At 42.6% G+C, this 115,169-nt stretch overlaps 5 protein-coding genes and 2 non-coding genes across 12 annotated transcripts; 4 read left to right on the top strand and 3 right to left on the bottom strand.

Moving 5' to 3' along the window:
* Positions 1-3,047: 3,047 nt before the first annotated feature.
* crabp1a (cellular retinoic acid binding protein 1a) lies at positions 3,048-20,301 on the top strand. The gene is made up of 4 exons (XM_047595267.1): positions 3,048-3,349; positions 6,293-6,471; positions 17,289-17,402; positions 19,921-20,301. Exons 1-4 carry the CDS (start codon positions 3,280-3,282, stop codon positions 19,969-19,971), a joined length of 414 nt encoding a protein of 137 aa, XP_047451223.1. The 5' UTR covers positions 3,048-3,279; the 3' UTR covers positions 19,972-20,301.
* Positions 20,302-26,122: 5,821 nt separating this feature from the next.
* On the top strand, positions 26,123-26,196 carry trnat-agu. The gene has a single exon. It is a non-coding gene; the product is annotated as a tRNA-Thr (tRNA).
* A 2,598-nt stretch (positions 26,197-28,794) lies between these two features.
* trnat-agu lies at positions 28,795-28,868 on the top strand. The gene has a single exon. It is a non-coding gene; the product is annotated as a tRNA-Thr (tRNA).
* Positions 28,869-31,255: 2,387 nt separating this feature from the next.
* On the bottom strand, positions 31,256-47,738 carry sin3aa (SIN3 transcription regulator family member Aa). Of its 3 annotated transcripts, none has more exons than XM_047596468.1 (21): positions 47,593-47,738; positions 42,575-42,791; positions 42,158-42,340; positions 41,793-41,899; positions 41,154-41,448; positions 40,780-41,028; positions 40,515-40,667; positions 39,783-39,938; positions 39,536-39,625; positions 39,030-39,148; positions 38,721-38,931; positions 38,346-38,462; positions 37,982-38,220; positions 37,411-37,594; positions 36,648-37,224; positions 36,194-36,363; positions 35,924-36,097; positions 35,176-35,268; positions 34,547-34,641; positions 34,205-34,397; positions 31,256-33,128 (listed from the first exon to the last, which is right to left on the bottom strand). In XM_047596468.1, the coding sequence occupies exons 2-21, from the start codon at positions 42,758-42,760 to the stop codon at positions 32,898-32,900; spliced, it is 3,822 nt and encodes a 1,273-aa protein (XP_047452424.1). In that variant the 5' UTR covers positions 42,761-42,791; positions 47,593-47,738; the 3' UTR covers positions 31,256-32,897. The 3 variants fall into 3 exon arrangements, with proteins under 3 accessions (XP_047452424.1, XP_047452423.1, XP_047452425.1); XM_047596467.1 differs by lacking the exon at positions 47,593-47,738 and adding an exon at positions 44,897-45,103; XM_047596469.1 differs by lacking the exon at positions 47,593-47,738 and adding an exon at positions 44,897-45,103 and having other exon boundaries at positions 39,536-39,622.
* Positions 47,739-51,448: 3,710 nt separating this feature from the next.
* Positions 51,449-71,606, bottom strand: ptpn9a (protein tyrosine phosphatase non-receptor type 9a). Its single transcript, XM_047596362.1, has 14 exons — positions 71,459-71,606; positions 71,079-71,298; positions 65,114-65,257; positions 60,675-60,764; positions 59,086-59,210; positions 58,670-58,775; positions 57,881-57,991; positions 57,062-57,378; positions 56,554-56,641; positions 56,144-56,213; positions 55,168-55,246; positions 54,930-55,080; positions 54,019-54,226; positions 51,449-53,783 (listed from the first exon to the last, which is right to left on the bottom strand). Exons 2-14 carry the CDS (start codon positions 71,109-71,111, stop codon positions 53,593-53,595), a joined length of 1,713 nt encoding a protein of 570 aa, XP_047452318.1. The 5' UTR covers positions 71,112-71,298; positions 71,459-71,606; the 3' UTR covers positions 51,449-53,592.
* A 5,103-nt stretch (positions 71,607-76,709) lies between these two features.
* On the bottom strand, positions 76,710-88,514 carry snupn (snurportin 1). 4 transcript variants are annotated; one of them, XM_047595709.1, is made up of 9 exons: positions 88,408-88,514; positions 84,211-84,375; positions 83,217-83,400; positions 82,966-83,070; positions 79,788-79,986; positions 79,048-79,145; positions 78,808-78,885; positions 77,751-77,831; positions 76,710-77,673 (listed from the first exon to the last, which is right to left on the bottom strand). In XM_047595709.1, the coding sequence occupies exons 1-9, from the start codon at positions 88,497-88,499 to the stop codon at positions 77,353-77,355; spliced, it is 1,323 nt and encodes a 440-aa protein (XP_047451665.1). In that variant the 5' UTR covers positions 88,500-88,514; the 3' UTR covers positions 76,710-77,352. The 4 variants fall into 4 exon arrangements, with proteins under 4 accessions (XP_047451665.1, XP_047451668.1, XP_047451666.1 ...); XM_047595712.1 differs by having other exon boundaries at positions 79,788-79,884; XM_047595710.1 differs by lacking the exon at positions 88,408-88,514 and adding an exon at positions 85,194-85,347.
* snx33 (sorting nexin 33) lies at positions 85,898-105,389 on the top strand. Its single transcript, XM_047595708.1, has 2 exons — positions 85,898-88,207; positions 102,529-105,389. The coding sequence occupies exons 1-2, from the start codon at positions 86,776-86,778 to the stop codon at positions 102,780-102,782; spliced, it is 1,686 nt and encodes a 561-aa protein (XP_047451664.1). The 5' UTR covers positions 85,898-86,775; the 3' UTR covers positions 102,783-105,389.
* The last annotated feature ends 9,780 nt before the right edge of the window (positions 105,390-115,169 follow it).

Raw genomic sequence — 115,169 nt, 5'->3', positions numbered from 1 at the left:
ACAATGTGAAGCCACTACAGTGCAGGGAGAAAGAGAAACCTGAGTCTGAAGGCTAAGAGCAAAAATCTCCTACAACTTTGACAGGTGCTGCAGCAGCAGTCTGAGCTCTACCTACTCAAAACACTCCTCAAGAAAGTTTCATGACAGTCGACAGCATCTGCAGGAGAGAATTGATGCTGATATACAGTCACTGTTGTTTTAAACCTCTGCATCTCACCCAGAACCTTTTCCCTGTTGGGGGTTAAACTATACATCTATGGAAAAAAAATAATAGTTTGATCTATAGTCATTACAAGGAGTACACCAATTTAACAAACGCTTCATGACATCCACTATAATGAGGCTGATCATTGACAGTTTCCCTGTGGTTGCTTGTATATAAAGGAATGACAATATATTAAAATGCATTTACAAAAACATAATGTTAATATATGTCTCGTCTATACTTATGCTGTAGAGGGTCAGACTGGAACCTATCACAGCTGACAACAGGTGACGGACAAGGTTCAGCTTGGACAGGTGATGTGTTAACACAGACCAACAAACAACAACTCACATCGAAGTGCAACACCTATGGCCAATTTAGAATAACCTGTTAATCTTACATGCCACCATCAGAAAAAGGCAGGTTTACAGAGTGAGACACAATCTGCAGAATCTATTCAGTAGATTCTACTTTATGCCCACAGAATTACACTTTCAATGCCGTGTGTATATACGGTATATACTGTATGTGAAGTCTGGATCTGTTCCCCCAGTCTCAACTGGAAAGCGTACAGAAATGTTTCTCCTTCAGGCACTTGTGAATTTCCTCCAGTTGGTTGTGCAGGCTGCAGAGATAATGATGCAGCAGCTATTTTCAGCCAAGTGATTCATTCACATTTGCTGAGAACCGATATTGGAGGGTAATGAAGCTGTTGTTGTGGCATCAGCTGCAGCGTGCGAAAACGCAGATGAGACGTCTACTGTCATTATCTTTAACATGACCAAATGAAGGGCTGTGAGAGCCCAACATCAAGCGTGCAGTCGTCTTTCTGTTTTGAATTGGCATGAACCCTTTGTACTTATTACTATACATACGTATCACAATATATACTGAGTAGAGACAGCTGGATTTAAAACATAAAAAAGACTGACAAAATTAAAAAGAGATAAAGGCCGATCAAACTGCCAAACAGAGTCAAAGCTTTTATATTTCTTATATTCTTTAGATGTATATGCCTCCCTGTGACTCTGCTCTGCTCTTTAGAGATTTGGGATTTGACTGCAAAAGCAGCTCCTTTTGTGATTTTCTATTTCCTACTTTTTGCTCTTTATATATTTGATCGGTCTGGTCTGATTCTGGGATTTATTTCTGGCAGACTGTGTCTATGGAGATCAAGCTGGCTAATCCCACCAACTTTTAAGACGAGGTGTCTGTGTTTGTTTGAGTCCTTTAAATCCTTTCTTTGCATGTGAATTATGAGAATTTATCATATATAATTTGATCATAGCTGTTCAGTAAGCATGCAATCCATGTCAAGCGTCTATGATCTACTGTCACATCAAATCACCTCCTCTTGTCTTTATCCATGCAAGGGTGACAAACGTGATATACATTATGTGTATATAATATAATTTATGTAATTTAATATCTATAAATCCAGACAGAGTTTAAATACATTCACTTTAACAGTTGATATAGTATTGAGCTACATGAACTGACGTGGTTATATTGATAACGTAGCATTTGGATTAAGTGATGCCTCTACTGAGTTTTGGCTCCATTGGGAACTCAGGTACTGAACTTCACAGCTGTGTTTAGTTAACTACTTGTTATCCGTGTCAGGTACGCTCTAAAGAAAAGTATGTGCTGGCTCATCGTAACAACTTGATGTAACAATTTGTGTGGACATTTTTAAGTTATTTCGACTTAATTTTGAGTATTTATTTACTTTTCATTCTACTCAAAACTGTTCATGGAAAGTTTTTTTTATAGTACAACAACTTATTTGTGTAAGTCAGAATAAATTGTGCTAACTGAATACACCTCTATGTTGAATGAAAGGCAGAAATATCAGTTGAAAAGTTCATGTGCTATTGAGTTGGAACTACTATTGTTCATTTTTATTTAGACCAAAGTGTTAAATTAAGCTATCAACTCATCATAATGTATTCACAAAAAAAAACTGTTAACAAGTTTCACTGAGAATCTGAGAAATGGTGGAGGTGAATGGTACATGAATCTAAAGTAATTTCATCTGGATATGGATCTGTCTTGGTAAACTTAGAATGTCTGAGGAAAATGTTGATATTCGCTGAGACCTCATCTGCTCATTACATCTTTCTTTCGCTAGATTAAGTTGAACCACTAGATGCCATGATCTTGATATGATGATACACTTATTTAATTTCCTAATCTTTCTAGAGCAGCGATGAGTTTGAGAATTAATTATTTGTTCACTGGCACCTCACCTGTAGTTTTCTCACAGTGCTACACTTCACAAAATAATTCCACGGATTCCATCCAATAATACTGACTAATGTATAATTAATAACGAAGGATGCAAAACATCAAGATGAATAATTACTGGAGCAGTAAATGATCTCTTTGACCTGAGTTTGTGATTCACAGGTGGTTTCATGCAATTTTACTTTAATTTTGCTGTGATATGTTGCTCTTTGTAAAGACACCATAAAACGTAAGAATCCACATGTTTGGTATAAAAGTAAACAGTATGAACTGAACTTTAAAGAAGATCTGAGTAGTCCAAAATAAAAGTTTAGCAGTGTTAACCAAACCTTGGTATTTTTAATTTTGTGAGGACCTGCTGACATTCTTCTCCTATTCCTCGACATCAGTACAATCTATAATGTAGCTATTGACCAAGCTGCACTCTATAAATACACTCTAATAGAATATTAGTCTTTGATCCCCAGAGAGAGCAGACACGCCGGTCTCGCTCTGCTGTATTAATGGGACAGAGCTTTCAGGGGGAGGGACCTCCTCTGCCTCCCTTAAAAGACAGTAGACAAGATTGCAGCCAGCTCACTGAGACACACGGACGAAGAGGTGGCAGAGTGTGAGCGAGCGTCCGTCCGAATCCAAAAAAAAAAAAAAAAACACACTTGGGTTTAACAGTGTGAACGGGAGGCTGAGCCCAGAGGAGCACAGTGAAGGAGGAGGAGGGTGAGGAAGAGTCAAAGAGAGGAGACAGAGGAGAGGAGAGAGAGAGGGAGAGAGACATCCGAGCGTGGAACAGGTTCCTTCTGCAGCCCTCGCACTCAGTCTCAGCAGACATGCCTAACTTTGCCGGCACCTGGAAGATGAAGAAGAGTGAGAATTTTGATGAACTTCTCAAAGCCCTGGGTAAGCCCTCTTCTCTCCCATTCCCCCTTTTATAGTCAGAGCTATATCCCTGCATGAGGCTGACTATCCATCAAGTCCATGCAGAGAAAGGCTCCCCTTATTCTTTTTTGGAATGGCACGTCTGACTTCCAACAACATCATATTGTTGGGAAAGATCCTTGGGAACGGGAGGCAGAGATCGAGGAGATGCTGCCAAAGGGAAACCCCTCGCCCCTACAGGAGATAAGAAACAGTGGATGCTAAATTCCAGCCTAAACAGACGTGGTATTGTTACATGATGAGGAGGGGTGGGCGGGGGGGTTTATTCATGTTCAAGCATTTAAGTAGGGCATGCATTAGCAATGCCAGGGGAGGTCTCTGGAGCCCAGTGTTGTTCCCCTGTCTCCTGTCTTTTTCCAGTCTTTGTCACCCTTCTTAGCCTTAACTGATGGCTGTGATGGTTTAGATTTAGACCAGTTTAACTGGGTCACTCAATTGTGCGGCGGCGTTTCGTCACGCTGGGACCGCTGGAACAGGCAGGGCTCTGCAAAAGCCCCGGTGCCTTTAGAATAATGCAGAAATCTTCAGGGAGAAGTCCCACTGTGAGTACACAGAGGGAACTACTGACGACAAACTGTATTACAATCCCTACTGTTTAGGCAATAATACTCCAATTTAGGACAAAAATGCACTGGAGAAGTTTTGTGTTTAGTGAAGTTGAAACGATTTGTGCAACAGTGTATCACGTGAGTTCAACAGTTTTTTGCAGATATTAAATCCCAACAACAAAAGCGAGAATTTAGATATAGATTTTAATTTTCTGTCCAAAAGCTATTTAAACACATCAAGTGAGATGTCTCTGCAGCATCAAACTAGCCGACGAAAAAATCCATAGAGCATTGTTTCAACAATTTAAGTGATTAGATATGAAGCTTCTTGTAAAGCTTTGGGTTCAGAGCATGGAAATCAACTCACTGCCACAATGTTGGTTTTGGTTTTCAGCTGATTTGTTGACAGCATGAACAATGATAAATCCAGTGCTACCGAATTACCCGGGGAGTTTGAAAAAGCTCTCAACGTCCATCCAAAATCCAGTTTACTTTGGCAGCTCGTATAACTTTATTAAAATTAAAGTTCTGAAGTTGTTTTGGGCGATTTTGAAGAAACTCTGAAGAAACTCTCATCAAGATTTCATAGACGAAATCATTCGCTGAGGGCCTCATCGAGTCACGAACACATCAACCGCATCTGCCCGGTCGGATCACCATTTAGCTCTTACATAAGGGCCGGGTCAATGAGAGAGCTCTGACGGGAAACTAATGTGGATCCCAGTGCCGCACGGACGCCACATCCCATTAACATCCTTACGATCACATGTTGAGTGGAAGGTTCCCCTACAGTAGCAGGGGATCGTTACGTCCGGAGTGCAGATTGCAGAGCACCATGCAGCGTGAACAGAGCTGTAGGAAGGGATCAGGCCGTTCTCTAACTGAGAGCCGGCATGTGTGTCTGGATTCGATCAAAGAATTACACGGTGCACGGTTTAACCGACGAAACACAAAATACAAATTGATGTTACAGTTTAGGGGTCAGGAAGAGAAACTTTACATCAGTGCACGAAGAAAAAAAAAAACTTTATGAGGAACTACAGACTTCAGACCTTCTTGATATTTCAGGGTGGGGTCTTCGCTCCTCCACTTCACCCTTTTAAAACGTGCATTCCTGTTTGTAATATTAATTGCAGTCAAATGACCAGTTATACAAAATGCATCAAAATCTGAAATCAATGCAAGTTGGGTTTTTAGAAAATAACATCTTTTTAGTGGTTTGGCTGAACGGCTTGGCTCAGTGATGCTCATGCATATTTAATGCTATAAAAGCACATGGCGTGATCCCTCAGATGATGGGTGGGGTCGAGTGAGCTGTTGCATTATTATGTTTTTAATCCTGGGTGTCAACCAAGAAAGACCTCGTGATTTAGGGATAAAATTTGTCTCAAAATCAATTTTTTATTTTTATTTTTTTTAAGTCAACTTCGGGAATCTTAGTAAAGTTGTGAAATTTCCATGAATTCTCTCCTTTGGCCTATTGGTGTGAGAGGGCATTGAGAAATAAAACATCCAGGACGCTGGCAGGACAAAAAGCCAGATGGCCTTGCAGAACCAAACAAGTCATGCAAAAGACTTGTCACAAACCGCGGCGTTGACACGCGCAGGATCACCATTCTTGCAACCACAAGACAAAAGCGGTGAGCGAGCGCTGACCTGCCCTGACATCCTCGAGACTCAGTTTCTTTTCCTTCTAGACGGAGCTCAGTAATCCCTCACATGGACTCCAGTGCCAAAATTCCGCAAATCTCTCCCGGTTTTGAGAAATAGTTGAGGTTTTTGTCAGAGCCACAGAGCATTTATTGTGTTTTTACTCTGAAACAAATGCATTTCTGACATTCCTGGTTAAAATGTAAGTTAAAGTGGAGGCTCAAACACGCACACACGCACCAAAAAAAAAAAAAAGGGCAAATACAGGCAGCACGTCTCACTGTATTTAAGGTCTGAGCTGATAGAAGCTGGCACCAGGGCCTGGAGAGGACTGAAGGGTGCGGCCAAGTGCAGAATGGGAGATGGTTTGTCGTAAACATCAGCACCAGTCAAACTAATTTTTACATTTTTTTGCTTTATACATTTCCTGTCTCTCTTATCTGTGACATATGGATGTAGATTTAGTTTTGTCAGTTTTTCCTTGAATGCCTCAAATTTTCAGTATCAGTCTATTTTCTTCATTTTGTCTGTACCTATATTTTGTGATTCACTCAGCTAATATTAAAACTAATTTAAAAAAAACAACAACAGCAAAGTGCCAGACAGGCCATAGGCGACCATCAGTAATGTGTAGTTACTAACCTGTAACTAATCTCGTTAAATGGTGCCACTGACCCCGGTTTGCTCCCTTGTGCTGCTCACTCAGGAGTGAACGCCATGCTGAGGAAGGTGGCTGTGGCGGCGGCCTCCAACCCCCACGTGGAGATCCGTCAGGACGGCGAGCAGTTCTACATCAAAACGTCCACAAGTGTGCGCACCACCGAGATCAACTTCCACATCGGTGAGGAGTTCGATGAGGAGACGGTGGACGGACGAAAGTGCAAGGTAGAGCAACGCAGAAACCCTTTAATGTGGCCGTCTGAATGTCAGGCAGCAAAACGAGCAGAAAGGAAAGCTTTAACACTCACATGTGCTAGTTTTAGCTCTCAAACACCAAGTCATACAGAACATTTTGTTTTTAATTTAGACTTGTTACAATAGTTCCTGCAGCTTTGAGTGTCCACTTTTTTCCTCGTACCTCAAGTCTGTCAACAGGTTCTTAAATGTGTGAAATATGATAATAATCATCAAGTCTGAATCTTGGTTTGGTTGTAATGTAATGTAATGTAATGTAATGTAAGTGCAGAATATGCTATAAAAGTCTGCACTGCATTATTTCACAATAATACAACAGGTCTTTTCTTTTTTAAAATAATATTTTTTTATTTGAATGTGACTGCTGACAACAAATGAAGAGAGAACTGCTATAAGGTAGTGCTCTATCAAATTAACCTATGGTTACTGTACATATCTTAGATACATACATTTTAGTGGGAATGCTTAAATTACTGGATAAGTGAAATGAGTGGTTTGTTGAGGGTTGAGTGTTGGTGGTGGGGTGGTTATGCTTCACGTGTGGTAACGCCTTCAACAAACAGGTGTATTAGAGTGGCATTAAACTTTAAGTCAGTTCACGTTAATATCACACGGTTGGTGACAAAAACGCCCCGTCCCCATGCGCTCATAACTGCTAAAGTGTTGCCAGTGACTTCAATGTGAAATACCAGAGCAAAACAGAACCAAGGGAAAACCACCACAATTAAACTGGTTTATTACTGAGCCAAATGGCTCGTCTTTGTGTCCCAGTGATGTGAAGTAACACAAGTTGCTCCTTTCACACACTGACAAATGAGCAGCAGCATATCAGAGGGAAGGCCTCTCATTAGTCCACCAATGAAAACCTTTCAGCAGGGATCAGTGTTTTGGGGGGGTTATTGCTGGTGGATTTAACAAATATTATTTTAACAGTAACATTTCACTGTTCACTGTCTGTGCGCGTGTTAAACGTGAAGTGTGAGGACGAGCAAACGGACAATCAGAAACCAGTGCTGGTCGTCAGTTTGGTTGATGGCAAAGTCAAAAATCTTCCCCTGAATGGCACTTAAATCCAAACATTTAACTGAAGACTACATGCTATTGTTTCTGAAGGTTTAAATAAAAAATGAATGCCACCTTGCCGCCTCATCTATTGGTATCACACTCACGTCTGAGCAGACAGATTAAGGACAGCTGCAGTTCGGAAGGGTGAGGGTTTCTCTCTGATCCTCTAAAAGACCCCGGGGTGGATTCTCTCATCCTCATCCACAGTCAGAGCTCCTGCGCAGACACACACACACACACACACACACCTTTATTAGGTACACTAGTTAAAACAAATATAATCGTCCTGCAGTAAATCTGCAGTAAATGACTGTTATAAATCTTTAGTTTATGATGAAACAGCCTCAGACAGGTGGTGATTCAACAGGATTCTTATATTTACAGGATGTAGTTTGTGGTGTTTCTGTTATTTGGCCTCTGACTGAATGGGCTTGTTTTTCAGTCATTTGAATCAATTATAAGAAGATAAGATTTAGTGCTGGACTGTTATATTAGAATGGATTAATTGTCACTTGTCCTGATGAAAGTGTACAGACCACAAACCATTAAACACGGGAGATTTTGCTCAGTAGATAAACCCTGGAATAACAGCATGTTCTCCTCTCTTAATTGTAATAAACCGGTTTCTTAGAAACCAGAGACACCTCCTGATGTGATCGCAACAGACATTTACGTCATCTGTTTGATAAATATGCGCCCTGTAAAATTAGCTGAAGTGGATAAAGTGCACAGATTGCTGAGCCTGATAGCATCCGCCAGATCACTTTATGTGCAACACTTCATGGATAATGATGATAATTTATTGCAAGTAGAGGCGTTGAGCTTTTACCGTTAATTATATTCCATGCGTTAGTAACATGTTGCGTTTTGACATAAAAATACTTCAGGTGAATGTGAAATAAGGACAGAAGGGACACATTTAAGCATCTGCATTCTGCTTATGAAGGAGTCAGTGCTGTTCTGCTGAAAGGAGAAAAATGTAGAATGACATGCGGGGAAAAAAAAGAAGATCTAAATTCGATAAGTTAAACAAGACCTCATTCACCGTCTAGAGGCCGACATCTGTTTATCATCATCTGCTTTGCTGGACACACACGTATCATCGTGTCTGCAGGGGCACAGTGAATAAACACACTGTATACATTTTCTCAGCAAGTTACCGTCAGCGATCCGTCATCGCAATAAGCGACAAGATTAAACCCGAGCTTTATGTATTTATCATGAAGTCCCAGAGTCACCCACAGAAACAGTAACAACGTTTCCACCCACCGCTCAGTATTTTGTGGAAAATATATTCTGCATATTTGAAGTCTCAGTCGGTATCTAACAATAACTGTCATCCACAAGTGGACATCGTTTCCTTGGAGAGAATAAAGTTTGCCGTCTGGGAGATGCTATGCTGCCGTGTCTTCAGCCACCTGAGTGTGCAGCACGTTGCAGTGTAGTTACGTAACTGATGTAAGATGGGGAGATGATGACAGTAGAGCTCGTCAAGCTTCTCTATAGCGGCCGCATCAGTGTGGGGTTTTAGGCAGATCTTTGTCATAAGTTGAGGCCAGTATTAATATTAATCTACACCTCATTTTCAGAAACAGCGCCCATGCGTTGATTTATCAGTGCAGACCTGAAGTACTCTTTAAAGGAGCTTCATTTTACAGCACAGTATGAAGTGGTATGAAGAAGTAAAACAGTCTGTAATTATAGATTCTCTATAATAATCATAGAATAAGTCTTTTTTTTTTGGTATTGTCTCTGATTGTCAGAAGACACTATTATATTTAGGTGTTTTGAAGTGTTAGCAAGAGCTCGATCAGTTTTGGGAGTGATTGTCAGTGGTTTCCATCGTGTCATTTTAACTGATTATAACTGTAGAGGTGAATCGGTTCAGACTCACAGATTGAGCCTTTAACATCTGAGGACTTCAACAAAACTTAAAGAACAATGGAAAACCAGCCAAATGTTTTAGTTGCTGTTAGATTTAACATTAAATTCATTAAAAAGTGTCGAATTCAGAATTTATTCATTAAGTTAAATAATCATTAAGTTACTGCACCATTCATTATTACACTGGAACAATAGTGTAGCTTCTTCTACATGTCATTATACCTTTATACCTTCATACCTTTGTTTTTCGGCAGCTGTTATACTAGTCATCCATATATCTGGATGTCATAAGTTGCTGGTTCATGTTTAAGATGCTGACGTGTCTTCACTGCATCTCTCACTGCTCTGACCACGCAAACATCCATAATCAGAATCAGAAAATACTTTATTTATCCCCGAAGGGCAATTAGGTTTCTATCTTATTCCTACATTTCTCTCCCAGAAGACGAGACAGTCGTCTGCTTCTATTCCCAGACGTTTGAATGACAATTTACCATCCATGCTGTTCATGCCCGTGGAGAAGAAAAGGCTGCGCATGGAAAAAGAAAATGAATAATTGCACGTGTGGTCTAAATTAAGTGAACTTAATGCTGGAGGAACTGGAGGCAGAATATATACTTTCCTGAAACCGCAATGCCTCCTGGATGTCTGTACGACAGATAAAAGTTTGGTCAATATTACTAGAAAAAAAGTAAAATTGCACTTATAATATTTGTAAATGCTTGTAATCAGAGGTTACCGGCTAAAATATGAAACACCCATCTCTTGTGTTTACCTTTTGCTTTATGGTTTGAGCTACATGTTGCAGGCAGGGAGAGCAGCCATGACCTATTTCGGGTCCCAGCCAGACAGCGTGGCTCCTTCTGTCTGAGCCCCGCGGCATGCTGGGTACTGGCCAGGGCTGGATGGATCTCAGTGCGGCTTTTCTCCGCGTGAAGCCTCTGCGCTGGGAGACACGAGTCAAGTTGCCATCACACATCCTCACAACTGTCTTTTTGGGTTTGGGCATCAGCGTCACTGATGGTTGTGTTTATAATACAATAGACTTCCACATTAGGCTATTGGAGGAAATACTAAAAAAAAATATGAATATGCAGTTGAAGAGACATTCAGCTGTTTCAAACTGAGGGCGTTCGAACATGTTTGCATATTGTTAAAAGGTGAGTGTGAAGCTTTTAAACCTGTGATCCCCCCTGTGTCCTGGCTGATGAAGGAGTCTGAAGAGGCGCATGCCCATGCTGTTCATCCTTCCGAGCATTCACCAGCCCAGCGAATTAAATTAAAACAGCATTTCAGAAAGAGTGTCTTGAGTGTAGTTTTGGCGTGCAGCCAGTCCTTTTCTCAATTTGGATTAACTAATCGCGTGTTTCACTGCCGAGCACCAGCATGAAAGCTAAGACTTCCTAAAAGAAGATATAAGGGATGCAGCTAGAGAACAGCGGCAGAACAAAACATAGGAGGAAATCAAGAGCCAACATCATGATGAGGATGAGGAGGAGGTGATGGAAACTGATAATAAATATGGATTAGTCAGTGAAAGTATGCTACGATAATGACATCACACAAACCTGTTACAGAGAAACTTTTGAAAAATAAATTATCTTTGCAGTACGTGCCCTCAACCTTTAGTTTTTTTATTTTTTTTTTATTATTATCCATGACCCAATAACAAAAAATTTAATTTTCCCTAATGCAGTTGAACTGCCCTTGTGTTGAACTGCCAGTTGCTGTTGGATGAGTACAGCGTATTTTTTCAATGCTGCTAAGAGGTAAAGGAGAGTAGAGAATTTCAATCAGAACAGTGAACTCATGAGCCACTGAACCAAAACACAGAGCTGAAAGGCACAACATCTACAACTGATGAGTGCAGGTTAAGGAAGGCTATTGTTAGCTTAATGTAAACTTATTTGTTTCCAAGTCTTTTAAAATAAGACAATAAGACGTAATTTAGAATTTGTACACTAATGCGACTTTTTTGTTGTTGTTTGGTAAATTTCACTCTGTCAGGCCAATCGAAATGTTTGATCATGCTTTATGTGGTGATGGACTGAAGAGTAACGTAGTCATACAGATCATTTACATAGCCGTAGCCATAACCCTACCTCCCTTTCCAAGTAAATGGCTCTGATTGGTTGTAGGACTATCAGGTTGCGTACAGAGGTATTTTCAGTTAAAACAAGCCCCGTAATTAAATCCAAATTGCATGTTACTAAGCTCATATTCTATATTTAGCTATAACAAGCTGGATTTATGTCACAAGATAATATTGAGGCTGTAGTCGTCAGCAACAAGCTTATTGTCGTCTTGTGTGCAATCTTACGCACGACTGGAGCTGAACCTGCAGGAGGCAGCGCCCACTGACACTGGCACATGCACCGAAAGGACCATGAGGAGGAGGAGGAGGAGGAGGAGGGGTTGGCGTACTCTCAGGTGGAGCAGGTTGGCAGAAAAGGCCTAAGTGGGTTTTGGCCAAGTCTGGCTGCGCCCGTGGTTAAAGGGATTACACACTGATCTGTTCCTGGCGAAGAGCAAAGGGCTGATTAACACCGCCACAAGGTTAAAAAGCTCCAGCTAATCTGTGCGAGCGCGATCAGACGGCCTCAGCTCACTTCCAGGGGGAGAAAGTGATGAGGCGTATACTGACAGCGACGGAGAAGAAAGAGACACAGACAGCAGACTAGCTTTGATGGATGAAGGTGTTCAATACTGAGTGGAAAAAAGTGAATGTGGCAGCTGAGGCTGAACTTTGGTGAAAAATCAGTTTTGAGGGATAATACAGTGCTGCAACATTTTTATCTGAAAACAGCTATAGATTACAGCAAAGTCACTTCCAGGCAAAAATGCTAATAACAGCTGGTTGCCATAGAGACAGATGACTTTTAGTTCCGACGCTACACAGAGGCACGGGGTCCGGACATGGAGAGCACATGTCACAGATAACGGTCAACAAAAACTCTTGCATTGTGTATTTACAACTTTGATGAATGATGTCACTATGATCTGTATTTTTTTTGGAGAAGTTTGGTGCATAGATTTGATCAGATTAAGATGAGGATGTGTTTTCAGACCAGAGCGCTCGAGATTCAAGTGTGATTTCTCTTCTTTTGACAGTGCGTCATTTACCACAGAGAGGCAGGAACAGGCCCGCGGCAAACAACAGGCAAATATGCGGGTGCCTGGAAAGACCGATTCCTCTGTATTACTTCCATTATACAGTGAAGGCACCATATAATATTCATAGTCAGTATTTGTTTTCCTGTATTTGAGTTCAACGTTTAGAGTCAGATACAGGTTTAAAATGTGGTCTGGTAGTTAGCGGGTAAAGACCAAATCATCTGGACTTTACATCCTCAAGCTTATTCTGTACAGCACGTCTTTCAACAGACTTTTCAATTGAAAAATGTTTCTGGTGTGTATTTTCCACATGTTGATGATGATCAGGATCAGATACATGATTTTAACAAAGTTTAAGAATATTTAGCGCAGATAAAGTTGCTTAGATATCTTAAATAAGCCCATGAATACATTTGTCCCTAAACTCGCCATTGCTTTCCTTTCAAGACCTAAACCCATCGACCCATTAGCACATATTGCATGTTCTGGGCTTATTGTTTGTGTGGGCTTGCGGTGATGGACAAAGTAACTTTAAAGAACGAACAATTAAGAGCCATTAATGTTACGTTCTGAGTTGTGAGATGGAAATGCAGGGCACAGAGAGAGGCAGAACCAGGAAAAAAAAACAATATATATATATATATATATATATATATATATGTATATATATACACACTCAAACTCAAGGGCTGATGGAAAACGACGACAAAAGACACAAAGCAAGACAGTAAAACTCCAACAAGAAAACTATGACAACATAAAGCTTCTGAAAACACAAGAAAAAAAAAAGAAAAAGGACAAACAAGACGTCCTTTCTGATGAGTTTTGGGGCTTTCCATTTGTGTTCAGACGTATTTTTGTCTCTGTATCAGTTGAGACACGCCCCATTATATGATCCCAGTGAAGTGTTACCAGACTCCTATTAGAGCAATAACTGAGTCTGGCTACGGCCGGCTAATGGTGAAATAGAAAGAGATGCAGGCTGTGGTTCAGAGCTGGCCTCTCCTGAATCATACTGATTGAATAGTCGACAGTTTTTTTCATTCCAGCCGACCAGGTCACAAACTCTGGCCGTATGCTGGCTCTGCTCTGTACATAGTAGTGAAACCTTGATGGATCATCATTCTTAATTTCTGACTATTTAAAAATTAAATCCTGGTTGATAGGGAATTCTATTAGATAATGGTAGTGTTATAAACACTACCGGCGGTAAACACACCCTCCAACACAGTAAAAATGCCCTGAGGAACTTATAATTCCCCAATAAGCACTTAGTGAATTTTCACTGCAGGCAATTTGACATTCACATCACGGAAAAGAATTAATGGAAGTAATAATATAAGTGACTCAGAGGACGAGCATGGACTGCAGCCATCATCAATACACACTGCTAGTGTATGTCAAAATATCTGTTTTGAGCAAAAGAAAAAGAAATGGCACTAATTTCAAATGAAGTGCATTTAGTTGTCATACTACCAATAAATTAATCTCTGTTACTCTCTTGTGTGGCACATCAACTGACCATGCAGTTATTACAGGTGTGATTGATCATAAATGTGAAAAGCGTTTTTGGTAATAAAAGATCATTAAAGAGTGAATTAAACTTTTTCTCTATTTCCCCTTCAATATGTACAAATATCTGTTGTGATTGCTGTGGAATAACAGAAACTACTAGACCAGGGGTCAGCAACCTTCAGCCCTCAAAGAGCCATTTGGACCCGTTTCCCACAGAAAAGAAAACACTGGGAGCCACAAAACCCCCTTCACATCTAAAATGAAGAAAACACTGCATATATTGTTTTTACTTCTATGCTAGGCTTATATATAAAAAACTATAGTGTGTTGCATTTATGAAATGAAAGAAATGCTACAGAAAAAAACTAAATTGTATTTACGTGAATTGTATTAATATCTGGCCATGGATTTATCCATGTTTGACTTACCTGCATTCAGTAAATAGTGGGCTGGACCTGCCAGCGGGTGTCGCCCATCTTCATTTGTGACGTATATTTTGAGCGACAAAAAATTAAACACATTTTATTTTAATGTTACAAGATCACCATAAATTCAAATTAAGAATTATATTTAAAAAAGTAACAAACTAAAATAAAATACATTTGAATCAAATACTGGATAGCAAGGAGTGTATGCGCTGCAATGCACTGTGAGAGTTAATTGTTTTTGGTTGATGTTACACATTGACTGTATATAGATGTTACAACCATGAGTATGAGCAGTGTGGCATTCAGTGTCATTCAGTTGTTGCGTAGCTCTTGCTCGTTCACTGTTGAGTGAAAAGTTGCTGCTATTCTGAGGCAGTTAGCGTGAAAAGGTGAACGACTTTGATCAGCGTCCTTGCTCCGAGTCCGCACCGCTTGACACAGACAGCCGCAGGCTACCGACCCCTGTACTAGAAGATGCTTCTCTTTAATGGAACCCAAGACATGAGTGAAATGTCCACCTAGAACTGTAACATCTGATTCAGTCAGTTTACTGAAAAAGAGCCACAGCTTCACAGTCTAAAGCTACTGGTAACTGAGATGAGCAAACACAGACATTAGAGAGATAACGTGATCAAACTGTGGGAAGATGTGAGCCAAAAAGTAGAGAGTGTTATTTCAGGCCCTGGAAGAGATGTTGTGAAATCCAACATAAAAACTTTAAACCAAGCAGGAAATTAGATGTTCTCCTACTCTTCCGCGCACTGTTTGCGTCTGATAAGCCAAACGTGAGCCAAAGGCCGTGTTCACGTAAGTAAGAAGCTAATGAAAAAGATAACAGTCAAACAAATGCTGTGGAAACAGGATGAATTAGTCTTGGTCTTGAATGTGTGTGTGTGTGTGTGCGTGTGTGTCTGTGTGTATGTGTGTGTGTGTGTGTGTGTACATACCCTGTGGATAAAAAAGTGTGAGAATTTGTCGGTGGCTGAGAAAAATCCATCCGTGTCAGAGGCAGAGACTGATGCTAGGGCTAAAATAAAGCCGTAGCTAATTGACTCTCAGGGCTCTGGCTTTATTAGAAAAAAAAATTTCAGAGGGGAAGCTGTAGAAAAGCCCTGCTGTTCAGCTTGGCATAGACCTCGGACGGCGGCCTGCAGGGACCCACGGTGGCTTACCTTTGATATGGTGATTAAGATGTGCTGCTGAGAAACTGAGGCTGCTGCTTCACCCACAACTGAACAGTGGTGTGTGTTAATAAAAAACAGTACAAACGATCAAACAGACAGTGTGCAAGCAACACCGCAGCTATATTATAATATTGAGGAAACCAACAATGGGTTTCATGGTGAGGCTGCCCAGCTTTAATTTAGTTGGATGTTAATATTGAGTTGGATGAAACTGTGACAGCTTTGATGAGGGTTTGGCGCATGATCTCTGGCTTAAGAGGCTATGTTGAAAATGAAAATACAGCTGGATGCTTTGAGATCAGACAAATTCCAGCAGTGTGGGAAACATAATCAGAGTCAGGCAGCAACATGGAGAGAGAGAATGTGAAGAAAGGACTTAGATGGACACGAGCCATTCATGTCTATTAAATACAGAGAGCGATTTGTGCCCCTTCCAACGGACACGTTGAGACCTAATTTCTGTAAAGATATGAATGGTAGTAAATGGTAAAAAACAGATCATTTTTAGTTTCAGTGTCTCTAGATTGTTTGTGATCAAGTAACTTCGTGACCTTTGGATTTGTAGTGCACCTAAATATGTATTTACATGAATGAATGAACTGTATTTCCAAAATGTCTAATTATCCCTATAAATATGAAGGATTGTTTGCATAGCAAGCAGACTGGAAAGATGGGAACACAACTAGCCAGACTGTATTTGAGGAGAATATACCTACAGCACCTCCAACACCCAGTTTATTTTTAAACTTTAGTGTGGATTAAAGAAATTAGATATAATGCCTTTACCAGTAGACACAATTTAACCAGTCCGTTTCCCATATTTACACCAGCACAAATCACCACCACTTCATGTTTACCTGACATACATGATTTCTTTCTTCCCATCTCAGCGAGCGTAGTTTTCAAAATGTCAACCGAACGGCTTTTGTGATCCGTGGACAGTTGAGGTAATGAAATACGAGGGCAGTTAATGGACTCTGAGTCGACCATAATGATAGATCCACTCCATTAGCAGGAATTAGCACCACAGGGTGACCATGGTCCTGAACTTTTATGAATTCTTAACCCTCTGAGGGGCCATTTAAGTCAGTCCCTTCAAGAGAAATTAGACAAAGTCTGACTAATCCCGTTGAGGTAATTTTATTTATCACGGAGATGGAGATTCTGTCTGATCACAGTGCAAAGATGATTTAGTGTTTTTTTTCTACTGAATCCATTATAGAATGAGATTTCTGACATATGACATTATTTGTTTTTTGCTCTTTACATTTAAAGTTAGGTTGCACTGTACTGAATAATTACACTACTCCAAAACCATGCACATTAATGTCACTCTTCTGGACAGGTGATCTGCAGGGATCTGCACCATGCCACCCACTATGTGTCAAACACAACAATTCTAAAAAGTAGTAACTTCGTATGATTGTTTTGACTTGTAGCAAATATGCTTTGAGAAGTGGTGTCAGATCTCAAAACAGTTGTAACTGAGTGTGTTGTTAAAGCAAACCAATCATCACCTTACAGTGTTACGTGAGGGCATGTCTTGCAGATCCTCGTGTTTTCTGACCTTCCCGCCCTGTTGTCCCTCCTCCTGCAGAGCCTCGCCACCTGGGAGACTGAGAACAAGATTCACTGTCAGCAGACCCTGGTGAATGGCGACGGCCCCAAAACCTACTGGACCCGAGAGCTGAACGGAGATGAGCTCACACTGGTGAGTGCACAGCCATGACTCATCTTCTCACTCAAAGCATCTTAGCAGATATAGCAACGTTCTCCGAGAGCTCCGAAGCAGCCTGGTGAATTCTAATATCTGGCCCGGCTGAATGAACAAAGACAAGGAAGACAAAAAAAAAAAAAAAAAGGATTTAAGAAAGCGTCTAGAGATCTGATCGGTAGCTCATCTGTATGATTTGCCTGTTTCAAGGCTTGTTCTCATGGAGACCCAGAAGACGTTAGATGCATGAAGATGGAGCAGTTAGTCGCCTCGGTTTGAGAAATAGTTAATGAAACAAGGCAGGGAGTGTATAAAGTCACCCTGGAGATTCATCCATAAAGGAAATGAGAGAGGCTGTTGCTCAAGTAACAGAGCTTTCATCCACCCCATGGAGAGATGTGAGAGGGGAACAAGAGGAGCTGCTACACTGATGCTGCAGTAATTTCTCCATTATTTAACCAGATTAATATGGGCAGGAGTCACTGGGTCTAAAGCCGCTCTAACCGTATGCAGGGGAGAAGTCTAAGGCCAACGTAAATGACAAACAGTTCTCAGGGACTCAGCGGCTTCCTCCTCCCAGCCTTCAACACTCCCACGCTCAGCTTTATAGTTCATAGAGATTTTATATGATGATTGTCCAAAAGGCATGAGTCACTAACAACAATATAAAAGGTTTAAATGCTGAAAATGGCATTACAGGATGTTTGAGAGCGAAGAGGGCAGCTTCAGTCAAACCTTCACTTATACGGTTTGTCTCTCGAAGCCCCTTGTTGTTAGGGCCGACCAGCTGTGAGGGCAGAGCGTATAAATCGTCCTCTGGTGTTTAGGCGATAAAAGCAGAATGTGTTGCAGCGCCTGACCCTCTGGTGACACCGTAGGCCCCGCTGCCCTGGAGGAGCTGAAGCGTTCATGCACTGATGGGGATCGATCTGGCTGAGCTGCGACAGCAGCGACAGTTGCCGGGTTTCTGAGTTTCTCGGCTTTTCTCACCTCAGTCCCCTCTTCATCCCGTCCCACAGCCACAGCACACCCTCCGCAGAGTCTCAGTTCTGAATACTTTATTCATAGTCATCCTAGTCTGTGACTCTGGGCGCGCGACGAGCAGCTGTTACCATGGAAACATTAACCAGTAAATCTTGGCCATGCTTCACCTGAGACACCTTTTGATGCCACAGCAGCTTGACTGTGTCCTTTTGTGCGTCACCTTTTTTAAAACCATCATGAACTATACAAATACAAATTGACATTCATTAAATTTTAGTCATGTGATGCTATAAAATCAACTCGTTCAAAGTAAATGGTCTCTCTCTAAGTATGTATAGCGCCTTCCTACTTTTTGGTACTCAGAGCACTTTATAGACACACACATCTACCCATTAATTCACACAGACACACACACAAAGACACTGACGAGCACTGGGAGCTACTCACTGTCTCAGGGACACTTGAGCATGTGATCTATGTGCCAGGGATCAAACCATTGACCCTCTAGTTTGTGGACGACACACTCGACCCTGTGTGGCTTAATGCTGTCTGTATCACTTTCAAAGTAAGAGTTATCGAGTTATATACCGTACTGGCCAATCAATCTATTTTATACGTGTATGTGTAAATATGAAATCTAATATTTTCTTGTCTTCAGTTATATTCAGTTTGGTGCTAAACCAACAGCTCTTGAACATCACAGCACAAAACATTAACAGATAAAAAAAAACATATTTTCAAATTACTCAGCATGTGATGCTGATTAAATAAATACAGTATCACTAAAATCTTGGAAGACTTTCAGCATCTCCAGATGTCCCAGACAACCTCTTTTCTCACTGACACATGAATCTGGAAACACCAAGTCCAACATTGTCTGAATCTGAATTATATCTGTTTGCAAAAAAAAAAAAAAAAAGCCTCAGACGCGGAGACGACCCAACAGGCGCGGAGCTTTAGCTCAAAGCTCAAAGCAGGGCCAGCGATCATAAAGCGATGGTCTGATTGTGTGTGGCAGTTCACACTGTAAGTGGGACACATTTCCATATGATTTGCATGATCCGTTTAATTGGTTTAGTCTGAAAATACTTTAAGGGAAAAGTTGTGTGATTTTTTTTTTTCTCGAGCTGCATCACCCTGAAATAAAATCAAAAAGGAAGACATCAGAAGACTGGGCTCGGGCCTGTGCATAAATCCGTCACTGAAAAGTTTCCTTGGGTTTCATCATGATTATTCTGTGGGATGACCTAGATTGTGATGTTGTGGCACATACATCAGTGTTTGAGGGTTTTGATGTTTGATGTTGGGTTGTGGTCTGGTCACATTAAATATGTGAAAGTATTTCATGCACACAGTATTTCATAAACATCAGTGACTAAATCAGCAGTGTCAGAGCTGTGTGGGCAGAGTTTAAGATTCACATTCTCTTTGCAGGCCCGCTGTGTATGTGGAAGTAAAACACTTTACACTGTGAATGCTAAAACGGCTAATCACCATCATGTGGTTGAAACTGTCTTTTTGTTTACTCCAGACTTTCGGGGCCGATGACGTTGTGTGCACGCGGATTTATGTGCGGGAGTGAAACCTTTCAACCTTCATCGGGACGAGGCGGGAATCCAGCTGGGCCGCCGCTCGTCTGAACCCAACAACATTCTGCCACGCTAACGCATTTGCAAAGTGTCACGTGTAATCTCTCTGCATCTATCTGCGTAGTCTCCAGAAACCACATATATAGCACTGTGTCTGTAACCTGGTTCTTTCTAGTGAGTATTGTGTCTGCAGTTCAGTAGCTTGATATCTCAGTGTCTATGTCTGCAACCCTGGTGTCAGCTGTTTACACAGCACTTAGTCATTGTTTGCATCAATCAAGTGTTCATGTTTGACGAGAGGAAAAAATAAAAAACTGAAACCATGCCATCTCAGCCCGTTTCTTCATTAAATTCATTTATACATAGGATGCACTATAGACTGTCACTCTATAGCACCCCTAGTGGTTGAAAGCTCCACAGAGCATCTTTAAATGAAAACCAAATATTTCCAGAAGTTTCTTTGTTTATCTTAAAAGCAGAGCAAATCATCACGTGATGTTTGCAGGCCCGTGGTTTCATCAGTATTAGAGTAACTGGACTAGATTAATATGGCTCCTCGACTGAGGAAGCATGGCGTTGAAGAACTTTATCATATAACACCTGGTTGTTGTCACAAGTACAGGAATATCACATCTGTACACATCCATCAGTGGTATCAGTGGCACATGTTGACCACACCGAGTTTCAAAATTAAATTGCCTCTTGCAAAGATCCTCAGGTTGAATACTCTACATCCCATCATGCTTTAGTCCCCAATTCGGTTCCATTATTTATTACATGCTCTACTTTTTTTTGCAAACCTTCCAGAGAAGAACAGACTGTGTTTGCATGAGCATCTTCATCAACTGAGTCAACTTGAGACAGACGACACAAGTTCTTTCATTCTATGCAACAGGTTTGAAATTATGTGGAGACACTTCTTTTGCAAAATGTATTTTGGAATTCAGTCAAAAGTTAAATGAGAACATTTCTCATTATGTAGAGGCAGTGTTGTTGGTCTGTGGTCTATCTGCACTCTTGTGCTTCAGTCTTTTCACAAAAGCCATCACTTTCAGAGACAAAGAGCTCCTTAAATACAAATACAATGAAAAGGAGCAATATTGTAGCTTTTTTGTTGTTGTTGTTCTTGGGGTTCTTGGCATCATCCAGTACCTAGCTCACAATCAGGAGTGCAGGCTAAATGTCTTGTTTGAACCTGAGGTCTAAGTGAAAGGTTGGATGGAGCACAGGCATCAATCAGTTTGAGGACATTATGAGGTCATTATTTCACTTTAAACGCAATTTTATAGACTACAGTACAGGGAAGATGATCTCTTTCATTCCCATCTTTTTTACAGCTGACACGAATATGAATCATACGGTGGACATTTTGTAAAAATGAGGAACATGATTTAGCAAACATTGCACCCAATGTCCATAATTTACACTGCAGTGACGTTAAAGCCTATATGTAGCATTGAGCTCATTGTTGAGCTGCTCAGCACAAGTCACTGATCCACTCACTCTCAACGGACTTACAGAGTTGTTTCGTGCTCCAGCAGGAACCATGCTCTTGGAAATGCAGACAGACAAAGCAAGTCATTTAAAAAGCTAAAGAGCATGAGTTTGAGGAGACCAAAAACAGAGCTAAAAGAGAGTGAATATTGGGTGCATCAGAAATACGTTATTGTTGGTTTAAACTTTATCGTCCTTCTTGTACATCTATTCTCATTCCTCCTCTGGTGATCTGAATGTGTTTTCCCAGACAGGTTTTTAAGCCAAAAAGCTTGAGGCAACTGTCTGACTAAAATATATTAGCCCTTTCACACAGGTTGGAGTGTTTTTCCCGACTGTTTCAAATGGGTGATGAAACCTGATAATGTTTATGTAGATTGTGATGTGGCTGCATTTCTTATAAATCTTGGTTTTAAATGCGTCTGTGCTGAAAGCGGTTCGGCTTTAGTTTTGTCCAAACTGTGTTTCAGCGCTGCTCGGGAGCTAATTTATTGTTGGCTGCCGGAGCCAGGCCTTGCACTACCAACATACAAATCTTTCTATTGAAAAACCATTGGGGAACTTATTCAAAGACACTTCCCCCGAGCAGGTGCACCACACATGAGTCTACAGCCAACACAGCCTCAGCCTCGCAGCAGTAAAATGTGTCGCAGCCTCACCAGTGGTCAGAGGCTTTGGCATCGGCTACAGTCCTCTCCTCGGGGAGGATATAGCTAGAAAGTGGCACAGCATCAAAAACAAAAAGCAAATCTGTCTTTGTCCTTCACGGCTGCCAGGGATTAAAAAGGTTGTCCTTTCAGCGCTCGGCCTTGCGAGGGCTAACACAGCAGCACAGCGAATGTTCCCATTTCTCATCGCCAAGAAAGACTGCTAGGGCGAGCCGATGCCACCCTTGCTTTTTGACCTGGTATCCCCTGAAAGAATGAGTTTCCTTCTGAGTGCACCACAATGCCCCGAGAAGCAAGGGCCAGGGCGCGCGCCTGCTGTGATGTTAATTTAATGACGAGCTGCTGTTCAGATGGCAGGTCCAAACAGCTGAATAAAGGGATTGTTGTGTTTTTGCTCCATTTTGTAAAGAAGGGGGCCCCTCGGCCCGTCTTGCTGCTCTCCTATGGGCAAACAGTGGACCCTCTGTGAGTACACTGCAGTACAGTGCCACTTCCTACAGAAAAGTTTCCCTCCTCTTCGTCGCTTGGTGTTCCAGTTCAGCTCCTCCCAGGACCTGAGTGGCTTTGGGTGTTTTGCTGAAAAAGGCTTGTTGAATTTCCTACACAGTAGACTTCAGACTAAATAGAGCACACTTTCCCACGATTTAACTCTAATTGGTTTGGCCAGCAGTCCCATTAGTAATCATACTAGCTAATTGCTGAGATTTGGAACCGTGACAATAATATTAAAAAGGAGTCCAAAAGAGACTTAAAACCTACAGTTCCCTGCTCGCTGTGGGTCTGCATGAACATACTAATGAGGATTGTGTCGTTTTGTTGCATATATTCCATGTGCAGCATTTTATCTTAGTATTTTAGCATGGTACCAGCTCTTAATTAACTCTAGTGTGACTCTGACTGATGGGATTTTACTGGGTTTTGGGTGATGTCATTGTGTCAAAAACGCGAGGAACAAAAACACAAGGAATCATGAGGGTACGTGAACAGGTATATCCAGAGTAAGAGAACATTTGAATGAACAGACACAGCTGTACAGCATATACTAAGGCTAAAGACCTACAGGTGAGACTACTCAGGGAGGAGCACACAAGAAGAAACCAATCAAATAATCACACTGGAGGGAAAAGACAGACAGGAAATAAAGCAAGAACAAAACTTTTTATATTAAAAGGAGAATCTGTCACAGAAATTGTCCAAATTGTCCTGACTAGAGCCACACAGCTAATGTGGCTGATAAAGAACTGACTGATTGGATCATTTGAGGCTTTCTAGACAACTGAACCGAATCAGTTCATTAACATGCATAACCAGACTTAACAAAAGAAGTGTGAAATTACTTACTAACCATTAAAACTTGATTTTTAAAGGAACCCGTGTGAATGCATCCATCTATACAATAACACAAAGGTTTGTAAATGAATTAATGAACCATTTACAAACCTTATATGAGGTGATGAACAGAGATATTAACTTTGTTGTGCCATGACTCTTCTTGATGTTGTACAGTTATGTTGTATAGACCTCGATATGATCAGAACATGCAAATCAGTGCTCTGGTATTCAACCCTGGAGGGACGGCGCTGACTAGCCCTCCACTCTGGCAGTGAAGGTATAACATGCAGCACTAACTTTACATGTGTTGCATGTGAACACAGAGGGAGGTAGGAAAAGGTCAAGTTCAGCCAAATGTGTGTGTGATGGTTTGGGGGCTGCTGTCACATTAAATTACCTAGCGTGCTTTGTGCCACTGACGTTCCCAGTGACTTTCATCTTGTGATATATTTAGTCACGCTTAAGACCCAATAAAAGGTTTTCTCAGGAGGGGACACGTATTCAGAGCACTCTGCTGCTCTGCCTGCACAGATACGAGGAGAAGAAGAAGAAGAAGAAGAAGAAGAAGAAGAAGAAGAAGAAGAAGAAGAAGAAGAAGAAGAAGAAGAAGAAGATAATGGTAAAGAAAAAAAAACATCAGGATCACACCAGTCGTAATGTCTGTGGTAAATTTTCTAAATAGAACGGCCATATTACACGTCATTTTCTGACTTCCTTACAAGAAGCTATTGTTTTCTGCACATTTTGGCAAAAAATGGAAACCAACCTGAACAAACTCTCTTTAACAGCACATCTTGTTCCTTCCTTTTTCCTTGGTTTTCCCACACCCAACCTCGTACAACTGAACAATTGATCCATAAGATGATTTGCAGTCTCAATAGACCAGGACAATACGCACCCACTCAACCAACACCTCATCCCACTACCATCAGGTCGGAGATATCAGACTTTTAAATTCCGATGAGCTCACAGGGGAAAGAGCCACAGTGACCCTAAATAACAGACCCCAATGACTTTATTTTTCTTGTTTTCTTGTCATGTCCAATTTTCTGTTGTGTTGAATATGTGTACAGTCAAGTGGAAACAAATCTCCCTTCCTGGACAAATAAAGTCTGAAGCCTAAAGCCTAAAGCTGCATTCAAGGACACTAGAGGAACCTTGATTGAGAATTTCTGCATCACTGCACCTTTTAGGTCAACACTCATTTATTTCACACATGCTTGGAAATTTCCCTATTGTGGTACAAATAAAGGTTTTTCTATTCTATTCTATTCTATTCTATTCTATTCTATTCTATTCTATTCTATTCTATTCTATTCTATGTTTAATTTTTCAGGAGTGGATTATGATTTAGACAATTGTTTTTCCTGCTAACTAGCAAATGTCACCTAATTGTAATTTAGTTTTGAGTGGAGTAATACAGCCATGCATCTAAATCCCAGTGTCTGATTTTATTGCGATTCAAAACACATGTCGCACTGGAAATGCCTTTGAGATAATAGCTTGAGTGAACAAAATGATTTCAAAGTGAAACCATCGTAACATCATCACATGTCATGTGTCATACATAATCAAGTCAATATCAAGACTTCAGATGCAAGTGTAGACTTCCTGCCCACTTCCTGTCTCCTGTGAGAGATGCCAGTACTGGTACTTTGTGTGGTTCTTGACAGAGAGGCTCTAAGTCTAAACCCACTGGTAGAAACTGGGTGTAAGTTGAATTTCGAAGCAATCTTTCTAAGCCGTGGCTTAGTTAGTTAAAGTATCTGTCTAGTAATCAGGAGAGCCTGGATTCACCACTTATCTCAATAGCTTCCTCAAGGAACTGGTGGGAAGTTTGAGGTTTTAATGGGAATATCTGTAGGTAAAAACCCAGCAGAAACCTATAGTTCTATAGTTGAGTGTGGGGGTCTGTTTGCCCCAGTCCTCCTTCCCTATGTATTTATGGATATGAAACACTATATAATCTCATTCAGACACAATTCGTGTCTGTATATGAGTTAGGTTCTCACTGGAGTTTCATGACACAGAGAGTAAAACACCTCTGCACATAACTGGATGGTCGTCCCAGTTGTCTTGTGTGAGTTTGTTGTTCATTATAGTCGATTCTGTGGTGGTGACGAGGTCAACAGCTTGAATTTGCTCTGGTGTTACGGCAAAGTTCAGTCCTCTGGCTAAAACATCTTCCTCCGGCTGAGCGAGCTCTCAGTCCGACAGGTTCTGGATGTCCAGCTGCGTGTGGTGCAGTCATCCTGTCTCCTCCATGCCACTTCCTCACATTTGTGTTAGTTGTGGTGCTGTGTTTGTAAAAACAAAACTTTCTGTTCCTTACCTTCTATGTGTTGGGAGGTTTCTGAATGGTTTTACCCACAGAGTTTTCCTATTTAAACCTCAGCTTCCCACCAGTGCCTTAGAACTGAAGAAGCTACTTGGATGAGCGGTGAAACGTCTTCAAGAAACTCTTCAAGTCCAGATTCCTTATTAAACCATTTTTTGGGAGATATGTACGCCTATGTAGCTGCTACTCCTCTGTACAACACCTCATGAAGCCTGGCTGAGTGATTTGATTGGTCTGGCAGGTCTGGCTAATAAGGTAACTTAAAACTAAGCTTACCAGAACGAAGATATGACATACTTCAACAAAGCCAGAGGCGCCATGGCTTAGTTGGTTAAAGTGCCTGTCTAGTAAACAGGAGATCCTGGGTTCGAATCCCAGTGGTGCCTTTGTCTTTATTTCTCAAAGTTGAAGAAGATCTTACACCTCCAATCTATAACACACCTATCCATATGTTATCAGTTTTCCAGGCCAGCTGCTGCACAGTCAGTGATTATTCTAAGATCTGGCCGCTCATAAAATGGCAGTGATATGATGAAACCATGAGCTAAGTTCCTAATGTTCTGGAGCTCTGTAGGCGTGGTTCACCATATCCAGCCCTGGACAACTCCGAACGTTTTTCTAATCACAGCACTAGATAAATAAGTCTGAGGTCATCCCGAGGAAAATGCCTGCGTGCGCCACATTTCATGGCAAACTAACAGTAGCAATTTTGAACAGAATCAACCGCATATATCAACCTTACAGAGGCAGTGGAGGAAAAATCAAGAGCCTGCCAGAGTCTGTAAGATTCATCGTCTGGGCAGTTGGGCACATTTGTAGAAGGGACACTGTGATATTTCACAGGAAATAAAACTTGACTAGCTGCTGGAACTAGTCGTGGGGTCACTGAAGTCAGTAGGATCCATCCACGTGCGACCACCAGGCAGCCCATCCAAGCATTGGACCAGTGTCTACATTTCTATCTTTAGAGCCACGATGTCATAATGGTCTCGAAATGCCGACGTGTGAACCAGCACTGCAGCATGTGGTCTTTAGCTTTGAAAGACGTCAGAACGGCAGGTGAAGGGTGCTGTGGGAGCCTCTCAGTCCGGAGCGCAGCAGTTTACGTTGGGTGACCTTCCTCGTTTGACGTCTACCAAATGGTTCTGAGAATGTCTGAAGGTTTGTTGAGTTTTTTGGGGGCAGTGGGATTTGCTGGAGCTGAGCAAGTAAAACCGTCTGTTCAGCACAAGAGCGTGCAGCGGTTATGTAAGGGAGCCAGACTCTGCTAATCCTTTTACAGAGGAGCGCAGAGCCTGCGGGGAAGAGCTTTCTCATCATTGAGACAAATCAGCCCATAAAGCAGACGTCTCAGCGGCGCATCCACCACCATGCAGAAAACAAATCCTCTCATATACACAACAGCCTCGGGATGCAGCGGGGAGAAGTCACCCACAAAGTTGAGAGATGGATGGTCTGTGCGAGAAAAGCGATGAGTACTTTGTGTTATTAATAGCGTCGCTGATTCATGCTTCTTATTCTTTTAATCCGCTGGGCGCTAAACCCCATAACCCATGTCAGAAGCACTCCTCAAAGCACACAAAGTTTTGGAAAGTCTGCTCTTGCTCAGGAACGCAATTGAAGCGTTGCGCACGCACTGCGAAAACCTGCCATCATGCAGACACCGTTAACTTCCCATCACGGTTGCCAAGACTGTTTGCTCCTCTGTGACGCACGGACTCTTTGTTCCTATGAAATCTCCGCGGTCTGTCAAAGAGCGAAAATGCCTGTTGCTTTTTGAAGCACTGTTAAAACCCACGACTCTCTGCGAGCAAGAGTAACGAGCAGAAATGGACGCGCTCGCTCTCGGTGAGTTAATTGCCACAGATTGTGAGTGCCAAGGCCTCCAAGCTTGAGGGACAATACCAGGTCTGTGGTTGTGATAATAGGTTTACTCTCTGAGTCAGAAGTTGCGGAAGTGCCGACATTAGGGACCCGAAAGCTGTTGAAAGTTCAGGAGTGTGCACTCCAAGGATGTAATCACGCAGAAGAGCTTTGGGGAAGGAAAAGGCCTCTGCATCCCCTTAGCTGGTGCTGCCTTTGAGGAACTCATTGTTAGAGCACCAGTGGGAGGCATGGAGGGCCCTGCTGGCATGTGCCTCCTCGTCAGGGCCTCGGTGCCAACATGACGAAGTGGGCAAAGGTTTTGTGTGTTTGAGTGGATGTGTGCGAATTCTGAAACAATCTGAAAGATGCCGGGACATGTCCAGTGTCGCATGTTTAAAATATGGGGCCACCCATACAGGCCTTTGTCTTTGAACACACTGACCTGTGTTAGAGCGTGTACGCTTTGTCCCGGGCTTTATTTCCACTGTCCTCAGACTGGACTGTGAACTCTGTCGTCCTTCAGGAGTTGTGACTAAACCGAGTTCCACGAACTTTCATTGTTTGTGATTCTGAAAGCAAGCGGCGTACGTCAGGGCACGGTGAGATGAATTTGTGTTCTGTTTGAACAAGAGCACAAATTACTGTACAAGTTACTAATTTAATATCTCAGATATTTTTATGGCATTGGTGGGTTTTCATTTGACACATTTCACCAAATGTCTGGACAACATGAGAGTACAAACGTTCCCTCTAACTGACTTTTTCCAAACCATCTCATTAGCTTCTGTAACGTTCATCACTCATGTGATGATCCCCTTTAACCTAACTCACACATGATTCACTGACCTACGGAGAGATGACATAAGCACAAATCTGTCTCCCAACTGTTCCCTTAGTGTTTGCATTAGTCTCTTATGGTGGTTGGTCATCAGATTTGCTGACCTGGGAAAAGAATGTGTGAAAACAAATATTTCTACTTGATATAATTAAAAGGAAATTTAAATATCAGTTAATAAAAAACTGACCACCATGTAATAATTCATAAGACTAGTTTCTGCTTCAGAAATGTATCTATTTGCCTGGCCGAATGATTTGATTGGTACTTTGACCCAGCAATAGGCGCCGTGGCTTAGTTGGTTAAAGTGCCTGTCTAGTAAACAGGAGATCCTGGGTTCGAATCCCAGTGGTGCCTTTGTCTTTACTTCACGAAGTTCTTACAATTCCAGTAAATAATAATATTGAGTTACAGTATAGTGCTATTACCTTAACTCATCCGATCTATAAGACACCTACCCATATATTTATAGTTTTCCCACGTATGTACGCTACCTGCTGCACAGTCTGTGACTGAGCGTTTCTGCTTCATAAATGTATCTGTTTGCTGCTTTTCTCCATTCAGAACTAAACTGAATATGTGTGAGCTTTAGACGATCTGTGATGAGCACATTAAAGAGTGAAGAAACCAGTAGGTGCTGAGACACTTTTTCTTTTTGATCAACTAATAGAGTAAGACAAAAGCCGTGATGAATCCAAGCGTCTTTAGAGGAGAACAGTAAATCCATGTTAAGTCAATACTGCATGTGCAGGATACAGGGCGCCCTCGTGGTAGGTGGATGGTGTGACATCTCCCTCTGCAGGATGTTAAAGGAATAGATCATTTCATGGAGGCATTTTAAAAAGAGCTCGTACCAAAGCCTGCTGATCCCCGTTCAAAAATACTGTACTCTTCTTTCTCCTGTATTCATTAATTTAATTTAATACCTCAATGAACGACATTCAAATCCTGTTTCATGAGCATATTGTTAAAGTATGATTTAAAAAAACACAGCAACCAAATTGTTGTCAGCACTTTCCAAAAGCGCAGAGCAATAACTGCTCAAGATATAATTGAGACGATCTAGATGAGTGACCGAAAGAGGCTGAATTGTCCAGTTAAAATGACTGATTCCTTCTAGTGGTGCAGCTGCCAGTCGTGTTTGACCTCTGTAACAACTCCAACTTAAAATGTGACGTTGGAAAAAGCCGTGACTGCTTGTGTTTATTCCAACGCTGGGATGTCTCTGTTGTCCCTAACGTGCCAAGCACATCTGTGTGTGATTGTGATAACAAACAAAGATGGCCGCCGCCGCCGCTGACGGCGATTGGTCGTTTGTGAGGAAGGTAAACTCTGATTCATTGTTTAAGTTCTGAGGAAGCGAAAGCGTCACCAGATCATCGAATGTGGAGCCAGACGTTCCTGAGAAAGATTTCTCATATTTAAACTTAACAGCCAAACAAAACAAACGCCCCCCCCCCATCCCTCCCTCCATCCCTCCCTCGGCCCTCCGGGAAGCTCGGCCTCCAAATTCAAGGATGTGCATCACCAAGGTCAACAAGTAACGTTGGCGAAGTGGTAGTTTAAACTGTTAGTTTTATTTCTTTATTTTGGCAGGTGGTCGTCATCATAGTCTCAGTTCGGGGGGGGGTCCCACTAAACCAGGTGAGATATCGGGGCACTCTTGCTCTATAAATCTTTTTTAGCACACAGAACAAACACTTTGAGTACTGTAAAGAGACATTTGCTGAATATGAGGAAAACTGTGTTAGATTAAGTTTTTGCCCACAGACAAAACGAAACATGTAATTTATCAAACATATTAATACATGTGGTTAGTCCGGAGTCTGTTTGCTTCTGGTGCTTTTCTCCAGCCGCTCTGACTTCCTCCCATCATCCATAGAAATGCTCGTTGGGCTAATAACTGCTGATTTTCCTGGCTGTAGGTGTGAATGTGTTGGTGTCTTAGCCCTGTAGATAGACTGGTGATCTCTCCAGGATGTACCCCGACCTTAGCCTAATGTCGACTGTGATAGACCCCCCCCCCCCCGACCCTCTAGAGTGAGGCTGTCAAATTCAGTTTAGTTCAGGCTCTCAGTGTTGTATTATGTCTACAGCTCTGACTAAAACAGCTACTCTTGGTGAGCACATTAGGAACAATCCTGCCAATTGTTTGAAAAATTGTAGTTGATGTCTTCTATGTAATTTTCACACTTTGTAAATTCATGGGCCACATTGGACCGTACAACTGGGCTGGCTAGAGAGTTATAAAGTCCATCAATTTCTTTGATTGATCTGGGCTTTGGGTTCGTTAATTCACGTATCAAATAGTTTTAATGTCATCTGATCTTATTATTATTGCACCAGATGGCCTCTCGTCGTACGAACAGTTTTGGAAAGAAAACGCAAAAGTTCTTGGCAGGGACGAACCATCAATCTGTCACGAGCTAGACATCAAATGGAAAGCAGTCAGCTGAGCTGGCTCTGTAGTGAAAATGTTATTAGATGATTCCTGACAGTTTAGATCAGTCCTACGAGCGTCGTCACTCATAACGAACCCCCGTCGGCACCAGCGGTTTCTCACAGGATTCATTTATCTGTGATTATAATAAATGTGACTGAGGTCTGATGCTTTCTGAAGGGCCAGGAACTCAGTGTTGAACCAAAGCTTGGCACGGTCTAACAAAACTCTCCCTTTGTCTTTCCTGACAAATGACCAAATAGCAAATACAAAGAATCACTCGACAACTCCACAAAGGGCTCTGTAGGCTACAAATGTCGTTTTTATTATTACTTTAAATAATGTCTAAATAAAGGGACTAAAGACATGCTCGTGTGACTTCCTCCGTTATCAAAAATATGGTGTGGGGTGATGTTCGCAGCAGAAATCTATCCAGGGAGGGAAGCGTGCATCACAAGGTGAGACTGCTGTGGAGTTCATTCCTCTGAACTTTGAAAAGAGTCCCACCATCTCCATGGACGGTGTCGGTTGTCAAAAAGGGGGCAGTGATTTATTTTTCTAACCAACCAAATGTCACATTCAGAAGAAAAAAAAAACCAAAACATTTTTTTTTCTCATATAAAAACTGAAGGACCTGGATACATTTCTACTTTTCCCCATGTTTTTACTACAGAAATTAAAAAGCAAAGACATAAAGGAACACACAAAGGGGGCAAAAAACAGCTATTTTTATAATCAACTCCCTTTGGTAAAAACGGTAATAAATGGTCTTGCATTTGTCTTTTTCATATACATACTAACTTTAGCCATTTATCACTAAAGTCCACAGTAAGCTTGGAAAGTATTACTAGCACAACAACACAGTTCTGTCATAAAAAGTCTGAGAATATATACAGTGTATTTACAACATGAGCGGCACGTGGACAGTCCCCCCACAATGAGACGAGAGAGAGTGTGTGTGTGTGTGTGTATGTGTGTGTGTGTTTGTGTGTGTACAAGCTGGTGTATTGGCAGAGGGCATCTTAAAAAGGTTGACACCCAGGGCGGCGAGGATTGTGTGTTAATAGAACTATATATAATATATATATACACAACACATACACTGGAATACATGTCAGTATCTGACATTCACAAGCTATACAATTTTACAGTCTGAGACCAAACAGTGTTGTGAGGCTATGTTTTGTTTCTTTTTTTTTTCCTTTTCATTTTTTGTTTTTACATTAGATGCGACAGTGCTTTTCTATGTTAACCCGACAATACAGTTTGGGGCTCAGGCACAGTTTCTAATAATGCTGCCACGTGTTTCCGTCTAGTGAACATACATGATTGTGTTTTGGCCGTAACGCAGGAATGTCTGAACCAGATCTCTCAGACTTCGTGAGCTCCCTCCAAACCTTCAATATGGGGAAACGTAACTTCAGAAACATATTCTTCTTGCTAAATAAGTGCACTTGTCCATCATATTGTTTTTCCTTTGATAGTACAGAGGAATACTTTCCCTGTATGATTGATTTCGATGGAGCTTCTTACTCTGATGGCTTCGGCGAAGCTCAGGTGTGATAAAGTACAAAAAGCACCACTCTATCTCTCACAAGCTCACTGCTGACGTCGCTGTGCCCTGTCGAAAAAAAAGGCTCGGGGAAGTTTGTGACGTGGCTCCGAGTGCTGGTAAGAGCTCAGGTCTGCGACTGGAACACGACCATTCCTAAGTTTTGGCACCAAAGGCCCTATGAAAAAATGGGCCCAGCTAAAAACGCTGGTAAAAATCAGTAATCCTGCCGCCCCGGGTGCAACACACACGGCAACTAGCTTAATTGTGCTCCCGTGTCGACCTTTAAAAACACATCAATAAGCCCTCGTCCCTACCTCTACTCCTGACCTGTTTGACTTCGGACCAAGCCCCTCCCCCCAGGAGTCAGTCAGTCTCCTGTTCCTGTGGTCGGCTACTGCGCCTTGCTGGGGGTGCTGTATTTGACGCGGTACTTGTTGATGTTCATGAAGTGGAGGATCTCCGGGTGGCGGGCGGTGGTGCACGGCAACAGGCCGTCGCGCCCTTCGCCCATCAGCCACTTGTTGGTCTCGGCGTTCATGTCGCGGGTGACGTGCTCCTTGACCCACGCGTCCACCCAGGCCTGGAAGCGGTTGTGCAGTCGCGTGCTCACCCTCTCATGTGACTGGGGGGGGAAAAGAGAGAGGAGGGGACGTTACTGTTGATACAGACGCAGAACAAGTAGAGGATGATCTTAACACATGAACAGCTACTGACGTCTAAATGAAATGACTCGAGCTGCTCAGTGTATTGAGGAGCAAATTTTAACCCTGAACCCTCAAACTAAAGTTAGTTACCGACAGCATTGGAGCGCCCCACACTGGTGACTGAAAGAACAATCACTCAGCTCAATTGTGAAAATAAAAAGTACGAGTTCCTGGTTAAAAACATACAAAAAGATTCAAACTCACTAGAACTTATTGTAATGATGCAACAGCTGTTGCAGACAGATGGTTGTGACTGAGCCATCATAGTAATCACAATGCTCTGAACACTGACGCCGTCTTTACAGGAGCTGTCACTTTAGGATGGTTCAGATTAGGATACGACTCTCATGAGGCCAGACAGTTATAATAGAAGCAAACAAGCTAGGGTCTATTTTAAGTTAAAAATATTTGCCCACCACAACCTTTAAAGCTTAGTATTTCAAAATGCTCTGGGACATAAGTCCCGTCTGGTCTAAATACAGATTTATACTTGATGTGAGGGGTTCAACTGGGTTTAACGGGGCTCTCATGGTCATCACTTAATAAAAAAGCACAGCTACCTCGTCAGTGATGATGAATCTTTGACGCTTTCAGTTTGTTGACAACCTAAAGAATGGACCGGTCAAATCCCTGCTATTTCAAAAGGCTGCTGATATTAGAATAAATCACTGTGTCCCTATGTTGCTACACAAGCTGTATATAAACACAGAGGCACATGCATTTCCTGATAGGTGCAATTTCCCGAACATGGCGTAGGGCTAATTCACCTGTACGCTTTTTATTAACAATAGTTAAAACATTCATGATTTCTCTGATTGAAAAAAAGACAAACACGTCTGTCCTTCAGAGGTCAGTCTCAGTGAGACCAACAGACCAGTCTTATGGGAGTAGACCAAAACTTTGTTCAAAAACAGAGCAGGTACATCAACGTCATGCTGCAATGAGCCGATAAAATCCCGGGCCGATTGCCGCGTGGAGAAGCGCTGGTAAATACCTGGTGAGCTCTCAGCAGGGCAGTGCGTCTGTACATGTAATCTTCAGACTTAAAGACGTAGACCATCTTGTAAGAGTTGAGTTTGAACATGCACTCCATCTTCTCCTTTTCCAGGGATTTCTTGCCTCCCTCGCAGGCCTCCTTATCCAGCTGCTCTCGGCCCTTCTGGTACTTCCTGATCCGCCTCAGATTCCTGACCAAGAGCACAGAGACAAGTGATGAGGATGTCTAATGACAGAACAAGTCGAGTACAGTTTATTTAATGAAAAGGCTTTCGCGCCACCAGCTGAAATAGCAATAATATGTAAAAAGAGAAAAAAAAGTCCTGCTGTGACAACTCACCTGGGAAGGAACACGGGCTTCTGAGCGAGGTGCTCCCTCAGCTCAGGAGTGGTGGAATCTGGGTTTAAGTAGCGTTCAACATAATCAGACCAACGCTGCAAGTGGGAAAAACAAACAAAAAAAACCACAAAACCAAGTTTAACACACAGAGTCTGCACATAAACACTGCTACTGCACCAGTATTACCAAAAGGTTGGCAACAGGTCCTTACTAGTATTTCCACTCCAGCTGGAAAAGTGGAGCCTCTTACTAGACAAAATGTAAAAACAACAACACTTACTTGCTGTATATTAATAACCCCATATGCAGTAAACATGATGTTAACTAGGCACCTAAACACTCCTTAACATCAGCGTGGGAGTTACAGATGAGCTAAAAGCCAAATGATAACTCAATATATATATGTTCGCAAATAAATTAATCTTAACGCTAGTATCAGTATAAATAATTTGAAACATGTCCCACTATTTATTTCCTTTGTTAATGGAAATATAATTAAGGCTGGAGTATTTTGGAATTCTAATGTGAATTAATGAATTATTGTCATATATTTGTGATTCATATAACCATGAATTATCGATTAAAACTGTCTGAGAGCTGACAGGTTTCTGGTGTGTTTTTTTCTTTACCTCGGCCTCCATGGGCTCGTCGGAGTTCTCTTCGTCTGTGTCGAGCAGCTCCACCGTGAGCTGCACCTGACCTCTGTTCCTCAAAAACATCACCTAAGAAAGTGACAGAAACGCAAGTGTGAGATTGGAATTAATTCAGTGTGACAAATTTAAATTTAACAAAAGAGCTCGGGCTCAGAGGAGCGGAAAACAAGTCACGCACGCAGTCGGGAGTCACTGCTATTTTCAGCCACATTTAACACCAGACTAAATAATAAATCACATCTATCGCTTCACTTTATCATCCAACGGTTGCACGTGCGGTCGGCCTGATGTGATTTCTCAAATTAAAAAGTCAAAACAGGGCAGAAGTTACACAGAAGATGAAGCATTTAGAGGTTAAAAGAGATCCTTGCTGGGCAGGTGTTCATAAACAAGAGACTTCTGTTTTTTTAATTGTAACAAAAAGTAGCTGAGTCTTCTCTAAATACTGACATCTGCTTTGTCAGGTCTTCAGACTTCTCATAAAATGACAGCGAACACTTCATGTAAATGCGGCACTTTCCTCTCTCCAGCAATTTACCTCTGACATCCAGATTAAGAGCAGCGACTACTCCTGCAGCCTTGTGGAAAATTCATTAGAAGTACCTCTCCTGAACTCTGAACGAACTCTAGATTTCCAAAACGTCAGCAAAATGTTTCATCCTCCAGGCTCGTATAGCATGATCTATATGGGTTTTCCAGCGACGGTCAAACCTGACGTATTTACCTTGAAGCAGTTCTCATCAGACATGAGCTGCTCTGCTTTCCGCTGATAGACTGCCTCCGCGGAGCTCCGTGAAGACTGCGTGGAAGTGGTTCCTCCGCTGGCCCCGTTGGCGCTCTCCGCCAGGTAGAGGTCCGTCACCTGGACGCAGATCTCATCACTCACGATGTGCTGGAGCTGGAGGAAAGAAAAGGAATTGGCAATTGTTACGTTAACAACAACTACTACTACTACTAAGACTCTCACAAACCCATTGAGAGGACAGACTATTACCTGCCGGACGATGCTCTGGATGAGCTTGTCCATTGTGAAGGCGATGTAAGCGTGAATCGTGAACATTTCCCGAAGCGAGTCCTCGTACTGAGAAGCGTCCATGTTTCCATCCAGCAGATTCCTAACCATCTCCAAGAAGGCGGAGTAGTAGTCTTCCACTTCAATGTCCACTGGAGGGAAGAAATATGTCAAAAACATAGTTGATGTAGTTCAGGTGAGACAGTCAGTAAACGGTAAAGACAATAAAGACAGTAAAGACGATATTAATGACTAATATAACGGTTGTGCACTAAATCTTCATGAAGGTTAGTTATGTGCTAGAGAGCATAAATTTGGCAGAAAAGTAAAGTGTTTACATATTGATGCCCCTTTTTGGAATATGTAAAGCAAACACAGGTAGCAAATTAAAGTTTAATAAAGAACATGAGAAATGAATAAAACATGTGCTACTCACTGGGCTCCTTCAGTCTGAGCTGGATGGCCGGGTTGTCGTTCTTCTCCCTCTTGAGCCCCAGGACCTCCCTCTCCCACTCTCGTTCTCTGACCTCCTCTTCGATCTGCCGCTCCGCCTGCCCGTACAGCCGCAGCAGGCGCGAGCACAGCGTCTGGTGCAGCCGCAGGAAGATGTACCAGTTGTTGTTGACGTAGAAGAGGTTGTAGGCGTCGTCGCAGCCGCGCAGCTTCTGCGCCGCCGTGTTGCTGAACAGCAGCTTGGACTTGGAGGGGCTCCCGCCGCCGGGGACGCCGTTGTGCTTTTTCGAGGCCCCTTCCTCCAGGTCCATCTCCTCTTCCTCCTCCTCCTCCTCCACGTCGGAGAGCTCGCCCCGTCGAGAGAACAGCATGTCGGGGATGAAGTGGTAGATGATCTGTTTGATTTTGTATTTGTCTTCCTTCTGAATGCTGGTCTGTCTCTTGACGTGGTGGATGATGAGCGCCGCTGCGTCCTCCAGGATTTGGCTGTCCTCGTAAGCTAGTGTCAGGTGGGGGCCTGTGAGTAGGTTGGCGTTCTCTTCAGTCGCTTGCTCCTGGCGCTGCACAGAGGGAAAAAAAACAAACTTTCAATGTCAGCATTCTGAAAGCACATGATGGAGTACACTATTCTGGGTCAAAACAACCTTGAATAGTAACTTCCAGCTGAACATTTTGACGTCTAATGTGTAAAAACTTCCCATCACACAGTCCCACCACATTACGGAGACACGCGGGAGATATATTACCTCATCATAGATGCTTTCAATTTCATTTAGCAAGGACTTGGAGCGAAGCACTTTGGTGTCATTCTGTTTGAAGTTGATGCCTTGATGGTCGAGAGACTTGAGGTAATACTTCTCGTTCTGCTCCCTCCAGATCTTGTTAAAGCCTCGTTGGGCTTCCCGCCACTCTTCCTCCTTCGTCTTTAACCTGGTTCAGAAGAGAAGGCAAAGTCAAGTGATGCACGCACACGACGTCTGAATGGCATTTTAATCAACCATCTCATGTAAAATAAATATACATAAGCGCTACGTTAAATCCACCGCTCCGACATTATATTTGCCTTTTCTTCCCTGTGAGGATTACTGAGTTTACCAACTGTGAATCTGAACCTCAGCTTGTGCACACAGAAGCTAATGTACTGCACTACGTAAATATGCAGATGTGATTCTAACACAGTTAGCTTGTGTACCACATACTAAATCTAGAACTATGAAACGCAGCTTATAGAAGAGCTTTATGTTGAGAACAAACACTGATTACAAAAATTAAGTTAGTAAAAATATGATGTATCTGAGACCTTGATTCGACACTTACCGTTTTAACACAATGGGGACAGAAACAGCAGGATTTTTCTTCAGGCCGTCAATGATGTCGGGCGCTTTGTCTCCATATATCCTCTGGATGGCTTTGCGGTGGATGACCTCCGAGGAGCCACCCAGTGTGTTGTCTAAGCGGAACTTGGCCTGCTCCTCTGCCGACATGCGGGACAACTTCCGCTGAACTGTCTCCAAAACTCTGATGGTGGCCAGGTTGGTCTCCAGCACAACGTCCAACTGTGTTTAGGGAAAAAGACATTGCATCTTTTTTTGCTGTGCAGTGCCCCCCATTAAACCTCATTAAAAAGCAGATACAACAAAAAAAAATCAAAGCAAGGCGAACATGACGAGATTCTTCTTACCTCAAAGCGTTCGTCCTCACACCTGTAGATGTGCTCCTCATACTGAGTCTTCTTAGAGCTGACAAATGTTGAGTCTTCAGACCAGGAGGGGAAGGAGACCCAGGTGTCATTTAAGACCTGGACACAGCAGAAACAAACATGTGGCAGATTGAAGATATATATATATTTACACTCAGAAAGCGTCCATGAGGATGTTGACAGCTTCAATCTAAAAATCTACAAGAAGTAATTAACTGCATGTACACAAAATGTATGAGGCAAATTTTATGTAAATGTGAAACTGTGAAAACATTTGTGTGTTTTTAATGACTGAACAGTCTGAGACTGGCTAGACACTGAGTTTCTGGATGTCTACTCCAGACTTTCCTGTCTCACCTCTTTACACAGCGGAGTTCTACCCGTACACTTGGGCTGTTGGTAACTTTTGGGCAGAGCTCTGTAACTGGAGCCCAGTCTCTTACAGGAAGCATAATCAATCTCCATGGCGATGCCCTCAGTGGCCCGCTCCTTAGGGTATGTCTCGGTGTGAGACATTTCGCGATACCCCAGGAAGTTTTTGAACCAGTTGAACAGCTCAGGGAATTTTCTATTTGTAAAAAGGAAAAAAAAATCATCTGTGAGATACACAAACAACATGAAAGGCTCCTATCTCATGAGCAGGGGGCAGACGACTGAGCTACTCACCCTAAGAACGGCAGCACCAGCTGCACCAGTTCAGCCCTGGAGATCACCTCCTGATTAAAGATGACCAGACAGCGCAGGAAGTTGTCGTAGGCCTCTGCACTTCGCAAGGCTTTACGAACCTTAAATAAAATAAAACGGTTTGTGTCAGACTTCACAAAAAATCTGCAAAACTCATTTGCCATAATTTAACTTTAGGAAAACAATAAAGAAATCATCAGGTTTTAATTATATTCACACTGTATGCATTTAACTATATTCTACTTTGAGTATTATCTTTATCTTTTTTAACATACAAAACTATCACATTTTAATTGCAACTGAAGAAAACACACAAGATAAATCTATATCACAATCTAGTGTTGAGTGGCATTGTTGAGAGTACATCCTGAAACTACTTCCTCTCTAACTTTTAAAGACTTCCATCTATTTAAGATTCCATCTTTCTTTTAGTGATTAGTTTCCTTCCTTTAGTATAAAGGCTAAAAACCAACACAACAAAATCTCACCTTCTCAAAGAACAGAGACTCTGTGCCCACTCCGTGCTTGCTGGCCTCTGCCACTGAAGAGTCTTTCAAACCCAACAACTTAGACTTCTTCTGTAGCATTCCCAAAGGAGCAATGAAGAAACATAGGTACATAGGCACAGTCATCAGAAAACGATCAGCTACAGAGAGATGTGAAATACTGATATATATGAAATGTGCCGAGAGGTCGACTGTGGCTTCGGGGGTGGGTGAGTATGTGTGTGTGCACCTTGACGGGGGGTGTTGTCCCTGGAGTGGGATGCCGACGGATCTGACAGCCGTTCTGATTGGGCCTCTGTTTGTTGTTGAGCTGCAGCTTTTTGGCGGTTCCACCGTGGTCGTTCCGAACCGATTCTGCCTTCTCAGCTGTGGTCTTATTTAACAGCTACAGAGAATAAAAAACAATTAAAGCAGTGACTCTAAATGCATAACAAAACTACAACTGCTATTACTAAATACTACTATACAATGTATATTAATACAGCATGTAGTACTTAGTCATAGAACCATGACTTCAGCATATGATACTTTATTTTACAGGTGGCTGTCTAGAGACAGAAAACACCATCAGAGAAACAAAAAAGGCCCAGTGCTCCGAGTCTGACGGCTGCCTGGTGAATTTGGTGGCAGGAACCAAAGTTGGTTGTATCTGTGTTTGCATCGTTTCTCAACCAAGTGTCATTACCATGTATAGTACATACCATAGTTGAGCATGGTACCTGACAACTTTACGTCGTCAAAGGTCCTTTCAGCTATCATTGGTAAGACTGTGTGAAAGTTCTTAATACTTTGCGGTCACAGGTCCCACATCTGTGAGTCTCTTCCTGTCAGTCTTAATATACTCAACTTATTCTAAGAACCTGATTTTATGAAACAAAACTTTAATTTTGTCAATGTTTGAAGTTAACAGTTGTACCGGTGAAGCTGAAATGTGATCTGTTACTATAATGACGATGCTCACCACTGAACTGTTGGCATCAGGGAGAAACTGCCCAAACTCAGAGAGCAGGTCCTCTTGGTTCTTGAAGAGTCTGGCCACCTGAGCGTACACCTCTTGTTCCGTTAGAGCTGGCGTGTAGTTCCCTCCGGCCTCCTTAGCATTACGCTGCTCTTTCTGTAGTGAACACACAATATAAAGAAAAAAAGAAATATGCCCACTCCGGTTAATTGTAAGTACTTCTCAGATGTAACTTTTTTGTGTCGTGGCTTCAGCTGCGGTCACCGACCTGGTAGGTGTGGAGGATCTCCAGGAAGGCTTTGTAGATGTCGGGCTGCCCCTGGAAGCGGTTCTTGATCTTGTTGACATAGTTGATGGCGTGGTTGAACTCCACCGGCTGGTTGTTCTGCATGGGTGGACCGGTGGGGATCCCGCTGAGCGGTGGCTGGAGTTGCATGGGTGGGGAGCGGGGAGACGTGTATGTTGGGATGGACGGATTGCTCTGGCTGCTTGGCGTCAGTGCCTGGGGCTGAAGAGGCTGGAAGACAAGGACAGGTTTTAGGGGCACTTAAACACGTGACACTTAAACAGATGACACTTAGGGGTACTTGAACACTTGGTAGGTGTCCACGATTATGTCCCAACACATTTTTTATTGCTCACCTTGCTCATCTTGGCAGGGGTGGGCTGTGTTAGAAGGGGTGGAGCGGTGGTGGTTGCAGCAGACGGTAGCTGGGCCGGATGTTGGGGGGCTGCTCCTGTTATGGGCAAGTTCTGGACTGAAATGCCGTGCGGGGTGATGTGGTGGATCTGACCAGGTGTTGTCACGTTGACTAAGTCGTTGGTCTGGACCTCGATCTTGTAGCCCGGGGGCAGGAAGGTGTTAAAGCCCATGATGAGGTCAGGATGACCTTTGAAGAGCTGTGACACTCTGCTGATAACCCCCGGAGTGTCAATACTGCAAACACACACAGAATGCTTTACATGTGGCGTAACTTCAGGAACATTTAAAAAGTTGAAAAAAAATAAATAAATACTAGCTCGGTCTGATGAAATAGACACTTTAAAAAAAAAAAAACAGGTCTTGTATTTGGCCACTGGGCACTGTGTAAATATGCCAACAGTCATTATGGAAGAAACAAATAAAAGACACATGGGAAACATTCTGGATAACTGACTGGGGTTTGTGGCACAGTACGCAAATAGCAGTTTATCCTACAGCTCACGACTGAATGAAAAAGACACAAAATGTACATTTCAAACTGTAAAATTAGTTGACTTTGTTTTCCTGTAAAATCTCACCTTTGGGACTTGAACTCTTTCATTATATCTAAAAAGTCATTGTAGACCTGAGGCTGGTTACCAAACTGCAGTTTCACTTGATCCAAGTAAGACAAAGCATCTTCCACCTTAGGGAGAAATAAAGGGGAGAATGTGGTTCATCTACTAATCAAGTTTTCTGTCACATTAATTTTTTTCTTCATTCTGATAGCAAACAACATTCTTACTGGAATCATAAAAAAATAGCTGTTTGTCTCTTTGCTTGACATAACAACACAGAATATGTTCAACTCCTCCACACACACACACCTATGATATCTCTATTTGACATGTGCAGATTTTATTTTGGGATAAAATAAATGTCAAAATAAAATGAGCTGGCTGACCTTAAGCCTCTGGAACTGCTGCTGGCCCTGTGCAGAGGCTTGAGGAGCAGCCGTGTGGCCGTGCCCAGACATCACTGAGGGCCCGTGGGATTGAACTGCTGGGCTGTGGTGGTGGGACCCCCCGTGGACGGTTGGGCTTGGGGTGTGCCCATGCCCACCGCTGTTCTGGGCCACGGTGGGAACCTGGAGACGGCGGAAATATCAAATGAAGAGTGAAATCAAAAATGATTTGAAAACTTGTCAAAAAAGGAAGAAGCAACACATCTTAATAAAACAAAACAGAGCTCTGACGCCTGCATTTTAAGGCACCTGACAACAGACCTGAGTCTTGAGCAAAAGGTGGGAAAAGATGTGTTTTACTTTGTTTTTAAATCTGTCCCCAGTAGATAATATTCTGCTAAGTTAAACTGGCCATACCTGGAATCCCTGGGGGACGGAGTACTGGACGCCTGCTGTGGGCTGCATGTTTTCCGACACGGCCTCATACACAGTTGGAGCTGGGGCAGGGGCCAGGACACGATGCTGGAAAGCCTCCGCGTTGCCAGTGAGGCGTCGCTGCTGGGACGCAAAAACCGTTTCCTGATCCTCCAGACGCCGCTTCATTATGAACTCATACTCGTGAGAGCTGCGAGACCTGGAGGTACAGAACACCATATGGACCTTATTTGACAGTGGCAGACCTCTATCAAGTCATCAGAATCAGCTTATTGATTTCATTCAATAATCTGTCAAGGAACATATGGAAATACTTTATTATTTGTACTGTAAATTTATGGAGACACATAGTGCCAGCAAACCACTTTGGTTGTATGGCTGAGACAGAAAATTATTACATAGCATCTGATCGCATATTGAATCAGACACCAAAGCTTTTACAGAGGTTGACTCCTAAGGGCTATATTGATTTGGTGCATGCAATAACCAGTGTCAGGTTTTTTATATCATAGTTTATGGTCGATTTCTTAAAATCGGGAAATAAACCAAAAAATTGATCATGTCTGTGTGCCACTGCGGATCAACTTCAAAAGTCTGTGCTCAGTCGTGTTTCAACCTGTCTGTGCCTTGGGCCTCTCCCACAACGTCATGCCCAGAGCGGTACACACTAGAGAAGTGCTGATCAGTCTCGGTAATGTGGCAAAAGCCAAACTTCTGGCTTTTACCCTGGAAGAGTCTTAGTAACGCATGGTAGTAAATATAATACATTAGAAAGCTGGACTGCTGATTGGACAAAATGAGAGGGAACCTGGAAAGGTGTAGCAAATCCAATCAAATCAATCATTTGTACTAAAACCAGCTTTATTTGCAATTTAAATATGTACACAGACACAAGAAAAATATGTCCAAAAGGCGATGAATAAAGGCAACTGTACTAGAAGTCCAGTTGCCTTTATTCACCTGGATGAGTGAGAACCTTTACATACATGCAAGAATAATATGTTTTGAATTCATTTGAGCAGTGGGGAACCATGCATGCACTCGGAGAGCAGTTTGGTGTTTTTTCAGAGATTCCTTCTTTTGACAAGAAGATAAACGTGCTTTAATGAAACTATAGTCACGTTTCCGTCTCAACACTGCAGATTGCATGTGTAAGCATTGCCCGTGGTGGATATATGGGATATCATTTCACGTTATTCCTCGTAAGAAAAAAAAAGAAGAAAACATGGCTTCAGGCTTCGTTTTAAATGTTTAAACATTTCCCTCCGGTGCTCTCGTCTAAGCGAGGAGCACAGTGATAACAGGCAGTCAATGTAAAACTTCGGTCTCCAACGAAGACTCCGGTAGCCAATGAAACGCAGACAGCCTACGTCACCGGTGCAACAAACAGGTGCTGAGGGAACGTGGGAGTCCGACTGCCATTCACAACTTCCTCAAGACGCAAACAACTCATCGTTTGAATGAGCGGCGTCGTCGAAAAAGGCGACGCTGGAAGCAAGGCTGCGAATAAACAACGTTTCAAACCCAGAATGTCGAGCCAAAGTGACACAATGACAAACCGAAGTGCCAGCGTACTACTACTACCGCGTCAGGCACAGGAGCTCCGCCGAGCCGCTCGCCAACCAATTCTGGGCAAAGGCGGCGAGGCTGCAGTATTTATAGAAAACCCAGCTCCGCTCGGTGTAGTAACGCTGTAGACGCACACGGGCAAAAGTGGCTACGGTTTTGTTACACGCTTAACAGCCGACAACAACGACTTGCCGTCCCGTTCGTGGCCTAGCAACACAAGCACCGTCCTCGAGTTACAGCGCGACGCTTTCCTCACGCCCGCCATTTAGAGCGTGGCGCAGGAGTTCAACAATTTATACTCCATGTCAAGCAGGTAAGCGCGAAAAACAGCCGACTTGCTTGCAGCCTCGTCGACTTAACAAACACGACGCATTTCGTGTAGTTTATTTTAATAACTTCGCAGAAGACATGTTTTGTCGTCAGGGGCTGCGAGCTGCCAGATAGCTGCTAGCTAATGTAAACAACATGGGAAGCCCGACACCGAGCACCGTCCGGGGCTGGGAGGGAAGCACATGCAGCTAACCATTAGCGATGTGCTTCGCTATTGCTCCAGCGTGCTCCCTGCAGCAACAGTTAACTATCGATTTATTAGAGTGTCCTTAACAGGTCCATCTGTGAGTGAATGACAGGTAAGAAAAATCCCCCGATCCCCCATACGGTTTCCTTAAAACGTCTGCTAACGGTAGAAAGCTAGCTAGCAGTGTTAGCTTGCTGAATGAATTCAGATGAACTCACCCAGCAGAAGTTCGCAGATGATGATTTGATAGTCCGTGACTTGCGAGTTAACCGCGACACCTCTGACTGGAGAAGACGCTAAAGCGACATATATGTGGAAAGCAAATCAATGGCGTGCGACTTAAAATAAACAATTTAAGCAGTGAACAGCAAAGTGAAAATCTCCCCGAGAGAGGAAAACAATCTCCCTTCGGTTAGCTGTAAGAGGGGCGGGGTTTTCTGAAAGAGCCCCGCCCCCGGACGACCGTTATTGGTCAGTTCGCAGTGAGGATCCGCAAAGGGGCGGGACCAGCGGTTGGGTTGGGGATTTGACCTGTCAATCAAGGGTTTATGGTTCAGCTACCAAGCACGCCCATTTTGACTTGACTTGAAGCGCGACAATGCCAGCACTGTGGAGCGGAGTCCCGAAGGCATTATCAGAGGGAAAACACTTTTGTTGCAAAATCTAAAGCAAAGTATGCCTAGATCGAAACGTGGTCAAATAAGAGTCATATAAACACAAAACGAGCTTATCAAGATAAAAATTCGTGTTTAATATTTTTCTTTTTGTGTGTTTCGTGAAGGATGGTTCGATCTGATTTAGAGAACCCTTTACCACCCCCACCGCCCCCGGTATCTGCTGTGTTTTGACAGTGAAATACCAGGCCCTTCAATTGCTTATAAACAAGGATAAAATGAGGACACACTCTAAAATCCTGTGACACTGTTTTTTCGCGTCATTCAGTAACTAATACTGAATAGTTTCTCGTTGCCCATTTATATTCTTAGTTTCTGTGTGATGTTTGTATGTATGTTGCTGGCCTGATCAGCCCATGTGGGTACCCCTAGGGAGAAATGTGCTGTTTCCATTAAGTAAATTGCACACAACACACTATAAATAGCAGCTTCATAATAATTTTGGTCAAAACCCCTGGGTTCAGCTAGTAGTTTTAGAGTACTTTCTGGGATTTTGATGAAGTGCAAATATGTTCTGGGACAATGCACAAAGGGGAAAAAAGAACAGAGAAATAATAAAAGGCACCGAGCATTTTAACAGAGGACAGGGCAACATGATTGTGTAAGAATGCATTACACATTAGTGATGCAATTTCCCAAACTTTTTTTTGCACTGTTTTTGATTTCGTGCGGTAGGTAAACCAGCACTCGCACATGCCCACGTTGCCACACCAACACAACATGCTACGCACTGCTGACTGGATTTGGATTCACCATGTGCAGCGCGTTATCACTCACTACTGAAGCCTCATTTTTGCATTTAGTGGTATATTTTCGTGCCAAAATGTCCTCACACTGTATTCGCAACATTAACGCTGCAATTTTCAATTGCATGTATAAAGCGATCTATCTATCCACCCATCCTTCCTTCCACTGGATGTATAGAGATCTTAATAGGCTACTTCCTGGAGTCGCACCACGTGACTTTGTAAGGAGGGCGTCTGCCTTCGCCACTCCTGTCCCTCCTACGGATGTGCTAAGGAGACATCGCAGCCAATCATTGCGCGGAGCAGTCATTACAAATCGCCCAAAAGGTGGAACTTCCAAAATAAAACATCGCCCACGACAGGCGGAGCTGCAACCCCAGCCCGGGATTCCTCCTTCCAGCCCAGGCAGAGGACTCGGCAGCGACCGTAGGCTGCGACACACACACACACACACACACGCAGTGCTCCACTATCTCCATTGGATTCCCCCACACGATCGCACTCCTCTTCACAAAAGAGGTGCTACAGACCCCCCCCCCCCCGAAACACAGTTTGACTGGGATTCGCTAACCCAAACACACAATAAAAGAACAATCCTCAGCTGAATTATGAGTCATTTATTTTTAAAGTTACGCGCAGAAGCGTGCAACACAACGCACTGCGGGCTGTGGGTACCCCCCCTTCTCCTAACACGGAGCCACACAGCTAGGAGGAGGAGGAGGAGGATCAGGTCGCCCCCTGTTCCGTGAGTCGGTCGACGGCGACGCTGACTGCACACCCCAAACAAAAGGGCTCCAGGCACCAACACCTATCATCCGCACACGGGCACCGGTGGACGGGGAGAAAGCAGGGCCCCGGGGGGAGCGATCGCTGCATCTCTTGTACGGGCGGCTACAGTCGATCTAGTTGCCCTTACTAAACAATGCCAAAGTCAAACGAAACGGGAACTACGGCGTCGCCGTGTGGAAACATCGGTACCTCGGAGCCACGCCATTCTCCGCCTTCCCCCGAAAACGCAGCCCCGATTTCCCCCCTCGCCGCGCGGAAGGACCAGCCGCGCTCCTACGAAAAATCATATTCTTTGTTTACTTCAACAGTCGCGAGTAAAATGTCTAACCTGTCTCACCACAACAACTCCCTCCGTCCCTCCCCCCTTCTCTCGATCCATTTGCAAACAAGCATTACATGCTCACACACAGCGCTGCAGACAAAATGTTTCCACTTCCAGACAGCGGGCTACCTCGGACGATCGTCGGCCAGGCTGTTTACGAGCAGACACGACGACCTCCTGCACATTTTTTTTAAACCAGCTACCACGTTATGGTTTTGCCTATTCAGTTGCGAGCATTAAAAAAAAAACACCCCCTTCGATTCATTTCGGGACACAAAAGGCGCCACTGACAACCGACCGCGCTCCGATCACGTTTAAGCACCGCTCGTTTGTTACGGCAGCAAAACTCTGATTATTATTTAGTTTAAGCAGCTGTTACATACCCAGGAAAAAGACTCCTTACTCCGGATTCGTGTTTGTAACAAAATAGTTGGAGACGCCCCCCTTCCCTGGCATTGGCGCACAGCGCGGTACGCGTCACTTTATTTTGAATATGACCCGCTAAAAACGAGGCAAGCGCCACCGAGACTGCCCCGTCTCCATCACATAACCCTCAGGTGCGTCGGCCTGCTTCACGCTGGCAGGAAGGAAGTCACAGAGGAAAGTAAGCAAGCCTGATAACTTTTAACCCTGTTCAGGGTTCAAAGTGTGTAGTTGTACTGTAATTTATAAGACACCTTACAGAGTATATGATCAGACAGCAATATATGCAGCATTGTTGTAAAACTACCTGGAAGTAATAGCACTAGTAAACCATCAGTAATAATAATAATAATAACAATAATAATACAGTGACGTCTTCAACAGAATCATTTCAATCCATCTTTGTTTATACAGCAGCAATAACTGTAAATTGTATCAAGCTGCTTTACAGAACCCACAGCCTGAAACCACCAGAGGTCACGTGGCAAGGAAAAGAAAAACTTCCTTTCAACAGGGAAAAACCTTGAGAGGTGATAAATGGCACCACAGCATTCAGAGTCTTCATTGTTGAATATCTTAGTGGGTATACATGTGCTCATAAACATCTGTTTATACAGATAAACATAAAACCGTATCAGTGTAACATGATGGTTGAGTTGGTCGGTATAGGTTTCAACCCCAAAATGATCTGTTTTACATGTTGTTACGTTTGAGAGTATAAATAATGCTGCAGGTGATGATTTTTTATGTATTTTTTTTATTTATTTTTTTTTTATTTTTACCTAACCAGTAAACTGATGAAATGGCAGAAAGTAGTGAAAGGTTCCTTGTGAAGTTTGAACTCACACGTTTTGGGGCATTATCTTGAAAATATTACTAAAATTATGGTAAATTATTCTGTTGATAGATCATCAGTTTCAGCTCAAACTTTTAATTATACCTTTGCTGATCTACTTAACCTTGCAAAGCTGTCTCATTAATGCTGTTACTTGATCAAAGGTCCACTCTTGTTTGCCAAACGTCTGAACTGGCTCAGCTCACAAGATTCTGTCTTATATTGACTAAATTTGTCCCATCAAGTCATTTTCTCTCCAATAATTCTCTTGCATTTACTATAATGTCCTTCCGGGACCCACTGGAAAAATGTTTTGGAATAAAAATGATAGTTTTTGGGCCTTTTTGTGCTTTACATCTCGGCAGTGTCTATTAAGTTTAATAAATGTCAATGTGTTGCATTACTACTTTTAATATATGTTTTACTTTTGTCTCCTAAAAGGTACAAATGACTTGCATGACGTGCAAATGACGTGCATCTTGTAGCATTAATCTAATAAAAGGTTTTGTTTTTCTTCCTGGTAGAGCTAATGGAAACCCGTGGTCCGTTAAAAGTTCCCAGTGGTTTACAGTTAATTAATGAACAAATGATGGAAGTTTTTAAAATGTTTCTTTTAAAATTATTTTTGTTACATAAAGGGGCTTTTTTTTAGCTTGGAACTTCTACTCTACTGTACATCAAAATAATATATATATGATACATTTATTTCAATAATAATACAGAATTAGATCATTTACAAAACAACGAAGTGAAAATTGCTCTTAAATCTCTTATTCCAGAAGTCTGTTCAAAGATAACATGGTGCCGAAATAAGGAAAAGTGTATTTTTCTCATTTTGTTTTCTCACTGAATGTCATTTAAATTTATTTAAATGGTGAAAAGTATACACACTCAAATGAGACTGCTGCACCAACAGTGTTAAATCCAGTAAATCCAGGCCCATGACTGTATGGGAAGCTGACTCTGTGATTTCCCTTTTGAACGCTGACACATTAGAGTGCATACTTTAGTCAGAACACTTACCCCCGGCCCTCAAAAATCTCTCCGCGGATCCATAGTGTGCCATTTGTTCAGATCCCATAAAGCGGAAAATTCTAGCAGTCATCTTTATCCGAGATCATAAATGTTGGCTGACTGAACATTTTCAGGTTTACTCCACTCTCTTTGACTTCCGTCAGCTATAAGTCTTGTTTCAGAGTTTGTTTTCCTGATTTCACCGTCTTTAATTCACGTGGCCCAGAGGATGATTAACGTTCTTGGATTCCCTTGTTATTGCGCGACCTGTGAACACATCATCAGGTGTAGGATTTAGAGGAAATGATGCAGTGACACGTGTAATAGTGTAACCTGACTCATAAGCATGCTTCTCAAGGTGTGCTGTGCGGAGACAAACGGGACACTGTCTGATAACCGGCTACTTCCACCTCAGCTGTGAGCTGGAAAGGATACACTGAAACTTGCTCTCAGTCAGCTTTTCAGCTGCCGTATATAGAGAGCAATAATTCACCCAGAGTACACCATACCACACCCCAAAAATAAGCATTGTTGAGAAAGAAATACCCACATGCTGCTGAATTCAGCTCCCAGCATGCTCCACGGCTGCAGTGTTTCAGCGTGGTGATGTGGGAGTACACACCCACGGCCTCGCTAAATTCGCTATTTTTTGCACGTCTGCAGCAGTTCAGACGTTCAACCGCTGCCACTGTATTTTAAGAGCTAAGTAGACCTTTAGCTGTCAGCTGCAGTGACAGGTAATCATTACCTTGTCTTGTCTTGAGAAGTGGATTCGGTTTAGTTTGGGTCTCTGCAGGATGATTAGATAGCTCTCAAAGTCAAATCAATACTGGATATTTAGCCAAGACTAATAAATACTCTTACACACTGATCGGGCATAACATTATCCTAATATTGTGTAGGTCTCCCTTGTGCTTTCAGAACAGTTGTGACTTATCACAGAATAGACACAGTCCTTCTGAGGGTGTCCTGTGGTGTCTGGTAACAGAATATTGTTACTGGGGGCCTTTAGGTCCAATGGGTTGAGGGGAGAGTGGGGATCTAGTGAGTTTGGAGGCCAGGCCAACACATTGTGCTGTTTTTCATGTTTTGTGAGTTATTTTTAAAGTGTTTTGTGCATGTGTCTGTGTCAGGCTGCATCCTGCTGGGGATGGCTGCTGCCATCAATGAGTGTCACTGCTTTGAGGTGGGGGTGTCTGGTCTGGTCTAGGTGTGTGGTACATGTGTAAGTAACATCCACATTTATGCCAGGTCAAAAAGTTGTGACCATGATGTTCCGGGTCCTTGAACTTCGGAAGATGTGCGATAAGGTTTTTAGCCATAACGCACCCGCTTCATATTTCTGAATGCGTGACCAAGCAGTCGACCATTTACACAACCTGTAAAGCCTTTACTGAACGCCGTGTTGATACACACATCCATTAATCACCAATTTTGCTCTCTACCAACTACAGAGGGAAATATCCCTGGTTGAGGGATTCTTTCCATCTACTACACAGGGATAAATATTTACTGCAGAAAATAGCTGCTTTCTGCAATGGCAAATATGGAAAATTAATTGAAATAAATTAACCCGAAGACCATAAAAACAAAAAAAAAACTGTGAAAGATGCTATGCTGAGCTGAGGGAGAACTGCAAATTCAGGTCACATAGTTTGATTTCCTGCGTGGGTTTGACATACCAAAGATGTCTTCAGTCAACTGACTTATTGCCAACTTAAAAGTACTGATCAGTGTCGTAAAGTGATTTAGTGATGCAGAAAACTATGTTCACACATTTTAGTGGCATTAGACTGAACTTAACTACTTTATCATTTGTTTTTATATTTTTGATTCTTAAGTTAACCACTTGGTCTTAACAACTCTAGTGAATCTCAATAGAAATGTTAAATGTGCTCCAACATACAACCATGAACACACACACACATAAATTAGTTACACACAAAGAAACAACTTTCGCGTACACATTGACGTAGTTTGTATTTAATACAGTATAGCTTGAATCAATAGACTTATGAATGATAAAGTAATAGGTTATAACAGAACAAATATAAAATTAATGTAGATAACTGTATAATCTGGGTAATCGTATGAAAACAGTCGTTGAATATAATAGAAAAATAAAATAGAGCACATCTTGTGTCCATCATTGAAAGGAAAAATAATTCTAAAATCAGAGTTACATGAGGATGGCAGACTTAAAAAAAAAAATGCTTCACTACGAGCAAATTCAATATGAATTCTGTAGTAAAGAAAACATTTTCTTTTTCCACTCGGCGACAACATAATGCAACATATGACACACGAAGACGGTCTTTGTACATGTACTCTATAATAATGGCAAGATACTGGGACCAGATGAAAGCACTGATTACAACCACAGTCTGTAGAACTTAAAATAACACAATAATAATGAAAATATACTTACATTTCTGTCAAGTGTCAAAGGAGGACTTTATAGGGTGTAGGCACAGATTTGTGCTTGTTAAATCGACTACTCTGACGACGATCTCCGATTTCTCCCTAAAAACCCTCTTGACTTGTCTCAATAAAGCTCTATGCAGGTGTTTACAGTAAATGTCACTAAATGTTTTATATTTATGCGTCGCTAAATTTATATTAACAATCAAGTCATCCCAGCATCACATGTAGAGCTACAGAATTACTATTAAGTTGTACTTGTCCTCCCATCCTATCGCCACAATGACTGATCTCAGAGCACATTGGGAATAGTTCATTAAAAGTGCTAAGACATGATTTGTGTAAAAAAAAGAAAAAAGAAAGAAGGGGGGGTGGGGGGAAAGGTATTGCACTACTCATGAGGTCTTAACTGATCACTTGCACAGATGCACGCTTCAGTGGCGTCGGCACTGCGGCGTGGTCTGCTCTAAACACGTGTGCGTGTCGAGGTGTGTGGGGAGTTTATAAGCAATATATTCCCACATTCACTAAAGTGTAATGGCACAGCTCGCGGTGAGCAAACACGGCCATGGACTCAACGTTTAGGTGATATGCAACTTCCTGGATTTTAGCATTTGAGAAAACAAGAATGAAAAAAGGAAAAAAAAAACTACTTAATGAGCAATCACAGTAAAAATAAAATAAAATAAAATAAAACATGTGGGAGTTGCCAGGCTGATTATTCTGGATGTGCTTCACCCTGTATACTACTGTTTAGGGATATTAACTGAGGCAGACGAGAATGTATCGTGCATGCTCAAAGGAATACAACAGCTTCTTGGCTAAGTTGGTTTTTGGCAACTGTAGTTTCACCTCCTTGTGTTCAGTCCGACACTCTTGAGACTATGCAGAGCTAGCTCGTACCATCTATGTGACTATTAGCCGTGAGCTAAAAATGCACTGCAGTGAAGGCAGCGTTGACTGGACCCGGGGGCTCAAATACTACTCTCTTATTGTTGCATGACAGATCAGGCTTCCTATGCACGGTACGTCTTTAAAGGAATATTTCACCCAAAACTGAAACTGAATTAATCACAGTGTCCATCAAAGCCCATTTAATAGAGCAAGTTTTCCACCACAGCTCCATTTTTTAGTCTTGTACAGTAAGCAGTTGAGCCAAGCTGTTGTAGACACAACACAGCAGCAGTTAAGGGAAATGTAAGAGGTTTTTTTTGGTGGCCATGTTAATTAGTTAAAATGTTATAATAGCATCAGACAATCTTATTTCAGGGTGAATTACTCCTTTGAGGTCCCTAAACCATCAGTGACAAAATAAATAAATAAAAGGTTAACCAACATTACTTCACTTCACCCAATGTGCCTGACCACGTACGACAAAACCGCACAACACTAGAGCAGGTCGTTCACTCTCACACATAATTTTCGGATATGTTCAGCAAAAACAAAATGCCACATTGTTGGCAGCCAGAATGTTATCACATTAAAACATCATGTCAACACTCAAGCCTTTTTTTTTTGTCACCATCTTGCCTTGGTCTGCAAATAAAGAGTGGCTTGGTTTCAAAAGACAGCATTTTGTGAGTTCTGTTACTTTCTTGGACTAATTGGTCACACACCATGGCTTGGGGTCAACAGACTGACTGCAGAAATCACAGGGCTTATGGACAGGTTGGGAAGTCAAGGAAGAAGCTCACTGATTGGCTGGGAGCAGGCCCTGTCTTTGGGCGTACTCCAAAATGGCATTGTAGCAGAAGTAGTACTGATCCGGGGTTTGAATGCTGAAGGCCCTCTGTGTTCTCATGCGGCGCACCGTCTGACACACATTAAGTGAGCCTACGTCCTGTAGCTGGGACAGGCAGATGTCCAGGGCACAGAAGGTTCCTGTCAGGAACAAAGCTGGTTAGCAGAACTCTTTGTAAAAGGGGATCCATCTATGAATGTTTGCCAAAAGCTTTATTGTCCTCTGTTCGGTTAACCATAATCTTCAGACTTTGAAATTGTGGTGATATTGTACATGTGTCTTACAAAAGAATATTTTGAAAACCATCTGCTGAAGACAACAATGAAATCATTCTTGAAGAGGAGGCTTTTGGACAAATGTGAATCCAGGTCTCACCTGTTCTCCCAATCCCTGCACTGCAGTGAACCACCATTGGCGGTCCCAGTGGGTGGCCTGTCCACTGAAGTCCCAAAGCCTTCACCATTTTTCTCTGTTGTCTCTTCACAGCTCCCAGAAAGTCAATGAGAGTCACTGCTGAGGTGGGAACACCGTAGTCGGGCCAGCTGAGGTACTGGAAATGACTCACTTGTCTCTGTTCACAAGTCTAATATATAAATAAAAGATTTACACAGTTACATGTTGGCAAAAATAAATGTTTTCATTTGAAATATGGCTAAAATGAGCCATTAAAGGAATAGCTTGATATTTTATTTTAGTTTCTTAATAAGAAAAGCAACCCCTATTTTTATTATCATTTTTGTTCACACTATAAAATCAACCTGTTCCCCTCCAGCCCAGTAGGTGGCAGTGATGTAGAAGACCGTACTATACCGAAATATAAGGCAAATGACAGGCATGAGTGCTACACTGGAAAAACAATGATTGAATTTACAGCTTTGCCAGGGGGACCAGACGTCCTCTTTTCCCAGGCATGTCCTCTTTTGGATTTTGTTCTACTAAAGCCTGTTTACACCGAATTTGCGTTGCGTTACTCAGTCATTGGGATCCTCTGGTGGGAACTCTGAGAACCTCTAAATGTTCTTAGTTCATTGACAACATTCTTACACGGCTAGATGGGGAGATCAATACCCTGTCATCGGAGGAGTAGCTTAAAAAAATAAATAAATAGGAGGGAAGGGAAAGTCTCTTCCATCAGCACTTACTCTGTACAATATATCCTATTTGTTTAATCTATACACAGACAGGCATCTAAAACTTCCTCACTATGCCTGACAAAGGGATAAACGGAAAAAATGGATGTCACAACATTTATTGACCAAAACGTCCATTGAAATGCTTGGCTGTACCTCAGTGTTGTGCAGTTCAAGAGTGGTGTGGTTGTAGTGGGTGTGGTGGTCCACCCTTTGGTTCACTACTGCCATATGGCCGTAGACTTCCTGTCCGCCTTCCTCCAGAGGCCAGTACTGTCCACACTTCCTCCGACTGCCCTCATCTGTCCTGCAGCACAGGGACAGGGGGTACTTGTTAAAATGAATTCGAACCAACTCCGAAAAGGAGAAACCGTCTCTCATCGACTCATGTTACCTGGTTGTCATGACGATAACGAGGACGTTCTGTTCCCAGACCATTCTCCAGAAATCACCATAGGTCCTTTCCAGTGGTCCTACACAGAACATTGGTTTAATGAGGCAGATCCATTTGATTGCATGCAGTAACTGCCTAATGAGCTACACAAACCACTTACATAAAAATTATTATCTGACAGCATAGGTTGTTTCTGGTCGCTCTCTCATGTGCACTTGCAATATCTTTGACTCCACTAACTGATTCTGTTCTGTTTCCTTGGATGTAAATTAGTACTAACTGGCCAAATTGACTTGAAGAACTCATTAAACATCTGCTTAAAAACCAAGCTGAATATTGATGTCCTTAACGATTGTAACTATATTGTAAGTGTATAACCTTTGCCTGTCGAGTCCAGGATACAATTCACAGCAGTAATTGTGTATTGAGTTCAGTCTGTATGAACTGCATCACTCGGGCTTCAGGCCCTTTTACAGCAGTTAATGTTTCTATCCAACTATTTAATAAAACTTAATTCCAATGTGACAATCATCAAAGGAAACTAAAGTTCATGTAATATGACTGTCATGTTCTGTGGAACAAAGCAAGTCATGTTCCAGACATGATCATTTCTGAATGTGCTTAAATTAATACTGGTGTACCACAAGGTCCAGTGCTTGGCCCATTACTGTCATCAATTTTGTGGTACATTTGATGTAAAGGCATTTACATTTAAGGTCAGGGAATTTGAATCTTAAGGTCAGTTTAGGCTACAAATAGGCAGAAAATTTAAAAAAGTGTTGCTTTTGACCACAAATAGGTGCACAGCACTGTGTGAATTGAAATACTTTAAATATAAGGAAGGTGTGATCAACTAAACTCAGTAAATTGGCTTAACACTTAATTCAAATGTTACATTATACCTATGTTAATACAATACAGTAATTTATGCAAGTGTTAAATAAATATATATTAACATATGTAATATTTGTCATACCTTGAGTACCAATGTATGCGTTCTTTTGTTTGTAGCCGTCCATGAAGCTTGCATTGATGTAGTCCGATCTCTGCAAGAACAACAAAGCTCCGTCAACAAGGCAGAAGAAACACTGGCAAAATGCAAGGTACATAATATCAGTAGAAAAAGAGTGAAAAAAAGAGAAGTGTGCTATGACCTGAAAGACATTGTACAACTCTGTTATCTACAGGGGCGGATGAGCATTAGATTACAACAGAATCAAATTACTTTAGTTACACCAGCTAGCTTGTTACCACCAGAGAACTGGCATTTTTCACAATTCCAAAAGCTTGGCACATTTACTAGCAACTGAGAGTGACCATGGATGAACTGGAAGTCTGTTCCTTTTTATAAGAATGACACCTACAGTATGCATATTAAGCATTTACCTCATTCCTTCTGGCTTTCAAACGGACCCTTGTTTGATCAAGGCACAGCACGTCTCCATAGCGATTCTTGTCCTGATTGTAGACTGCTCTGTAGGTACGTTAAAAATAGTACAAAGGTTACTGCCCATGACTACCGCTGTCCATCATTGAGGCTAAACTGGATGGCTTTTATTAACATGTATCTCATAAAAAAGTAATAACTATGGATTTCTAGGGTTAACACCTTAATAGGTACCTTGACTGTAGGCATGCAATGTACTTCAGCGAGACCAAAACTTCTCAGTACTTTATTTTAATTCTGTCGCTTCAGTTTTATCAATTAAAAACTTACATCAATGATTATATAATAAGTACACATATACATTTGCCCTTCCTATTCACATCCATGAAAGGAGCATACAACGTAACAAAATAACAGGCTTTATAAAACCTGGCATTACAGCAGAGAAGTTCTATTGGACTGGATTAATCTGTATAAGTGAGTGTGGGTCTGCTGCTGTAAACTTACTGCGCACAGTGGAAGGTCCCGGGTGGTGTTTCTTTACGAAGCTCCTCGTACTCCAGATGGATGCCTGAGCGTTGTAGCCTGCCGAGGTGGGTCAGCAGCTCCTGTGGACGCATGGACTCGGGTCCGGGGACATGAATGGAGGTATCTTCTACGGGGATGCCCACCAACTCATCCACGGGGTCCACTCTGCCATTCTGACCTGCCAGCAGCTGCTGGTTCCAGCTGTATGCATCAAGAGGGAGAAGGCCTCCAAGGTGCTGGGGGAGACAGTCTCTGGGTAGGTGTTGGCGCAGCTCGGCCATTTTTACCATCTGAACCTAGTATTAGACAGTGAAGACAAAAGGAATGCATAAGCTTACAGAAGTCTCTCTCTCTCTATATATATATGTATATATATATATATGTATATATATGTATATATATGTGTGTGTATATATATGTGTGTATATATATATATATATATATATGTGTATATATATGACAAAAAGTGAGCATTCATTGATAATTGTATTCTTTATTGCAGAAATAAAGCTGTGGCCATCAGGTGATGTGGTCTCTAAAGAAATCCATACTAATGAAATTCTTCAATTGCAGTAATGTGGGAGACTAATCAATTCCATTGATTCACGCATTAACATCGCAGGCATGTTTGAGGCAGCCGGATGGATACGTGGTTACAGAGAATCCCTTAATCGAATGATCACTTGCCACAGTCGGTGACACTGAATCACCCACCGATTTACCCTTTGTCATTCCACGAAAGCTAAAAACATGGAGCTGAGGAGCTGGTATGAGAGGAATTAGAAAATGAACGTTTACCCTCTCCCTGAGTTTCTCCTTGAGAAGCAGGCTGAGCAGATTGTAGGGCACTCGAAACCAAACTGGGGCCCCGACAATCAACACCTTCTTCAGTCTGGCAGGGAACGCCCCCTAGTGGAGGACAGCACGTCATATAGTAAACCATTACATTCTCAGTTTTTATAGTCATGATTTACAAAATGTTGTGCACATTATTTGTATTTGAAATAAAATTCTTAAAAAAAAATACAACTTGAACTTAAGACAAACATACATAATTGCGCTTTCCCTGTTTTATAGCACGTTATTTCTGTATTTAGGAATCGATTTTGACTGATGGCAACTTCACTGCTCTAGTCAATTTTCAGATCAATATGAGCACTAAATACATGTCCCTGCTGCTGATGTGGCTACGTAAGCATCCAGATGACACATCGCTACGTTCTTGAAGCATAATTCACTGAGATGAAACTGTAGGTAAAAGCCAAAATAAGCATTAATAAGTTTTGCACAGCCACGGTGTATAGATTCAATAATTATTATCCTTATCCAGGCCTTTCCATGAGACATTTATTTCGCCCTTTGGCTTTCTCCTGCTCCTTCACAGAAGAAAGGACATGACTCGGCAGATTATTATTAAACTGTCTCTGGAATGGAGTGAATCATTTTCAAAACTAGCAGAAAATTCATCTGGCCTCCTTTCAACGTACAGTATATTGTGGTGTTTAGGGAAAAAGTTCATTTACATCTAAACCTGTACTGGTACGGCACACACGCATTACATTTAAAACACAGCAATGTAACACCAACCTTGAGCAAGTTGAGGATCTTCTTGCTCAGGTCCAGCTCAAAGTTTGTGTAGTTGGAGCCCGCCATGTCATAGATGAACACCAAGCCATTTCTCTGGGTCTCAAAGCTACGACAAAAAGAGAAACATGTTGAACATGATTTAAAAAAAAAAAAAAAAAAGTCAAGCAACAACCATCTTGTGCAAGCAATGCAAGCAAGCGCAATGTTTTCCAACGCAGCAGATGGATGGCATTTGAATTAAAACTATGAACATATGGAAAAACTTGGTGTAGCATTTGTAAGATTCCCTCCGGGAACAAAAATAAACTGGTTGATGAATTTGGTTAGGGTTCTACTTATGGCAAAAATGCTATGCAAAAAGGGATTCTCCGATAACAGTTCACAAACAATTTCAAACTGAAAACCAGGGTGTTCACCTTTCCACGGCCCGATCCAGGAGGTAGAAGAGGGCCTGAAGCACAACGTGGTTGCCTGTCTTGTTGGGGTGATGAAGCTTCGCTGTGTACAAGGCAATGGAGGCCCCCGAAGGGTCTCGTGCGCTCTGCAAATACACAAGGTTAACCGGTTCAGCATTCAACCCATATTTACAAAAACCTGTACAAAAATGCATTGTCCTCGTCTGCCATTCCGTGCATCTCAAATAACAAGTTCCAATTTTCTCAGCTGTACAAATTACACTGTATCAAGAAAACAGATCATGTGGTACTTGAAGGCGTTCACTGGTTTAAAGTGTTACAGCAACACCCAAATGGGAGCTCTGCAAATTGAAGGCTGAACAATGACCACAGGGGGGCACATAAGTTCATGTGCTGGCTGCTGGCACACTGCCAGCGCAGAAAGGCCCGTCAGCAATTCAACAGGAGGTACAATTGTTGTCAATAATGACACTCTTTTTTTTTTTTTTTTTTGTCCCAGAGACACAGAACAGAAACTTAACCAGCGTTAAAGGTAACTACAGACTCTTTGCTTAAATGGAGCGGAACACTCCTTTGTGAGTAAATAAGCCTGTAGCCTGTAGCATGAGGGCTAAAAATACATCAGACAGGATATGAAGCCCGCTGCCGAGGCTGGAGAACTCAGACGTCAGACAAGAGGATGTGCAGCATCAATGCCACTGTGGCACGTCAATGGGGAAGGAAGGGACAAGGAAACACAGGAAAGTGTGCGTGCGTGTGTGTGTTTGAGCTGGAAGGTGGCATCTTTCGCGTTAGCAGTGTGGCTGACAAAAGGCTAAATTTATCCGGCCCAGGAAACCCACTTGGAGCATGAATCAGTCCCGCCAAAACATGACACTTAATGCCAGGTTATAACACCTCTGCGCTGAAACGTTCCAGCCCAAACATGCTCTTCTATGCAAATTGAGCTAAAAAGCAACAGCCAGATGGGGAGCAATATCCAAGAAGACAGTCCCAAGAAATGCGTCTAGAAACCTGTGTCCTAGCCTGAGAACTGCTGTGTGTTGAAGCCTGTTTATCTGGAGTCTCCATCAGAAAAGACTGAACTGGACTGGAAGCAAAACACAGCCGCAGCAGCATCAGAACAATAACTACACATAAACGGAGATGCAGAGATAGACGACAGCTGAGACGGTCCATAAAGAACATTATTTGATGTTGGAGGATAAGGCAGGCAGTAATGTTCTTGTCAACAAAAGCCAGGAAAGTGAAAAAAATAAAAACAATGGTCTGACGTGCTTGTGGAACTGTAATTTAAAAACACTGAAGAAGCTGAGAAACGAGTAAATGGTAGAAATCCAACATTTGGTTCTCTGGTGCTTATAGAGTATATGACACCAGGACAGTTATGTATATTCATCAAAATAAAGAAACATGTCACTCTTTAACTTATGGTTAGACTAAGCCTCATCTTCATGTACAATTGCTATAAAAAAGCAAAATGGTGAATATTAACAATTTTGGCCTGCAATTGCTGTGTAATCTGTCATTAGGCTGGACCCTTCAAGGGCAAATGCTAAATGTGGAGGAGATTGAAAGGACATTCTTACCAACACGGTGAACTTTCCACTGAGCAGCTCCGAGCGCAGAGGTTCCTCCTGAGGCTGAAGTCTGACAATTCCTTCTTTAAGACGCGTTTCCTGAAGAAAACAGATCACAGCAGGTGGAGTCAGGCCACGGAGTGACTAGAACAGGCCGTCACTTTGAGGTGAATTCCTCCCTCTGAACAATAGACAAACCCGCCTGACTTTCCTGTCAGAGGAGTATCTCTCTCTGAAAGGTTTCCATTTCTTCTTTTTAGGCCTTGAGGAGGTTGTGGGGAGGGGAGGGGGGGTTGCTGGCGAATACACATTAAGCATGGGGGCGTAATTTCAATTCACCATTGTACTCTCTTAAATTTTAATAATGGGGAAGTAGAAGTTGACACGGAGTCATACAAATAACTGCTTTAAGAATTCCTGTGAATTATTGTTGTAACTATTGTTACTGAAACAGAAGGACGTCAAGAGTTCAAGAGCTTTTTGGAAAATTAAACATTTTTTCTTAGGAATCACACCTCAGTGGTAATTCACCAATTACCAACTGACCAACAGACCAATTAAACTCACAGCGCTGCCATGTTCAGACCATCTACAGATGAACCTGATAACACCACAAAAACTAATGCATTCTAATGCAGTTTTCTAGATACTAGATCTCAGCCTCGTGACCACGCTAATGTTCAGTTTATGTTGAAACGGCGTCAGAGAGGCGCTAATTCAACCGATCTCTTCAGAGGATGTCATTTGTAACTGTTGCCGTCAAACTGGACTAAATGAAACACTGAAGTGTTTCGGTCATTTAGCCGAGCGCACCGACTACAACGAGGACGTCAAAATAACAGAAACATGTGCTCATACAGTACAATAATACGAGAAACCACAGCCTCCACCTGCCCCCTCCCCCTCCCCCTCCGACTGTTACATTAGCACGCACTGGTTTTCAGTCATGCACTCAGTGACCTGGCCCCTGTGTATGTCAGACTTCAGTTGTCGTACGGATTCAGTGAACAAGAATTAATAATTGACATCAGTTAGTTTTGGAGCTGATTCTACCTTTGGACAGAAAAAGACCGGCCGTTTTTCCGGTTCCCTCTATTTTTGCTAAACTAAGCTCGACAAACATGGAAGTAGTTTTAATCTCCCACAGTGGATATTGCTGATGTCCATCTTGTTTCCCGTTCGCGCGGCGTGTTCTTGAATGAACCCGCCCCACGGAGAAGCGGGAAAAGTCACTGACTTGCACACTTTTTCCTGTTTGTTACCACATTGACACTGAACACTCTTTGTATGTGTGATGCTTAATGGCTTACCAAATCACGATGAATTATTAAGAACAACAGCGTTCTCAGTAGATGGTGCGGTACCGAAAGCCCCCTCGGCCTGAATGCCAGTGCAAACACTAGGCTGGAAACGCTGCCCGTAAGTTTGTTCTGACTAATTACTTGTCCCCAGCCTCTGTCCTGGTGCTGACACGGCATGTAACCCAGTTAAATGGGCTGTGGCGTGGCAGGGGAGACTAATCCTTCCTCAAGTCACATTCAGGGCATTCATGGAGTCCTTGAATGTCGTGTTTATGCAGGCCAACTGTTCGCTGCCGCAATAAGAACCCACCTTGACGAGGGAAGCGACGTTACAAAGAAGGTAAAATCCTGTCACGGCTTGAAGCCATTCAGGTCATTAGAGTCTGCGCGAGACGTCTGGGCTGGGAACTCCTGAGCAGATAAATCCCGTTTTGTTCTGTTTTTTATGTTCGACTTCAGACAGAAAGAAAATTTATAGCAGTATAGACGATTTAGGGGCAAAATGAGATTTTCATCCTCCTCCCTGGTAGATATTGCTCACTGAGAGGAGAAGGCCTTCATAATGTTATTCTCAGATTACTGAGCGAATAAGACCTGGGGTTTCATCCACCACCGTTTCTGCTTTTTCTTTCGGATACATGATGATAATATCGGCACGGTCCTTACATGTAACTGAAAGAGAGACACACACACATATTTTCACCCTGTTATGTTTTACAGTCTTTAAATTGCACTTGTCTTGTCGATGTCCCTATGTCCTGCTGCTGCTGCTGCTGCTGCTATACACAGCATAAACATCAGTGTAGGTTTCAAACTAAAACTAAGATATCATGCGTATGTCTGTCCCGAGGGTAGTGGCTAAGAGCACAGCAGAGAAACAGGAAGCAAAAAGGAGAAGATCAGACATTTGAGATGGAAGTCGCAGCGGCTGTTCGCCTGTTATACATGAAAAAGGCTCCAACCCCCCCGCCATTAAGAAACAACTCAATGTACACATTACATTACCCATAACATTATTAATAGAGGTATTTTTTCCTGTTACTGCCGTTCACCATGTAAGCCCAGCTTGTGAAACTTTATGTTCCTCCTTTAGGCCAACTTCATAACCTCAGCTATGCCAACCAATAATCTTTTCTGATGACAACACTTATTTCGCGATAAGCTACAAGCTCTCTGGAAAGCTAAAAAAGCCTGCATACGGCCTCTTGAAATATCCCCTGGTGTATAATTCGGTGTGCGAGCTGGTGTGCGCGTTTGTGTGTGTGTGTGTGTGTGGGTGTGTATCTGGCCCGGGGGTTTTGATGCATCTGCTCAGGCGATCTCTCGCTTGGCTACGGTCTCTGAAGAAATATGTTGTGTTACTGTCCTGAAGACACCTCGCACGCACCAAGACGTTCATTTCGTCTCATGTTTTCAAATGGATATCACTTGGCTAGACGCGGCAGACATGAGAAAACATTAAAAAAAAAAAATTTTTTTGTGAAACGGCAGTTGCGTATCGAGAGCTGCGTAGTTCAGACTTTTTCAGTTGTGTCATAATTGTCCGAACAGTCAAACTAAAAACAGTACAACAGCTTCTCTGGAAACACACGGACATACTATGTAGCAAGCGAGAAAAGCTTAGGTACACAACACAGTTGTAATGTGAGGTACAGATTCTTTCGATAACTTTGAAAAAGAAAGCGTTTCGACTGATGAGGGGCATACTTTTCTAAATATAGGTTGCTGAAACTTGAAACTATGTTTCTCCAGAATCACATTTGCCTTTCCTGGTTCCATTATAGCCCTCTGACCGGCCAAGAAAGCTTAAGGAAGGAGCTTTGGGTTCTGGTTAGCTGGGACTTGTAGCGTATAGCTACCGTCTCTAAGGCCTCCCTTCACCTTCTCATGACTGGTAGCTGAGCTAAAAAGAGTCTTTCAGAAAATAAAAATAGTCACTATAGGCCATAGGTCTTTAATAGGGGGATCTGGGGTCAGCGGAGGTACTGCAGGGGGGGCCGCAAAGTCTTTGCTTGATTAGACATTTTTGCCCCACATTTTAAAATTTCTTTAAACACACATTAACATGTTTCCAACATATTTTAGTAAAGAGATAAATGGAGGTAGAAATTGTTATCTGCCAGTCAGCACCTCACTCATTCAGCCATGCAGAAGTCACACGAGACCTGTACACAATAGGCCCCGCCCCTGTCGCTGCTCAGCCAATCACAAGGTCACATACTACAGACTGACTCTGATATAGGGATAGGAGGACAGGGTGGATACCGCTGGAATGTTGTCAGCTAATGTCCGCAATCCTACGACGGCAATGAATGAGAGAAATATGAAAAAAATAATCCATTTTTTCCACTGTTCTTTGGATGTTGAAGCTAAGGAATAAGGTTGTTGCAGATATTACACATTTTCAGGTGACATTAACCGCTGAGGCGTGGCTTTCATTTGCCGACGTCCCATTCGCACCCCTGACATTTAATCCAACAGACGTCCACTTATTTTGATTATTAACTAAATTTAAGATCAGACAATAAGCGCTCAGCTGACGACTCCACAGTTGTTACGTTTACACAGACAATATTTCTTCAACCTGATTCCACTGTAACAGTTAATGTGGATGATGAACTGAATGAGCAGATAAGATGCATTTCAGTACTTTTGATATGCACAAAGGGAGTGGATCTGTTGGAAATTCAATAAATTTTTTTCTTCTGTGTTTTTTTTTATCATTATTGATTATTGACAACTATGAATTCATTCAGTAGAGGGTGACCATGGTTGGTACACACTTCCAACAGTGGTGCCCACATCACTTCATCTTCATTTCCATTCATCCTTTCGAAAACCTGTTCCACAAACTCGTTTTGCTGCCGCCGTTTCGCCACCACCATGTTTCAGTCCCTGTTGGAAACTCATTATATTAACCTCATGTTTACCCCCCCCCCCCCCGGCCTATGTCTGGGGCAGACATGGACAGAAAGCACATACTTATTCCACTGTCCGGTTCAAGTTTTACATGGGTCTTAGGCACCAGAGTTTGTATCTGTATCTATTCTGTTGCAACTGGAGTGACTTTATGACACATTTTATGATCTTCTCATTATTAGTGGGAAACCGGTGTCCATGTGAAAGCAGCGAGTGACGACTCCTTACCCTGTAACTGTGGAAGAGCTCGATGGCTCGGAGGACGTCAAACTTGCGAGCCATGAGGAACTTGACGGCCAATTCCCTGGACAGCGGTGACACTCCATGCTGACTGGTCCACTTGTTGATTTCCTCCAGAAACTGCCTGGTGGCCTGAAACAGACACAGATGTTGTCACAAGCTTTGTACTCGCTTAACCGAAGGGTCAAATAGGAAGGAAGTGAAACTGGGCTTTAAACTCTATACATCCTCAGAGGAAGTGTGAGCTACTGCCTCACAGAATATTTTAAACCGCTTCATGTCCTGGCAAGGCGTCTGCGGTAGCGTTGCATGTGCTGTTGTATAGACTGGAGAACCAGCGAGGATGAGCAGCGTATACAGAGAACGTATTAACACAGAAGCCCCGAGGTGTGAACTGCAATTTGCGCAGCCATCCGAAACGTTTGGCTACACACAAGTTTTTTCCTCAGTTTTCCGGGTTCATCTCGAGTCCACTGCAGCTGTGTATTCGGTATTTTGTGGAAACTTCCACCGAAAAAAAAAAAAAAAAAAAAAGAAAAAACCTCACTGTTGATCTTAGAAGAACAAGTAAAGGCGAGGATTGATACAATGGCAGCGCGTAGGCACATGGGGCGTTTTGTTTATTGAAATAAAACTTGCAGCGCCGGGCAACGCTAATGATGTGAAGCCGCTATTAAAGCGGCTACTAAAGCGGTTCCTTCCCTTGTTTCATTGATCACAATTAAATTAAAAGGCAGGTTCGCATTGTTAGAGAACCCCGGCTGGGTTCAGGTATCAAGATCGAATCAAGAGATTGGCTATTAACCCCCGTGATGGTTAATCTTGCACATGTGGATCCAACGTGCTTCGACTAATTAGCTGCGACCACAGGAAATAACCCCCGGTAGACCAAAGCAAGATGGAAAATAGCTGAAACCGATGACTGATGTCATGATTACTGGCAATTACGTGGCATTGATGCCCAATATTCACTCCCCCTTTGCGGTCTCCACCAGCCCCTAAGGGGAACATCTGGCTCTTCAGCTGCCAGATGTTCAACCATTTCCACTGGTTAGCTGTTAACTCGCTTGGTGTGCTACTTGGTGCTGAGCAGGTACGTTACTGTGCAGTTGTTGGGCATGCTGCAGCCAGAAAGCGTTGCTGTATGAGTGTCACAAATGGAGTGGCCAAAGTGAGTCAAAACAGTACAAATCTACTAAACTAAATGAGGTGAACTCCACAACTCATGATAGTTCTTGGTCCGTTCATGCGTGCGTTATCTTTCACATCACAGTAAACATGTGACCCATTACTAATAAAAGTTCAACCCTAACGCTTTTTTAATAAGAAAAAGCCACATAAGATGTTAAAATACCTATAACACATACTGCAAATGTGTTTACCGTAAAGGCCTCCCACCCAACTTGCAAATAACTTATGCATATAGCCAGCAGTCGTTCAGGGGCTTCCTGCCACGCTACTCTCATTATACACTCCCTCAGGCCCCCACACCCTCCCACCCACAGCACCCGCGGAGTTAGCAAGTCAGCACCAAGTGAATCCTCAAAAGGCGACAGAGGAGGCAGTGAAAGCTCACACTTTAAACACAAGGTTCCGCTTCTCTGGTCAGGCACAGCGGCGGCGGGGCATGCATGGGAGACAGGAAGTCAAGTTCTGAGAATCCGCAGCTCTTTAGGAATACAAAACGATCACTGACAAGCGCAGGGCCTAAAGACAGGATGCCACTGTCTCTCCTCAGGAAAAGCCAGCGCTTTCAGACCCAGGAGGGCCCGCAGCTTCTGCTCTGTTCAGAAGCCTTAGCATGCAAGGGATGAGGGATGATTGCACCTGACAGGGCCGGGGCCGACTAATATCCGACTCCCATGGGGGGAAATGTGGAGGGGGGTGGTACTCTCTGAAGTCTGATCCTTTACGAACGAACAGAGCAGATTACACAATATTGGTGTAACGAGACTAATCTAATCGCAAGCGGTAAACGCTTCATGCTTCTCAACTGAACAACACAAGCTCTTAGACTCTTAGACTAGACTCTCAGAATGACCTATTTTCCTGGAAAAAAATAAAACTGGTGCATTGCTATGAATGAAAGGTTTTCCAGTGAAACAACTCTACACTGTGTCACTGCGTGTCCAGCTCCGTTCACTCAGGAAGTCATTAAACGGACCTTTGGGCTGAGATTTTTTATTTTATTTTTTGTCAAATATACCAACTTTTCTAAATATTTAAAGAAGAAACTGCAGTGAAACTTTATACAGCACATAAAATCATCTCATGAATGCTACGACACAAGCATTTTTTTTTCCTTTTGAGTATTACAAAATGATATTCTGTGGATGTATACAACAGGCATCCTTTCTAGGTTGCTTAAAGCTATTAGGTACGTCTTTACAACAGGCATTCCCCATGTTCCATTTAATATGGCTCGTCTGCTCTTTGTTGTTGCACTGTGAAGCGTTAATCCTTTGGCGTCGGCCAAAGACAACTTCCTGTTAGACCGCTGTCAGGTACACTCAGGTTTCCAAAATGTTAATGCTCTGACAGCTGCTCTTTCTCTCTTAGCCTTTTAAGGACAGCCCGCCAACTCCAGGCAGTGACCCTCTGTTCCTGTAGAAGCCAGTCGTGTTTGGTTTTTCTGCACTAGGGGCCATATCCGCCAGAGTGGAATTTGAGGACGAACCAGTTTGTTTTCATGATAGCACACCGGACTGCAGTGGAAGGCTCACTGCGGAGGAGTGACTTGTACAATTCCTGGAGGATGCATAAATATTTGCCTGACTTGCTCCACTTCTGAAATGGCCAGTTTTTTTTTTTTTTTTCCACCCTTGAACTTCTTGATTATTCATTTTCAAACCCTCGGTTCAAAGCTTACGCTGCCTGATGTGAATCTAAATAGACTGACAGGTTTGTGCGTGTGCAGAATTAATCTGTATGCGGACACGAGTCGTTGCGAACGCGGAGGGAGACTTTTAACAGATGGATTCTGGCTTCCCAACACATGGCTAACATTACATAATCCTCTTTGCTGTGGTTGTCGGTGTTGGTGGCGATGACAATGACTTCCAACAACTAATTGACGGGATACAGGAAGTAACGGTGTAAATAGTCTGACCAACAGCACAAAGAAGATATTCAGTTAACGGCCATAAACTACCTTTTTTTTTTTTTTGGCGTGTGCGCTTATCCTATCAGTCCTTAACACGCTGTATATCTTGGTGACAGGTCGGCAGGATAAAAGATTTTAACTGGGGGAAAATAAAAGAACTCGTGTGTTCTGACGAAGGAGCGAGCACCAAGATGTCCCAGTGTATGATTAAGTGGGTTCAGGTGATGCAGAGTGTGGGGGATTCTTTCCGTGCTTGCGCGAGTGTTGCCAAGTTCCTTTGGTCTGTTCATATACATATCATTTAACCGACTTATTTTGGCAAATCTGCGTGACACAGTCAGTCCGACTGGCAGTTTCAAACTGGCACACCTTACATTCCCAACACTCTCCACCACCGGTCTAACTGTAGACACCATTACTGTCCATTTTGCCATGTCAAAACACAGTTACAGTTACAGTTGCGCCATCGTTCATCGGAATTTCTGTGCTGACATCAATGCCATTATCTGCTGTATTCATGTTAGTCAGAATAAGATGTGCGGTACATGGTGAGTGTGTTAATTTCTGAGCTGGAAGAAATTCTTTGGAAAAGTTACAGGAAGTGATGCATGGACGGTCATGGCAGTGGCGTGGTTACACCGTGATCCTACAGAGGAGGTAATATACATCATTATTAATATGCTCTAGGAGGCTCCATGGCTGCCCTTGACGTTGTCTTTTCAGAATCTATTTGATTACAGATGCCATGCTAATCTATTTACAAATGCAGGACTGCTGTTGCCAAGCGGCTCCGCTTCACTTCACCGAGTCCCATTTGGCACAAGTCAATACCAAAACAGGAAGTCAATAACGTCACTATCTCCCTACTCCCCACTTTCTCTCACTCCACTGCTTCCTGGGAGTAGACTGCACACACGCGCACACGCTTCCTCTAAAGCACATGATAGACGCACGCACTCTGTAACTCATAAACTCTCCCATCCCCCGAGTCTAGTGGAAATACTTTTAACAGCTGCCTCCAGAATGAAGTTCCACTGCACCAGTGCATGCTCCCAGGAGAGCCGCACTGCTACGCACGATCACACACTCACAAATACACAATCCACCCAAACAACCAACCCCCCCCACACACACAACCCCCAGTAGGCTGTGGATGTAATGAGGGCGTCCGGTACCCTAGCAGGGGCCTTGGCTCACACAGGAAATGGAGTCGGCAGATAAGGAGCGCTCTGCTGGCCAGATGATGAGAGGAGTCAGAGGAGAGAGGAGGCACGGGCATGACTAGCACAGGAGAGAGGAACAAATGAAAGAGGCAGTAAACTCGTTATTATTATACCGTAACTGCTTTTGTGTTTGGTTGTCGGTACGTTTAAACCAGAAAGCAGAAGGAAAAAGAAATGCTGTCATTCCGTTCAAATCCAAGAGCTTCTAACTTCATGAATGGCGCCGACTCATCTTTACTACGTTTTATTTCCTCAAGGCCACAGATTGTAATCCTGTTTGATTGCACTGTAGCTAGGTAGGTGGAAAACTACTACAAACCATCGCTTTACCCACTGTAAACACTTCTGACGTGCACCACGCAACTTAATTCACCATTAGCACAAAGTGCAGCCACGCCAAACTAAACTAAACTTCATTTGTGATGGTTTATTGCGGGGCTGCTGCAATACAGTAAAGCTCCAGCCGTGGTATTAGGTTCAGCTGACCGTACCCGACAAACTAGCAGCATCAGTGGGCATGTTATGCAGGGATCCAACAGCTAACAGCTATCTGGATTATCACTCATTTCACAGACACTTGTGCTTTCGTGATTCACACCACAATCCGCAAAGAGTCGAGGCGCAGTGAGAACTCTTTACGCTGCCTGTCCAAATCCAGCATTTCATTCACAAGCACAGAAGACAAAGAACAGCGAACCTCGAGGAGGCTCAGACATAAAATAATAATACGCCATCAGAATAATCGATAAGCTAAATGATTTATGAGCCAATTCCTTCTGCTCTAATAACCGGAGTCCCATTCACTCCTGGAGAAAGCACGCTTCATTCTCCAGCCTCTCAGATCAGAGAGGTTTAAAGTAGCCAATAATAATAATAATACTGCTGTTACATTTTAGTTTTATTCACACTTCCTAACCTGGCCTTTATCTTGAAAAGCGAAACAGGGAATTTAAGTTTCCATTTCTTTCAAAGTTTTGTTCTGCTTCATAAAACAAGTCTTTCATCTACAGAGATTTGCTGTGGGTTGGGAAACTTGTCAAAAGTTCACATACGTGGCTGACAGGAATATCTCACATAAAGGCAAAGTGAGCTGTGTGTGTACTTCATAAGAAAAAAAGCCTGTATCTGGATGATAGGATGAAGGTTAGATGGCTCACTTCCTGCCTCTTTAATTCCCACATTGCTGGCCGAGGCTAAGTTTCCACTGAACACATTTCTCGATGACCCAAATGTGGATCGTTCACGGCTCTCCCCCACAGGGCTTCCCGGTAATATCACGGTCTGCAAACTCCGAGACGCAAAATTTCACTTCTGCGGTGGCTGACAGAGCCTCGGCCTGTGTCGCAACACCTCAGCTCGGATCGGCCCCTCGACCGAGAGGGGAACTGACAGTGATGCAACGACAGCAATAATGCGCCAGAAATCGATACAATATTTCCGCTCCGCGTTCGGACCGTTTCGCAACCAAATCCACCATTGCGCACGGCCGTCCGCCGCTCGCCGCGGTGCGCACACGCCGCGCACAGGGCCAAAATACCACCAGGTAGAGCCGAGGCTGAGCCGTCTCGGTCGGGCGGCGTTACGCAGAAATGGAAGAAGCAGAAGCACAGAGACTCTCTCGGCCTACCTGTTCTTCTTCCGCCGATAAAGTAGCTGCCATGATTCCCGTCAGTCCTCTGGTCCCCTTTCACCGAGACGCGTCCTTCTCATAAAGTGGAAGATGACGGAGATGATCTGTCCCTCGTGTAAAAACGGGGTTTTAGGGGTTGTCCCTCTCGCTCAAAGTTGCAGGCATCTGAAACGGAGCAGTCGGAGCCGAATGTTTCTTCCCTCTCGGTGCCGTTTGACTGCGAAGAGACGACGGCTAATTAGCTCGGATCTGCCATCCGAACTAGACAGAAAAGCCTCTGATGCTGTGTCAGATTTCACCGAGGAGAAGGAAAATAACACGGATGGAAGAAGTGAGGGGGGGTGGCGTGGGGGGGGGGGAGCGAGAGAAAAGCGGACCACACTCGAGCAGCTAGGCGAGGGTTTGCTTCGGCTCGACGTTAACTCGGTTCAGACCATGATCTGCAGCTCATCCGCCTAACCTGACGCAGATCAGAGGGCTGCAGCTGCCCGCTGGCTCCTCCATGCCATGAATCGCAAGTTTTTCGCTCTGAACGTCGCCTTTATGCTCTGTGAGAGTGACACACACACGCACACACACACTCGCGCGCGCACACACACACACGAGCCTGAACAATGAGAGAGACTGTAGGCTTTCCCTCTGCATGTTGCTCTACCCCCTGGTGGTTAAGACTAGAAAACGACAAAAGCTCCCTGACCTCCGCCTTCATTCATAAAAATAGGAAACCAAACAGGAAAGTCACCATTTTGAGCGTCACATAGCATCTGTCGAGGGCGCCGCAGGAGTTTATAAAGTTAGATATAAGTCAATAAAAGTGGTTTTTAGCCACGTAGATTTCTTGATCATGAACTAGGCAGTTAGAACGTCCACATTACGCATTACATAAAGGATTTTTATGACAAGTGTTTACAGATTTGAGATTATTTCTCTTATAATTCACTATATCACCGTACCAGCGGATCAGATGTTTATCTGCTTGTCTCTTTAAACAGCTGGGAAAGCTCCAGACAATCTTGTTGTGGCTTTAGGAGCTAACCTGTACCCGTGGATGGATTTAAAGTCTTACCTCCAAACTCGGTGCTTCTTCATTTGACATGATGGGATCAACAGAAATCAGCAAAGGCCGCAGATTAAAGTAATGACAATAAAATGACCTCCTCAAGTCTGGACCATCCTCAGGAGAAATGTGCAAATGCCTGAAGATACCTCATCCACCTGAACAAACAATACTGTGCAAATATAAATGCACGAGACCAAAGTGCTCAAGAAGGAGAGACACCAAAAAATCCTGCGAAGACACTGGAGGAAACAGGCACACAAAAAAAACAATTGCTATGGTCCTACACTGACATAACCTGAAAGCTATGTGAGACTGAACTGTTTGGTCATGATGACCATCGCTATTTCTGAAGGAAAGATTGGGAGGTTTGAAAGCCAAAGAAAACCATCAACTGCTGTGGAAGGACGGTTGTTCTTCAGAAAATTGATCATCACGAGGAAGGAAGGTTACTGAGGCAACGTCTCAAGACATCAGTCAGCAGGAAGAGACAGCTCGGTCGCAAATGGGTCTGGCAAATTTACAATGAACCCAGTCATACTTTCAGCCTAAGTAGAGGAAAGTTGAGCTTTTGACCCGGCCATCACAAAGTCCTGACCTCAATCCAGTAGAAGATTTGTGGGTAGAACTGAAAAAGCATGTGGAAGTAAGGAGGCCTGACTCAGTTACAGTCGTTATTTAGGGAGGAATGGTCCCAAGTTCATGCAACTTACTGTAAGAAGATTATGGAAGGCTACCGGAAAGGTCTGACTCAAGCTAAACAATTTAAATACAATGCAACCAAGTAAATTCTGACTCACTGGAATATGATGGAAAGAAAAGCGGAAATAAATCTGATTTTCAATTATACTCTGACCTTCTTCAAACAAGTGGACAGACTGGAGTACTACGAAAAGTGAAAAGCTAAGTTTACATGTATTAGGCTAGGGTATACATATAAATGTTGGACTTCAACTGTGTGAAACTACAAGCTAATAATTTTACTGTTGCATTCAAGTAAGTAAAGTAAGTGCGTGTTAAGCAGACAGACACTACTTTAATCTACATTAAAGGTACGCAGCCTTTGTGCACAGCATTCTCCAAATGATGACTGCATGAAATAAAGCGAGAGGAAATAATAGTAGGAGGCCCTCCCGTAATAGCTGGTTGCAATTATGGCAGTTTAATTAGTGAAATTCTCGACTCATGCATCCCACAGGCTACCTTATAATCCAGGGCGCCTTACCGGAACTGCATGACATCACGGAAAAGAGAAAATACCCGACAGTGCGATAAAGTCGGTGTAACATGAGCCACAGACACTGCAGGTCTCCCTAGGAGTATTATGGGCTACTGATATAAGTCAGGAGGTTAGTTCAAGTGCTGCCGGGAGATTGCTCTTCCTGCAAGGCTGTTGATGGCTCTCATTTCCTCATTTCATACCTTGATGAGTTTTAATGGGACAGTGGTACAGATATGATGCAAAGCAGGGCGATATGTCGGAAAGATCTCTCAGTGCTGCATTCACCGTCTCGATGCAAACCACCTTTTACACGACGAGGGGAAAGGAGACCTGCGGGCTGTTTGTTATTATTAGTTTTTTTATAGAAAGGTGGACAACTATAAGAACTCTGAGAAAAAAAAGAAAGATCCCTCAAAAGGCACACTGTAAATAATGAGGCGTGAGAAAGTTTGGCTTGAAATCCAAAGGGAAAAGGGAGTGGACAACAATAGACTTCCTGTCAAACCAGCTGACATCACGTCCTTTGGGAAAATGTGATTGGTAAAACCGTAGCCCTGCCCATATAATGTCAATCCTGACGAAAAAGAAGTCTTCCGGCGCATCACACGGAGGCCTGATGAACGCACTGTAAGCAAGATGTTGACATGCAGAAGTTATGCTTAATATGTGCAACTCCTGATCGGACATGGTAGTCTATGGTAGTGACTGGATGGACATTCAAATTATTTTTTAAGATGAAAAACATTGTGGATCCAGTCCTGTATGAGGAAGTCACATTCTGTTGACGTGGAGGATGATTAAATATGTCTTTTTTATAGTAATCATATTTAATTTAGATTAACGTGACCTACCAATATTCGGTTGAGCTGTTGTGTTTAAACAAATCAATACACGTCTGTAATCAGTTTCACCAACATGTTTGGTCAGATGGTGCCGAATTACAGAAATCTGACTCTCTCCTCCTGGGTGTCGAGGTTTTCATAGAGAACAGAAACTCCTCAAGTGACTGACACATGCGAGTGCACGTGTGCGTGTACATGTGTGGGAGGCTCAGAGCGCTCTGTACAATGTATCCGTGAATTGACAGGTGCACAGTTCCTGGAAAGTGATTGGTACTGCTGAGTCATAGCTGAATTCTTGCACTAACCACACGCCTGACTTTGCTCTCTTTGACAAGCTTCTCGGTGTAGGGGTGACTGAATGTGAGAGAGGAAACATCCGACTGTAGTCTACTCAATACTGCACTAGTTAATTTGCTCCGAATGGCTCCACATGCCAGGTTCTTTAGAAGTTTTTGCAGAAATCTCGCTTATGCTACTTTTTTTTTAACCACATATGCAAAGAAATGAACTGTTAAAACAGCGGAAGCTTTGCTCTGGCTTTATTAAGCCTCATCCAAGCGTCATGATGTTTGATGCTTTCCAGGACTTAATGCCTGATATTGTAATTGAGGTGTACTCAATTTCCACCAGCTGCACTGCGCACCTTCCGTTAGTTTAGTCAGAGATCTCCTACGTTTCCCAGAATGGGTTATCTCCACCGAAGTGTTTGTTATTTTCACCTGTGAAGGTTCCGCGTAGGTGGAGAGAGCAATAGTGATACTATCACATGAGCAAGATGTGGAGAAAATATGCTTCTTCTTTTTTTCCAGTGTAGAAAAAGTGAGTGTACATTCAAGACACGGGTCTTTTAGCTGCATTATACTATATGTTGGTCTTTTGAGGCTGGAAGGATGTTAGTGAAGATAGCTGTGCCCTTATCACTGTCGGTTTTTATTTTAATTTTTTAATTTTAATTTAAAATGCAGCTGATGTCTCTTAAGAAAAAACTTTGATTCTAATAGGCAAACAAACAGACTGTTTGATTAGATTAAGTTATAAAATGTTGAACTCATAACACTTGCATTCTAAAATATATCTCATTATTTATAATTGGAAAGTAAAATACAGTATAGACTGTATGTCCTAATTTTAAAACTGATATTTTACTTAGTTAACAGATATAATGTACAGGATATAATATCCATAATTATATTCTCACTGATGTGCCATCAGGACAGGTAAACCAAGCAAGTGTTTGAGGCTGCGTGGCCACCTTTTGACAGATTTTGCAGATTTGTACTCAGGCAGTAGCTAAAGTATATCTTTGCCAAGGGTCCCCCAGAACCTAGAATAACCTCCGTCTACCTACAAACACCTTCCACCATGGAACCCACCATGTTGTGTCGCCATGTCTCTACAGAGCGCCAGAACAGACAAAACAAACATTGTACTAAACAAGTTTCAATACTTAAATTGAAGTGTCAGTCACCACTGGGTCTTTTACACACTTGCAATCTGTACCCTCACCATTAGGTGTCACTAGACTATACCCATTGGTCCTTTAAACTAGACTATGAATTAACAGGTAAAGGTTGGTTCTTTGGAACAGCACTAACACCAATGTTAGCATGCCAACAAGCTCAACATATTTAGTTGTTTAAAAGGTAATGCATTTTGTTTGACATGTGAACTTTAATTTCAATAGTACTAAACACAAGGCATGGGTCTGAACCTTATATATTTGACTGTGAAAACACTGAATATCAGTGATGAGGGATATTCCAAGGAGTTGTAGTTTATCATCAGGGGGCCATGTCAGTACCAAATATGTTCTCCCCATATTTGAACCTTTTAACACTGGAGGAAAAGCCCGGCCAGCTATTAGGACCCACTATTTATGCATTACAAACGGTCAGACACAAACTTCTGTGCCAATTCACCAAGCTTATGTAGAGATTATAATAGTTTTTCAGATATGAAGCCACGCTGCTAATATGGCTAGAACAATTATATCTTTGGGTTAATTCCTGAAAAGTTACCTACCTACCTAAATGTACAGATTAAAGCCTGACTGAACAAAGACAGGAAGACAAAGGGTAATATAAACTTTAGACAGCTAAGATCTAACCCAGGGCAATGATCTCTGACTTTCCTTACCCAGAGGACACGTTGGAACAGGTTGCCGAAATGAGAAGTTCACAGCCCAGCCAGACACTGTCACGTCTTTTCCTGTTGACAGTTCCCGCCCAGCTCTTCACAGTCACGCATATTAAATTCAGTGCTCAGGGGAAGAGAAGCTGGTAAATTCTGCAGAGGAGCGCTGGAATCAACAGTGAGTCATATCTTACCACATTGTACCGCAACACCAACTATTCCCAGGCAGCCAGGACATGGTACATCCAAAAACCAAAGGTTAAACAAAGGCAACTACACTTCTTCTAAATGACTTGGTTGGCTTGGTTTTCCCAGACATGTACAATCAGGTCTGAGTTTCAAATTTCAAATTCAGAAATCCGGGAATCTGCGTGTAAGCCAATAAAAAAAACATTTATTTAGAAACATACACTTTAAAACATTCTCTAAGCAGTTTTTAAATTTAACATTAAGTTGTAAAAGTCCATGTCACAGTTGCCAATCAGCACTGTCGCAGCTTACAAGGTTTGACCAGTCAGTAATACGCCACCTTCCTAAACAGTGTTCATTCTAATAGCTTGATTACTTTCTGCTTCAAACTGTATTTTTTGGTCAATGAGAATTGGCAAGAGTTGTAGAAATCCTGCAACTGACAACCGCAGGGCTGTGATGTTTCTCGTGCAAGATCATTTCAGAGTGTAAGGAGTGGAGCAGCAAATTAACAACTGAACACAAACATATAACACTCTGTAAAATAGTAACTATAGTGGCAACATTCCTTGCAGTTATTCTCAAGGAAGTTGTGCGCAGGTACAACATCTAAATGTCAGACTGGCTTTTTAGCCATATAAAACAACGACATAGCTCTACTAATCTGCACTCTGGGGGTGTCCGGAGCAGCGGCGGATTAGAATTAGCTATGCTTTGCAATTGGTCAGATCAGCAGAACCATTCAGCAGACATTCTAAAGAGCCATATGTGGGCCGCCACCACTCAGAAACACTGACTTAGCAATTTGCATCTCGTTAAGTCTCCCACTCAGACCTCCATGTGTGCTTCCTTTATAGGTTTCTGATTCAAAAAGTTCAGGGTGTCCCCGCTGTCCTGGCTCGGGGTGGACAGGTACTCTAACTCGTAGCCTCCACTTCTGTTGGCTGGACGGACTTCGCTGGATGTCTTCTTGTGTTCCAGGATCTGCTGCAGCTGGTGGCCGGCGTACTCGGGCTTGGTGGTGAGGGGTCCCACGGGAACCTCGATGCCCAGGATGTCGCTGACCATGTAGGGGCGAAGCCAGCCGACCAGAGGGGTGCTGCCAGGGGTGTAGTGGGTCTGTCGGTGGTAGAAGAGGAGACCGTCCACCTGCAGCACAAAACTCAGAATTAGAGGAATCAAAGCCTGATGTCAAACAAACCGTGTTGCTGATGGTCTGTTCTTACGCTGAAGCTGTACTCGGCTGCCAGGGCTTTCTGGATGGACTCTTTGGTGCAGTCTACGCTTTGGAGGCTCAGAAACCGGAACTGTTAGATCACACAAAGCAGAGCAGTTAGTTCCAAACACAATCCCTCTTATTTTCAAATGGAAGAAATTGCTTCCCGGTGATGCAGATCTACTTTACATTTATTTTTTTATCCCTAAGAAAGAAGGGTCTTACATGTGGAATTAAACAGCAGAATAACTGAAAACATTAAAAAATTTTGTACACAAGTTATTGATTGATATATGCATGGCCAATGTTTTTTTTTTAAACAGTTTCATCAGCGTTCATTGAACACTGCATTTCCATGTTTCATAAGCACCTAACACCACATTCATGAGCAAACAGACATTTTAATGGTTAACATGCATATGTTTGACAGTAATTGTGTCATGGCGCCTCTGATCTGTCTCCTTTGCTCTTCGTTGTCACGCACGTATGGCTGCCGGTGTTTTGTGTAAATGCTCGGAGCCGAGAGAAAAAACAAAACCAATGTATCGTGTTTGACATTTCCACATTCTGACCTAAAAGCACACAAAGACACCAAACTAGAGAAAAAAAAAAAAAAAAAAAAAAAAAAAAAGAAAAAAAAAGCAAGTCTTGAAATGAGGCCGAGACTGAAATAAGATGTGAATCTGTGGAACCGGTGGAGCTGAGAAAATACTGAAATTACGAGGTAGTACTTCAACTCAAAGTTCACAGGTTTCTGTAAAGGACCACAATCTTCAAGATTTGTGTGTGAAAATCACTTTAGTGTACAATTAATACAGGAGACTTTAAATGTACTAATTTTGCTGCGTCTCCTTTTGGCCTGAGGAGTCCCAGGATAAATAGCAGGATTTTATTTATTCCGCATGTGGAAATAAGGTTCAATAAGACATAGAAAAAAAAAACCTGTGGCGAAGCTAAGACTGAGTAAACATGTCACACTGTCTCAGATGGCAATACTAAATACTGAAACTGGGAATGAAAAACGAGGCATGAAGTGAACAGGCTCAAGTTGTGGTGCTGGTACATACAGGATTGCGTTTGGCGATCTCTGATAGGCCCTCTGTCTCCTGGACTTTGGACTGGAGCCAGTAGAAACGGAACTCGGTCTGTTGATGAGAAAACAAGTACTGTAAACACAGAAAATCTAATTCTAAGCCACTGAGATGGGTAAAGTGGCAAAAAGAGCACATCTGTGCACCAGACTGTGCTACTTAAGCAATTAGACAAGCATTCCTGGATTGCAGGAGAGAATAAGGAGCCTGTCTTACTGGGCAGTCGTAGACCGGGTGTCCTCTCCAGCACATGACATCCAGGATGTAGTACGTTCTGTCCACCTCGCTGTAAATGCAGTCCAAGATCGTGTAGTCTTCGCACGGCACAAACACAAGGAGAAAATGTGAGCATCGTACATGTGACGACCAACTTGAATCTTCACTCTCACTGCATCGACTAAATACACACCGACTTTTGATCTATATCACTGGTCTGATCACTTTATCAATCCCTTTCACATCCTGTGTGATGATTGCCTTGTAACAAATATTAAACCAACAACAAATTAACTGCTCACACTCCAACACAACTTTGCAAAAAGGCTTTAAGAGACACACCTGTGGGATTGTTAAAATATCTAATTAAACGCCTTAATACATTTATTTTGACCTTTGATTTCCTTTATAGTAGCTTTTATATTTTTAAAATCTTTATTGAAAACAGTGAAAATATTCAAGAACACACGTTTTATGGCTACATTTAATCAAATAGAAATAATTTACACACACTTCTCCTCTCTGATACACATTTACCCAGCAGGCAGCTGGGGCTTAGGAGGTGAAAAGTCCGTCACATTTAAATCCTAAGTTGGAAGTTCCTTCCATATTGCAGAAAAGAAATAAACTCTCAGGTGACCGTAGGGTCCTGCTGTTTGTAGAACACTTCCTTGTGTTGTTATATTGCCTCAATGGCTCATTATAGTAAAGCAGTGAGTTCCAGACACAGGCCCTCTTACCTTTTCCCATGGCAGAGTTGTGTCTGTTCCCACCGGGCAACAGGGAAGGGAAACGGTTCACACAATAGCCGCTTTTAGTGTACGCTGCGGTGGAACCCTTCAGAAGAAACAATACAGGAGCGAAGAGAGGGCTGTTATCATTTCTCCAACTAATCCCAGCATCTCTGTCGAGTCTCACTTTTATTGTCCAATACATGCACTGTATGGGAAAAACATAAAATAGGATCATTTTTTTTCCCCTCTTCTTGTTGCCTTCATTTCCCATACACCAAAAAAAAAATAAATAAATAAAACACGTCATTTTCCTTTTAAAAACGTCTCGAAGCTACAGCTGAACCTGAAATATTTGCCAAACTGACAGTGTTGAGTCATTATTTCCCAGCCTCATTTGAAGTAGATCACGGTGTGTTCGTGTTCTATTCGAAATCTCTCTACGCGCAAACACAAGACAACGTGATGATGGGAACTGTTGTGACGGTGGGAACTGCTGTTCTCATGAGAATAATCTGACCTAAATAATGAGATGAGATCAGAAAGGGTTTCAACATTTTTGGTTTGCTTCTGGCAGCATCAGTGCTACAAATTTCTCACAGAGCTGCAAAGGAAAACTGCAGAGAGATGAAAAAAAAAAAAAGAAAGAAAAGTGTCACGGAGTTACTCTGAAAAACAGCAGGATAAACTTTTCTCATTAAGAAAGCATGTGTTGTTTCTGTGAGCTCAGTCCTTCGTCAGTTCTCCTTTCGCGACGTGATGTTTCAGAGATGTGTCGTCAATGAGGGCAAGCCGTGAGTTCGTGAAAGAACTGATGAGGAACCGGATACCTGTAGGTGCAGTCATTGTGATATTATACATGGTGAATCACAGGGTGTGGGGTAACAGACGTATAAATTCTTGTGTGAGCTGTGAGAGGAAATCTGCCGTCCTGGCCCACTAAGACACAACCGGTTGCACCACAGCAATGAACTGCGTTCGAACCGGAAAAAACTTTTACGAGTCTCGTCATACTCATAAACCACAAGCGAGGAATCGTTGAAGAATGCTACGCAAAAATAAATGCTGAAAGACAGTAATAAGGAAAACCCCAAACCACGGACTTCAGATCTATTTCTCTGAAGAAGCTTATTTCACTTCTTTAAATACGTGTCGGGATGATGGTTGTGATATTTCTGCAGAGACCTAGTAAAGGTTTGTTTGGTGGCGTTTGATTTGACCGCTTTCAAAGGTGCGTTATCTAGACTGAGGCCAACACGCCTCATGACACACACACACAGCTCTACAACCAATCAGAGCTGAAAGACAGATGAGTTTAAACGGACCATATATGGGACAGCACTGACATACAGTTATGTCTATACATGTTCTGACACCAACACCTTTTATGTCATGTAAGCTGCTCAGGCTCATGTTACACTTGCACATTTCTGATGGATTTGTTTTGGTTTCACTGTTTCACTCGCATTAAGAGCTTCTTTCACCTGCTTAACCGATGAAGGAGATAATGATGAAGCAATGATGAAGGAATAACTGTCGATGAATCAATATTTGAATCAATCTGACTGTGTCAAAATATGGGACTGTATGACATTTTCAACTTTCACTGCATAACATAACCGTCATTTAAGTATGTTTTAATAAACAGCTAAAAGACCAAACATACACTCACTTACTAGTTCTTTAGGTACACTAGTGAAAATGAATGCATTTTAATAAAAGGGTCCTCCACTTAACTAGGGATTTTTTTTTTTTGCTCCCTGATCTGAAATAAATGCGACTGTATTAAGTCCAATAAACAGCACTGTCAAAGTTAACGTGGTGTCCAGACTGTAATATGTTTTCCTTGACATTGTCTTGAGGAAACTTCTTCCTTCTTTTAAACACAGTGTTCAGTGTTTGCTGGTTGTCGTATACGATTCATCTGTTGCCGAAACACCTGTGACAGCTAAATTGAAACAAAATGTTGGTAAAAAGATATTTCAAATGCCTTAATAGTTCAACTGTGCACAGTCACTGTATCAAATCTGCCTCAAAGCAGATAAATGGTTGTGATTGGCCCGATACAGATGAGGGCAGACGGAAGTCTGTTTGGACAGCAAGAAGTAATAAACCAGAGATAATGAAACATGAACTCTCAGATTTGCACGGACTAACCTGACTCCCAAATTTGACTTTTTGTATCTGAAAAACTCACAAGATGGTCCAGGCTTAGAAAATATTCTGACCAGCAGCTCTTGATCCCTCTTTTTCAGCATCTAATATTCTGACAACTTTGTTCTTGTGGCCAACAAAAGAAGCAGATACAGAAAGGCAGGAGGAAAATGATTTATTAAAACCTAAGGTTGATGCATACCGAAACAAACGTATGTCATTTGACATTTGATCTCCTCTGCCTCCCCTGACAGAAGCCTCACACTCTCGCTCTGTCTCAAACTCACATTGTTTTTGTTGTTAGTGAGTTAAATGATCAGTAATGCAAACACAACACAGGCAGATGGAGCGGCTAAGTGGGTGATGATGGACTTGTTACGTCGGGTACAGATGGCCAACAACTCAAAATGATCGACACTGTTTTTTGTAAGCTGACAGACTGAGCAAAGCTCAAGCAGACTTTGAGCACAAATGTTCGACCACATCATCTAGTTTTAGCTTTGCACCGGGGAAATTAGGTATAATACTGCTCAAATAAAAGGCTTGTATAACCTTTCCTCAGCATACGGGAAACAATCATCGTTTTCTGATGATCAATCTAATTTTATCTAATGACTTATGGCTTTCTTTGTCACAGATACAGGAAATTTCTTCCTGACTCTCCACCCACATTGTTAATGTCGTGTACGGTTGATCAGACAGGTGGCACATCTTTATCACAGGCACAACTCACATCATCTTCCCCAGTACCAGGAAGTCGGGGCTGAATTTACAAGCAACGGGGGCAAAGTACAATAATCCTCAGTAAATAGTGATTCAGCTGAGATATGACAGTGCATGTAATTACAAGACTCCCGGCTGCCGTCGTTCATGTTAATTAACTTTTAAGATTTCTGAGGGTGACACATCAGAAACAGCAAAGATGGAAACTGTGAATTAATTTTTTAGCACCTCATCTGCAACTCATGAAACTCAAATCCACAAACACTCCTGTTACCAGATTAGGTAAAGAAGCGCAGTGACAGGTTCCTACCTTGGAGGCAACAATGAGAGACCTCTTCCCCACGGGACAGACCACCATCGTCCAATCAGTGTCCAGCTCCGATGGAACATCCACCAGCCACTCTGACAACATGAGCTAAGGAGGACAAGAGCAGAGGTGTAATAGTTGAACTCATGTGCCCCCTGCTGGCCAAGACAAGAGCGCTACAGAAGGAATGACGAGCCGTCCTTCACACATGAATTAAAGTAATCTCTCTGGGTAAGAACACTTCAAACACTGACCTGGTTTGCATAATGTTTCGGGAGCTTCCTCCGCTCAATCTCCATCCCCTCGTCTTCTGCACCGTCATCTTGCTTCTGCTCCCCCTCCTCCTGTTTCTCCATGTCTTCCTCCCCATCGCTGTCTGCCCCCGTCCAGTCCCCATCAGCCAGACGCCGTGCATGGTTGACATAGTTTAACCTTTTGCTGAGATTAGTGGAAAGAAAAAGACCCATTCAGACACATTCGCTGTGGCATTGCTGTAACATGATTGTGTAGGTTACGTTGGGCTCAGACAACAGGGTTTTACAAATCTGGTGCAGCCCTCAATCTGCACTAAAACCGGGACCAGGTTACCTGGTAAAGTGTGAGTTTACAGGATCAAATAAGGATTATATTATGTCTGTGTTTTCACAATGACCAATAAGAGAATAAGAGAATGACATACAAACAAGAATGAACATGAATGGACCCATACATACTTTCGCTGTAACTGAAACAACAGCAAGTTGCTGCAACACAATCCCTGTTTTGTTTCCATACACATCTCCATGAAATCACAGTAAGTAGTGCATTCAATGGCCCACATCTGGCACAATGATCCTTTGGTGTCTTTTTCTCTTATTTTCAAATGTGTAGTGAGCAAGTTTGCAATTAGAGCGAAGAACATCAGTGAAGTTTCTCCTTAAGTGTGTGATGCCGCCCGATTTAAAAGTCCAGCAGGATTTGAGAACTCCAGTACTCTGAACCCAGCGAGGACAGAAACAGGACATACTAGACAAGAGGTGAATGATAATGGAATATGGTAAGTGGTTCCCCCTGACCACTCATGAGGTGTGAACCTTCAGGGATTCATTTTTCTAATATGGTAAGATGGATGTCAGGGCACAGTAATCCATCCCATTCTCCTATTTTACACTCAAGTATGTTCTAGTGTGTTTGTTGACCTTAATAGCTGCATCATAAGGAAGAACTGGATTGGACTGACACTAAATGGTGAGTGGTGAAGACATTCACCTTTTCTGCAGGTCAAGGAAGCGCCGTCGTCGCTCACTCTGCTCCAGCACACTGTACTTGCTCTTGTACTGAGCCAGCCGAGGGTGAGGGGCGGCTGTACTGTTGGGCTCCTTGGACACAGCAAAGCTGGCCGAGAGGGCTTGGGTCAGGTCATCCATGGGGACACTGTAAATCAACACAGATTAGAAAATTAGAATATCATAGAAAATCATCACTATTATCAAAACAATGACATTATTCTGTCACCAACGGCATCAAAATGAACAACAAATAATGACCGTGAAGTACTGTGCTGTAACAGATGTTTCTTGGGATTCATGTTTGTGAGTGTTTGTTGATGTGTGTGTGTATGTTCGTGGAGGACACAGACACATTTCCCTGAGCCAAAGGTTATGTTGAGATTTATAGCCAACAAGTTAAAACTATGCAATTTGATCTAATGCAAACAAGAACACCAGCATATCACATTGGAGCGGAGCATGTTGGGCCTTTTGCTCGCTCTTAACTCCAGCCATTGTAACAGTGTCGGCATATGATTTGCCATTGTCGATAGCTTCCAATTTATCTTATCCGGACTGTCAGCACCCTAGACGAGTAAATGGAGTTCAATCTCAGTTCAGGACTGAACTCAGATTGATTTGAACTATAACCGTAAATATGTAATAATGATACATCGGGACGACAAGCGGTTTCTTAAACAAGTGATAAACCCTCCTGTTAAACAAGTGATAAACCCTCCAGTTTAAAACAGGGAAAACCCCGGGGTCCCTTGTGTCTGTACCTGCTCCATGCAGCCACTCACTTAGCATGTCAGCTAGCCTAGCATCGTGCTAAACCTGCTAGCATGGCGCGGAACCACGAGCATTTAGCCACCCTCACTTCTTTCTCTCTAAATTGCGCATGGATGGCGGGTCGTAACTAAACAACATGCGGTGAACTGGTCAAGATAGTAGCCATGAACAGGAGCCAACGTAAACAGATACCTTAGACATCCAGGAAGCTGCTGCTAAAACGTCACGCCGTCATCTTTGCCGCTACCAGGGGCGAATATTAGTTGGCCGACCAACAGTGACAAACTAACCCGCAGTTTCACAGAGCAACATCATAATAGGAATAGTTCGTTCACGGCGTACAGAGCTTTACCAGAGTATGCAACGGCGGTTTTCTCAAACCTTAGCCTAAGAGTAACTTTAAACTACTGTTAAAATAACTACTAAAGCTGGAACTGCAACTAAAATGTACTCCAGGAACTTAGCTACTTTTGTATTTTTGTCCTTGCATTAATTCTTTTTGTTGATTTTCTTTATCGATCTGGACATGTCACGACTGCATCTGCATTTATGAGAAATGCAGAAGATGCAGAAATGTTATGGAAGCATTTAATCCACAGTTCAAGACTGCATGCAAAGTACAACCACAGAACACAACTCTATTTATTATTCTACTTATTATCCGATTATTGTTATCATCATTATTATTAGTAGTCATTATTACAACTAGTAGTAGTTGTATTGTTTCTGTTGTTTTTGTTGTTGTGGAAGTATTATCATTACCATCTGAAGCGTCATTACATAAAGTATCCCTTGGATGTTAACCCTTTTTCTTGGTCATATTCTGTTCCCCCTGCTGGGGGCGGTGTTGTGCCTGTTTCCCCTCTTTCAAAGAATATAAAAGATCTGATGAAAAAAAACGGCGAACTTGCTTTCAATTGTCCGAGCCTCACGTCATGGAAAGAGTTACTTTGTTGCAGCGCGCACAGGAATAAACTCCAACAAATATTAGAGGCCGGGGATGTGTTTTGATTCTCGGTAAAAGCGGATTGTTTGGTCGCGCTTTTGTTCAAAATCCAGAGGATCGACTGAAGATGCGCAGGAACCTGTTTACAAGGAAAACGCAGCAAGTTTCAGTCTGAGGGAATGCGGTGCAGACTCAAAATGCACAAGGAGACCATTACTCATCCCTCTGTTTTTCCTCGCGTCAGACGACTTTGTCTTGGATATGGTTTCATCAAGGATCACTTTTAGTCTCCGTTATGAGAAACAAGTGTCCAGTACGGGAACGGCGTGAAGTTGCATTCCAGTTTCAGAGGATTAAAACGACCTTCGGTGCTGTCGGAGGAGCTCTTTGGTGAAACCAGCTTTTGTTTTGAACCTGTTGTGTTTGCACGCAATGTGAGACAGGCTCCATTCTCTTCTGTGCGACTTGTTATGTGATCGATCTTTTAAAGCTTTAAGTGATTTGATCGACCTCCAACTCCAACACAACAATAGAGCAATAGCCTCCATGAGCGGAGGATGCTCGTAGTGAGGCTAGGGGTGTTATAGATTTATTTTTATGTCTTGTCGAATTTATGTAACTTTTGGTCATTAAAATTACATAAGTCGTCTTGTGCTGCTGCACACCTGATCCAACAGCTGTCATGTAATTTGAGATGAGTTTAAATATTACAGTGAGCTAGTGTCAGATGTTTCCAAAACAGCATGCACTAAGACAGTAGTAGCAGTTTCTTTCTAGGCACTATGTGCATGTAGAGTTTTCTGGTTTAGGAACCACTGGAGTATCAAGATGTCAGTGAAAGCCAAAGCTCTCTACACATTTTTGAGTGAAAACAAAGAGGAGATTAGCATCCAGGAGAATGAGGAACTGGTTATCTTCGATGAAAAGTCAGTGGACGGCTGGTTTCAGGGGGAGAACAGCAGAGGGGAGCGGGGTCTCTTCCCTGCATCTTATGTGGAAATTATTCGCACTCGTTCAAACTCCAACGTGACTGACTGCTCTATAAGCCCGGCAGGCTCTCTAGGAAATGACTCCTCCTACTTTCCATCCACCCCGAACACCACTCTTCATATGCAGCCCTCCTACGATTACGATGACGACGATGATGACTGGGACGACTGGGATGACAGATCCACGGTGGTGGAAGATCCTGATCACACCAGGAGCCCTGGAGCCAATGGACATGCCCATCAAAGCCCAATGTCCAACAACCCAAATGTGCACTATCGGGCCAAGTCAGCATCTGGACACGACAGCATCTCCAGCTCCAGGAAGGGGAGCATGGTGGGCAGGAACTTGAACAGATTTTCCAGCTTTGTCCGCTCAGGGGTAGAAGCATTTGTGCTAGGTGATGTCCCCATGATGGCAAAGATAGCTGAGTCATACACTATCGAGATGGGTCTTCTTGGGCCCAAGTGGAAGGAGAACCCACAGCCTTTCACTTGCTCAATTGAAGACCCGACCAAACAAACAAAGTTCAAGGGCATCAAGACCTACATTTCTTACCGGGTCACCCCGACCCACATAGGGCGTCCTGTCTACAGACGCTACAAACATTTTGACTGGCTGTACAACCGTTTACTGCACAAGTTCACTGTGATCTCCGTGCCACACCTCCCTGAGAAGCAGGCCACGGGGCGATTCGAGGAAGACTTCATCGAGAAGCGCAAAAGGCGACTGATACTGTGGATGAACCACATGACTAGTCACCCGGTCCTCTCCCAGTATGAAGGCTTTGAGCACTTTCTGATGTGTGCCGATGACAAGCAGTGGAAACTGGGCAAGAGACGGGCGGAGAAGGACGAGATGGTGGGCGCCCATTTCATGCTGACCTTGCAAATTCCCAACGAGCACCAGGACCTTCAGGATGTTGAGGAGCGGGTCGACAACTTCAAGGCCTTTGCTAAGAAAATGGACGACAGCGTGATGCAGCTGACACATGTTGCCTCGGAGCTGGTGCGTAAACACCTGGGCGGATTCAGGAAGGAGTTCCAGCGGCTGGGAAATGCCTTCCAGTCTATAAGCCAGGCATTCATGCTGGACCCTCCCCACAGATCAGACACCCTCAACAACGCCATCTCCCACACTGGCCGCACCTATGAGAACATTGGGGAGATGTTTGCAGAGCAACCTAAGTATGACCTCTTCCACATGCTGGATAAGCTGTCGCTCTATCAAGGCCTGCTCGCCAACTTCCCCGACATCATTCATCTACAGAAAGGTAATGAGCTTGTTAGTGAGGTGTTTATGGAGAAATGCTTCCCATCTGTTTTTTTATGTTTTGCCGCTCATTTTAAATGTCACAAAATAGTAACTTCCGTCTTTTGGGGAAACATAAGGAGCTTTTTCAAGTTAAGAAGATATGGTTTTGTAGGACCGGCAAAGCTCTTCAAAGTTATTCCAGATCATTTTTTAACTTACCTAGTTTGATAAATCCACCACCTTGAAAAGTGATTTGGTGTCAGGATGTCCTGTATCAGGTACTCTAAGAAAAGTATGGCTAAGAATGACATGCAAAGTGTTTGCCAATGGGAACATGGAACATCATGTTTTGTTACTCAATGCGTCCTGTTTACTTTGTTATACTTGACAGATTAGGTCACAGTTTGTCTCCAGGGCCTCCCCTCCCCTCCCCTCATCACAGACACCCAGACTGAGACGATCACCAGCTGAGCCCAAGACTCACTCACATGTGTCAGTCAAGGGGGAATATTAGATCACTCCCACACGCTATCACATTCGTTCGGGCTGACGAGTGCTTTCATAACAATGATGGATTCTGACAACTTGAGCACACAGTTCTGAGAAGGGAAAGCTGTCAGGTTTTAGAGAAACCCGATATGCATGCACATCAGGAAATGAATTAGTTAATCAACTAATGGAGGACAGGACAAAGAGACAGTGATCATGTACATATGTGTGTGTGTGACAATTGTTCTGACAATTTTATTGCCATTATAAATTGAAAACTAGTTATATGTGCAACTGGTGGTTTGCTCGTTGTTTGGAAGTTTACCACAAATTCACGTCTGTTCTCTTGAACTCGTGATGAGACAAACGGGTGAGATCTTTGTTGTAGTGTAAAATTACAACCACCAACTGTGATGTGACTAGGGGACACCTGTGTATCACTAGCAGTCAGTCTTGGCAGTAAAAAATACATTTTTATACATACAGCTTTGTAGATGAATCAATGGATCTGGATATAAAGCTGTATTCCTTGAAATCCCAGTCTTCTCAGTGTTTTAGGTGAAGTCATGGCACCTCAGTAGTAATTCACGTGATCTTTTAATATGACCCCTGGACTATGTATTCTGATTATTAGTAGAACACTGTAAACACACTCATTGTCTGTCGCAGGTTAACTTCTCTTGTGAGAACGTTTGCCATTGACTCTTGAATCAGATGATTATGTGGGAATCCATCATCCTAGCATCCTAACATGGCAGTAATCTTGCCGGAAAGTGATGCTGTCTTTTATCATAAATCCAGCATAAATGTGTTTAACTTTATTTACTCGTCATCATAATGCTTGCTATTGCACCATTTAATTTTTTCTTGCATCATAACCGTCGTTTTGGTTTGGCTGATTGTTATAAGCCATGGTGAAATACTAGTTTCTGGTAAGCACTACACTCTTCTAGTTAACCCTGTTTGATTTCCTGCACAGATAGAGCACTGGTAAATCAGCATTCTGTACTGTCAGATTTAAAACAAACAACATATCAGCTGATCTCTTTCAGGAGGAAGGAAAGGGCTGCTACCAGAGAGGAAGGAGGAATGCTCTTGGTTATCACAGAGGTCATTTGTGACACAATTCAGAGAGTTCCATGTGGTCACCCCACCCAGGAATAAATGAGGAAAAACATCTGAGAGGGGTTAAAGGGACAGTCCACCAAGATAACAAAAAGTAAATTTCAGTTTTCAACCCTGCTTGTGTCAGACACTGGAGATAAAAAATAAATAAATAAAAGTTTTAGGAGTCTAATGTTTCAGTATTTGGAACTGATAGCTCAAAGTTTGAGCGCCAACATAAACTTGTCTACATTAAAATGTAGAAGTTCTACAGTAAGCACTCCATCCGGGTCTGATTATGCTTTGCATACGATCTGCTGGGTCATTGAAATCGTTTATAACAGAATGTCTCTGATTGGTTGTAGGACTATATACTAGGACTATACTGGCTGTATCATCATCTCATCACAAGCACCATAATGAAATCCAAAAGTCTTCACAGACTCCCAGCTGGCATTGGGTGAAGTCCAGGAAACACCTACGGCCAATTTAGAATGAGTAACGTACAGTAATGTGCGTGTCTTTGTACTGTCGGAGAAAATTCCCATGTAGGCACAAAGAGAACCATCTCTCTGTGCCACCCTCAAAGCATACATGTGTTGGGCCCATTTCACTTGTCCTCTTTGTTTTATGTTCATACCTTTAAAGGATGAGTTCTAGTCATCCGAGATGGAAGTTGACTCAGTATCAAATCATGTGTAAAAGGCCTATATTGTGGTTTTTAGACAAAACTCTGCCATGGAACCAATTACTCAGTGTTTGTCTATAGGTGTTGGAGAGTTGAGCAGCTGACCACCTCGAGTTTATTAATATTTGTAATGTAGTTGCAACATTTTTACACATGCATTACTTGATAGGTTTTTATTTTTGACACTACCCTATCTGCAGACATGCCAAGAGTAGCATAAGCTTTGGAGCAGGGTTCTTGCTCTCTCGGGGTATCGAGAAGAGCTTTGTAGCTTAGAGGATTCTCATGATTAAAGGCATACAGTATTCCTCTGTGACTCCAAAGGGAGATACTGCATGAAACATTGATCAAAAATCATTCTTTTACATTCTGTTACAGTGTCAGCCAAGTGACATCTCATATCTCTCGGTCAAATCTTTATCTGCCTAGTCAAGTTGAACCTGGCCACAATCCAGCATGGCGTCTCCCAGCGAGCCTCGTGTCAGCAGTGTTTCCAGGTTTCATTTTTGGATATAACAGTTTAAACTGTGCGTGACCGGATTTGATGCACTAAGAATGCAACACTATACTATATTATCTACTATATCACTATACTATAGCATCCATGCTAGCAAGACTTACTAAGACACTAGTAAGTCTTGCTAGCATGGATGCTACCAGGAACTGGCTCACCTGAACAGAATAGCATTTTTTTGTGTGTGTGTTTTTTAAGGTTCGTTTTGAAAAAGGGAAAAAGCTGGAATTCTGGACATCAATCTGCTCACTTGCTTGTTATTGGTGCTGAAAGAGGACACAGAATGCCTTATGGTTTCATTTATTTACTCTTAAATCGAGTAGTTCTAGTTTTTAAGTAGGCAAAATTGTTTCCCATCCCCAGGCAAACGACAACAAATACTGCACACAAGGACACTGTGGTGCAGTGTTTTAGTTCAGGCAGAGACCTTTTCCCTCTGCTGAGCCTGTCCTGCCAGTCCAGATGACTCCGCTTGATGTGACTCGTCTTATGTCGAACCAGATACAGCTGTGGCAACACTCGGAACACACACAGCTGAGGTCAACCTTTTCCTGTGCTCTCACTCTCCTCCTCTCCATCCATCCATTGCTGTGTTTTTCCTGGCCGACTTCGCTTGGGTCTTCAGGAGCTGTTGTTGTTTTTTAACAGCTATCCTCCCAGCGACGATGTGAGCTGCAGGAATGTTAACGGCACAATGGAAGATGTGGCGGCGGGCTGCTGCTCCATGTTGCCTTGACAAAATGGGTCTAGAGGGGAGAACGTATCCATGCAGCGTGTGCCCCATTCATCTCCTTCTCCCCTTTTCTCTGTCAGCGTTTTGGCTTTTACTCAGCACATCTCCTCTCTCGGTCTCTGCCGTTGCTCTGTCTGCGAGTCGGCCTGTCACAAACGCTTCACCTCTGTTTCGTTATCCCCTTCACGTCTGACTGACTCCTTTCATCTTTTCCCCTTCTGTTTCCTCTGCAGACGTCCATATCAGAGCTGTCTGACTGGGCAGCCTCCCTCCCCAGTTTCAGAGAAAGTAAATCTAGTCTGGTGTGGAGGATCGTGCTCGTGCAGCGCTTTGAACCCCTGCCAAAGCTTACCCCACGTTAGACCTTGATCTCATTTGAATACAATTGAAAGTCTCGATGTGAAGGGTTAATGTCATCGCGTTGTTGTAGAATAAAGCCCTTCTGGGGCGTCTGTGTGCGAGGCAGATGTAAACGCTGCTGGCTACAACAGCGCTGCCTTATACAATTGCTTGTTTGTTGGTAATCCCTCTCGCCGAATTTGACTGTGCTTCCTCCTGTTGAGTGTTTATACTTTTTTTTTCTTTTTCTTTTTTTTTTTTAGTTATTGTACATAACCAGAAACAGAGCCCTGCTCATCTGGTATGAATCAGGTTTTCTTTATTAGATGTAGTTGTCCGCAAGTAGGGATTCATCTTCTCTGACCGTATCTGGTATTTTGGGAAGTGTTCTGTACATTTTGTACTTGGCAACAATCACGTTACTGGTCTCAGCACCTCTTGCCACTTTGACTGTGTACAAAAGAAACACAGTAGAGAGGAACCAAAGTTCTTCATCCGTCTGGTCTGACCTGGACCTGAATCACCTCTGTCCAGAGAGGAACAAGTTGATGAATGTCAAGGAAAAAGTAGTTTATGCATCTATTTAGATGATAGCTCCTTTTATTTTAACATTTGTGTTATATATGGGAAGCAGAGTGCCTTTCTTTTCCCACCTTGCTGTTGCTCACGGTGGGAAGAATGTTACTGTGATCCAGAGCAGAGCATTATTGAGTCTGAGAAGGAGCTCGGTCCCCTGGGATGCTTCCAGCACCCCAGCCAGACTTTTAATATGGACTAGAGGTGAGTCGTCCTCCATACGGCAACACATTACTAAACCGCATGCAGCCTCTGTCATTTTGAAGGCAAAGATAATTTGTTTTCCAGCTCTGAGGAACAGTGTTTGCCAAATGCCCCCTTTTCATCCGCACAGATAAAGGCGAGACATCCAGGTTTCGGCTTTCGGAATTGTGACTGCACGCGCGCACGCAAGTGTCACTTCGCATTTCGGCTGCGTGGCTCTTAATATTGTTGAATGTTTTTAACAGCCGAACCGCGGGGACATGCTGTGTTTATGCGATCTGACAAACATGTTCCGAATTAACATTCCACACGGTGGTTTCAGCACACAAGAAAATAACAGCATTGTCAACAGGTACACAAAGTGTAATCTGAGAAACCGGGCTCGCCTTCCCAGAGCATTCAGAGGCACCTTTCAAACAGCCATTGTATGTAATTCGGTTGCTATAGTGTGCTTTGCTGACAGTGGTGACTGCGGAGAGGAAACTTTTTCTCTCCTGTTTGCTTACTCATAAATCTGGGGAACAGCTAGGCCCTCGTCTTTACACACACTGCCTATCCACATGCTTCTGCATTCCTGTCTGTGTTGGCCCAGTGCGGTGTTGTTTCACACTGAAGGAGATTACAGATGTCTCTGAGAATTCTGTCTTTACCAGGCTTCCTCCCTACTCCTCACCGATTAAGCAGAATTAGACTTAAAAATCGTGAAATACGAGACGCCGTAACCATTCCGCGCAATTGCTCAACGTTTGTCCCTGCTCGTAGATGTAAAGGAAAGTGGACTGAAACATTTCATCTCAGGGAACTGTGGTGTCAGCTCTGACTGACTAAAGTTAGAATAGAGTGGAACGCCTCTCCGACTCTGAATCAACCCAAACTGAATGTTATGCTTCGACAAGAGTCAGCAACTCTGAGCGTCGAGGAGAGCTGTGTCCAGCTGACTCTCATGTTTATAACTAGTCACACAGCATTGCTCTGTAGATACAAAAGGATGTGCCCACTGCACTGAACACAGATCAACAACATTGTAAAGGTTCCGGTGTCAGCCATGTGAACATCTTTTGACCCACGTCTCTTGGTCAAATCTTAATTAGATTTGACCCAAAGTGTAATGTCTTCCAGCGACCTTTGTGTTAGCCAACAGTGTTTCCACATTTAGTGTTTACTCTACGCGTGCCCAGATTGGATTAAGTCTGAATTTTGATACAGACTGCAGCGGTCGGACATTAACAATGAAACTCTGTCCCAGTAAGTCATACTTAGCGTGCATGCTACCAGGAACCAGGAGCTGCCTCACCTGAATAAAATGCTGCGGTGTTTATTTTGTTTTAGTGATGCTTGTGCTTTTCCTGTGACACGCAACGCTGTTAACTAGTCGTGCAAGAGCACATTCCTGCAGATTAGAGAAAATAAAAGATTCTAGGGAGCTCGGGGACTTGGGTGCCTTGCTCAAGGGTGCTACCCATTGAGGCCAAGGGGAAAGCACATTTGATTCACTCCACCCTTGCACATTTATTCCTATCAGTCCTGGGATTTAAAACGGGGAGCCTCCAGTCCTACACTTCTGTTGACCTGTAATTGTTGGTAGAGGAGATGGTGTTTTTAGGACACTGTATTATAACCAAGTTTTTTTATATTAACTATGTGTGACTTGCAAAAGGTTTCAGTATTAACCAAAATGCCAGAAAACAGTTTTCAGATTTCAGGCCTGTCGACACCAGAGAATTAATGTTCAGGGAAAAGAAGCAGAAACTTGAGTTTTAACAGAATCTTGTACTAAAAAATCGTCCACGACTTCACAAACGAGAATGCGGCCAAGCTGAAGGCTCATGCTCAGTGTTAAATATGAGATATATTTGTCCCCACAGTTGCACATTTTTGTCACTTATGAGATGAAGAGATGAGCACATGCTAAGGAAGCGTTGTCATCACAATATTATTTTGTTGTCCTATTAGGATATGACAAAACCATGTTGTTACCTCATGTGAGATGTGTTTTCAGTTTGCTCAGCCATACCAAAAAAAAAAAAAGTTAATGCTAAGTTAACTAGGGTAATAAGGCTAATATTTTAAGGCTAATATTGCCCTGAATGTACAATTGCTTAGTTAGCTGACCTGGTCAGGAAGCTTCCTGTTGGCAGTTTAAATCATCTCTCTCTGTCTTGTGTTGGTTTCAGTGTGCGTTTAGGGTAAAACCTTGAGCTTGTTGTATGTGTGCGTGTGTTTGTGTGACAATAGAGTCTCATCCTGTGAGATTTTGAGATGGGTTTGTTCAACCGGACAGAAAAATGGGCCGATGGATATGCGATAGCGTGGTAGCAGATCCTTTGTTTGGTTGCATTGTTAGGAATAAATGGAAAATACAAGTCATCTGTATTTGTTCACCATTCAATAAGTTCCTTTCTCTGGCATCAGATACACTTGTTAGCTCATATGTTGTTTTGGCTCCGACTTTAAAGCTATTAACACTTCTTTTCCAGGACCCGAAGCTAAAACAAAATCTTCTTTTCCTCAGTTTTTCTGTCTGCGTGTGTCTGCCTTGTGTGCACGTCCCTCCCTGACACAATCGAAGCTTTAACTGTCAGAAAGTCGCTGGGTGCCTGCCTGCTGTAGCCGCCGTCATGGTAACGACGCCTGTGGTTGGCACGGAGACAGCATCCCTCAGAGGAGATTGCTGTTGGCAATCGTTGCAGTCTTTTCCTGCGTCGGGATGCTATTGTGTTAGCAGAGCGGCCGTAAGATTTAGTGTAGTCGAGAGACTGAGGTAGAATATCCAAGGACATCAAATATCCTTTCATCACCATCATTTCTGCTGCCTCACTCAAGCCTTTGCAACTCTGTCTCTCAGTAGACAGAAGGTCTAGAGAAAACACACAGGACATGTGTTCCATTTCAAAAGAGCACACAGTATCATAATTTGTTTCATAATCGCAATCCACAACACTATATGTAATTATAAAACCCGGAGGGATTTCTGGATTTCTTAACTATTGTCTCATAAATCTCAAAGTGATTATGAAAAGCTATACCAAGGAATTATGATGTCACAGTCAATGTTAACACAGTCATTTGTTTTGCTTGAGGTGTGATGACAAAAACTGATTTTTTATTTGCGAGGCCTCGGCCTGAGTTTGAAAAGCGCACTCCAGATAAAGTCAGCCCTTTCGTTCCAAGTGGCAGTTGGAAATCTCAAATATTTTCATCTGTGTCCAGTCCAACTCTTGATTTCACTGCAACAACACCCCTTTTTACGACAGATGAAGGAAACCGGAGCTGAAGTGAGGGAAAAAAGAAACCGCTCAACAGAGGAAAATAGAGATAAACACAGGCTATTATCTGTTATTAATTATCATTCAAGGGACATATCTGAGTACATCCTTTTCAATAAACCTCACGGTGGCGTACATGTCCGACACGAGGCTGGATTTATACTGCCAGCTGTGTATGTGAAGTGTATAATCGTTTAAGATCAGATTTTCTCCATGCATCAAAAGGAACATCTGTCGAACATCTCTCCGCGTGGCTTCAATTAAGAGTTTCACATAGAGCCTTGGATGTATTGGAAGCTTCATGCTACATTTCTGTGAGCTGCATTCATGTGTCCAAAGAGTAAAGAGTAGTGGATGTGCACCGAGTACAGGAGTCATCCACTGTCACTGTGGCCAGTCGCACGTTAAATAGTTCATGGTAATTCCTCATGCAACGTAAAGCGAGAGCTTGTATTTTTTTAGTTTTTTATAATTCATCATTGTCAACATAACGAAAAGTCAAAGGACGTGGGTATTTGTTTTAGTGTTGTGCGTCTACGTTTCACAGTAACTGAGACCTTTGATATGATGGTGGTTAAAAGCGCTTTTGTGCACATTCTTGTTGAGGACATAAACTCCTGCTTTGTTTTAACCCTGTTTCTCATTGGCTGCAGTAAACACTTATTACTGTTCGCTTACTCAGCAGTGGGGTTTTTTCATGTTTGTCTACCCCTGAGGCTTTTAAGGCCTTATTTAAACACATTGGCAGATATAAGGGTCTTTTTGACCATGTCATGCATTCTTGAAGCTTCTCTTCTCTTCTCTTCTCTTCTCTTCTCTTCTCTTCTCTTCTCTTCTCTTCTCTTCTCTTCTCTTCTCTTCTCTTCTCTTCTCTTCTCTTCTCTTCTATTTTCAACTCATCTGCACATGATGTTCATTTCCTGTATTTTCGTTCTCTATTCCTCTTTTTTTTTAAGTTTAATTGCCAGTTGAGAGTAAGATTAGTATTCAATCTGTCAACTCACTGAAGTGCATTTGACCTGTATCACTAGGTAAATGTCAGGTGAGCTAATTGACTTTGTGACAGCTAGTTAAGCCACAGCAGGTTAGTCTTTTGAGAATTATTTCTCCTCCTCCTCTCTTTATGGATTGAAATGAGTGATTATATTAACAGAGGGGCTGACACTCTCATCTTGCAGCCACTTATGGCTAGTGGTCATTTCTGGTACTGCAAGAAAAGTGCATGTGTTTGGGACGTCACTGATAGAATTGTGTTGTTGGTGGTGCCTGACCACGTTAACCCGCAGTTGATTCACAAATAGGCAAAGAGGTGGAGCCTCAGTGATGCTGAAACGGGCAGACAGCAGTTAGAAAGCTACGTCATAGCGATGGTGTCCTTAATTATGCTTTTCTTTAACCCTACACAGTTATTTTGAATGGATGAATTAATATTAAGGACCACCAGAGATTTTGAGCAGAACTATAAACCTGTTTTGAGTTGGCTATTTGAACATGGAGTTCTGTGGGGATTGATTCACCTTTGGAACCAGCCTCAAGTGGCCATTAGAGGAACTGCAGTTTTGGCACTTCCACGTTAGAAGTTAGAGTTGGAATGTTTTATTTTTTCCCTGAAGACAAAAATTCAGGGGTGAGTCATGGTAGCACACAGAACGTAGCTTTTAGGTTGCTATGCATGTTCACAGACTCTCCAAAAGAGTGATGTCCAGGCTCTAAAGATGTGTGGAAGACATTTAAGTGCCACTCCATGTTGTGACCAGGCCTGAAGACCTCCACTCCTATGGAACAAATATGCTTCTCATAACATACTGCGTGATGCCTCCTTTAAAAAAAAAAAAAAAAAAAATCCTCTCTCTGTGCTGTTTTCAGTCACATTTGAGAGATCGGGGAACAAGTAGCCTGTCTCATCAGTTCAATGTGGTGCTTGACACAGACGTCAGCCCCTCCACACACACACACACACACACACACACACACACACACACACACACACACACACACACACACAGAGCCCTTTACTAATGGTCAGTGTTTTGTGGCGACAAGCCTCATTTGTCTTCCGCTGAAAAATGTTTCTGTTTACTAGTCTGTCCGGCGTGAACAACAGCCGTAAATTCTGCTCAGTCACGCCAGTCCTTAACGTATTTGAACTCCGAATTCCCAAATCGGTTCATTTTACTGCGCATGAGTCATTCTGATCACGCAGATCCAAAATTCATTATTAAGCATTGGTCAGTATTTGAACATCCACGGGTTCAAACATGCTTATCTCTGGGTTGATGTAGCTCAGCCTGCATTCTGTTCTGGTAATGTACAAAGTTAGATTAGCCAGCCTCGGCACAGTATCTTGGATCTGAAAATGCCATGTTGTAACCTGCTAGGCATTTATTTTATTTTTTATTTTTTTCACTTTACTTTTCAGTGAGAGAAATTTTGCCCAGTTTGGAGTCTTAAAGGAAAAAATGGGGGTGTGTTTTGTGGTTTGCATCGCAGCGGTGAAGTCATTACATACTAGTGGCTATGCTTTCACATATTAGCCCAGACACTGACACACACACACACACACACACACACAAAGACACAGACTTGCCAGCATTTATTTATTTTTTTGCTGAGACTGCATTCAGCTTGTGAAGGGAAAGTTCATTTTCTGAGGAAACGTATCTTGATGCGTGCAAATGGGGTCGTTTTAGTGATCACTTCACTGTGTGTTACTTGGAAAGTGTAATTAGGCTTTCCAGAAGTCAAACTGGGTTCTGCAGAATTGTTTTTAGATTGCTGGCCATCCAGACAAACGCATGCATGCAAGATGGTGATTAATGTAGACGGCCATTACAGTAAAACGCCTTTTCAGACTGTTGAGACTAGCTGTCCACCTATCAACCCATGCAATGTCACGATGTTCAGCTGCTTTCACATTACAGGGGGTCAGCGGATGTATACAAACTAGACTCAGCTGAAGAGTCTCCTCTCTGTTTTAATGACGTCGGCATTTAAGAATTAAACAGGAAGGGCCATTTAATTAAGTGTGACTGGAAACCATGGTGCCAGAAGGGAATGTTAAAATTAGACACACTTGACCTAAAACTTCTGTGTGTTAACGTCAGCGTCTTGCAGCAGTGCATTTCCTGGACTTGCCCTGCAGTGACACAGGGTCCAAAGAGGGATGTGGGAATTGGGGAATGCAGCAGATGTCTGAGATCGGTCGCCCACAGGGATTTAGTCCTAGTTAACATCCACCGTCCCCATTCTCTGCCTCTTGCTCCCACATGCTGTATGTCTTACCAAAGACGATGGTGTGTCTGCACTTCTCAAAAAGACTGTGAAAGTGTTTAAGTATAAACCTTGTGGAGGTTCAGTCAGACCTGGAGCTGCTAGCTGTAGCATAGCTCAGCATAGCTTTTTATGTTCTGTTGTTTATCTGTACTTCAGTCCCTTGCTAGAAATCCTTTCCTTTCCTTTTCTGTCTTTTATTCATCAACATTTGAACGTCCAGGTGTTTTTTTTATTATCATTTTTCTCATGAGGATTTAATTCAGTTCCAAACATTTGTAATCACACACATAAGTCGTTTTCCCTCAGATGTTTCCTGCTTTAAACTCCATGTTATTTAGTTCCCTTTCCTTGCCTTGCCTCATTCATCCCCTGTGGGATACTTATATCCACCGAGTCATGAATCTGTCTCGTGTGAAGCCGTTTGGTAGCCGGTCTGATTGGGCTACATAAACAAATCCGTCGTCTTTCCAGACCACTAGCCTTTTATCAATCACTGCGCATTTGTTAACTAAGGAAAATGATGCCAGAGAACAGCTGGAAATCCACTTAATTTTACCCCTTTCCTCTGACGCTTCCAAAAGCTTTTGTTGTGCAATTTTTTAACTTAATTGTCAAATATTGCATTCCTCACTAGCGTGTTGATTTCAAGTTTCATATTTCAAGATTGTCCATTCTTTTGTGTCATTCCTTGTTGCTATCATGCTTACCCTGCTGAAAACAATGCGGAAGAGCAGGAGTTCATGTTTTTAAAAGCTGGGGGGCGGGGCTTATACATGTAAGATGTCATTTGATGCTTTAAACTGGAATGGCTTTCTAACACACTCTTTTGGAGGAAAGAAATAAGGGTTTGACCTTTTTATGTTTTGTTGGTCGTAAGACGCGGTGGTGACACTTAATTACTGTATATTCAGTGAATTTATGCAAAATATGTCCGCTTTAATGTTTTTGGAGAGAAGATTTAGCTGCAGGCAAAAGCTGCTCTGCGGTGAGAGCGTTGCCTGGGATAAGCCAAAAAATTTTAAGAATGGAATTTGTGTTTGGTACAGGAGGAACCCCAAGCAGCCTCACACTTTAGACCGTTTCCTTTAAATGATCTAATATGGCCATTTTGCTATGAGGAAGACGCTCCCTCGCCTTCCCCTCGCCACACGCGCACAAACACAAAACCATGGGTGCCTTTCCTTTACGTCCCGCAGACGTGCTAGCTTGTGATGCACATTCTCCTCTCATGTGGAAAGCAGAATGCATGAATGTAGGTCAGTGCCACAGAGTGTAGTCCGCAGGCCTCCTCCGCTGGAACAGACTGTAAGTGCTGTTCATGCTTTCCCAGACTGCAGCCAGGCATTCCATACGCGGTGTAGCATGACCGTGCAGATGCAATTGACGGATAAGACTTCAGGAAGTGCATGAAAGACAGAACACCTAGCTTGTCCAGACCAGGCTGACTAGTGTCTGGGTAAAATCTGTCTGTCTGGTTTAGAACTCACGTCATACTAGATTGCGGCCGACTCGTTAATCTGATGTGAAACGCAGCACGGCGGCACATTTCGTTTGGGCTGCCATGTTCTGCAGTTGAAAAGTGATTTCATAGCAGTCTGGTTGAATGTGGTTCCAACACGTCCTCATCACACCGATACCAGACATTTGGTATGCAGTGAAACAAGAAGCGATTGTGCGGCGTGTCAGCTGCTCTACCTATAAAGTGTTCAGCCTAAAGTAGTTAATTTCTGGGGGAAAGTTATAGTGTTGGTCTTGGGAGCCAGGGAGGCGATATTAACATTAGCATAACGCAGTTTTATCAGATAGCACATCACACTGTAATACAGACACACCCACCCAAAGAGCAGTAAAGAGAAATCTGAGGCAGTTGTTACCCTATGTTTAACTTTTATTACAATCCATGTTTTTATGTTGTTTTTCTAATCACAGACACATTTTACAGCTTTTCAGTGACAGTGAAAAACAACTGAGGTTGACAATAAAGGGTCAGCTCAACTGAGTTAGGGGGGAAAAAAAGTGTTTTATTTGTCTAGCTTCATCAGTTCATTTTATATTTATCTCTTTATCCAGATACATCAGAAGTTCCTGGAAATGTGTTTGTGCTGCTCACAGCATAATAAAAGATAAAATTTAGCGCTCTAGTGTGAAATACGCAACTTAAGCACAAAATTTAGGTGTCTTCATTTATTTTTAAGTGACCACATCACATCTATTTGCTTTGGAAATGACAGAGTCATCAGTAACTCCGACAACGTGGCTTTAAATTGTCCCATGCCTCTCGGTTCCCTCAAGCTCTGCCTGTACAGAAGCCTCAACCCAGTGTGTCAGACAGTTTGTCAACTAAAAACTAATCTGACATGTTCTCCTGACGGTGTTATTTTAACCTCCCAAGACCTGAGCTTTTGTTTGGTCTGCATTTTTAATTTTTCCAAGGCGTTTGGGATCAGTAGGATTTTAGAAGTATAAAAAATAAATCCTCATATGAGGACCCGGGGATCATTTCACTACGTTACGATAAAGTCAGCCAGTTCTAAGCAAAACTGTTTGTTTCAACACTGATCATAGCTGTGCAAAGACAGAATTGCAAACAATGAAATCCCAACGTGCTCAAACGAACACTTGCTGATTACTTATGAGGACAACAGGTCTAAATGAGAATAAGCTGCCAAAAACCTAAAACTTAATGTCCACATATGAGGACACAGTGTCTCAGGAGGTTAAGGTAAATATAGTTGTATGATGTTGTTGTTGCTGAAATTCAACAGCGGGCAGCAGTCAAGAGTTGTTCCTCTGGATAATCACATCCAGCCTTTTCTTTGGTCCAGTGAAAGTGATGGACTGTTTACTTAATGGACCAACAGAACAACGAGTGCGTGTTTCTGCGAAGACATTTTGAGTGTAGCTGTGAGCAATACAAACTAAACCAGCCATCGCCGGCGTGTCTGCACACTACAGGGTTACTTACAGATGTTTTTCATTGTATTTGGGTGGAGGCAGAAACCTCAGATGATATCTCAAAAAACCAAAACACATCTAGATTATGACATACCACAGAGGTAAACCAGAACCTGTCGTCACCTTGGTGAACCTGTTTGTGCAATAATGTTCCTTAACTGACCTCGACGTGTCTGTGTGACTTCCTCTCTTGACTCAGGTGCCTTTGCCAAGGTGAAGGAGAGCCAGCGGATGAGCGACGAAGGGAAGATGGACCAGGACGAGGCTGATGGCATTAGGAAACGCTGCCGGACAGTAGGGTTCGCCCTCCAGGCGGAAATGAGCCACTTCCATCAGCAGCGAGAGGTGGACTTCAAAGACATGATGCAGGCCTACCTCACGGAGCAGATAGCCTTTTACCAGCGTGTTGTCCAGCAACTGGAGCGCACCCTGCGCATGTATGAATGTCTCTAAATACACCAAACTGCTTTCTGGGTCAAGATGCCAAAAAAAAAAAAAGAAAACGCAGAAAAGAGGAAAACCAACATTTGGGTCTTTTATCAAGGTTCACTTTGAGAAGACTTGCAGATGAATGAAGCAATGAAGCAGTAGTTACTGGAAAGACATACAAAGTCAGTCAGTCTTTCACTTTGATGGATTCAAAGCAACTTTTTTTTTTTTAAGACCTACTGTATATTTTATTTCTAAAATACACATCACGTAAGCAATGTCACAGCATATTGTTTATTTTACATAATTTAAAGTGTTTGTAACTTTAAAGTAAGAATAGTGGATCTATAGTTGTAACACATTAAAGCCATGAAACGGGTTCTGTTATCAGACTGTCCCCTTCTCTCCAACACCGTGCACTTTGGCTGCTTCCAGGGATCCATTCAAGTCACATCACGTAGATGAATTCCTAAAACAAAACAAAGCCGAGTATATTCTGTCATCATCTCTCTGAATGCTCACCTCTCTCAGGTGTTCACCTCTTTGAACTCGCGTCTTAACCTTGCACCATGCGAGCGACTTCCTGATATGGTTGCGGTTCATTTTAGTTCATGTTCTTACATTCCCTGTGCAGTATGTGCCTTTAAGGATCTGCGGCATTCTGACGCGACGTTTTTTCTTTTTTGTTTTTTTTTTTAAGCGGACCATTTGTCTGCAGTGTGGCTTGTGTCTGTACAGACTGTACAGAGCTGGAATGAGCTCAGATGTGTTTGCACAACGTTTTTATTAAACTATTTGGTCAGTGGGTGTGTTCATATTGTGTGGGTGAGTGTAATGAGTCAAGCGCTGTGCAGATTAAATTCCCGTCTCCGGAGTGGACAAACATAAATGCATATGTTTATATGTAGCAGCAGGTTTTCTAATGGATTTGTGGAAAAAGTGCTCAGACAGTTGAAGAGGATTAAGTGGTTGTTTGAGGCAGGACATGAACTTGTAATTTCTGACATGTTGTTGACACAAGGGCAAATAGTTCCTACTGTATTTACAGTTCCAGTCTGCTACTGATTTCATGTTCATATCAAGCATTTTCACAAATGGCTAGCCTAGCTTATCTTAACGATTGAGAAGTAATGTGTAAAAACAACCATTTGTTTGTTTTCTGAGTGGTGTTATCACGGCGTGTGCATCAAGAACAAAATAGTCCAGCACATTATCCCCTGAAAAACTTGTTGCCTTTCGGACTCATTAATCCATTAAACATTGTTTCCTGTCTTCATGCTAAACTATTAGCCTGGAGTCTGGAGTGACTTGGTTGGGAACTGATTATTCCCTGGCAAAGCAAAGACTGACAGAAGATTAACAGCGATGCAGTCCCACAAATCGTGTCTCTGATTGGCTGGAGGACCATCCAGTTGTGTGCACAGGCATTTGTGTGTTGTTGAAACACGCCCTATAATACAATGGCTACTCCAGGCTAATCTCAGACAGAAAGAGTAGTAGTATTGATCTCTTTATTTAACTTTCTCATAATATCAGAATATTCCTTTAATAATAATCCGTGTGAGGTTCGAGCAATCGTGAGGATTCCAATCCCACGTATTCTTGCCCTCTGCCTGAGTGAGGACCATTACTCATCCCGCTTAACAAGGGAAACATTTCAAGGCAACTTGTGGTTTAGACTATCTTTAGCCCCGTGTCGCCCGTAGAGTTTATGTGGAGTCTGGGTTGCAGTTACAAGCATTACCTCAAGATGTGTAGGCAATGTGTTTGTGAGGTGGGCGCACGTCTCAGTCGCGGGACATTGATTCGTATCCGTGTGTTGTTGAAAAGTGGAATCATTAGATAATTGTGAAAAATCAGTGGTGAATTAAGGTCTGTTAAAACTTTCTTGTGAGTCTCCAAGATATATATATACACACATATAAAAACTGCTGATTCAGCGTGCAGGATTCGTTGTATACAAATTGTGTGTGTGCGTGTGTGACTCAGACATGAATGCAGTCTCTGTTACTGGTACTGTTCGGTCCACATCTGCAGCCTTTAACTCTTTGCTGTGCAAATGCAAAATGTTGTTTATGTTGTTATTTTTTAAAAAAATGCTTTCCTTTTATATATATGTATATATATATATATATATTTCTGTCAGCATCTGCACTCGCACACACACACACACACACAGTTTCTTGAAGACCAAAGAAGTATGCATATTTTCTACTGGGCTGCTGGGTTTGGTAAATGGGTTTGAAATTAAATGTGCTCTCTCTGCTTTTGTAATTGAATCTGTTCTGCTCTGAGGAAAATGTGAAGAGATTTGGAAAGAGTAAAGAAACATTCCACAGGGAAACTTATCGCGGACACCAAAGGCTAACGCAGAATTTAGGCACGAGAAAGATGCACAAAGGTGTAGAAGAAAGATCGGAAAGCCATTGGTTTCATGTTCCAAAGCTGCATGATTAAACGTCAGGTGACTTGTTCCTTAACACGGATGTGTGACATGGTGAGCTGCAGGAGCTCTACGCTTTGGCTGCTGTCGCTGGAAATAACAGATGGTGATTTTCAGTAATGTGTCACTTGATTCAGGGGAAGGGGACATATGAATCTTAATAAAAAGTAATGATGGTGATCACTCTCTGTTTTTGTCATCTTTGTGGATTTATTAGTCTGAAAAATCAATTGGAAATCATTTGATACCACAGCAGCACCATGCGGTCGTTAGTTTGCACGTTATATCCGCACTCGTCCAAGTATTCCGTTTCATAATTTGCATACCTCATATTTTATTTACAGTGGCCCCTGTTTCCAACATAACCTGGGCCTTTGGAGCGTGCCTTCGCCAGATCCGGTTTGTTGCCGATGTCGTATTCTGTTTTTTTTCTCCCTTTCTGTCTGTATTTAGTATAACAGGATATTTGTGATAGCAGGATGTGACACATTCGAAGAACAGAACGAGCAATGACAGCCGGGAACTGTTATCCACATTTCCGTGCATGTGTAAACATACTGACACAGTGACATTAGAACAAAATAAATAAGGACCCAAAGAAATATGTGCTTCCTGCCTTGCCTGGAGAAAGCAGTGATATCTTCATACTGCTGACTGATTGCAGTGGCCTTAACCTTTCATCACGACTTTAGATTTCCTAGATGTGCTGTGTTTTCACAATTTACAGCTGATGTTGCCTCTGGTTGGTTGTCAGTCCACCACTTTATGCTACTGGAGATAAATACCTACAGCTTCGATGACTGACTGTTATGTTCTTAGGTTGATTTACTTTTTTTGTACAGCTACTGGATGGATTGGGTCAGAATTTACAATTTACATACCTTCAAATAATGACTGGTTTTAACTGTCTCCTGCTGACTTTGTTTAGTGTTTACAAGGTAAGCCATATTAAAGGGCCGGTCTGGTGGTAGTCACTGCCTTGAAAGTGGAGTGGATTCTTGTAGAGCTTGGAGTTCACAAATTGTGCCACTTGTGTCTCTCTTCATTTTTAGGGGATGCACAGAGAAACTCACCAGAGCTAACCAGCCACTAAATAGCGTTATAGTGGCATGATTACAGAACGATGCCAACGCACAAGTACAAGAGCCGACAACGATGAGTGGGTAACCAGATTTCACTGTGACTTCACCATGAGCATGTTAGCATTTAGCCCAAAGCCTCAAAGTGCATAAAACACGTGTGTGTTCTTAAGTATTTTAATTCGTACGTTATAAGACAACTATGCCAGGTTTGGCCATATAAATTGAAAGGAAAACCTTAACAGTTGTTATGGTGTTATGCAGCCATAGCTACGTCAAGAACTGTTGTGATGAAGTCTACACACGTTCAGATTTTCAGTTCTCGTCCAAGAACATTTTAATGAAAGTTTCCTTAAATGAGTGAGGCTCTCCCGCTGGCTTGATCGTTGGAGACGGCATATAAATGCCAAACTATAGCCCACAGAAGCAGCACAATGTGTTCAAGTGAGACCCAGGCCTTCCTTTTTAATGTGACCCAGATGTTTCGGAAGCAAACATTTCATTTGGAAAGCTCAAATCAACAGCTCCGTTAAAGTGAATGAGGTGTTGCCGCTTTTGCTTTAACCCTAACAGGTGTCTTTAGGAGACTATTTGTTAAACTTTAAGACAGCAGCTCTGGGATGACATATTGTATCGTGATACTGAAGGACTGTTAAAGATGCTCCAGTAAAAAAAAAAAATTAAGTAACAGATGTTTCTGTTTGAACCCAGGGCTTGGGTGTAATGGTAATGGTTCAGGCTCTTTCAGATTTTGGTATGCAGCTAGAGCGTCGGGATGAGGTCACCGTCATGATATGTGCCAGGAGGAGACGTCACCAAGTTCACTCTGAAACCCAAGGCTGACACAAGAATGAAAATTTAAATTCGAAGCCTAAATCACTGCATTTATTAGATTGGTAAGGAAATTAAAAAAAAATACTTTCAGAGCGTTTGCCGCCGTATTTGCACTACATTTGCCTCCTACACGCTTCTACGATGCTAACCGCAAGGTATTAGCGAGGCACAAAAAAGCCTCAGTGGCAGTAAAATGACACCTTGGAAAAAGTTCCTAAACCTTGAGGTATTGCCAAAGTAATGCTAACAGTGCACTTCTCCACGGCAACCCAATTTGTGCGAGCGAGGAAGTGAGGGGGGGAGATGAAAAGCAGTCAGCTTCGCTTTCTATGAGGCTTTTTCCATCAGACACAGCTGAGGCCTGGATGAGCTAACTACCTCTTTTCCAGGAGAAGAGAACAGTTATTGAAACAGATCCAGCGCGGTTCAAAAAACGGGAGCTGTGTCGTGAAAGACTTTCAAAAATGCCTGGGAGCAGGAAGTACCACATCTTACCAGAGACATATAGGTTTGCAGTGGTCGCACCATGCATCTGTGTCATGTTGCAAGTCACATTATACAGCTCATTCTTTACATCTTTGTATCCTCTAAAGCTGCTCGCTTGGCTCGTCTAGCGGGAAAAGCTTGGACCCCTTTAAGGTCCACAGGGCTGCTGCTGCTGCTGCTGCTGCTGCTGGGGCACATGGTAAAAGCGTTATCGCCCAGAGTGCCAGCAGATGTCTATAAAAGAAGGGGAAAAAAAACAAGATGCCGAGTGAAAGAAAGGCTTCAGACTGCAGAGTCTGGGGAAGAAAAGTGCTCCTCCAGCCCCCTCGACGGCATACCCCAGAGGACAGCACATACCCAGAGTCCCTCATTTGTTTCCTTTAATGAAAAATCCGTCTGAGCTCCGGAGCACAGCAGAAAATATGTTTAGGCCCCAGCAGCAGTGTAGACTGTCTGCAAACATGTCTGAGTTTTTCATCTCAAATTTCCCGGTCATTCATAAGAAACCTTCCCTTGAGTAAGTTGTCTGAGTGGTCAGCAGAGAAATGGACACGGCAATTGTTGCTATCGCTTTGGTGAGTGACCAGAAGAGATTATTGTCTGGCTTCGGAACCGACTGCCACGGCACGGACTTGACCTCCACGCTGCAGAGGATTACCGCGTCCTCCTCCTCCAGCATCTGAAGGAAACAAAGGCAACAGATGGTTGAATCAGCACACATGGTGGGTCTGGTAATCCCTCCTCCTGCTCCCCCCTGCTCCTGCTGCTCGGTGCCGCGGCCAACGTCACAGCAGGACCAAAAGCCAACATTCAAGCCAGATTTGTGCCTCCACTTGTTTAGATTGGAGGGAAACCCTCGCTCGGAGATTCACCTTTCTATAGTTTTCGTCTTCATTTTGTTCTATGCAGAGACGCGTACGATCATCCAAATAGTTCTACTTCCTGCTCAGACTGATTCCTTTTTCTTTTTTTTTTAAAAGCCAGAAGAAATATTTTACAAGAAAAACAAAGCAAGAATCAAGCGTTGTATAACATAATTTTGCCGAACAGAAAAACCTGACCTTTATGTTGGAAAACATTTTAACATTGACCCACGTCTTTGCCAATTCGAAAATGCCTCAAAAATGTTATTTATAAACTGTTCTAAACCGACACATGTGTCTGAGAGCCACGCTTCTCGGTAAACAGTGACTCATATTTTGTCTTAACGGGATCACATTCATTCTTTATCCCGACTCTAGAGAGGAAAACAGTATGCAGCTGGAGCCAGTATAGCTTGTGTTGTCTATATTCCATCAGTGTTTGACATGTCAGCTAATAGTTTAATTTATGGACAACAGCGTGGAGCGCACGGAGGCAGAAGCTGATTAAAACACAGCCACTGTGGAGCCCGGCCGTGTTTATTAACATAAGAGCAGAAAATTGTTTTTTGAAATCTTCCTCCTGCTTCGGTGGAAATTCTGTGAATGTGTCATGATTGCTAACGTGCAAGAGTTTGTTTGGGCTCAACGTTAGATTGATTCACTGAAAATGAGTCGCGGAAATGAACGGAAAGAAATGGTTCAGACTGTTTGTCTTCCCCTTATTTTTTTGGTGTCTTTCTCTCAGTGATTCCATGTCCCTGTCTGCCCTCCTCAACCCCTCCGTCTCACTGCCCTCCGCTCGCTGACTGATAAGGGGGAGGGGTGTCCCACACGTCAGCCTGACTGGTTCCAGATGCATCGGACCCATCGGGAAAATGCTTTTAAGGTGGCGCAGCGGCATAGTTCTACCCAGAAGGCGTTGCAGATCGGACTTGCAGCCATGCCACCTGGAACATACAAGCGAGAACATGCTGGGTCACGGTGAATGTAAGTCTTCATCCTGGTGGTGTCAGCTCCATTTAGCTGCACTCTAAAGGTCTGGATTCACCGAACAACTTTTCCATCAAAGAGTTTCACTTTATCAAAGTGGCTTTTCTGCTGACTCAGCAATGAATTGGTGGCAGAACAAGTTGATCAGAGCAGTCTCTCTGACTCAGTGTTCTGCTCAGCAGACCAACGCACAAGTACAGAACAGAATAACAAAATTAAGTAGGGCTTTTAGAGAACCTCTTTAAATCTTTATCTAATATTTATCTAACTGAAATACACAAATATTTCCACAGAAGTTAGTACTGATGCCTCCGGTTCTGGGTTTGAACCCTCCGGCTGGCTGGCTGGGACCATTCTGCTCAAAGTTTGCATGTTCTTCTTGTGCCTGCTTTGGTTTTCTCACAATCCAGTTCCTGCTAGGTTAATGGGTGAATCTATATTGGCTGTAGGTTGTTTGTCTTTCTGTGTCAGCCTTGTGATAGACTGCCTTGTGCAGGATGAAACCCGCCTCTCACCCAGTGATTGCTGGAGTTGGCTGCACGAGAATAAATGAGACAGGCTCACAACCACATGATCATCTGGAATGAAAAAAACTGTACGCCGACTGATTAGTCTGATTTACGACAGACCAGCTCAGTCTGCAGCGCTTCCTAGTTTTCATTTGAATGACAAATGCAGACTGCTCCGCACAGACGCACAACCAGCAAATGTGCCAGTCGGATGTCAGCTGTAGTCTTCGCAGCAACTTTTTTTTCCTAGACACGGGCCACATGAGGTGGCGTTAAAGTCGGCCTTCGACGCGGGTAGCTCTTTGATGCCTGTTGATGGTCCTTGCGAAATTCAGCTGTCTTTCTTTGTATAGTTAAACTCCAGTTCCCAGACACTCGCATTTACTCTGTGTAGATTAAAGAAGCCAACACCCTAAGGGTAGAGGTCACATCTCCACTGCCAACCCCCCCTCTTGTGTTACTGGAGGGTACTTTATATTAGTATCCATCCATCTTCTTGCTAAAACAGCCTATACAATTCACACTGCGTTCTTTTGAAAAAGTGGGCTTGACTCATAACACTGCCACGTTCTACCACCAAGACCTAATTCAGATGTTTGCTGCCAGCAAAAAAAAATTAAAAAACTAATTAAAAATAATAAATTCTGTTCTCTTTTTGTGCAATGAAAAATATCTGGCTCGTCCACTCAACAGTTACTAATATGAATGAGAAAAAATAGGAATCCAAAAAGTGATGTGCAGCCTGGAGCAGCACCACAGTCAAGAAACTGATTTCATGGACCATCAGGCTAAAGCTCATCATATTTTAGCATGTAATCTACTCTTCTGATTGGATTTAGACGTAGACACAAGCAGTAGATAGTAGTTACCTCGTGCACTTCAGTGCTGTCATCTAAGACTGTGTTTCAAGTGCTGAGAACATACTTACACACACTCTAAGTACCTGTTTGTTCTAACAAGACGTGGCAGGGCTAAACACATGCCATACGGTGATCTACACATGAGTAATTGGGCAGTGAACGTTTACGTGTGTGTGTGTGTGTATTTGTGCTGGTGTGTTCTGCTTTAGGATGACTAAACCTTTTCCTTGCTACAGGCCTGAACAGGTAATGATCGCATGTTGCGTGTGAATAGTTTTTCTGCGGGGCCTTTTAAGGATGTCACACGGCAAAAACGTGTTTTGCAGGAAGTGAAGAAACTGTGAAATCCAAAGATCCTCTGATTGTCAGCACGCCAGACCCCAGGTAGCTGTGGAAAGTAAAGGGAACAGTTTTGGCTTATATGAAACAAGTACTCAAGGTCTGCTAACAGCTCTGCTGCAGTGATACAAAGAGCTGCTGTTACATACAGACCACAGTCGCTAATTCAGATGAAATTCAGTCCTGGGACTTTTATGTCATCACATGGAAAGTGCAGTTGTAGCACTAATTTCAGTACTTTGTATCTTTATAAACTGGCTGGTGGTGAAATTTGTATTTGTAAAGAATCTATCGGAGTCTTCACTAGTACAATATCGTATATTTCCTACAATCATTTGTCCTTGTACTAGTATTTTCAGTTTTCTTCTTTATTTTGATCTGTTACTGAATAGTAGGCGAGGTTTTGGTTCTTCATAGATATCCTCATCTATAATTCCTTACTCTGAGAGTCTTCAGTCACTAAGGGCCTATGAGGCTTTTCTACTGTGGTTGTCTTTACACGACCCAGTGTTTCCCACAGTCACAGCTTAATCACTCTAGCGTGCTGCAGGGTGTAGGGGTGAGGTCTACCAGTTATATATCTGTGAGGATACAAAAATGAAATTTTAAAGTTAAATGTGATTCCAAACTAAATTATAATTGACCTAATGTATCAGTGTCTAGATATGTGCTTGCAGTCTCATCACCATGCATTAAAATCCAGATGTAATTTAAAAACTTACTCGAGCGTGTCTGTAGTGTTTGTAGCATATGAGTATATGCTCAGATGTCTTAAATGATAGACTGCACTACTTTTCAAACAGATGTTGTGGAAGCTGGTCTTTAAATGTGATGGATTGGAACACAATAAGTAGCAAATATAGACACTGTGAATAACTGTGTCTCATTTTCCACTATTAAATTAATTTGTTGTTATATAATGGATTATTCACTCATATTATTCTACAGTGCAATATAAAGACCTTGTAAAGGTCAGTTTGTTTTTTACTGACAGCAGTCAGTGAATGAGTAACTAGATTTGGTCTGGTTTACTTACTGTTAGAAGAAACTATATAACTTATAGAAAAATAAAATAAAAATAACAACACGTTGGGGTGCTGTGTAAAATGTAAATACAAGCCGACTGTAAGTCATTTAAACCCTTAAGTAAATTAAAAGAGAAGCAATAGGTATGCACTGACGTCACTGCCGCCTGGGGCCACGCCCCCGAGTGGCAAAAGCACAGTGAAATGTATCAGTAACAACAGCGAGACCGGGAAAAATGTGGATTATCAGATCAAATTAAGGACAATTGTTGCACTCAACAATGATCCATACGAACTAGTATGGATTTCGAAGTGGACTAGCACCAGTTTCAGTTAGTTTAAGGTAATTTCATTATGACAAATGTAGCTAACGTTAAATCAAAGATGCTAACGCTAAAGATGCTACTTCTTCACTGAGGAGTAACGTTAGTCATACAATACTGTAGCGTCTGACCAGAATTAAAATGATGACGAGGAGTGATCACAGATATTCCGTTTATTGTTTATTTGTTATTTATTGTTGGAACTGAAAGTTACCGTCGGCTGTAATTAAGTCAAAACAACATCGACAAACACGTCTGACGGCCCTCCGGGACGTAACTTAAGGTATGGCTTCGTCAAAAAACTACAGCATAAATTAATATTACCTTACACAAAATGTGAACCACGACACCAGGTTTCTGTGCCTGGATTCCAGTTGTTTCTTAGTTAGTTAAGGCAGCGATCCATTTACCTTATTTTCTTTGGTTGTAAGAGATAACTGTACACATACATTTCCGACTGCTTTTCAAATTTGTTGGTACAGTCAATCGCAAAACAGCTAATCACCTTTTTTTTAAAAAAAAAATAAAAATTTACAATTTACAGCTTGTGATTCAAACTAACTAATGTCCATGTTCAATGGTCACTTTTTGCCACTCAGTGGCCGTAACCACGGAGACTTCGGTAGCTGTGACGTCACGGGCATACCCTCTAATGCAGGGGTCACCAACCTTTTTGAAACTGAGAGCTGCTTCTTGGGTACCGATTAATGCGAAGGGCTACCAGTTTGATACGCACTTCTGAAATAACAAATTTGCTCAATTTACCTTTCATTTTATGTTATTATTAATAATCAATGATATTCATCTATGTGAAGACATGATCATTGATCATGTTAATAAGTTCTCACAATAACCATCAACAATGATTTAACAAGGTAAGAAAGAGATAAATATCAATATGCAACACATTATTTCTATAAATCTCTGCAAGTATTTACATTTTCAAATGATCACTTCTACAGCCACTAACAATTTTTAACAAACCATGCACCACATTGCACCATGTTTGTACAGATTATCAACTATGTAACATCCTTATCTTCTGACATAATTATGAGATGTTTGTGTTATCTGCTTGACGGTTTCGACTGTGACTCCAGGCTTCATTCAATGTGTTGCTGACGTGTCATTTATCAGCCAGACCTGTCAGAGTCTGTCGGGCCGGCCCCCCCACCCCGCCTGATCTCTGGAGGAGGGAATCCCAAACGTTGGAGTTTGAGATCAGGAAGCAGGCAAGCAAGACCATCAACTGGGACGAGGGGGCGTACACCCTGTCGCACACCTGGGATTCCCTCCTCCAAAGATCATCAGGCGGTAGGGGGGTGCGGACGGCCAGACAGACTCTGACAGAATAAAGCCATAATATATATGTAACATACAAAATCAACTTTCAGATTTTACTGAACTTGTCACCAAATCTGCAGCATTTTTTAACAAAATCATCATGTTACATTTAACAAACACATTTGTCAGATTTTTCAATAACTGAATTCAACTTTGGCATGGCATTGCCATATTGCCACTGAGAACATCTGATATCTGTTTCTTTGTCTGTTAGTGGGAAGCCTGGCATCGCATGCTGTGCACTAGTGTATTGTAATCTGGGCTGGAACTTCACACTGCAACTCTGAGTGTGTCTTGCAGATGTGCATCAGTGAGGCGTGTTCTGTGTGTGTTCTTGATGAAGTTCATGTCAGAAAAAGCTGATTCACAAAGATAGGTTAAACCACACAGGCTGGTAACCTTCACAGCTGCTGTGCATACACCACTGTACTTTTCTGTGTCAACAAGGCACCAAAGGTTTGTTACAGCCTGATAGGCTTTGAGGTGGAGGTCATTTTGCAGTGTTACAGTTTCGGTTTCCACCTGTTCAGCATCCAAGCTGAACGTCGCACTTAGTTGCTCAGAAATGCAACTTGTGTCCACGTTCATGAAAGGGTTGGAAATGAATGACATACGTGGGTCAAGCTGCTCCAGGTCACAAAACCTGTTCTCAAACTCTTGCCCAAGTCTGTTTATGACTTGAGAGTACCTTTCTGCAACTTTGTCAAAAGTCTCAGACGCCGAAGCACAGTCTTTCAGCACCATCTGCACAGAGGAGAAGTGCAGCACCTTTTTTTCTCTGTAAATGCACAGAGAAAATGTTCATCTGGTCTTTAAATACATTTAAAGCACTTATCATGTCAGCAACAGTCTTACCTTTGCCCTTCAGCTCACAGTTCAAATGGTTCAGTTTCCCAGTAATGTCCGTTGCAAATGCAAGATGTTGCAAAGTGTTTAGCTCTGGAGTGGATGTTGTTTATGATCTTCACACGTCTTCATCACGTGTCCAAAGCCGATCACCTTTGCATATAATGCCTGCTGGTGAATGATGCGGTGGTAATGCATGAACTTTGTCAACTCCCCTCGTAAGTGTCTTTAGGGGCAGCAGTGTCAGATGGCCTTTTTTGGTGGAGAAATCATCAAACACCATCCGGATAAAGATCATCAGCTGTGCTGTACTGCTGCTGTCCACGGACTCGTCACACTGGATGCTGAACCGCCTGCACTTCGCCAGATCCCGGTCCAGCTGATCGGCCAGGTTCTCTGACATAGCCAACACTCTTCTAACCATTGTAGATGCCCCCAGTTGGACAACGGAGAGAGTGGAGATGACATCG

Source organism: Mugil cephalus, chromosome 10, assembly GCF_022458985.1.
Source record: "Mugil cephalus isolate CIBA_MC_2020 chromosome 10, CIBA_Mcephalus_1.1, whole genome shotgun sequence".
In the NCBI taxonomy this organism is placed as follows: Eukaryota; Metazoa; Chordata; class Actinopteri; order Mugiliformes; family Mugilidae; genus Mugil; species Mugil cephalus.
The sequence above is the reverse complement of the archived record's forward strand: the minus strand, read 5'-3'. Positions and strand labels throughout refer to the sequence as shown.

Bases quoted from the DNA above. Each gene is read 5' to 3' on its own strand.
- crabp1a (XM_047595267.1), top strand. From the start codon at position 3,280: ATGCCTAACTTTGCCGGCACCTGGAAGATGAAGAAGAGTGAGAATTTT. The intron at 6,472-17,288 runs GTAGAGCAACGC...CTCCTCCTGCAG, and splicing joins TGGACGGACGAAAGTGCAAG to AGCCTCGCCACCTGGGAGAC. The intron at 17,403-19,920 runs GTGAGTGCACAG...TGTTTACTCCAG, and splicing joins ACGGAGATGAGCTCACACTG to ACTTTCGGGGCCGATGACGT.
- sin3aa (XM_047596468.1), bottom strand. From the start codon at position 42,760: ATGAAGCGGCGTCTGGAGGATCAGGAAACGGTTTTTGCGTCCCAGCAG. The intron at 39,939-40,514 runs GTGAGCATCGTC...TATTCTCTGTAG, and splicing joins CTGATGCCAACAGTTCAGTG to CTGTTAAATAAGACCACAGC. The intron at 36,098-36,193 runs GTAATAGTCTGT...TCTTTCCTCCAG, and splicing joins TCCAGAGCATCGTCCGGCAG to CTCCAGCACATCGTGAGTGA.
- ptpn9a (XM_047596362.1), bottom strand. From the start codon at position 71,111: ATGGCAGCTACTTTATCGGCGGAAGAAGAACAG. The intron at 57,992-58,669 runs GTTGGTGTTACA...GTCCTCCACTAG, and splicing joins AGATCCTCAACTTGCTCAAG to GGGGCGTTCCCTGCCAGACT. The intron at 53,784-54,018 runs GTGAGACCTGGA...TGTTCCTGACAG, and splicing joins TGCAGGGATTGGGAGAACAG to GAACCTTCTGTGCCCTGGAC.
- snx33 (XM_047595708.1), top strand. From the start codon at position 86,776: ATGTCAGTGAAAGCCAAAGCTCTCTACACATTTTTGAGTGAAAACAAA. The intron at 88,208-102,528 runs GTAATGAGCTTG...CTCTTGACTCAG, and splicing joins CATCATTCATCTACAGAAAG to GTGCCTTTGCCAAGGTGAAG.
- snupn (XM_047595709.1), bottom strand. From the start codon at position 88,499: ATGTCATTCTTAGCCATACTTTTCTTAGAGTACCTGATACAGGACATC. The intron at 84,376-88,407 runs GTAAGTTAAAAA...GTTGATTTACAG, and splicing joins TGGTGGATTTATCAAACTAG to TGTCCCCATGGATGACCTGA. The intron at 83,071-83,216 runs GTCAGTGTTTGA...TGTCCTCCTTAG, and splicing joins CGAAACATTATGCAAACCAG to CTCATGTTGTCAGAGTGGCT.